Source organism: Artemia sp. Qi Xiang Cuo, chromosome 12, assembly GCF_049724085.1.
Source record: "Artemia sp. Qi Xiang Cuo chromosome 12, ASM4972408v1, whole genome shotgun sequence".
Classification (NCBI taxonomy): domain Eukaryota; kingdom Metazoa; phylum Arthropoda; class Branchiopoda; order Anostraca; family Artemiidae; genus Artemia; species Artemia sp. Qi Xiang Cuo.
In genome coordinates, this window is record NC_142805.1 from 65,023,754 (window position 1) to 65,167,932 (window position 144,179).

A 144,179-nucleotide genomic window follows, 5' to 3' on the forward strand; every position below is an offset into this window, starting at 1 on the left:
TGTACATTTGCCCCTTATCAAGGACCATCTTCATTTTCTGGGGGTTCAAGAATTTTTCACTAATAGGATAAAACATTTGCAGCTTTCATTCCATCTTTCATAACATGGAACATCATATAGAAATCAGAAATCATTTATTTAAAGACAGCCTTCATAGTCGTTGCTGAACCATGAACGTGCTAATGAAATGGATCCAACTTGATGGATCCAAAAGGACAGCAGGATTATAAGTTAAGTCAATAGGGGAAAACATTTCTTGTTGCTCGAGGGCGACCAGGCGGGGGGGGGGTCAGATAAACTCTGGAAATACGAAAAAATAAATGAAAAATCAAATATTATGAAATGAAAAATATGAAGTTAAATAGAAAATAATTTGTGTCCTTTGCCCCCAACTCCATAGAAAAAAATATTGAGTGTTGTTTCGATTACTGCAAATTATTATACAAGAGATGGGGTGAAACTGCTAGATCCTGAAGAACAAAACATTATCATTTAGATGTATGTAATTACTTGGTTACAGGCCATTCAACTTAACATATACCCGACCATTCACCCAGTGATATTCGGGGGGTCTAGCCAAACATTCATTCTTCGGTTTAGCTATGGTATTAAATAAAATCATGGTTCGGGTATTAAACCGAACTAAGGAAAAGACTATACTTCCCTTCCATTTGCTACCTGAATATTTCATAAATGGGCTTTTGTTGAAGCTACACCCCATCGAGGGGAGATCCACTATTCATTTGCCCTGCCACTCTATATTAGACATGCTTTGGAATAGTTTGACGTAAGCTTGTCAGCTTTCAATTGCATCCTGTATTGAAAGCTCTGATACAATCCTCAAAGCTTTACTTTTTACAATAAAATAAAATAATTTTTTTCATCTGATAATAAGGAGCAGCATTACAAGTTAACAAGAACAGAAGTTGCTCCGTATATGAGGATGACTGCCCCTTCCTCTACCCTTCGTCTACCCTTCCTCTACCCTACCCCTTGATCTTTACGTTGAAGCCTTAAAATTCTTTAAAAATACTTATCATTCAAATTCAACAGCTCTCGTGTTGGATCAGTCTCTCTCAAAGAATTGTGACAAAAAGTCGAACTTTAGCGTAGAGAGCGAGGGTTGAGGAAGGGACAGTCCCCTCAAATGCGGAATAATGTCTGTTCGTTTTAAGTTTTACTGTTGCTTCTCTATATCAGTTGAAAAAAAAACTTACTTTCATTTATTTAATGTCTGGCCGTTTTTTTAAATCACGCTAGGACATCCCCTACCCTGTGGGCAAAATTTCATATGAAAACTCCCCCGAGAAACTTTCCTCCCCAATTAAATTTTTTTCTTAGAAAATCCCCCCCCCCCCCCCGACAAACATAGAAAAAAAATTTTATATGTAAACAGCTGTCAAATTGCATAACTTAGAGACCTTTCCCGAGGGGCTATAGGATGTCATGTTATAACCAGAGGCATAGCTATTGGACCTTTCAACTATGCTAATCAAATGGCTATCTTAAACAATGGATAGTTATTCTCCGATCTTTAAGGTCACTTAAAACTTTAAAAGACACTAGAACTTTTGATTTTTGTTCGAATGAACCCTCTTCCGATCTTCTACGTCCATTCGTTCAAAACGATCATCCAAAAACACACACAAAAAAAAATTAAATAAATAAACGCATCCGTCGCATCCAATCTTTCTTCTGGCAAAAACACACATTTCCATATTTTTGTAGATAGGAGCTTGAAACGTCTACAGTAGGGTCCTCGTATATGCTGAATATGATGGCGTGATTTTCATCAAGACCGCTTAAATTTTTGGGAATGTTTCTCCGTTTTTTTTGTTTTTTTTTTTGTTTTTTTTTAATCAGGTAAATTTTTCTATGCTCTTGGCTTTTGATGGGTAACATTAAACTTAAATAAGTTTTTTATTTGGAATCAGGGTAAATAGTCGATTTTTATTATCTATCCATTATCATCAAATTTCCGTTTTTAGAAGTTACGTTACTCTTGGGCCAATTCGCTCCTTACTTACAGTTCAATTCCACCATCTATTTTAAAATGAAAACAATAGAGTATAAGACGTTTACTAAAAAAATAAACTGGAAATGTGGGTGATTTCGAGCTCCAAAATTTTACAATGATAAATTTTACAAAGTTGTTATTTTAGGTGTAAGGACGGTGCTAATAATATTCCTGAGATGAAACTGTGATAGTAATTATTGAGAGAGTATTGAATGGAAAATCAAACAGAGCGTTTCCTTGCTTTTGTTATAAGATTTTTGTGTTACAAGAGATTACTATCCAACTATTTTCTGTACTATTCTTGTCCACAAGAAATTTGTGGACTAAATCCAGGCCGTTAAGTACAATAAGTATGGAAAAAACAAAGAACAGATAAAATAGGAAAGATAAAAGCAAATGAGAATTATTTCCAGATATTTTGGAAAAGACCTTCGACGAGCAGTCCTGAAAGATTATATACACTTAAAAGAAGGCAAAATTATATAGGCTATGCTATAAAAGAAAGGTATGGGGGGTTCTCAGTGTCCTCCCCTCTCCCCTCGAAATCCTGAATTTTCTTAATTTTCTGGACACTTCCTGTTTTAAATTATCAAATAAATTTGTTTTATTATTGGCTTCCCCTGGAGAAAATTTTACTATCCTCCCCCACCCCGAAAAAATTCTTACTTATGTGACTGTAACCCTAACAGAAGCAAAAAAAAAGACTAAAAAACGGAACACAAATGATAGACCATTCAAAAAATCGGATTGGGTCTGATCCGATAATTATACATTATGTGGATTGATTTGCCTTGTGTTAAAGTAGACTAATGAATCCTTTTTATGCGCGTTTTTGTTATCTTAATTTTTTCGTTTATCCACACGGCATAAAAATGTGCTCTTAGAACATATTTGGAGTAAATAAATAGGTAGAAATACAACCAGCTAATGACGACCATCTGAGAGTTTCTAGTTTACTGGGAAAAAAAGGTTCGAAAGGTTGTGCTTTTTTGTGCTCAATGATGTATGCTTATCGTTACGTACATGCTACATAGAACACAAAAACATCACAAATGTTTCATAAACCACTGGTTAATATTCATACCAGTTGATGAGAACTAGCCTTCAAATTTCCTCATCTTTTAGGTTCTGTCTCTCAGCTTACGGATTTTTTTTTTTTTATTTCCAAATGTATTAATGCTCGATTCTCACCGGTTTTAAAATTTGCAGTCTATGCACGAGCATCAAAATCCAAGGTATGCGAAAAACTTTAAAACAAATTTCGCATGTCGACGAATGGTCTGCATTGCGCAGATACTGATCTCCTGATTCACTGCCTTAAGTGCAATGCGTGGTTGGGGGCAAATCCTTCGACGCTTCCGTGTTTTATCCTAGATTTCTACCCAATCACAGATAGGTCCACTCTAGTTGAACTTACAGAGTCACAATATTGCCCCCGCCCCAAGCCAAAGAATCAGCGATACCAGGACTCGAACCCGTGACCTCAGGATTTCAAGTCCAGAGCGCCAACCAATGGGCCCGTCTATGCAAAAGAGGAACAGGAATTATGAAACTTAAAATTTAAAAAAGTAAAATCGTCAGACAAAAAAAAAATTGTTCTACATCAAAGGTGATTATCCTATTTACCTTTGTTTTATTATAATAAGTATGCTTAGATAATCACTATTTGTTCAATAGTTTCGTGACATTCAACTTTTAAATGACCCTCTGATTCGGATTTATACAATGGATTGTCTTGAAATCAAATTTTTGATGTCCTTTGGAGGTGAAAAGAAACTCTTTCCTTTTAAAAACAATTTTTTGTCTTTTTTTGTTATTTTTGTTATGATTTTTTTTTTTGTTAGTGTATGACTGAGTAGCCTACTATCTATCTGTTATTACATATTATTAAAAAAAAGAAAACAAGCAGCTATTCTATGGTTTCTATTTTTAAGTTCTGGAAATATTTTAATGTTTAATTTTGTTTCAATAATAGAGAGAGAGTGTGTATTTGGTTAAAGATTTAAGAATTTTATGCGCCTTTAGAAATTTGAGGTTGGTATATAGAGCCACTCGAAAGGGGTATCCTTACGCAGCAGGACCACCAAAAAAACAGACAAACCCATCTTTTGCCTATTTATGGAGTTTTGTGATCAATTCCTTGAAAAAGAAATAAATCTCATTATCGCATTTTAGAAGTATAATGGGGAAAATCAATTAAATTTAAAATCTTTTGAGATAGACTCTTACCCCCTCCCCCAGGTCCCGGAGTATGTCATTTGCTGAAATTATGAACAACCCAATTTCTAATATCAAAACTGTTGCCAGGTACTGGGCCACAATTATGATTATCAACAATGCTTCCCTAACGATGTCGCAATTCTCTGGATTCTCCATCTGACCACATTTTATTCATTGAATTCCGGATAGGAACAATGGTTTCCAGGCACTCTCCCCCTGCTATTGCTGGATTACTCGTATTTAAGTACGTTTGTTACGCTTCCCACGGGGCTCGGAACGGAAGCATAAAAGAATGCATGTTACCAGTAGTTTTTTTTTTTTTTTTTAATGCTGCATAGTACCTATGATAAATTCTAAAAGAAAAGAATAATGTGCCTTCACGTTAAAGGCAGCTAGGGTGTAGCCTGAGAGGATTATGAAACTTCAACCCTATCCTTATGCATTACTGAAAAAGTAGGGAAACGCCAGAAAGGAGGTCTGATCGCTATAAATGATACTAGTAACTTCATTTAAGCCGCTGACTGTTTACTGATTTAAAATTTTGTGTTTCAAATTATGAAAATGGGAATTCACTAGGAGAAATCTTCCATCATTAGGAATCGAACCTAAAACCCAAATTAATCGTACTGCGCAGGTGTCCGACCCCTGGATTAGGATGACACCTTCAGAGAAAATTGCATTCAGTCAAGAGGTTAAAATGATAAATTTGACGTATGAAGCTAAGAGAGGAAAGGAAATAATAAATGATAAATAAAACTAAAAAGGGTGTGAAAACGAGGATCTTGTCAGCCAGTTGTAAAATAAGAAGACGAAAAGCCAGCAAATATTTCGACAAGGACCTCAGCCAAGTCGTCCTCAGTGCTAAAAAAAAAAAAAAAAAAAAAAAAAAACAAGAATCGAACCTCTTAGAGTTCACTAGAAAAGATCCGAACAAACACTGAATGAAAGACCAAAGCCGAAACCAATGAAAAAAAGGATTTTACCGAAGAGATTGTGCAAGAATCTTTTGCCTAGTAATACTTTTTGCTCTTCTGCCATTTCGGTTTTCATTAGATATGTTAATAGGTTCTCTTAAATTTGATTGGGTGCAAATATCAAAAGACTCTTTTAGTATTAAATTGTTATAAATTGGGCTTAATGAAATGTCTCCGTTGTCCTTTTCTATAGCCAAATTCCTGTTTATATATTTTTTTTTTATCTCAATCACCTCTTTGAAAGATTGCGGTAGGCCATTTACAGTAGATATTAAAGTATTAACGATAAATTTGTCAAATAGATCGTATGTTTCTTTTTATTTAAACTTTGTCACTGAAAATGCAATGAAATTTGATACTATAATCATTTAAGACTGTAACTTTAGGGCCAGACTAAGCTAACTTTAGATCAAAACTTTTTTTTTTTTTTTTTTTTTTTTTTTTTTTTTTAGCGTCCAAGTTTGTGCAGTACATCGATGGCTATTTCACTCTACCAATGCCTTTTGACTGTTGTAAAAAAAAAATATGAACAAAACTAACAAAAAAAAATATTTTTCAAATTACTAGCATGACTTTTATCCTCTCCCCAAATTTTGAAAAGTATATTTTTGGTTAGGTGCAGTTAGAGCGGTGGGTCCTAATACAGCATTCTCTTTGTTGTAAATATTCCTTGCAGTTAAACTGTTTCAAATTATTCCTGCCTAAATTAAAAAAAAAATCTTTTTTTGATTTTAAAGATTTCTCTTTTTCTTCTAGAGTTTGTGGAACAGGGAAGTATCTTCGATCCCACAAATCACCTAAAATCGCAGAGGCATTTAAGTTTTCTCCCTGAATTTCTTACATTGTTTGTATGACTTGCCTTTTCTAATTTGGGTGCCCTCCTCTCCAAAATACTGGGTCTCCAAAATTAGTCCCTGCCAATGCCGTACCCAGGGGGGTTTGACTCCCCCCCCCCCAAATGGCTGTCTGACTCGTAAAAACGTAAAAAAAAATGCATAAACAAATTTGTTATGCTTTTTTTAGGTTTTAGGCCGTACCCAGGGGGATTAGGTGGGTTTAACCCCCCCTCAAAAAAATCCTGGGTACTGCCTTGGCCCCTGCCCATGTGTTTGATGCGGATCCTGTGAGCGAAGACGGTTAAATGAGTTCTTTTTATTTTAAAATTGTATGTTAGTGCCTTTCTTTAATTATAAATGAGTTTTACTGCTTTGAGGCATTTTTTTGTCCCGAACTACTAAATTTGTTCTAAAAGCACTTTAAGGTGGTATAAATAAAACCTTTAGATCATCCTTCAAAATCTTAGCAACATAAAGATGTCAGATACAGCATTTTAGTCCCAAACCATATGCTGCCAAACGGTGACACCTTTGACAGTGAAGTCATGCAACCATAAGTGAACACAGATTGTCTTTAAGGGAGATAAGAACCTGTTCGCAAAAGGAGTTAAATGCCCCAAAAGTCAATCTTTTCCAGAAATAATGAATTTGTCATGAAGGCGCTTTGCAAATTGCCTTCTGCGGATTATAGGGTATGCCACATCAAACATGCATCATACATGCTATGTGTTCTGCCATCTTTTACCTCTGATTCGAATAATTATAATCTTCGCAATACAAAAAATCATATTCAAATTCCTTTTACTCCTTGTGTAAGGTCATATTTTAATTATTTAATGGCGAGTCATATTGGTTACAATAAGTTGCCTGAATCAGCCCGAAGGTGCCACTCATTCAGTTTGTTCAAAAAAATTGTTACGAGTTCTTTGGCTTCTTAGAAGTTATTTTTATCTATTTGTTTTTCTTATATTTTTTTATTATTTTATTCGAGTATATTTATCTACTTAATTAATTTAGTCTATTCAATCTATTTAGTTATGTTTCTGTAGTTTTTACTTTATTTATATTTTCCTTTCTTCTCTTTTATGCTCTTCTCTCTGTGAGGAAGTGATTATTTTAATTTTTTTCTTCTCTGAGTAAGTGACTCGTTTGTCTCCCCCTTCTTGACAGGTCAATGAGCCTTTCGGGGAAAAGTAAAATGTAATATGTATTTCATGACGAATAATTCTTATCTTACATGCTTGAAATATGCACGATAGATTAATATATAAAAACAGACCATCTTTCTTGACAGTACAGAAAAAAATCTTTGATTATTAAACTTATAAAAATAAGAAAGTTTTTAAAATCGGAAAGAAGTCCAAACCTCTGGACTCTGAATCTAACCTGGTTTATATGGTAATAAGAAGGGTCCGCAGTGTATGCCTTGTTTCTGAGTTAACCTTAGCTATGGCAGTGAATTACCATGAGAATTAAATTGCCATCTCGTTTTTCATTTTCCTAGCTCTATCAGCCTTACTAGTGTTTTTTTCGCGGTTTTTTAAAACCGCGGTTTAAAGCATTGCATATATTAAATGCGCAACCTAACCTAACCTAGGTACCTCCCCCCCTAAACTCCAAAAAACAACAGTTTAAATATCGTATACGCAATGAAAACCACGGTATGGAAATTGCCTTACTCTGAAGCCGTCCATTGAATCAACCCGTCCAAAACGGGTTTTTCATGACTTTTTTTTTAGGTGCCCATATAATGGGAAAGTACCAATGTTTGTTATTCAAAAGTTATATTAATCATTTTGATGGACTTTGTCCCAAGGAGCACGACAAAGGCTAAGGGAGAGCGTAGAATCAAATAGGAAAGGAAAAATATCCTAAACTTAGACTGTTCCGATGATTCAAGTGTCGAAATGAAAGTTTTAATAAAAAGAATAATTTATTTGGATGTTTTGATAGCCCAGGGCGGATAAGTAAGTTTGAAAATAAATGTTAAAAAGACTTAGTCGCTTAGACTAGGAATAAGTGAAGGTGAAGATGGTATTTGGTAGTAAGAATATCGATCAAATGCATATTTTCACTCACCCAGGTAGTATTATTAGCAAAGATGGTGAATGCAATGAAGAAGTAAAAGTAGAATGGTAAAGACAAATTTAGTTTTTTCATAGGTGAAAAAAGGTTGGAGGAACAGGATACATTTATGACAGTGGTCAAGTATGATTCTGAGACGTGGGCGCTCCAAAATACGGAGGAGGATTTGGAAGGGTGAATAAAAAGGAGACAAGAAAAAAGTGGAAAGGACATTTCAGAAAGGTAACCTTTCATGTCTTCACATGATTAAAATTAGGATGATAAAATTCATTCATCATGAAATACACATACAATGTTATATTTTACTATCTCCACAAAGATTAATTGGTATGTAAAGAAGGGGGACAGTGGTGGATACAGGGGGCGAGGGGCATGCCCCCCTAACGTAGTCTAAAGTAGTGTAATTTACTTAATTAACTCAAGATTGCGTTAATTAAACTTGCTCTTAACGCAAGTTTATCGGATCAACCTATTTTGCGCCCCCCTTAAAGCATCCTGGATCCACCCCTTAGGGGGAAGACAAACAAGTCACCTACTCAGAGAAAAAAAAATCACTTTCTCACAAAGAGAAGAGCAAAAAGGAGAAGAAAAATTGTAATCAAAATAAAAACTATAGAACACAAAACTAACTAGATTGAATAGACTAAATTAATTAAGTTGACTAAATGGACTCCAATAAAATAAAAATATATAAGATAAATAAATAAATAGACAAAAATAGCTTATAAGAAGCCAAAGAATTTTTACGATTTTTTCAACAAACTGAATCAGTGGCATCTTCGAGCTGATTCGGGCAACTTATTCCATACAATATGACTCGCCATTAAAGAATTAAAATCTGATTCAAAATTCGTATGCAAAAACCTAAAATCCTTGTTGAATTCTTGAAAGCTTGATTAATTATTGTTCTTCCACAGGAACAATCAAGAACGATAAAGGCTTCAACGTTATTGTCCAAAGTTTCTCTTGACAATTTTGTTGAAAGAAAAGAGGCGTGTCAATATAATGACAGAAGCATTACAACAAAGACAATTTACTGAAGAAAACAAATTCTTTAGTGCTGTTATTGACGGATCCCACGAAAATTATGTATAAGCTCACTGTCTCCGAAATTTGGGGCTCTCATAGTTTCAGGTCAGACAAGTTCAAGGAATTGTTCAGTAATCACTCAACACTACTAATTAGTGCTTTCAAATCATTGCTTTAAAGGAAATGAAATTTATTAACAATTCTGTGGCACAGTGGTTCGTGAGTGTCAACTCAATAAGAAAGTTTTTGAGGTACTTGGGCATTAAATGGGCATTTCTAAAAGTCAAGTTTGGTTAATACTAATGAAATAAAGTAAAATAGGATGAACATATAATAGTTTATAAATAAATTTGGGCTATATATTTGCACATTAGGGGTGGGGGGGGGGGGGTAAAGCATTGCATATATTAAATACATAACCTAGGTACCTCCCCCCCTAAACTCCAAAAAATAACAGTTTAAATATCGTATACACAATGAAAACCACGCTATGCATTCCATTACTTTATAGCGGTGTCTTGAATTAACCCATCAAAAACGGGGTTTTCGTGACTGATTTCCTTCTAACAACCCATTTAATGCCCAAGTACCGTTTTGGAAAGCAGCTATTAAATATATTTAATAATAATAGAAATTTGTAAATCTAACCTCTTTATGTCACCCTTCGGTTGATAAAAAAAAGAGCTTGAAAATTATGGCGAAATATCGATCTTTGTTTCTTAAAACTGGCCAGACAGTCGCTAGGAGTCACTGTACCTAAATTATATACAGTATAATCACGACTCAGTAATATTTGATTACTACAAGTAGGGAAGCCATAATGAATATGAACCCTACATAATTTATTCAAGGATTATTGATCCACGAACACCCCCACACACGCACAGTCCTTAGGACAAAGGTTGTAAGTTATGCCCTGGGGGTATATAGTGTTTTTATAGAAAGTGTTGTCGTAAAAACTTCAAAAACAGCTCATTCGATTTGAAATTGAGAGGGTTTTTGCCCTTTCTAATAGTCGCAAGCTAATGGAGGGAGAATCACCTCCCCCCACTCCCATCATTTCCCCAAACATTTCCGATTAACGTTTTGACACGGCTATTTTGTTCAACGTAGTTGAAAGGTAAGGAAATCATGTCTTTGAGGATGACAACTCTTACCCCATAGCCCTCAGGACAAGGGCCGTAAGTTATGCCCTTGGGGCATATAAGGTTTTTATAGAAAGTTTTGTCGTAGAAGCTTGAAAAAGGGTTCATTCGATTGGACATTTAGAGGACTAGTGCCTTTTTTATTAGTCGGAAGTGATCAGAGGGCAAATATCCCTCCCCCTACGCCAATCATTTCCCCAAACAATTCCAATAAAAATTTTAAGATAGCCATTTTGTTCAACGTATTGAAAAGTCTGAAAATTATGTCTTTGTGGATAACAAATACCCTCAGCCCTCACGGCAAGGACTGTAAGCTATACACTGGGGGCATATAAGAGTTTTTAGAGAAAGCACGGTCATATAAACTTCGGAAGGGGGTTCATTAGATTTTTAATCAGACGCTCTAGTGCTCTTTTTAAGAGTCAAAATGATCGGAGGGCAGCTACCCCCCCCATACACACACGCATGTCGTACTATCTCGAAATGCCTTTGATAGAATTTTGAGATAGCCATTCTATTGGAAATAGTCTAAATATCATATAACAAGGCGTTTGGGGTTGAAACAAAGCCCAAAGACTAGGAACAAGGGTTGTAAGTTGTGTCCAGGGAGTATTTAAGGTTTTTATGGAAGGGATGGTTGTTTGACTTTAGGAGAGGCTCAGCCTTTTTCCCTGAAAAAGTATATGCTTTCTAAAAGCCAAAACATAATTTGTACTTTATTGAAAAAAATTCTTTAAAATTTTTCACTTTTATAACTTTAAGAAATCAAAAATTAATTAAGATTTTAAGGAATAAATATCAGCATATGTATATTAAACTGACAATGTAAATTTCCTCAGTAAATTCATTTGAATTTTTTTAGAAAAGTTCAAATTGTATTCTAACCTTTAGAAAGCATAGGGGTTTAAAACCCTACTCATATTAATTTCTGCTCGTTTTGAGTTTGACTGTTATTTATTTTAATTTCTGTTTGTTTTGGGTTTCATTTATACATTGATACTGGTTTGTGGTAGTTGTATGTTTCGTAGATTCTTTGATTCTTTTTTGTTCATTTTTGGTTTAATAGAGTTCTTTACTTTTTTTTGAAAAACTTATTTTGTGGAAAGGTTTTTTTTAATTAATTATTTAAAATGCTAAAAGTTTGATCGTCTATTAACTAACCGAACTCGTATATAACTAGTATACACATTTTCAATGATTTTGGTTGATACACATTGTGCCAAATTCTAGAAAACCCACAATTGTCTCCTTTTCGAAACACTGTAACAGGTACATAGGTAAACATATACACAGTAAATTCGAATTCTCAATCTACACAACCATTGGAGATGCAGTAGCTCCATACATACCAATCAAATCAGCACGAAAAGTTGCATAAGACGCCATCTTTAACTCAAAATGGAGTGATGGGATTTCGGGACATTCAGAAAAGACTATTTTCTTGGGAATCTAGTCAATCTTTGAGCCATAGCTCAGCTTGAAAAACTGATCGATAAGTACTATTTACTTAACTTTTCTTGAAGCGCAATAAGTCTGGCCTTTACACAAAACTGTCGAGGCTTTAAATTTGTATAAATGCAAATAAACTGTTTTAAGATTTTACACCCAAGTATTGAACACCGCTAGCACTGTATGTACATTTATAGCCTACAGTACAATCATTCCCTTTCTCAACCATTATACAGAGCTGGAACAAGATGCAAGTGCTCTGGAGAACGTTTAAAAATAAGCGACATTATATTTTTTCACGGTTAGACAAGTCAGATTTCTCTTGAACGCCAAATCTGGTTTCATCTATGTAACGCTAAATGTTTAAGAATCTAATTTAAAATTAATTTATTCCATTACATATATGAAAATCGGTAATTGGTAGTATAATGTTGTTCTTATATGTTTTTTAGAATTTACAAGTAGGTTTCGAAGTCTCAAGATGGTTTCAAAGGCATTTTGAGAAAGTTTCTGCCAAAATACATGTTGCAGAGTAATATACACTGAATTTTTGATGGACGAGGATATGGGCGGAGCTATTATACGCGCCAAGACTGTAGTAGTAGGGAAGCCATAATGAATATGAACCCTACATAATTTATTCAAGGATTATTGATCCACGAGGGGGGACAGATTTCTGAGAAATTGATTTACATAATAGGTGGTGGAATGTATTGATCCACGAGTCTAATGGAAATAGGATCACGTGTTTCTTTCTAAGCCAATCAGGGAGTCGGAAATATTAGCGGGACAGGATTGCAGAGAATATAAGGAACGGATTTTTGCTATAGTTTTTATTAGTGTGAGAATAGAACTCAAAGGAGTGAGAACAGTTTGACTTTACTCATTGGTATATATTTGTAATAATAATGAGTGGAATGTTTACACTATTAGAAGTTGATAGTGGAGTTGGTAGCAATGACACAAGAGCCCCAAACATTGCGGTGGAAATCAAGAGAGGATCACGGCTTTGTCTGGAATGGGATGAAGTATATGCAAAATATGTGATATCCTTGAGCAAATTTAAAATGGAGGATCAATTATGCTTCGCTGCAAAAGTTGATATAGCGCAGGTGAATAGACTTCAAAGTGCTTTAAGTGCATTAGTGAAGCATATTTAAGACAATAAGCTGTATCGCTAAATGTATATGTCTTGTATTATTGTTGTAATTATACAATAAAATTGTTTCGAAATCGAAAATGTTCCCTTTCTTTTTGTTAGATTGTTAGGCTAACGAATCATAATCAGTCTAGAGTCAGCATTCAGAGTGATAGGATTGAAAAATGAATAAATTTGAAAAAGAGAGAATCAGATCGAATCTGGTGTTTATGGAAAAACATTTAATTTTGGATGATGATTTTCTCGAGTTATCCCTTCAACGAAAGATATTTTCACGGGGAACACTTGACAATGTAATGAAAACAGATTCTCCCCCATTGGACTATTGTATGAAACTTTGTCGATGTGACTCAAATGCTTATACTCAATTTATTGATATATTAATTGGAACAAAGCAGTATAATATCGTGGATATATTTTTGAAAACATTACCATAGATTCAATGTAGATGGTTCCCCCCATTCAAAAGAGGTGACGTCACAGAGTTACTCCTCTCCCATTCCTCCCTCTGAATTTATCAAACGAGGATAATCAGTTTCGTTTTAGCTGTGAGAGAGTTGACAGCGGAAACCAACAAATGTTCTATACATGCCCACTGTGCATGTACACTCTTGGCAGTTGGACATCCTGTGAAAATTGTACAATTATTGATGACTATAATGAAAAGTGCAAATTATGTAATCCTTGTAAATTACATAGAGGCTATGCAGTACAAATTAAAGGATGTAATTCATGTCTTGAAGAGATTTGTGACTCTCACCATAGAGGACATCTGTGCTCCAAATGTCACTATGACAAATGTGATCAGTGGGAGAATACTTACCCCGGTATGATTGGAAAGAATCGCAAACGTGATTTTAGTTTCTTTCTACGAGATTGATATCGTCGTGGATTTAAATTATTCTGGGAAGAAGAATCTGGTCTACGATTCAACTGTTGGGATAACAAGACAATTTGGTTTCTACGTCATCGTTGTGACGACACTACTTATTATGACTATAAACCAAGTGATTTTTATTTGGCAGTTACCGAATGTGATTCACCATTTGAAAACACTTTATGTGATATTGCTTCAAATAGACAGATTGAAACTCGTGAACTTCATAATATGAATGCAAATAGTATCACTGACTATACAAAGAGATATGAAAAGAGTGAAGTTACATTATACTGTATAAAATGTGACCCTGACTTTGCAGCCAATCAAGATCAATGTGCAGTGAATCCAAATGATTTACCAGCATTAGTGGTTCACGACAGTTGCCTATACACCGAAGAAGAAGAAATCTAAAGGGAAGATTTAAAGACATTGATGTATATACATTTTTCTTTTATTAATAAACAAATTCACATACATTTTTAAAGCACTTTACTCGTAGGGCACCGAAATCAATATTATACAGGACTGAGAGGATATTTTCCACCATAAAGTCATTCAGACGTGGATTGTCTACATAAATATTGAGAAACTGCTTGTAAGTATAGCCGCCACATCGGAACACAAAATATAGTAATGCATGGAAGCCACAGCTTTTAGTCGTCAGATCCTGCACTCTTTTCCAATTTTGAATAATAGTTTTCCCACTGTTCTCAATATAGTTGCTGATGTAGGGTGTGTAGAATGTATAGGGTAGGCCAAGAGGATCCAAAAATTAAATCGTCTTCATTGATTGAAAGATGCACAACCAATGACCCGTGTGCACAGTCGACGGACTGCTACTAACAATAATTAGGGTATTGTTAGCACTTTGAATGTTTCCAAGAAAGTCAGAGGGAAGACAATAGGATTTGTATTTGGACATATAGGGGTCCATATTAAATACATTGATTATTTGACTGGTGTTTATGGTGCCAAGTCTAGTAGAAAACTGCCTTCGGGAGTGATTTCCCAATAGGTTTCATGTTGATTTAGCGAGATTAGTGCAATACTCTCAGCTAACGGGTCGGTATATGTACACTCTAAATGCACACTCCCCGTACGTACTATACTCATATTCTGCGTGCCAAACAAATCGAATAAAATGATATCGAGTGTTATAGCGAACATTTTTTCGGTTTTACAATTTCCAAATAGTTGGGAATCCTGATCTAGAGTTTGCATGGTCAGCTCACACACTGTTATATAGGATTTATCAAAGGATAGATTGTAGAATGGGATTCCATTTACTTTGCAGACAAGAGATGAAAGCCCAAACATTTCAAATTTATGTGGGCATCCAGTCCACGATCCTATTGCACTAGCGCTTTTTACAAATTCCATGGCCAGTTTTGACGGATGGGTTTGTAAGGGGAAGTTTGAAGAGGGGGATAAAGGGAAAGGGACTAGAGGGAAAAGAGGGGGGAAGGGGAAAGTCAGAGACCACAATCACTTGTGGCGGGAAATATCCTCCGGGGATAGGAATTTTAGAGGGGTAGCACATCAATCATGCAATGTGAATGTAAGCCAGCAGTTTTTTATTCCGGTTTTCATTCACAGCGCAAATTATGATTTAAAATTTATTTTAACAGCATTAGCACGTATGCACAGGGAGGGAGGGGGAGTAGATAGTCCATGGGTAAATAAATCATTTACCTATAACATCATCCCCAAATCATCAGAGAAGCTAGTGCTTCTCTAATTGAAATGGCAGGTAGTGAATAGCGGGTATACGTGTCTGAATAAAATCAGGTTTTTAGATTCTTTTAGTTTTTTCCCCAAGGCATTGAGTCAATTGATTCAAGTGCAGAAAAATGAAAATTTTGATAGTTTTCCTTTGCTTAAACAGTACTTTCCAGACAGTGAAATGTATCAACTATTGACCTGTAAAGGTGTATATGCATACAACTATTACTGTTCTGGCGCTCGCTTAAGCGAGGTGAAGCTACCTTCAATTGAAGCTTTCTGTAATTCACCTGAATTTTCCAAGAAGGTGTGGGCTAAGGTGAATTGTAAAAATGGGTGGGATTATTGTAGACTGTACTTGGACAATGACGTTTTAACTCTGTTAGATATTGTCTGCAAGAACACAGATCAAATCTATTCAGAGTTTGGACTCGATATAGGATATTATTTTTCCACACCACATTTGGCGATGGACTTGATTTTAAAAATTAGTTGGGAGAAAATAGGCTTAATAACTGATGTAGATCAACACCTTTTTGTAGAAAGATCAATGAGGGGTGGGTATCTTTTTCATGGGGATCGCGTTTTGACAACAGATCCAAGCGGACAAAACAGCACCGGTGCAAAGTCAAATGCAGTTTTCTTGGACATGAACTCATTGTACCCCTCGGCAACGTCTCAATACTCTTTGCCGTGTGGGAACTATAAATGGCCTGAGAATACTTGTGAGTTCCTCGACATTAACACTGTCGAGGACAATGGGCCATAGGGATGGTTCTTTGAAATTAATGGTCACATTCCATTGGCGCTTCATGATTCAGTCAGAGATTTTGTTTTCCCCTGTATCAATCGACATTGACCAAGAACTCACTGAGTCCATACAATAGATCATTGGTTGAGGATATTGGGATGCACTGGACCCCCTCCAAGCAGAAACTGATTGCAGATCTTGACCCTAAAGAGAATATCGTTGTTCATCATGTGCTTTTGCACTGGATGGTGAAAAATGGTTTCAAGATCACCAAAATCCACAGGGTCCTGCAATGCAATCAAAAAACCTACTTAAAACCGTTGATCGACACCTTTGTTGATAAAAGCTCTCGGGCAAACACTAAAGTAGAGAAGGAAATGTACAAGCTCATTCTAAATTTAGCGTTTGGAAAAATGTGTGAAAGTGTACGGAACAGATCTCGTTGCGACGTCGTGACTGACCCTCAAGAGTGTGCACGAAGTATTGCAGACCCCATTTTTACATCATTCACGAGCATAGAGGTGAGCATGGTTCTTCTACACAGGAAAAAGAGAAATGTGGTACTGAACAAGAATATAGCAGGAGGTAGTTCAGTACTTGAAATTTCCAAGAAGCACATATTGTCGTTTTTTTTACAATGTGTGCAAGGTACAATAGCCAAGAGAGGGGGAGGTTCAAGTCTAATATGGGGTTACACATTATCTGCTGTTAAAAGTAAAAACAGGGGATTTATTGGGAGATTTAGAAAATGGGGAACACATCAGCTCGCGGATGGATTTCACTAACTGGAATCCATCCCTCTACCTCGAGTTGGTGAAACGTCAGACCCCCAACCAACTACTCATGTTACAATCAGAGACGGGAAGTGATTTGATATCCAAGGGGGTGTTCCCGGTTCCTAAAGTTTATTGCGTTGAAACTCATAACAGGGATGTAAAGCAGGCGTGTAAAGGCGTGCCTACATATTTTGTAAAGCGCTATTTCAACATGAGCGTCTACAAACATTATTTAGAAAGTAGACTAGTGCTGAGAGCATAAGTATTTATAATTTACACTCTACAGTACAAAATTTATGCTGTTAGAAAGGAAAAGAATGCAATTCCGTGCATGGCTGTCATATTGTTTGTACTCAAGAATGGTGTAAGTGTACTCCCCCATGGCAACCACCGTATTTCACACCCGGTTGAATGTATAGACTATCGCAATCAACTTGGTCGGGATAAATTAACCTAAACCTAACCTGATAAATTAACCTAACCCAACCTTTCATGAATTAACTTAACCCAACCCAACCTAACCTTTCATGAATTAAATGCTCAAACCTAACCTAACCTGCAGCAGTGACGGCGACTATTGTATACATTATTTTCACAGCGATCCTGGAGGGGTGGGGGAGGGCCCCGCCCTTGGCCCGCCTTCGGCGCGCGGTTCCCGGGGGGTTGGGGGGTCCCGCCCGTGGCCGGCCTTCGCTCCGCGGCTCTCCGGAGGGTGGGAGGGATTAAATTCATAGTGTTCAACTGTGCTATTCATGTTCATGTTCATATTCGTGTTCGTGTTTTTTTTCAAGTGTTGTACAAATAGTGCTATTCTACAAAAATGTGTGTGTGTCTACAAATAGTGTTGTTCTTGCTGGACAAAAAGTGTTATTGTTGTACATTTAGTGTTGTTGTTGTTCTGTTGAACAGAAGTATTTTTGATAATAAATAGTGTTGTTCTTGAACATAAAAAAAATGTTGTTGTTAATAAATGTTGTTCTTCTTCTTCTTGAACAGAAAAGTGTTTTATGTTAATAAATGTTATTGTACAAATAGTGTTGTTCTTGTTGAACAAGTGTTTTTATGTTAATAAATGTTGTTCTTGTTGAACAAATAGAGTTTTTATGTCGAATAAATGAATGAAATATTGTTTTTCTTGTTAACGTACTAGATAGATCTATGGGAAAATTATTACTACTTATTCAATGGACAAGTATGGTTTACAGTTAGTTGTAGTCCGACTGTTGTCAACAGCACAGCAGTATGTATCAATTTAAAACCCCATTCAGATCGTTTCTGTGCGGTTCATCAATGTCTGGGAAAACAACACTTTTAGCTAAAATAATTCAAAGTTGTAATAAAATGTTTTTGGAAAAACCAATGAAAATTTATTATTGCTATAGTATTTGGCAGGAGTCCTAACGATCAAATAAAAGCTATTTCCACATCTATACCAATACAATTCATACGGGGACTTGATGTTTTCAATAGTGTTGAACCAAACTCGTCACTGATTATTGATGATTTGGCTGAATCCATTGAACAGTTGTCACAGGAAATGCTACAGATGTTTACCGTTCACTCTCATCATGAAAACATTTCCATAACCCTAGTTCTACATCATCAGAGTAAATGTATGAGAACCTTTGCTTTGAATTGCACCATCTATATTATCTATCGAGTTGTTCGTGATTCTAGCTCGCTAATAACTCTCAATAAGCAAATATACCCTGGCGCTCACAAATTTCTGCTGTCAGCGTACAGTCAGGCGACAAATAAGCCCTACGGCTACATTTTGCTAGATCTTAATCAGAGCACACCCAAGGATCTAGGTGTAGTCACCGATATTTTCGACAAAGAAATTACAGTATATCTTCCGGGGAAAAGTAGAAAAGGCTATTAGTTGCCATTATGGCACTGAAGAAACTACACAAACAACGGCATTTATTTTCCGTTTTAGGCACTTCAAAACCTCCACTCAGGAAGGCCGTACTCAAACATGATGTTGACAATGATTTCATTAATCTAATATCTGAACTTTTTTTAAATTTAACTGAGTGCAATGTACACTTGTCAGAAGGTGTTAGACAACAGACAAAGCAACATCGTTCCACTGTACGTGCCTTGACTTGCAAAAACAAGGGAAAAATTTTTAAAAGAAAATGTCTCCTTCAAGCGGGTGGTAGCTTTTTTACACTTTACTGCCAATAATTGCAGGACTTGTAAACAGTTTTCTCTAGAGAATGGCTAAACCCTATAAATTGACGCCATTTGAACTTGTCCTCTCGCCCAAGGAGCATTTTGAAGATACTCTAAGCAAATTCATTAATGATGAGAATATTGCCGATGACAAAAAGCTACTTTTACTTCAAGATGCATTGCGACGCGTGGACAAACATAGACCTCATCGTGAGCTATCCACCGCCGTCACCGTCTCAGATCCCTCTTAACGGGACATATTTGCTAAAGATTCAGCAGCAGTACAATCAAAAGAGAAGGAATTGAATTCCGAAGTGTCATCCATTGAAAATCTGTGGCCAGTGACCTATCGAGACCAAAGTAAAAGAGTATTATCATATCTCATGTTGGAAACTGGTGATCAAGTTCAACGACAGTGCAGGGAAACGAATTATAATACAGGGAAAAAGTTATATTCTAGTTGATTTAATTTGCGATATGGTGAAGAATCGTAAAGGACTTTTATCATTTGACAATAATCTATACACCTTTCTAAATACATCAAACTTCCCCAAAAGTCTTATTGGCAATAAGAAAATTCTAAAGAAACTAAGAGACTATAGTCCTCCAACAACACCACCACCATTTAAAAAAGAAGAAGATTTTAATTCAATCTTGGAAAATACAAGCAGTAGCAGCAGCAGCAATGATTTTATAACACCTGTGGCTAGTCAAAAGCGAAGACGGATTGGTTCACCCTCCAGTAGGCAAAAGGGGAGTGGACATTACACTACGTGATTGCGTTCAAAATGGTTGAAGTTCTGAAGCATGTCTATGAAAATATTGGTGAAGCGAAAAGTCTAAGTTTTCCCAAAATGCTTTCTAAAGTTGCCTCTGACTTAGATGGCAGCATACTAAGAAATGCAAAAGAGTATCTAGAAAATGAACCGAGTTATACACTGCATCGGAGTCGCAGGCTTCGTGGCAAACAATATCGACAAACTAAGGCCTTTTTCCCTTTGCATATAATACAAACTGATCTTTTAACTCTATACACGATTCAACGGCGTCACAGTGCATCCTCAAAATATATTCTAGCGAAAATCATTGTCCTTAGTCGGCATGCATATGTAATTTTATTCCGATGTAAGACAAGTTTTTAAGATTCTCATACTTTATACAGTATTCTTGAAAAGGATCGCTATAGAAAGATTCAATCGGATCGCGGTAGTGAATTTTTTAATCCTCATGTGCAAAAGGTTCTTTTGAAATATAATACAACGCTCTATCATAGTCACAGCCCGATAAAGCCTGCATTGGCTGAACGATTGATAAGAACGATTCGTCTATTAATTTCAAGATATTGTACACTGAAAAATACTGCTGCTTTTATTCATGATTTAGATAAAATCATGCAGATATACAGCCAACGACCTCATAAAACATTGTCCAACTCTATCCCTCGGGATGTTCATTGCAGTGAAAATACATTTGATGCTTTTCTTAAACAATATTCCAATGAATCAAATGTCAAGAAGAAGAAGAAGAAATTCAATGTTGGCGATACTGTTCGAATTAATAGAACCAACAATATTTTTGAAAAGGGGAATTATTTATGGAGCACCGAACTTTTTAAAGTGTCTAAAATCCTAGACACTATACCCACGACATATCGACTGCGAGACACCAAATATGATGAGATTCTCGGTGGTTTTTATAAATATGAACTGCAATAAGTTAGAAACACTAGTGAAATTTATCAAATTGAAAAGATATTAAAGAGTCGTACTCGTAGGGGCAAGAGACAGTTGCTTGTTCGCTGGCTAAGATACAACTCAGATTTTGATTCTTGGGTCAGTGTTGAAGATATTAACAATGCCCAATGATTTTTATGTGACTTTCATGTCCAATGTTTCTGATCCTCTCTACAATGACTTGAATAGAACAAGTGATTTTTGGACGAAACTCTCCCCCACCATAAATTCGATGATGGAAAGTATGAAGTGGCTCTTGTTGACTGTATTCTCAAAAATACATATGACTTTGCCGAGTATGAATGGGTTGAAGCACTTAAATCTAGTGAATATCCTCATGTCACATTGAAATATAAAGAATATGGTAATATGACGGATTTGTGTGCAAAAATCAATAAAAAAATCTCATATCGTAGGAATGGTTCATTCCATTTTAATTATTCAATGGAAGACGATAGAATTTACATTACCTCACCTGTCGAAACTGAAATGATTCATCTCAATGATAATATGAAAGATGTTCTTGGCTTTAAACAGAATATGATCAGTGGTAGAAATGCTGCAACTGTTAACGGGATAGATCATGTTATTTTTGCTGATTATCGACCCGGTTTCGCCTCAGACACTTGTATATTTCTCTACGCTTCATTTGAGGAAACATCTCAGGTTGGTAATAGCAATGTTCCCCTCCTACGAGTTCTTGAACGAAAAACCAATCAAGAACATATTCATCACTACAATCTAAAGAATCTTCAGTATATCCCTGTAAACACTTCCTATTTGCAACTCTTTCAGTTAACACTAAGAACTGAATTAGGTGACCCCCTAGCAATATCAAAAGGTTTTGCTGTGATTACATGCCATTTGCGTCCCATCGTTCAGCAACAACAAGATGTCTAATAGAAAAGTGGTATTCATTTGTCCTGATATTGACTGCTATGTTAATACTCTTGGCCCAAGACAACAGGGCTCATGGAATAGACTATTGCAAAGGTCGCCCATCAATGTCTGGCTATGTTCTTGGTAGTTGGTTTGCTAAGCTGTTTCACTCTGCATAACCTCTGGCTAGAAAATATATTGTACCGGCTGCGACAGATTTTGCATCCTATATACTATACGACTGGGGCTCGGGCAAGGATTTAAAAAAAAGTGCTTCGGAAAAGCTTAAGTCCAGTGCGCAAACCCTTGACGAAAGATTAAAACAAAATGGAAAAGGTTTAAAAAGGTCGAGAAACTATGCATCACTCATCAGTCTCTACTCAGGTCAGAAACGAAAGACATCACCCCTGTCAAAGAAAAGAAGGAAAAAGCCGACACACACTGTAAACAGTAGAAGAAGAAGCCCCAGGAAGATAATGATTCTCAACATTCAATCACCTCCTCATTGAATCTATTCAATGCAAAAAATGTTGATGTGAGTGTAAAACATGGATACTATGAACAATTTTATCCACAACAACCCCTCTCCGATAATATCCACTTTCAAATTTATTCCAATGAACACTACTTTATGGACATGTCTTCGACATTTATAGATTTACAAATGAAATTCCGGAAATCCAATAATACATTGCCAATTCTTGCCGATGGAATATCCTATGAAAATTGTATATTACATCACTTATTTCGTCAAATCAGTGTCTACATCAATGGCACGCTGGTGAGCACAAGCAACAATCTCTCAAATTATACGAGCTATATGCAATTCATGCTGATGACACCCAAGTCATACAAGGAATTGAGAGGCACCTCCAATGGATATGAATATATTACTAATACTGATACTACGGATGCACTTAAAAAGGCTACAACTAGTGAATTAAATCTAGTTGGAAAAATAAATCATGAAATATTTAATATACCCCAATGGCTACCACCCAATATTAAATTGACGCTTGCACCATCCAATTTCATATTGAGATAAGAACTTGCTGCCAATCCTGATGTAACTCTCTCCCTCACCTCGGCAATACTACATGTACGCAAACAACAAGTTATGAGTTCTGTTGCTTTGGCAGTGAAAAACTAACAGCCAGTGGAAATAATATTAAACTGCTTGTTCCTCATACAATCAACGTCACATTGCCACGGGGTCACGCACTTTCACCGACTCATCCTTTATCAATGGCGTAATTCCGTCAAAACTGGCCTTGGCATTTGTAAAAAGCGTTAGTGTAATAGGATCGTGGACTGGATGCCCACATAAATTTGAAATGTTTGGGCTTTCATCTCTTGTCTGCAAAGGAAATGGCATCCCACTCTACAATCTATCTTTTGATATATCTTATATAACACTGTATGAGTTGACCATGCAAACCCTAGATCATGATTCCCAACTATTTGAAAATGGTATAACCGAAGAAATGTTTGCTAAAACACATGGTATCATTGTATTGGATTTGTCTGGTACCCAGGATATGAGTATAGTACGTACGGGGAGTGTGCGTTTAGAGTGTTTATTTACCGACCCGTTAGCTGAGAGTATTGCACTAATCTCGCTAAATCAATATGAAATCTATTGGGAAGTCACTCCCGAAGGCAGTGTTCTACTAGACTTGGCACCATGAACACCTGTCAACTAATCAATGTATTTAATATGGACCCCTACATTTCCAAATACACATCCTATTGTCTGCCCTTGGACTTTCTTGGAAAAATTCAAAGTGTTAACAATACCCTAATTATTGATAATAGCAGTCCGTCGACTGTGCACACGGGTCATTGGTTGTGCATCTTTCAAACAATGAAGACGATTGAATTTTTTGATCCTCTTGGCCTACCCTATACATTCTACACACCACACATCAGCAACTATATTGAGAACAGTGGGAAAACTATTATTCAAAATCGGAAGAGAGTGCAGGATCTGACGACTAAAAGATGTGGCTTCCATGCACTACTATATTTTGTGTTCCGATGTGGCGGCTATACTTACAAACAGTTTCTCAACATTTATGTAGACAATCCACGTCTGAATGACTTAATGGTGGAAAATATCCTCTCAGACCTGTATAATATTGATTTCGGTGCCCTACGAGTAAAGTGCTTAATAAATATATGTGAATTTGTTTATTAATAAAAGAAAAAAGTATATATACATCCATGTCTTTTAATCTTCCCTTTAGATTTCTTTTTCTTCAGTGTATAGGCAACTGTCGTGAACCATTAGTCCTGGTAAATCATTTGGATTCACTGCATATTGATCTTGATTGACTGCAAAGTCAGGGTCACATTTTCTACAGTATAAAGTAACTTCAATTTTGTCATATCTCTTTGTATAGTCATACAGCTGTACAATTAGCGATACATCTTATTGTCTTCAATATGCTTCACTAATGCACTTAAAGCACTTTGAAGTCTATTCACATGCGCTATATCAACTTTTGCAGCGAAGCATAATTGATCCTCCATTTTAAATTTGCTCAAGGATATCACATATCTTGCATATACTTCATCCTATTCCAGACAAAGCCGCGATCCTCTCCTGATTTCCACTGCAATGTTTGGTGGTCTTGTATCATTGCTACCAACTCCACTATCAATTTCTTATAGTGTAAACATTCCACTCATTATTATTACAAATATATCCTAATGAGTAAAGTCAAACTGTCCTCACTCCTTGGAATTCTATTCACACACTAATAAAAACTATAGCAAAAATCCGTTCCTTATATTCTCTGCAATCCTGTCCCGCTAATATTTCCGACTCCCTGATTGGCTTAGAAAGAAACACGTGATCCTATTCCCGTTAGACTCGATCAATACAGTCCCCCACCGATTATGCAAATCAATTTCTCAGAAATCTGTCCCCCCTCGTGGATCAATAATCCTTGAATAAATTATGTAGGGTTCATATTCATTATGGCTTCCCTACTACTACAGTCTTGGCGCGTATAATAGCTCCGCCCATATCCTCGTCCATCAACAATTCAGTGTATATTACCCTGGAACATGTATTTTGGCAGAAAATTTCTCAAAATGCCTTTGAAACCAACTTGAGACTTCGAAACCTACTTTTAAATTCTAAAAAACATTTAAGAATAATATTATACTACCAATTACCGATTTTTATATATGTATTGGAATAAATTCATTTTAAATTAGATTCTTTAACATTTAGCGTTACATAGATGAAACCAGATTTGGCGTTCAAGAGAAATCTGACTTGTCTAACCGTGAAAAAATATAATGTCGCTTATTTTTCAACGTTCTCCAGAGCACTTGCATCTTGTTCAGGCTCTGTATAATGGTTGAGAAAGGGAATGATTGTACTGTAGGCTATAAATGTACATACAGTGCTAGCGGTGTTCAATCCTTGGGTGTAAAATCCTAAAACAGTTTATTTGCATTTATACAAATTTAAAGCCTCCACAGTTTTGTGTAAAGGCCAGACTTATTGCGCTTCAAGAAAAGTTAAGTAAATAGTACTTATCGATCAGTTTTTCAAGCTGAGCTATGGCTCAAAGATTGACTAGATTCCCAAGAAAATAGTCTTTTCTGAATGTCCCGAAATCCCATCACTCCATTTTGAGTTAAAGATGGCGTCTTATGCAACTTTTCGTGCTGATTTGATTGGTATGTATGGAGCTACTGCATCTCCAATGGTTGTGTAGATTGAGAATTCGAATTTACTGTGTATATGTTTACCTATGTACCTGTTACAGTGTTTCGAAAAGGAGACGCTTGTGGGTTTTCTAGAATTTGGTACAATGTGTATCAACCAAAATCATTGAAAATGTATATACTAGTTATATACGAGTTCGGTTAGTTAATAGACGATCAAACTTTTAGCTTTTTAAATAATTAATTAAAAAAACTCTTTCCACAAAATAAGTTTTTCAAAAAAAAGTAAAGAACTCTATTAAACCAAAAATGAACAAAAAAGAATCAAAGAATCTACGAAACATACAACTACCACAAACCAGTATCAATGTATAAATGAAACCCAAAACAAACAGAAATTAAAATAAATAACAGTCAAACTCAAAACGAGCAGAAATTAATATGAGTAGGGTTTTAAACCCCTATGCTTTCTAAAGGTTAGAATACAATTTGAACTTTTCTAAAAAAAATCAAATGAATTCACTGAGAAAATTTGCATTGTCAGTTTAATATCCATATGCTGATATTTATTCCTTAAAATCTTAATTAATTTTTGATTTCTTAAAGTTATAAAAGTGAAAAGATTTAAAAGAATTTTTTTCAGTAAAGTACAAATTATGTTCTGGCTTTTAGAAAGCATATACTTTTTCAGGGAAAAAGGCTGAGCCTCTCCTAAAGTCAAACAACCATCCCTTCCATAAAAACCTTAAATACTCCCTGGACACAACTTACAACCCTTGTTCCTAGTCTTTGGGCTTTGTTTCAACCCCAAACGCCTTGTTATATGATATTTAGACTATTTTCAATAGAATGGCTATCTCAAAATTCTATCAAAGGCATTTCGAGATAGTACGACATGCGTGTGTGTATGGGGGGGGGGTAGCTGCCCTCCGATCATTTTTACTCTTAAAAAGAGCACTAGAGCGTCTGATTAAAAATCTAATGAATCCACTTCCGAAGTCTATATGACCGTGCTTTCTCTAAAAACTCTTATATGCCCCCAGTGTATAGCTTACAGTCCTTGCCGTGAGGGCTGAGGGGATTTGTTATCCACAAAGACATAATTTTTAGACTTTTCAAATACGTTGAATAAAATGGCTATCTCAAAATTTTTATTGGAAGGGTTAGGGGAAATGATTGGCGTAGGGGGGGAGGACATTTGCCGTCTGATCACTTCCGACAAATAAAAAAGGCAGTAGTCCTCTAAATGTCCAATCGAATGAACCTTTTTTGAAGCTTCTACTACAAAACTTTATATAAAAACCTTATATGTCCCAAGGGCGTAACTTAGAACCCTTGTCCTGGGGGCTGTGGGGGAAGGGTTGTCATCCTCAAAGACATGATTTCCAGACCTTTCAACTATGTTGAACAAAATGGCCATATCAAAACGTTGATCGTAAATGTTTGGGGAAATGATGGGTGTGGGGTGGGATGATTCTCCCTCCATTAACTTGTGACCATTAGAAAGGGCAAAAACCCTCTCAATTTCAAATCGAATGAGCTGTTTTTGAAGTTTTTACGACCACAGTTTATATAAAAACACTATATACCCCCAGGGCATAACTTACAACCTTAGCCCTAAGGACTGTGTGTGTGTGGGAGTGTCATACTCAAAGACATAATTTCAAACCCTTTAAAAACATTGAATAAAATAGCTATATCAAAATGTTGATCAGAAATGTTTTTAGGAAATGATAGGCTTGGGGGGGGACATTCACCCTCCGATCACTTTTGACTATTAATATAGGCACTAGTCCTCTTAATTCCCAATTGACTGGGCCCCTTTTGAAGTTTCTATGACAACACTTTCTATAAAAAACCATAAATGCCCCCAGGCCATAACTTACAACCCTTATCCTGAGGGCTGTGGGGTTTTCATCCTCAAAAACCTAATTTCAAGAACTTTCAACTACGTTGAACAAAATGGCTATCTCAAAATTTTGATTGGATATTTTTGGGGAAATGATGGGTGTGAGAGGGGGTTAGTTGCCCCCAAAACATTTTTGACTATTAAAAAGGGCACTAGCTCTTTCAGTTTACAATTGAATCAACCCTTTTTGGAGTTTCTACGACAACGCTATCTATAAAAACCTTATATGCCCCCAGAGCATAAATTATAACCCTCGTCCTGAGGGGTATGGGGTGTTTGTTATCATCAAGGACATAATTTCCAGAACTTTCAACTACGTCAAACAAAATGGCTGTCTCAAAATTTTGATTGGATGTGTCTGGGGAAATGATGGGCGTGAGAGGGGGGTCAGTAGCTCTCCAATCACTTTCGACTATTAAAAAAGGGCACTAGCCCTTTCAATTTCCAACCAAGAAAGCCCTTTTTGTAATTTCTACGACAACACTTTCTTTAAAAACCTTATATGCCCTCAGGGCATAACTTACAACCCTTGCCCTGGGGGCTCTGTGGGGGTTATCATCCTCAAAGACCTAATTTCCAGAACTTTCAACAGCGTTGAATAAAATTGATATCTCAAAATTTTGATTGGATATGTTTGGGAAATGCTGGGTGTGAGAGGGGGGGATTAGTTGCCCTCCAATCACTTTCAACTATTAAAAAGGGCACTAGCCCTTTAAATTTCCAATCAAATTAGCCCTTTCTGAAGTTTCTACGACAACACTTTCTATAAAAAGCTTATATGCTTTCAGGGCATAACCTACAACCATTCCCCTGAGGCTGGGGGGGGGGGGGCGTTGTCATCCTCATCCAAGACCTAATTTCCGGAACTTTCAACTACGTTGAACAAAAATTTTATCTCAAAATTTTGATTGGATGCGTTTGGGGAAATGGTGGGCGTGAAAGGGGGGCTAGTTACCTTCATTCACTTTCGATAATTAAAAAGGGCATTAGCCCTTTGAATTTCCAATCGAATGAGTCCTTTTTGAAATTTCTACGACAGTGCTTTCTATAGAAAAGAAACTTATATGCCCCCAGGGCATAACTTACAACCCTTGCCCTGAGGGCTTTGGAGGGAGTATCCTCAAAGACATAATTTCCAAATCTTCCAAATAGGTTGAACAAAATAGCTATCTCAAGACTTTGATTGGATGTGTTTGGGGAAATGGTGGGCGTGGAAGGGGTGTTAGTTGCCTTCCAATCACTTTCGGCTATCAAAAAGGGCACAAGCCCTTCCAATTTTCAATCGATTGAGCCGTTTTCGAAGTTTCTACGACAACTCCTTCGATAGGAAGTGGCCTGGTTTAAAAGAAAGAAAGAAACAAACCAAAAATAATACACTGCCAACACCGTTTTTTACATAAGCAGTGCAATAGCGCTGCCTATGCGATTGCTCTTTTATTTTATGAGCGTCTGAAAATAAGAGCTCATTTGGAGGTGACAGTGGCAGTGTTTTGGCTAGTTACCACTGCTGCTGAAAGATTTCAAATCAAACAGTTCGTGGTAACGAACTGTAAGTAAGGAGCGACCCGGCTTAATAGTAACCGAAACTTTAAAAAACGGAGTTTTAATATCAATAGATACAAAAAAAGAATCATCTTGTTATTTCCTGGCCATAAAGCCTTACGGGGGAGTTTATATTGAAGTGTATTTTGTTGAGTTTATTGATTGAATAAATTGATTGATTGATTGATTGATTGATTGACTATTCTGATTCCAAATATATAAGATTCATCAAGTTTAGTGTTACCCATCAAAAGTTTACGAACCTGAGAAAATTTGGCAGGTTTTTGAAATAGTGGGAAAGTACTCTCTAAAATTAAACGAATCTTAATGAAAATCACAGCATCAGATTCAGCGTACCAAAATGTGGAATTTTGGTATTTTTGCCAGAAGACAAGTCACGGATGCGATTTTATTTGTTTTTGTTGGGTTTTTTTTTCGAGGGGTGACCCTATCAAAATAATGGTCCTAGAAAATCAGGAGAGGGCGCATTTGAACGAAAATTAAAAGTTCTAGTGCCATTTTTAAGTAACCAAATAGATTGGAGGACTACTGGCACCCTACCACACCCATTTTACCCCAAGATTTTCTCATTAAAATTTTGAGATTGCCATTTTATTCAATATATTTTAAAGATCGTACAATTATGTCTTTAGGTGTAAAATGACTCCTCCCACCTAGTCCGTGGGGAGAGGCCTGTAAGTTATAAAATTTTCCCATTGTTTACGTATAGCATTTGTTATTGGAAAGTATACAGACATTTTTTGGTGGAGGGGGGGTGTGTGTGGTTGGGGTGGATTTCTATAGGGAGAATCTTCCTTGGGGAGGGAAATTTCTGGGGGAGGGGTGGTGAATATTCCAGGGTAAATATCACACTGGGGTTTTTTGACACAATTACTATACGAAATTCTTTTTGATTATCTTACATTCTCTTTGCCGAGTTTTTAAATGTGTAGATGTTCCGGGGGAATTATCCAGGGTTTTTTTGGCGTGTTTTGATTTCCGGTAAATAATATCTCCGCAAGGAGATATTTCTGAAGTGATTGATAAACCGATTCGGATTAAAGTCTTATTCAAATGAGAGAATGCTAAGGGAATTTTTCAGGCTGAATCGTCCGCAAGCAATTTTACAGGGAGGGGATTCTCAGCGAGGATGGAACTGTCTGGATGTAATTTGACGGAGGGGGGGCTGAACTTTACGTCGGATGAAATTTCCACGGAGGATTTTTCCGTGAGGGGAGGTATATTTCAAAGAGGGCAAGTCAAATTTAACGGCATTATTTGAAAAACGAACAGAAATTATTCCATATATGACGGGTTACCCATCCTCAATACCTTGCTCTTTACGCTAAAGTTTGACTGTTTGTCCCAATTTTTTAGGAGCGTCTATTGAAAAAAGGGGGACGTGTTCATCCCAGTTTAAAATACATCTGATTTTATTATTAAAAAAGTAATGTTTTTAAGTTAAATAAGTTTTTAAAAAATATGTTTTTTTTAACTAAAAGTAAGAAGCAACATTAAAACTTAAAACGAACAGAAATTATCCCGTATATAAAAAGGGCTATCCCCTCCTCAGCGCCTCGCTCTTTACACTAAAGTTTTTGTTGTTTTAAAAAGTGGAGTCGTGACAAAGAGTCAAACTTTAGTGTAAAGAGCAAGACGTTGAGGAAGGGATAGCTGCTTTCATATACGGAATAATTTCTGTTCGTTTTAAGTTTTAATATCGCTCCTATACTTTCAGTAAAAAAAACTTGTTTTTTTATTTGATTTATGAAATAAAACAAAATTTATTGCACATACAAATTTTCTATTCCTTCAACTCCCCAGACATCGGGGAGACCGATGCATGTTTCTATCCCGGAGGTTTTCATCTCAAAACCGAACCTTTATTAATAGTGATGATAATGGTCAAATGAAAAGATATTGCAGATTATACCAAACTTTCAATCTTTATCCAACTATATATATATATATATATATATATATATATATATATATATATATATATATATATATATATATATATATATATATATATATATATATATATATATATATATATATACATATAGATCGATAGATATATAGATTGTGTATTTCAAAAAGTCCAAGAGCCATATACACACACAAAATATGAAAATAGAAAAATTACAACAGAGCAAATTAAAAACACACATTAACATTAATACTTGGCGAAAAATACCTTCTGGTAAAATACAAAAAAAAAAATAACTTTAATTCCATATAATTACTAATAATTAATTGTAAAAACATTTCCTTCTTTTTAATCCCTTCTCTATGTACGCACCAATACGAAATATTGTGGTTGGATTACTACTTTGTAATATATTTGGAAGCAGCAAAACAATCCCATGTAAGTAATTTTCCCTTAAATCAGAGAGCACCGGGCACTTTCGGAGAAAATGGTCCAAATCTTCGTCCTCATCCCTACAAAGAGGACACACATACCGACCATCAGGATGTACTATCCCTCTGTCGAACACCATTTGCCTACTCTGGATTGGAAGGCAATTCGCCCTAAGCTGAATCCATCGACATAAAATCATAGCCGGTAAATTGAATTTAAAATAAATTTCCTCTCCAAAACTAGGTTTAACCTGAGTATAATGATTCAATGTAGCAGAATTTAAAACCAGCCCTTGCCAATACTGACTTTCTTGACCCTCTAAGATAAATCGTACCTGGCTTACTAAATTTGTCGGTAGATCAGGGGAACCAAGACCGTCACTCCATAAGTAAGCCATTCCCACACTTTCTAGTAATGACCTAATTTGGGATGGCCACAACCTTTTCGAATCATAGCTCAACATCTGATAATAAGCAGCACTTACTAGTCTGTCTTCATTGCACCTAATGATCTTCAACCAAAATCTAAGCATCAAAATAGACCTACGTAGTTTTAACGAAAACAGGCCCATATCCCCTTTCAGAACCTGTGAATGAGTTGTCTGATGTAATCCAAATAGTCTTTTATAATACTGGAGCTGGAGGGACTCCAACTTCTGTGCCGCTTCTCCGCCCCAAATCTTCGCTCCATACTCTAATACTGGTAAAATTTTTGTAATAAATATTCTTTTGTGCATTTTTAGGTTTTTAATTCCCATTATCGTCGGATTTCTAAAAATTACAGACATGGCCACTTTACCTCTATTAATTAGTTCATCAACATGACTCTTTAAACTTCCATTTTCCGATAAAACAAATCCTAAATATTTTATTCTTTTACTTACTTTAAGTTCCTCATTATTAAATTTAAATTTATAATTATTTTCGCCACTTGTTTTCCTTTTTTTAAAAATAACAACTTCACTCTGTTCAACATTCAGCCTTTGTTTTTTCATCTGCAAATAATCATCTATAAGACTCAAAAGCGTCTGCAGATCTTGGGGTGTGCTAGCCACCAAGGCAATATCATCTGCAAATAATAGTAGTGATAGTTTATGGGTCCCTAGACTAACATTCGGAGCCCATCTATTCTCTAGATAATCAACAACATCATTTATAAAAATGTTAAACAATTTAGGAGAAAGAGTGCTGCCTTGTTTTACACCCAGCTTAATATTAAAAAACCTAGAAAACCTGTTACCAACTATATATAAGTAGTATGTTACCTTATACTTTGCCGCCTTTATGTTCCATCCTGTTTTATTTGCGGCCTTTACGTTCCTTCCGGTTTTTCTGGTAGTCCTATTCTACAGGCCATTGCACCTTTGCCAAGAGGACCGTGCATGACTTGATTGATGACTAGGATTTGGATAAAAGAAATGGTTTTCTTTACAATTCATATTAGTAAGAGAATTTAATTCAAAGAGAATAGTTTTTATTTGCAAGGATATTAGTGGAGAAAAAAAATGAGTGGTGCATTTACATTATTGGAGATTAATGATGGAACCGACAGCAGCAGAAGCAACGATATACGAGTACCCAATGTGGCTGTGGAAATAACTGCTGGCTGTAGACTATGTCTTGAATGGAACACTATGTATGCTAGATACGTGATATCATTAAGCAAATTTAAGCAGGAGGAGCAGCTGTGTTTTGCTGGAAAAGTAAATATTCCCCATATAAATAAACTTCGGTCAACATTAGATGTCCTATCGAAATATATTGATGAGAACAAAATGCATCACTGAATATTATTATTGTAATTATGATCAATAAAACTGTTTCTAAATCAATGGTATTTTTTTTCTTTTTCTATAGTAGACAAGCGTATATCATATAGAGTAGAAAAAAGAAATTCTTGTCAGCCTGAAATGGATAGTACGAGAGTTGTTCCTAAAAAAAAAAATGGATATATTAGAGAAAGATCGAATCATGAGGAATATGTTTCTTATGGACGAACATTTGATTATAGACGTTGATTTTCAAGAGTCTTCTATTCAAAGGAATATATTTTATCCAGGACTGCTTGTCGATATATTTAAAACTGATTCTCCATCATTAGACTATTGTATGAAGCTTCTACATCGTGAACCAAATGCATTTACATAGTTTATTGATATATTGCTTACGACAAGAAAAAATGATATTGTGGGTATGCTTTTTAAACATTAGTTTAGAAATTTTGGACTTTTTTTTTTCATAAGAAAGATGGTGCTCAAGGATGATTTACTCCTCTCTCTCTCTCTATCTCAGACAATTTTTTGATATTGCTAACTCAGTTTAATTGTGGCAGTGAGAGTGTCAACACATGACAAAATGTTCCATAAATGTCCGTTATGTATGTACACACAGGGCAGCTGGTCATCATGTGAGAATTGCACAATGATTGAGGAGTATGATGAAAAGTGTAGATTCAGCAACCCGTGTAAATTGCATAGAGGATATGCGCTACAAATTAAAGCTTGTAATTCCTATCTTGAAGAGGTGTGTGTCTCTCATCCTAGAGGCCGCCAATTCTCCAATTGTCATTATGATAAATGTAAGAAGCGGGAGAGAGCATATCCCGGTATGATTAGACATAATACTCTCAGGATTTTAGTTTACAAGTAAGAGATTGCTATCATCGTGGTTATAAACTGTTCTGGGTGCACGACCGGGGTCAACGATTCAAATGTTGGAAAAACAAAATAATATGGGTTCTAAGTCATCGTTGTGAAGACACTGGGTGTTATGATTATCATCCCACTGATTTTTATTTTGCTGTGACGGACTGTGATTCGACACTTGAGGACACTGTTTGTGAAATTGCTTCAAATAGGCAAATTGAAACATGTGAATTCTATAGAATGAATGCGACTAGTATCATTGACTATACAAAGATATATGACGAGAGTGAAGTCACATTCTACTGTAGAAAATGTGAACCTGACATTGCACTACATCAGGATCAATACACGGTGAATTCAGATAATCTACCTGCACTAGTTGTTGCCGACAAAGACGTAGTAGTATTTGATTAAATCTAAATAGTAGAAAAGTCGTTTTATCATTTATGTATTTTTTTCTATTAATCAAAAATTTAACATACATCTTTAGAACGTTTTATTATTGGGGCACTAAAATAAATATTAAATCAAGTTTTAAGTATATTCTCCACAAGAAATTCATACAATTGCTGTAGTTCAACATAGATATTGAGAAACTGGGTGTAGTTGTACAAACTACATCTAAACATGAGAATGCGTAGGGTATGAAATTCATACGTCTTAGTCGATAAATCTTGTACTCTTCGTTTGTTTTGAATAATGCTTTTTCCACTGATTTCAATAAAGTTGCTGATGTATGGAGCATAGAATTTATGCGATAGGTCAAGAGGATACAAAAATTCAATTTTCTTCACAGTTTGAAAGATGCATAGCAAAAGGCCGATCTTCAAACTCGACTGACTGATATTAACTATGATTAGCATATTGTTAAAACTTTTGATTTTTTCAATTAAGTCTGAGGGTATTCAATAGGACTTTTATTGGGACATGTCTGGATCCATAAGAAATACATTGGTTATTTGATTTGTGTTCATGGTGCAATGTATAGAAGAACACTGCCGTAGGGCGTGATTTCCCAAAAGGTTCCCAATTGACTCAGTGATATTAGCGTGATACTCTTAGTCAGAGCATCGGCAAATGTACACTCTAAACGTACATTCCCAGTTCGTACTATGGTCATATCTTGCGTGCCTGAAAAGTCCAAAACAATAGCCCCATGATTTTTTGAAAACATTGAATCGGTTATTCCATTTTCAAATAGTTGAGAGTCATGACCTAGGGATTGCATGGTCAACTCGTACAGAGTTCTATGGGATTTTTTGTCAAATGATAGAGTGTATAGTGGACTACCATTCACTTTGCACACAAGACTAGATAGACCGAAAAAATCAAAATCATGGGGGAGATTCAGTCCAGGATTCAGCGGCGTTGCCACTCTTCACAAAAGCCAATGCCAATTTTGATGGGATTTCTCAATTGATAAATGATGAATAAGTATAGCTACGAGAACCAGTGGCAATGTGACTTTGATTAATGAGTGTATGGGGGACAAAAATTTTAATTTTGCTGCCAGTGGTTCTAATATATTCTATTACCAGAGCAACAGAGCTCATAAATTGTTGTTTTCCAATATGGAGAATTGCCAATGCAGTAATAAAATTTGCATTGTGTGCTGTAGAAAGTATATTTCTCAAAATGAAATTCGATGGGGCCATCTGCAACCGTAGGTCGCTCTTAACTTTGGGAGGTAGCCATAGGAGTATATTGAATCCCTAATTATTTAATTGTAAAACCCGTAGATACTAATGTGTGATTGCTAGCAGCCAACTCGCCATCAGAACAACACCCTGCGTAAGATTAACCGAACAACGAGAGCCCTCTCATCTCCTAGTACGCCTTTGGCGTCATCATCATAAATTGTATGTAGCTTGCATAGTTGGATAAATTATTGCTAGTGCTCACCAATGTTAAATTAATAAATACATTAATTTGCTTGAATAGGTTGTGTAGAATACAGTATTCATAGGAGAGACCCTCGCCGGCATTTGGAGTTGTAGTATCTGTCTTTTTCTAAACCACAACATTTAAATCAATAAATGTTGACGACAAATCAATGAAATAGTCTTCATTGGAAAATTTTTTAAAGTGTCAATTGTTTGAGAGAGTTTGTATAGGGTAGAATTCTTCATAGTAGCCATACTTGAAACTGACATCAAAATTGTCAGCGTTGGATTGTTTCAATGAGGAACAGATTGATGGATATGAGTCGGTGGGGGGGAGATATGACATCCTAAGAGAAGACATCTTTCTTTGACCTGACAGTCTTTTTCTTTTTCTTCTTCTGCTTATTGATCCTTGTTGTTTTATGTCTCAAAGTCCTTGGTGATGTTCTTTGCTTCCTGACTGGGTGGAGACTGATGAGTGAATGACGCAAACGCATCCTTTTTAATCTCTCCCCATTTTTTCGAGATTTTAATTGTTCACCAACGGCTCTTGCTGAAGATCTAATATTGTTCTTAACACTCTCCTTGAAATTATTGGCCGACCCCCAGTCCTGTAGTGTGGAGGCAGCACAATTTGATGCAGCGGGTACAAGATATTTTCTGGCAAGGGGTAGTACAGAACGAAATAGCCTAGCAAACCAGCTACCCAGACCAGAGCCAGACAGTGTAGTACGCCCCTGTTAGTAGTCCTATCCAGGGTCTATTCCATGTGGACTCAAAGCACCAAAAGACAAGTCACTATCATAGTAAAAACATGGAGTGCTTCTAGCTTTTATTTCTTAGGTTAGTTTACACTCGTTGTCGTTTACACATGGTCAAAAATTAGAATTAATACAAACCAATCCTTTTTAAATTTCTATTTGATAAACAAATTAACTTATTAGCGTTAAATGACACAGTTACAGAGAGGAAGTGTTTAAGGGACTTTAATGAATCTGCTTTATATTGTATTGGTGAACATTTTCTAGAGTGGTTTTTCGTTAAAGAATCTCGAAGAAGCGGAACATTTGAATTATCATCCAGAGATGTTTCCACAAAAGAAGTGAATAGAAATATAAAATAGTTAGTGGAGAATCTAGATGCATAGTCTGAAGATAAAACATGGTCACTACCATTGCAATTTTCAGTCTTAGGAATATGGTTTACTAAACCAAGAAATTCTATTTAATTTTTATGGAGGGCAAGTCTTTCATCCTCAAAGGGGTTGGTAACATAAATTCTCCTTTTGTCCGACTACTAATTGAAAGTAAAACCTCCTTTTTTTTCGACTTGCAATTTTTGTGTTGATAACTCTAAACAGTACATGCATGTTATTGTATTCTCTGTAGGGGATGTTAGCACCAGGGTCCTGAGTAGAGTCAAAAGTTGCCATTGCACCTTCATCACCGAATTCAAACGGTCGTAATTTTTATTTCATATTTACAACCCTTTCTCAGGATTTCATAGTTATTTTTTATAATACAGGCGACAAGAGCAAATTCATATGCACCGTAAAATTTGCCGGTGGGGGAGTTTTGTCAAAAAATTACTTGTTGTGTTCAAGTCAGGGTAGAGAGGATTGGAAACATTGGGCATGAAGGTTACATATACATCACTAGGAATTGTCAATATCTTCAATACCAGTCCAAGAATCAAAAGCTGAGTTGTATTCTAGCCACCGAACAAGTAACTGTTTATTACCCCCGCTACTAAATGTCCTTGATACCTTTTCAATTTTATAGATTCCACTATAATTTTTAACTTTTTGCATTTCACAGTCATACAAGCCGCCAAGAATCTCTACATCTGTGATATCTAGCAGGCAATAAGTTATGGGTTTAGTTTTTAGGATTTTTGAGACTTTAAAAAGTTACATGGACCACAGGTAAGTCTTCTTTTCAAAAACATGAGTTGTTTTATTAATTCGAACTTTATCACCAACATTTAACTTCTTTTTCTTTAACTTTAACTTCGATTCTTTGGAATATTGTTTAAGAAAGAAGTCAATTGTATTATTATCTCAATGATAAATGTCTATGGTTTTAGAGTTGGACTATGATCGATGAGGTCGTTGATTATAAATCAACATGATATTATCCAGATCATGAATAAAATCCGGCTTATTTTTTAATTTACAATATCTAGAAATTAAAAGTTTATTAATTCTTATCAATAGTTTAGCCAATGAGACCTTTATATTACTGTGACTATGATAAAGCAGCGTACTATATTCCTCTAGTACTTTTACAACATGAAGATTAACAAATTCACTACCGCGATCCGTTTGAATTTTTTTTATATGAATTCTTTTCTAGAATAATTTCAATGGCCTGAGAAACATCAACACCTCTCTTTGATCACACTGGACTTGCACATGCATAGCGACTAAAAACATTGATTGGTAGTAGAACGTACTTTTAATGTGTATTGTGATGTCTTTGAAGCTCATCGAGAGACATGAGATATGCTTTCATTATATCCAGTGGGTCAAAGTCTTTATTTTTCCGATATTTATTGGCACAAAGTTTGTGATTTATGTGCAGAGTGTAGCTGGGCTCATTTTGTGGATAGTCCTGTGAACTGATATTGAGAACACCTGTTACTTTGAAAAGAGTTTTGGGGGACCTTACTAAATGCATTTCCAATATTTTCTTAAGCACCTTTCAGAATTTCAGCCATTTTGAACATAAACACGCTGTGTGATGACCACTACCCTTATGTATACTGGCTTGTAGTGCTGGTGGTGGACGTTGACTTGATATGTCTTCGCTTTTGTCTAGACATCAGTGGTGTGCTAGTAGTTTCCAAAACTGATTTAAAATCTTCTTCTTCAAGTTCATTTTTTAATGTTGATGATGATGATGATCAACTTTAATTTAATTTTTTTAGATTTTTGCTGTTTCAAATAATAATTTAGGGGAAGTTTAATGTATTTATAAAGTTGTATATATGAATGTTAAATGATAATACTCCTTCATGATTTTTAAACTTATCATACATTAAATTAGGTTGAAGATAGCTCTTGCCTTGAATTATAATCATTTCCCCGTTGCTTTCAACCTGAATATGACCACTTTCAAAAAGAAAGATTAGGAGTCGTGTTATTTTTGCAACCAATTTTATGTGCCTTATATTTAAAAATTTAAATAAAAACTAATACAATTACTCCTTCTTTTATTTTGTTCCAGCAGCAGGAGACTCTTGAGGAGATGATTCTATTGTTGGATCAGCAGCAGCAGTAGGCTTCGATCGATAGTGCCTGTCCCCTCGGCGAACTGCATCTTGACTTAAAATCAGTTTTTATCATCCTCAATAATGTCATTGTCGATAAATTTAATCAGATTGTCCTCAAAGTTTTTAAAGGCTGTGATACCGAGTCCTATTGGAGTCATTTTATGTGGTTTTGCCATCTAGAGAAAACTATTTACAATTCACGCAATTATTGGCAGTAAAAGTGTGAAAAAGCTACCGCCCACCTGACGAAGTCGTTTCCTTTTAAAATTCTTTACTTTATTTTTAGATGACCCTTTAACTAAACATGACCGAAGGTGCTTTGCCAGTTTCTTAAAAAAGTTTGGCAGCTGAAATTTAACCTAGGTCAAATTTACAAAAATTTTATATAAGATATTACTTAAATCGGTGTCAAGACCTGGTTTGAGCATTGCTTTTCTAAGCGGAGGTTTTGAACTGTTTAGAGCTGAAATAACATTTCTATTTTTATTTAGTTTCTGCAGTATCATGATAGAGACTAATAGCTGTGTTTAGTGTTCAAGGGAAAAAATTCCCTAGTATCATTGTCAAAAATATCTGTGACTACACGTAGATCTTCAGGTGTATTATGATTAAGATCCTGCAGGATATAATAGTGGAGTTTATTAGTTACCTGATTGTATGTTGAGAGCAGACATTTCTGGGCAACTGGATAGATTTTTTTATTGAGAGTTACTAGCGAGCGAGAATCACGAACAACTCTGTAGATGAAATAATAGGTACAGTTCAAAACAAGGGTTCGCATACATTTGCTCTGATGAAAGATCTTGTTCAGAACCAGAGCAACGAATATCTGTTCATGATGAGAGCGAACAGTGAACATTTGCAGCGTTTGCTGGGACCATTGTTAAATGGATTCAGTCAAATCGTCAAAGATCAGCCAAGAGTCTGACTAGATAATGTGGAAAACCTCAAATCTTTGTGTGAACTGTATCTGTTTCGATCCCCGGGTGCTGGCAGCAATTGCTTTTGTTTTAGTGTATTACACCTGCGAAATGCTATAGCACTAGTATATTTTTTTTCGGGTTTTCCAAAAACATTTCATCAAAATTTTTAATTATTTTAGTTAAAAGGTTTGTTTTGACCGACATTGAGGGTCCACACAGAAACGACCTGAACGGTGTTTTAAATTGATACAACTTCGTTTCAGCATCACACCTGGAAAACTAGCTTCAGATTCCAATTGTCTAATGACTAAATAATTTTTTTCCCTACTACTACTACTACTACTCTGTTCTTCAAGAAGAAGAAGAAGACAAAGACAAAGACAAAGAATCATATTTTTCCTTTTATTATATGCACATAAAAAAGTAACAATACACTTTTTTAAATTTATTTATAAAAAAAAATACAACAACATTGACATAGGTACACACGAGAAAAAAAACACTTTTTTTTGTTTATTTATAGAGAAAAAAAACATTAAATTGGAAATAGAATTTGAAAAAATATACATTTTTAAATTTATTTTTAATAAAAAAATACAACATTTACATAGGTGCACAGAGAGAAAAAACATTTTTTTTGTTTGTTTATAGAGAAAAAAAACATTAAATTAGAGAGAGATGGCACTTGAAAAAAAAAATCTGCTCTAAGTCCAAAAAAAAAGATAACTTTGGTGACAGATCGCCCCCCGCGCGGGTGGCCGCCCCCCCCCGGGCCGCGAGGCCCCCCCCCCCAAAGGCCGCGAGGCCCCCCCCCCAAAGGTTTTTTTAGGAAGTAATTTACAGGACTTTATTTAAACCGAGACTTTCCCTGTGGCCATTACACTCGATCCGGTCTTAAGTTAAATAGTGACCCAGGGGGCGGGTAATCACACCATCTTGACAAACATAAACCTTGTCAGAAATGGTACTCATGGCTATTTGTTCTACATTTAAAGTATAGTTCCTGTAGTTCAATGAACGAGTTGCCAACAATTTGGCTCGTGGAATTGCATTTTGAACAATACAATTATTATAAATGTCCAGGTTGAAATTCTTGTCCATATAGCATGTTAGTTTGCAATATTTCTTGATTTCCTCGTCGTATATCTGTTTAAAGTACCTCTTTGGACCGAAAAATATACCACGGCAAATCAAGTTACGACTAATTTTAGATTAAATAATTAAAAGCTGATTTGGTACCCGATGTTTTACTAGCTCAGGTTAAAGACCAAAACTCCAATAGGTGTACTCCATTAGTGAGCTGATAATATCACCATGCACCAAATCATTAATTAGATGCGCAGTTTTTACTTTGAGCAGTAGAGAATCCGTGTCCCTATAGCAGAACTCTCATTGCCCTTTGGCCAGCCACCGCACCATAGCCACATTGTATTAGAATTTCAACCAGAACTATTTTTAGATCTCCAAGACAACACTGCCTGCAGCACTATATTTATTTAGGACCATGTATCTTTTTTTCCTGTTCAAAAGTACCATGTTCGCGGCAATGATTGTAAAGGAAATGTCAGGGGGGTCCACAATAGTTCGAGCAAAGTGTTCTGGATTGGTCACAACATCACACCGATTTATATTACGAATACTCTTATACATTTAACCGAAAGCCAAATTCAAAATGAGTTTATAAATCCATTTTTCGGCTTTCGTCTCTGCTTCAGAACGTTTGCCGACAAAATTGTCAACAAACGTTTTTAAATATGGTTTTTAACTAAAATCGAGTGCTTTTTTAACCTTTTTTACATTTAAGCCATTTTTGAACATACATTTTAACGATACTTTATGTACAAATATGTTTTTTTTTTCGGAAGAAGATCAGAAATAAGTTTTCGTTTTGAAGGGACACAATGACATCCGTCCACCTCGTCGTAATTAATCTTTCGAGTACTAAAAGAGTCCTTTGTCAAATGTATATTGATAAACGTTAAAAAAAAATCCTTTACTGAATCGTTAAGCTTAGATAGTCTCTCTCAGTAAATTTAAAAAAACCATCCCCCTGGTTCAGTCACCTAAACACTTTTATTGTTTGAGAACTAGGGAACTTGAGATTCACGGAGCCAGTTATAATTGCCGCAAGATCGTGCATAATAGGTCTTGACCAAGGGGTCGAGAGAATTCATATTGAGGAAAACTGCGTTTAATTTTATCCCCTTCTTCTCTCCTGTTGGATCGGTTTCCAAGATACGGTCTCCGTGAAAAACAAAACCCCCCCTCATTTACCTCTCGATGAACAGGCGCTGATCAATGTCAGTGATTAGCCCAATTTTTTCCCCACTAATTTTCAGGATGAGGTCCATCACTAGATGAGGCGAAGAAAAATAATACCCCGAATCAAGCTTAAAGTCTTCATAGATTTTGTCCGTATTTTGATACATAATGTCTAACAAATTCAACACACCACTCTACAAATATAGCTTGCAATACTTAAACCTTTTGTTAAGCCCTCCCTCTGCACGAACTTTTCTTACGAAACTATATTCAGCTAGGGTACACCCACGGTCATGAAGATTGTCGTAAAACGATTAAATACAGGAAACAGTCTCCTCAGCGAAGCTCGACATGGAACCATAAAGATCATAAGGATAAATGACTTTCACCATTTACACAACGTATAAATTATTTGGAAATTGTTGATTGAGAAGGGGGAAAGCATTGCTACCGTCATCGTTTTTCTGCACTTGAATTAATTCGCTCAGTGATTTAGGGAAAAAACTGTAGGAATCTAAAAAGCGAATTTTATTCGTGTACTCAACGCCGTCTTCAACAAATTTCCACATAAATTCCAAAACAAGCTAATTTTCTACTGATTTAGTCATGATTTTGTACGTAAAGCTGTCCATCACCCATGCATCCTCATCCACTGGTCCATTTTTTTGTAGATGTACCACTACTGGTGTAATATACTTAAGATCATAGTTAGATCTATGCATAAAAACAGGTAGAAAAATTTGTTGTTTAATTTTTAAATTACTCAAATTATGAACCCACCCCTCACAGTTACTTTTTCCCGTTGAAGTGAGGTCAATAAGAGGATTTTGGTCATGCACTGTGTCTTTTTGGGCAAGTGTATCCCTAAATACCCGACGAATTGTCCTCTTTTCCAGAACTAACTGCTCTTTATCCGACACTGGCATCAGATAATTAGTATGACGTAGTCGTGAAATTTCCCTGTTTGCTGTTTCTATTAAAGAAATCAATAGTTTTTCCATACTTCCCTCCTCGTCCATAGTAAAAAAAACTCTTCCAATTTCATCCTCCTGTTAGCGTTATGACGGGTATGTGCGTAGGAAAACGCAACTAGTTTTCGTTCCTTGACTATCTTTGGCTTTGTTGGGTTGGATACCTAAACTAGTCTTGATTTGAAGTCTTAATACACTTTTTCAGATTGCAGGAGGGACTTTTGAAAAATTTTAAATTGCTAAATGTCTTTGCCTTCTGGCGGCATTTCTATTCTCTGATTTTTATGAAGTTAGCAATACTCCAAGTGGTCTGAAAACATTTACTAGAATCTAAATTGGGAAATGCAATTGGGGCAATAAAAACGTTCTCCTTTCTTCACGCCTTGACATAAGAGTCGACTTATTTCCGTAATGAGGAAAAAATGACCGCAAGAATTTATATCTTTAGTGGGTTCATAAATAACCGATACCAAATTCTTAACATTTTAAACCATCTGGGTCCTTACTGAATACAAAACTCCTTTTTTATTCGTTTTTTCCCCCCGATCTACAAATTAAGTGTCATACTGGAGAACAAGTCCCCCAGCCCCAAGATATTCAAGTGCTTTTTCGAGTGTGAATATTTCTTTAAAAGACATATGATATCTTCCCTCCAAACAGTAGAAAATAACTTTATAAAAATGTTCCACACCGTTGTGAGAAAGTTTGTCAAGATTTTTCATTGATTATTAATTGTATAATGTCTTATGGGCGGCTGTTAAAAACGCGATACTTAAGGCGTTGCAGTCCAGTGTCAAAATCTGAAACCATGAACCCATCCTGTAGTCAACAAATCTGTGTGGTATTTTAGTTTTAGATTACCCTCTCCCCTTAATATAAAGTTTTTTTAAATCTTCTGAGATTCAGATACATGCATTCATTGTATAAAATGTTTTAAACAATCCCTCTCTATCTAGTTTTATCAAATTTTTATTTTTGTTTTTTTACCATTTTTATAATGTTGTATTAAAATTATTTTAGACCTGGTTAGAATTTGTGGTTACCTTTAGAAAATATAAAATAAAACATGTCCCCAGATGTCCCCTCTTGTAAATAAACTTTTTGGTTCACCGATGCTTTAATTCCCCCTCGACCTCCCCAATTCTGGATCTGAACCTCAACAAGTGCTCGAATTCTGTCGATATAACTATGGAGAACTTTCACGGGGTCAGTTAAAATAATGCTCAGAGTTTTCCTCGGGAAGGCTAAAATCTACCCTGTATGTTTGCAAATGGTCTAAAGCGGATTCTAACAGATAAAAATCGGGTAAGTCCAGGGACTTAACACTGTTTTCGTGTCCTATCCCTGTGTGTTCAGGACTCAATTCGCTAATTATAAGGTTATGATTAAAAATGCCCCTGGAAAAATGAGCTGCTGCTGTATTACTATTATTACTACTGCTACTAAGCTGAATTTTCGAGGAGGGTGGCAGGAACTTGTCAATAACACCATTCCCAGCCTGTTCGATCACATTGGGGGGTTGTGGCATGAGGTCCCCTAGCACATATTCCATGGTGGTTTGGGATAATTGATCGAGCCAGTCTGTATTGTCCTGTGATGGAATTTTGTTACAAGGCCCTGGTTAAAATTTACTTGTAATCTCATTTTAATATTGACGCATAAGAATCTCCGCCCACTTTGGGGTTTCGAGCATGTAAATATCACAAGTGAATTCCTCCAAGCTAATGATTTTCTTTAAAACATCGATAAGGAACTTTCTATGCCCATCCGTAGTATTTAGAACCAGTGTTGGTTCATCCTTGAACTCTACTGGTGGTGACAGAATTGGTTTTGTAAATATACTTGCAGCATCATTCACTGGTGTCACTGGTGGTTATATATTTTTAATCTGTAGAAAAAAAAGTTTTATTTTTTATGTAAAATAGTCATCATTTTATAGTTAACACACTTTTTCAATTTATAATAGTCCTTGCCTCATCATCATCACCTGAACAATTGAAAGAAGAAAAAAAAAGTTAGATTGCATTATGTCTCTCATAATGTCAACTAAACACGTTAAGAAAATTATTTTTTTTTTTTAGTCGGGAAAATGTAGTCTTATTCTTAGAAGGGTAAGTTAGAACAATAGAATGATAGAAAAAATTAATGGTTTTATTACAAAAATTTTTATAAAATAAAAATGCGAACTATGATTCCAAGTCAAGTGCTTGAGCTTCTTCATTCTAATTCTCAATGAAATTTGACCATCGTTCAACTGACGTGGTATGCTGTACGAACACTTACTCCTCAGCTTCAGTTAATCGACACGAATCCCATATGTCGGCGGTTGGTGGTGCTGTTACTTTGTCAATAATCCGTGTGGTCCTCTGTCTTTTACCAACAGCTTTGTTTGGAGTTGACCTGGGGCTAAATAAATGTTTTCAAGAGGGAAAAACTTTTTTTTTCTCCATGCATATCAACCATTAAAGTGCAGTTAAAATGTTGGATGGTCCTTGTTAGACCCCCCCTCCCCCCAAACCCTTCCCGGGGAGGACACCTGGGACCCAGGAGCTTCCTTTGAGGTCGGAGGATTAATACCCTTTCGAGTTGGGAGTATCGGACTTCAAAACGCTGTTCAAATAAAACTGGCTCAAATTCTTTTCTCAAATGCATCTTTCAAAACGAAAATAATTGCTTGAAAATGAGCTCTTGCAAAATAATGTTTTATTCGCATGTGAAAGACATAGTCGGAGATTATTAAAAAGACCCCCTTCTTATCGCAAATACTAATCCTGTTTCAAGAAGCCCACTAAGCGGATTAAAATTCAGACTATAGCGATGGGAATAATTTGATAGCATTGCATATGCGTGACTGTTTAGTACAAAATATACGATAGTTTGAGAAACAGTGAATAGATAGTTTTTGTTTTTAGAAGGAATATTGGAATTATTGCATTAGAATACGTCTTGGTTAGAAGTTACAAGGTAATTTTTTTTTTTTATAGAAATGCGTGATAGTGTTATAAGCTTTCCTTTATATATCACTAATTTGGTTAATGAAAGAAAATGAAATAGTTTTTAGAAACAAATTTTAAGTTTTACTCATCAAAAGCTATGCGCCTGAGAAAATTTTACCTTATTTTTGAAAATAGGGATAAAAAAAATTATGTATATACTTACAAATTCCGACTGGGCTTCTACATCTGAACTCCTTGGCAATACATGAATGGGGTCAAGCTCAGGATCTTCAGTAGGCTGAGCTGAGGCATTATTTGAAGAAGTCCAACCCCTTCTCATCTTCCTTCCAACTGACATGGAGTTAACACTGGGGTCAGAGGACCCTGTCATTAAGAGACTCGTAGCCCTCGACTGGTCCAGGTCATGTGTAATTCTACCAGCGAATTTGATAATTGATGGTCTTGTGGCTAGCATTAATGTAGGTTCGCCATATTTTGCTTCCTTTTCAGAAGGGGGGTTATAGCACGTATCTTCTTCCTTTAAAAAAAGACAAAAATTTAGCATGAAAAAAAAAATGCATTTTGGGTTTGGAAAATAATTCAGTTATGTTAGACATCTAAATTAGTGTAAAACATTTTTTGTTTAATTAAATAAATATTTATATTTTCCGTTATTATCAAAATAAAATACCCATTGTTACAAATTTAGATTTTTTAGAATTATTTTCAGCTCTTAAACTAAGGTAAGAAGCATAGATTCTAAATTGTTTTGCTTCTTCTTCTAAAGACTAAAAGCATCATTAGGCGAACCTTACTCCCTATCTATGTACCCCATCCTTCCTGTCTGAGTATCTTGTAAAAGAAAACTTAAACCAACCATTTTGTGAATTAAAAACAAAAAATGCCAATTAGAATTTTTATCCATGCACTTATCGAAGACGAAAGACTAAAAGCATAAGTAGGCTACTATGATCTAAAAATATCACTGAAATACATTTTCCAGCAGTACATGGTAGCGAACTATAAGTAAGGAACAAACCGAAACTCTAAAAGGGAAGCTTTTGTAACAATTAATACATTAAAAGAATTAAAACTTTATTCTAACTCCAAATTACCGATCGCGGGATAAGCACTTTTTCAAAAACATCCCTAAAAAGTTTAATATATATTTATAAAAATCACACCTTAACTGCAGGCGAACCTGTAATTATTTTAAAAAACACCCCTAAAAAAAATAGCCACTGATCTTGATAAAAAGGAAGCTTTTGTAACAATTAAAAAATTAAAATAATCAACATTTTTTTCTAACCCCAAATTACCAATCGAAAGCTAAGCACTTTTTTCAAAAAACATCTCTAAAAAGGCCCACTGATCTTGATAAAAATCGCACCGTAAATTTCAGCCTATAAGAGAATTATTTAGAGGTTTTAGCTCCTGAACAATAGGTTTCTAAGTGCATACGTACCCTTAGTTACAGTGTCTGTCTTAAGTAGTCAAAACTTTCTAAAAAGAGGTAACCACACAGTGTAAGGAAAGAATTTCTTTCTTAACTTAATGACAAGACAATTTCTTTCCAATATAATAATGAGAAAATTTTACTAATCAGAAATTCCTTAGAATTATCCATTTTCTAAGTAAATGCTTACAAAAAATGTTTGTACTGTTAAGTTGAATAAACTATTCAGAACTGTTGAAGAATCTAATTTGAAACCTGAATATATACAAAAAAATAATTGCATAACAGCGACACAAGACATGCTGGTTTTGGTTTATCACTAAAAAAGACATTGAACTTTGAAATTACGTAAATCTCCTGACAAAGAAAGAGTGTAATGACCAGTAGAAGTAGAATTACCTACCAGAAAAACCGGAAGGAACATAAAGGCCACAAATAAAACAGGATGGAACATAAAGGCGGCAAAGTATAAGGTAACATACTACTTATATATATATATATATAACATATATATATAACATATATATATTTATATATATATATATATATATATATATATATATATATATATATATATATATATATATATATATATATAATTTTATTACAAAATTACATATGGTTTCACATGGGAAAAAATAATAATTGCTTCGGAGAATATGATTTTTTTTCTCATTCGACCACTAGAAAGCGGATCACTGAGTCTTACAACTTTCTGAAATTCTATGCAAGACTTTTATCCAAATATATTATCTTCTTCTTCGATTTCCTCTCGTCCTGTAAAACCATACTTATCCATTCCTGCATACTCTTTGATTCCAGAAATAAAATATTGATAAATACACAATTTCCAATTCGAATAAAAAGTAAAGTATTTTCTGTAAAAGTTCGAATTTCGGTATAATACTGACTGGGGTGCTACCATTTCGACTAACCGTCACAAGCAGTAAACGTCATAACATCTAAAAGGAAAATCCGTCAGAATTCGCACATCAGGGGGGTAGGGGGTAAATCATAGCATATATTAAATACGTAACCTAACATAGGTATCTTTTCCCCCCTAAACCCTAAAAAACTAAAGTTTTAAAATTTTAGATGTTATGACGGTTAGTGGCTCTGATGGATTTCTTTGTCGATGTTATGACGGATTTGTCGATGTCCTGACGTTATTTCTCCTGAAGGTTGGATGTTATGACGCCTTCACTTATTGTCCAGTAATAATACGGAAAAAAAAATACCCGAACCAGGAACAAATTGATAAAGTAATGCTTTCTTCGCCATCCTGACCAGAAAACAGCGCTGAACAACATATTCAAAATCTCAATCTCTAACCCGTTGCAAAATTTGTTTTTTTCTCTATTTTTGTTACATTTATTTTTATTTTTCATGAAAAAATGAAGTGTCACGAAATGAGTGGTTGATGCATCTATCTGTATCAGAATTGAGAGCTGAAACCGTTTCTGACGTTAGTTTTTCTTATAAACGTCAAACAAAATGCAAAAATCCATTTTTAGTAAAAAAAAAGCAAAATTTCACTATTTTTGGCAAAAAAACTAAGTGATAACCATGATATTTTTTTTTTGTGTGTTTTTTTTGTCCGTTAATGCGGATCACGATATGTGCACGATTGACGGAAAGGCCACTTTCCACGGTATGGCAATTCTAGCATCTGTCATCCCCCCTCTGAAAAACAAAGTGGCACTAATCCCAAGAGGGAGTGTATCTCTAGACGCCGTGACGCTCAAAGGTCGAGTCCGTATTTACCCTTTTCGGATAAGTGAAGCGGTGCTTTCTCAGATTCGGTACGAGAAAATATCACAGACCATTGTGAATGATCCATTAGCATTCCTTGACCAGCTGTGGTTGTCATCTTGGTTTTTCAAGAGCCCAAGACCTAACTGGGATGGTTTTATGCAATCAGTTTTCTCGCACTCACTGGACTAAGATGCACAAACCCCTTGCGACAAGGCGAGTATTATTTTTTTGCCCATGATTGATCTGCTTTCTAGCAATGAGTCATGCCTATACTCAACCCTGTGCTTCATTGCTTATCAGGGTACGAAATACAGATTTACGCCAGTCGTCACATTCGATCAGCCACTTTGGTGGAAGGCAATGAAGATTGTCAAGTCCGACGTGTCAAATGAGCCGGGCAACGTTATCATCAAACTCGGAGTCTTTCACTTGATGATGAGCTTCGTCAGATGCATAGGGCACCTGATGCAAGACAGTGGGCTCAAAGAAATCTCGGAAATAGTATACGAACCGGCCACCACATATACGTTACCACATATACTCTCTCGGAAAGTGATTTCTAGAGCTATTAGAGCTCACATTCTCGTGAGCTCGGCTCTCTATGGATACTTTCGGCCTTGAGAAACTCTTCAACGACACCCTTGAGGGAAAAATGTCTCCCAGAGACCTTGACGAAGCACCAGAGCTGGGACTACTGGAAAGTATTACCACACAGAAGATTGAAGACATACTTGATCATCGAACAGCAAAGCTCTGGCTGCAGTACCTTGACATGGTTGAAAAGCTTCTCAAGTTTATACGTTTCGAGAGACTGAGCCTATTGGACCTGCATTTACAGGTTGCAGCAGAAATGCTTCCCTACCTAGCCGCATCTGGGCACAACATTTACGCGAAATCTGTCTGGTTGTACATCCAAGAGATGACTAAACTTCTCAGTCGTCACCAAAAAATGTTTCAGATGTTCAGTGAGCAAGGACACGCGATTACAAGGTCAGACCGGCGCTAGGCTGGCCTCTCAGCAGACTTAGTTATTGAACAAGAGTATAAGCGAAGCCTAAAGACATCGGAAAAACTCACTGGTGGTGGTGGCATGACTGAAAAACAGAGAGCGATTTCGGTCCTACCGAGGCCGGCGTCTCTTGAGATTAACCTGTTGATGCAAAACCTGACGAATATCGGCTACTCTACAAGGGAGCAGCATCGTGACTTGAGTCTGAACAGACAAAACCGTGACTTTAAAGATACCGCGAAGTTGGTAGATTTCTTCGAAGTGTCATCCCCATTCAAAGGCAATGTACAACTGAGAAACTTTCCAAATGGAGTAATTTCATCTCCAGGCGTGAATGTTGACGAAGCCGAATCAGCTGGGAAGAAAATCTTAGACAAGATGTCAAAAAAGACTTTGAAGGAACATGTCTTTAATAAGAAAGATCAAGTGACTCTGATGACCACAAAAAAGTCGGGCTCTTCTGAGGTGGCGCACATCGACCCGGCGCTACTTTTTCAGAGGTTCATTATCGTTGCCAAGAGGTGTAGTCTCAAGGAAGTTTTTTCAAGTCTGAGCTCTGTACCATTCCTCCTGCTCTTTTCTAAAGAAACGGATTCATGCGAAAGGCCAACAAGCCCGAGCTAGCAAAATAAGTCTATCAGTCCTGTGGGTTTGATGCTCAGTCCCCAAGACAGGTGGGAATTACTAGCTTCGTTTTAGATAGGGGTGCCCTTCTCCATCGGATCCCGTGGAAGGTCGCTTCCACATACAAGGCTATCATGTCTTTGTACATTCATTACGTCGAAAAAAAGTATCCCCGTGCAGGTTTCGTCTTCGACGGATACAACGGCGGTCCGTCAATCAAAGATGCAACCTATTTGCGTCGAGCTGGATCTGTTAGCCGCGAAAATGTTATTTACCGAAGACATGAATCTTTGCTTGAAGAAAGAGGGGTTTCTTTCATGCAAGGAGAACAAATCGCGTTTTTGAATATTCTTGGAAACGCTCTGGTAGCCAGTGGTTGCCATGTATACCACTCTGAACGAGATGCTGATCTAGACATATTGAACAAGGCTACGGAAACTGCATTCCATAGCGACACCATTGTGGTTGCTGATGACACGGATGTTCTCGTCCTCCTAATCTGTCATGTAGACATGAGTTCAAATCGAGTTTACTTCTCGCCGGAAGCGAAATTCGGAAGTGAATGCTCAGCTTGGGATGTTTGTCAGATAAAAGACAAGCTAGGATCAGAAGTTTGCCAGCTGATGCCGTTCTGTCACGCCATACTGGGTTGCGACACAACATTGCACCTTTATGGCTTCGCAAAAGGAAAAGCTCTTCATCTATTGTTATCCAGCTCTAGTTTCAGAGACGCCGGTACCCTGTTTACCAAAAAATCTGCATCTCATGATGAGATAGCTGCGGCTGGTTCTACAATTGCCAGGATCTGCCAAGTTTTGACACTGCCAGAAACCCAGTTTTCCATAGGAAATTCAATACTGCCACCTCATTCGTACACCCACAAGAGCTGCCTCCGACTATGATGGCAGCGAAGTATCATTCGTTCCGAATCTATAGCCAGGTTCAGATTTGGCTAGGGAACACGGTTGACCCCTTAAGCTGGGGATAGAATCTTCAGGGCAACGAAGTTTTAGAGCCAAAAATGACGGATCTCCCCGCTGCTCCTCCTCATCTTCTAAAGACAGTGAAGTGTTCTTGCCGAGCTGATCGTTGCGACAGTGAGAAATGCTCCTGCAAGAAAAATGGCCTGGAATGGACCATAGCTTGTCGAGTATGTAGAGGAGTTTCGTGCAACAACGTGAAGTTTCAAGAAGATGAGTTTTCTGACGTTTAGCTTCAAGCCTGTCATTTAATTTCCCCTGTGATTTTTGTTCCTTTGATCAATCAGATGTGCAATTTTCTTACGTTTTATTACAAATAAATTTTACCACGTCGTTTTTTTTAGTGATGAAGGTGAATGGATCTTGATCTCAAATACTTGCGAAGAGCATGGTCTTTGGGGAAGGGTGGAGAGGATGGGTATAAGAAGATCTTGAAGTATCTCAGAAAACCTAGTTTGTCAACTCAAAACTGATCTAGACACTTCTATCGAACGCTTTTTTTTTACCTAAAACGTTAAATTTTGTTCATTTTTGTACAAAAACAGAGTATTTCTGATTTTTTTTTTACATTTAGGAGAAACTAACATCAGATATCGTTTCAGCTTTTAAATCTGATACAGAAAGACATATCAAACACCAGTTTCGTGATATTTTTTTTTCCAAAGAAATAAAAAATTAATAAACAAAAACGGCAAAAAAAACAGATTTCGCAACGAGTTAGAGATGGCGATTTTGGATATGTTGTTCGGCGATTTTTTCTGATCTGGATAGTGAAGAAAGCATTACTTTATCAATTTGTTCCTGGTCAAACCTTATTATTCCTGTACTACTGTCCTGCTTTCCTAAGGTTTTAATGAACACCGGGAGAGGACAATTTTAGCATTGCTCCATAGCTGAGATTCAGTTTTATCCATCTACCGAATTAAATTTTTGAAATTTAATACATGGGGATGTTTGAATTAAAAGTACGATGGATCTCGGTTGAAATTCGTTGAAAAAAGGACAATTTTGCTATTTTTACTCAATTTCCGATTCTTTCTCTGAGAAAAAGTCTAAAAAATAAAATAATTATGTCTCTGTGAACGGACAGATCTGGAACTGATGAATGCAATTATATAATACTTGTCATTTTGGTGCAGATTACAGCTGCAAGTTTATCACAAAATTACTTGTTTCAGAGAAGACATATACCTGAAATATCAAAGTAATTCGTCAACTCTCAATTCCAGTTCTGGTTCATTATAGGAAAAGGCTCTTATGTCTTTCAGGTTGTTACTAACGTGAATTCCATTGCATGATTCATTTTATTAGGCTTACAAGGGATTTCAAATATTTCAGAGAACAGAACCAGAAAATAATTGCTTGAACGAAATCTAACAATCCGTTTGTAATGCCAAGAGGTGAGTAGCCCATTATTCATATACAGAGTTTTTAAGTTTTTGCCAGCCTTTTCAAGATACAAACATTCTAACGAGAAGAAACTTTGCATATAGATTAAGCCTCCAAGTGAAGCAATATAAAAGCACGCATAAACACAGTCTTTTAATGGTAAAAAAAGATAATAAGTTGTTAAAGTATGTGGATGTTTAGGAACCGGAATAAATCTCACGTCTTTTGGAGGCAGCACTGCTGGGTTTCCGTCATTTTTTTCCTTTATTAAATGGAAGGTTCCCCTTCCATTACGCTGAGAAGAAGGCACTCAGTGGCGTCAATTGACTAAAATATGTTTATCAAAATCTAGAAGGGGGTAATTTTTTAAATTGAAATACCAAAAACAAACTTTTTTTTTAGTGAAAATACCTTGAAGGAAAGCTGGAAAGTATATTAGAATGGTTGGAAGGAATCTCAATTAGACAAAAAAAAAGAAAAAGTAAAAATACTGACCGCGTTTCATTTGCGGAAGACGCAGGCTTTACTTTTCCTCTTTATTTCAAAATGGCAGTACATAATTATATTTATTTATCCCACAATTACCGGTACGATGTCTTTGAATCGATTACGAGCACGAACTCGTAAAAGACATCATGACAAATTAAATATCTATTCCCAATACGGTTGCGTGTCTGTCATTTCATATCTTTTCTAGTGTGACAAAAAGTAAGTGATATGCCTGTAAATTAAAATTGATTCAAGTTTTCCTTAAAAGAAATAATACCCTGTATTCTTCTTTTCACTCTCTGCAGATAGCAATGAAAACTCATTCTAAGGAGCAAAATACGCCCCATTTCTAATTTATGTATCCCCCCCCCCTCTTCATCTACTAGACAAAAACAAACGAGCCCAATAGCTAAACCAAGTTTAGATGCGAGACTATTGCACCTCTTTCCCTAACGCTAAAACCTTAAATATGAACGATTAAAATCCATTTTAAGTTGCAGATACACCATCCTCCAATCCTTCCATTTTGGTCTCATTAATTCAAATGATTGGCTATGGCCAATTAAACTTAAGACCCATTTCAGGTGCAAACCGCAAAGCACACTCCTTTTTAGGGTGTCTTTAGTTGTGCACCATTGTTGCTCACTACTTAGCCTCCTTCTGTCATATGCTAATATCTTAGGTTGTGTTAAGGTAGCCTTAAAAGACTAGTCAAGGGAGGAGAAGCTGTGGTTGACCTAGCATTACCAAGAGCAATCATGGTGGCAATAGTCCCAGTAGGAATAGTTATGGTAGGGTGGTTGTGTTAGGAGTTGTTTTTGTAGGAATAGTTTCCTGGGAGGGATTTGCTGACGAGAGCGTTAGGATTAGCTCCTATGTTAGTTGTTGCTTCACTCATTACCCCAATTTATCCGGTCATCCAATGTTAGGCACAGATACAAGGAAACATAATTTTAGTGCGGGGATCGTATTTAAAAAGAGGTGGTTATAAAAATTCAAAACCACACAAATTAAATGAAAATGAGAAGTAATTAAGAAAAAAATTAATTACCTTAGGACTTCTGTTGTTGGGCTTAGAGTTGCTCTGTGTATCAAAAAAATAATATCTAGCCTACCTGTATATTTTTCATATTTTACTTATATTGTGCCTTTTTTTGTCACCTTTTGTTGGTAGTCCCCTCACCCCATAAATCATTAATTTAATGTAGGGTTTGAATAGGGCAATACATAAGCTTACATAAAAAAGTTATCCCATGTTTCGAGTTTTAGTCAAAACCCTCTAGGAAGAGGGTTTTTGTCTGCTCAGATTCCGATCTGAAACGGTAGAAATCATTAAGGAGCGTTGTTTTGCAAAATATAAGGGCAAAAATACTTTTCGCTGGTATCCCCCCTCCCGTTCTCAAAATGGGCTAGACCCCTTCCAAACTAAAGTCCTGACCATTCCCTGCAAACTCAGCGCTTTACTATCATTGATGAATTCTCTCATTTTTGTTAAACAGATGGGACCCTTCTTAAATCTAGCTGTAACCCGAGAATATCTATGATTTTTTTTGTTTTATTTTTGAAAATTCGAAGTTTTTAAGGCAGCATCATGTTTTAGTAAGTGCTACCACGTTGAACCGACAGCTACACTTTCAAAGGAAAGCTACATCTTTTTAAGCTATTTAGTGCTATATACTTTTGGCTTATATTTGGTGATATTTCAGCCAGGTTGATTTTTTTTAAATTTGGTGCCCGTAAGTTAGTAGCGTTTGGCGCCCGTAGTATTACTGTCGAGGATTGTCCTTTTCTGCCAACCGTCTAAGGCTAAACAGAAAGCAGGTCGTTCGCGGTTGGGGTGTAGTGGCGTCGTTTCTGGTGGGGCAGTTGCCCCCTCCAATAATTTGGCGAAAAGTTATTATATAGCCCATGCTCCTTAAGTATCCGGATGGAGACCCCTCTTGCCCCCCCAATAAGAATACTGGAGCTACGCCTTGTTGGGGTGGGAGGATGTCATAAAAAAGATTTAAAGGAAATGGGAACTTCCTGGGAGGGTGTAAAGAGGGGGGCTTTGAATAGATTGGGATGGAGAAGGAGCGTGCGTAGTTGGACTGACCTAAGGGGGATTGGTGCTGCGGTGAGTTGTTAGTTGTAGTATTAGTTTTATGGATGTGTAAAGTTCCACTTAATCATTTCAAGCAATCAGATTTTATTTTCACTGTACTTGGTACCGCTTGGTACTTCAAAGGTTTTCGTAATATCTTCCTAGGGAACCTCTTGTATATTCAACCCACTTCACAAAAGGGATTTCTCTATCTCCCATGTACATGTGATTTAAGGTGTGATTGTGATTTAGTATGGGACAGCTTGTTTTTTGCTTTAATTAGATGGATTTTGCATCCTCTACTTCTTGCCATTGGGTATCCCTTGGTGTTTGAAATGAAGAAATTGTAAAATGACGATGTGAGCCATTCGTCCTGCAAAAATTCAGCCTAAAGATTCCAATCTTCGTTCTTCATCCCAATCGACATGTTTTTATATTGTTTCATGACTGGCAATAAATTTGGGGTCATTTAATTGGATGTGAATCACTTCTGCTAACAATCAACGTCCTTTGAATATGGGGGTCACTACCCGAGACAGCAGCTGGAAGACATTCTGTTGACACAATTATCACGTGGCTTTCTTTTCAGTCCTGTATCCGAGGCAGCGTTGCCAACTGGACATATTTTATGTCAAAAGGACACGTTCCCAGTGCCGGGACACAATGACATAAAAGGGCGAAAAAGTGACATAATTTATAAATTTGAGACATAAAAGGGTAAAAAAGGGACATATTTTGTAAACCTGTGAGATAAAACGAAACATTTCCCAGTTGAATATATATTTTGGTAAAAAAGAAATGTCACTTTTCACCGAAGTAGTGCTTTTTCTCGGTTTTTTTTTTTTTTTTTGGGCATCCAGGTTTTGCCAGGGATGTCATAAATAAAGAATTTTCTCCGGCATAAGGGATTTACAAAGTAGGGATTTATATGAATTTCGTGCTTTCACACTAAGTCATTTTATTTATTTTGTATGCTTTTTCGGTTTCATGATATTTGATATTAACTGTCTGTTTGAATGAGATTTACAAAGCGTCTTTTGAATAATAATACAACTGGTAAAAAAAACCTTATATTTTAGAAGTCTATTAAAATTTAAGAGCTGAATTTGTAATAATAAAATGAGTTTGAGAATAGAGAGCTCCATTTTGAAAGCACGTGCTTTTTGAGAAAAAAAGAAAGTAACAAAATTTTGTTCGCGTTTCGAATATTTGAATTTTATTTTTGTTTCTAATTTGAGATTTTGCTTCTTTTTTTTTCTAATCGACAGATCAAGCGTTTTCAATCAAAGGTATTGTTCCAGATATTTCCTTGTCATTTTCGTACATTTTTGTCAAGAATATTGGAATCTGCCTAAAAGTCCTTCACAGTTGCATTTAGTCTCCCCTCCCCCTTATATAGAGCCATAACTGTTTTACATGAGTCCTCTTTCGCTATCTTTTCGCCACTTCAAAGTCCAGTACTGAATTCCAGGATATAATAAGTATAAAGATAATCACTTGTAATTGAACTTTTGAATATAATCAGTTTGGATATAGTTAAACAGATGATGATAGCTCATTATACTAATTTCTATCATATTCTATCTAACTTTTGGAAAAAATACTCTAAAAGCCCTTGGCAGTGTTTCAAAGAATTTGAGAATGAAAACTTCAAGTTGAAGTTCAAGTTCGTGTGCTAACAATACGCGTGCAACAACAAAAACATAGAAATAGACATGCTCCTACCAGTAACCTCCATGGCCCGCGAAGCATATTGGAATTGGGGTTCCAGAAACTCTCAAATTTGTAGTTTTTAGGGTCAAATTTGCGTGAGTGATTCTTTCAATCAATATGGAGAGTGGATCTTGCTTCTAGTATCTCATCAGCTGGAGTAATATATTTGAAATATGCAAGGCTGTAAAATAGAATTTTACTCCCCAATTATTATAAAGTATTTTTTAAAGTGAAGTAAAAAAATTAAATTTACATTATGCTATCAGGCGGCTCTTATGTAATTCTGTTTATTTTGATAAAATCCTATTTAGTTACTATTTTTATAAATTTTGGATTAGGCCCTAGCCCAGTGGTTCCGTCACTATTTGATACGGGGGAATTTTAGCGGTCGTTGTTCATGCTAAGACAGTTTAGGGGAAATCACTACTCAGCCTCGGTAAATTGAGAAGACTTGTGAGCCCACTTGAGTCAGGGGTCAAGCTTTAGGTCAGCTGCAAGCTCATATCTTAAACCACGAGATATTGTGAAGTAAAAGTTCCGCTCCAAGGCAACACACAGGAATTTATTGTTACATATGTAGAGGAAGCAGAGATTTCTAAAAATTAAAATCCTGACGAATTTTAAGAAAAATTTTTCTTACGGTATATTTTAGAAACTAATTTTAATATAAAAAAAAAAAAATAATAACAAGATACATTAGGAGCGCTATAGAACCAAAACTGAGTCAGGCTACTTCACGAATATGAACTTGAATGAATCTCATCGGTGAGCCTCACAAAATGAGACGAATATGGCATAAAACGATTGTTCTGGTCAGGAAATATTTGTAGCCTGAGAGCTACATTTGTCAGGTCAAAAAATACAACGCTTATTTTAGCTTCGGGTGAATTGCTTACAGATTCAGCGTTGCAAAAAATTTTGCTGATTTAAATGAAATTGAAAATCCCATTTCTTGTCACCACCCAAAAACAGATCACTGATCGAAGCCAAAAAAAGTAGGCGGCTAGTTTACTACAGTTAGTTACCAACTGGTTCATAACCAGCTGGCAAGCATATGAGAAACGGGAACACTTTGAAAGGTGGATATGTTGGTTCTATGTGAAATGACCTCAAAGATGACCAGAACCCTCTTACTCTTACTTGCAAATCTTCCAGATTTAAGGAATAACAGATTGAACCCTGTAAATCTGGCGATTTTAGGTGCATCTTCTTAGGCAAATCTTTACATAACTAAATAGATATTTGCACTTGCTCATAAGACTTTAAATAAAAGCAATTGACTATGGTGCTATCAAAATGTTTGCTTGGAGTGTTATAGACAGAAAAATTTATTCATTTGTATATTTATGCCCTGTAATCTTTGATTAACTTAATTGACATCCCCCTCTTTACAATTAAGATTTTTTATGTTTTTCTTTTAATCCAGCTATTTCTATTTATCTTTGTAAAGAAAACAATCAAGGAGTCGGCAGCTACCCTTCACTAGCCAGAAAATTTCATTGATCCAATTTTACTTTACTTCTTAATAACGCTAATCTTTTTATTTTCTGCTGTGTTATTCCATGCTTGTGGAAAATTCAATAAAAGGAAAATAAGATAGCCTTTTTTCTTTTATCATCATAATTACATTCTAATAAAATTTACTGGCGAGCCTGACTGTAATATAATAGCCTATTTTTCTCCTTTCTATCTGTGAACTGTAAGATGGAAGCGAACGACATCAAATTAAAAGAATGGAGCACTTTGGCCAGCAACTTTTTCAAGACTTACTTGAATTAAGGCTTTTGCTGGTGGCCCAGCGTAGATAGAGATGAGACTCTTTGCCTCCATTCCGAACGGTCCTGCGCAAGCGTGACTGCTTCTTGGAGATCAGTACCAATCATGGAGAAGTACAGGGTAAGGCTGTCCCTCCATCTGAACTGGGGTCTTCCACGGGGGCGCTTCCAGCCATGTTGAGGGGGATCAGAATTGAAAAGTATGCTGGCGGGTGCTTCTTCTGGCATGTGAATTAAGGGGCCAAACCACTGTAGAGTTGATATGGCGAGCTGACGAGAGTTGGGGGTCTGATCCGTTAGTGTCAGCAATCGGGTGTTTGAGACGAAGTCGTACCACTTGATCCCTTCGATTCGTCTTAGGAAGTTTGTTTAGGCCACATCTATGGCATCACGAGCAGAAGCAGCCGCAGGCCAAGTTTCAGAACCGTCGAGAAGGACTTACGTTACGGTCGCGTTGTAGATCCGCATTTTTGTTTTTCGGCTAATGTTGGGCTTTGACCACAAGGAACGGCATAATCGAGCCATATTAGACTCAGCTTTCACGATGCGCGACTGGACTTCCATTTCAATTGAGCCGTTATCCGATACGACAGATCCAAGGTAAGCAAAAGACTTGACAACTTCGATAGTTTCCCCTAATACGTTGAATGATGGTGAGTTGACGGAATTTCCTGCCGGGTCGATGATCATTATTTTTGTTTTCTGCCAGCCAATACGTTGTTCCACTATCATGGCATTTCCGGACAACTTATTGAGAGTTGTCTCAAGTTCCACTTTAGAAGCGCTAATGAGGATAATATTATTTGTAAAGTTAGAATCAGTTATGACTCTATCGGTATGCTTCAGTTTGAACTGGAGCCACTTCGTAGTTCGATCCATGACATAAATCAATCACCGTGTTGAAAATTTCAGGAGCAACACAGCCTTGCCTTACACTAGTATCTATCTTGAATAGTGGGCTTTGGCAACCATTAACCTGGACGGAGCTTTTTGTACTACTGTAGAGCGCCTTGAACAGGCGGCAATATTTATCAGGGAGTCCCGTTCGTTTTAGGATCAGCCAAAGGGAATCGCGGTAGATCGAGTCGAAAGCTGCTTTAAACTCAACAAATGCAATATATGCTGTACGCTGGAACTCGCGGGCTTTCTCGATGACCTGTCGAATAGTGTACATCTGCTCGGTCGTGGATCTGTTTGGCATAAAACTGCTTGCTGAATCCGGCGGCACTTACGAATGAACAGGATACTCTTATCAAGCAACGTCATGGTGAATAGTTTGCCAGGCCCTGACAGGAGGGTGATTCCTCTGTAATTCGAGCAATCGCTACGGCTACCTTTTCGCTTCCATAGAGGAAGGATTATCCCTTCCTTCCATTCTTCAGGTGTCAATTCGGTTGATCAGACGAGGGAGAACAGCATATAGAGCCAAAGTAGCATTGCCAGTCCTTTTTCAAGGGAGGGGAAGAATTACAATTTTGTTTGATGATATAAATAAGAAGTGCCCAAAATTCAGGGAAATCCAGGATTTCGGGCGGCCCCCTCCTGTGCACGTCCCTGCTTTGTTTGTTTGTTTAAGAAATTAAGAATATATTTTTAACCTCCAAGTATTTTGGTGATCTATTTGACAAGAACGATTTTTATTAAATGAGCTATTATAGCAAATTTATCTCTTTCATACTTTTTTCACTTGGTTCATTTTGTTTCGAATCATGGAACTCTTCACTCATTAATTACCTCAAGGGCTTTTTAGAGAACCCGTTGGGTTCTTCTCTCCCTGTTGATAATAGTGGGATTAGATTAAAAAATGACCTTTTCGAGGATCTTAAAAAAATAGTTGGATTTATACAATCTTGATTGGACAACTAAACTTTTTAACGCCCTAAATAGTTGAGTCAATTTCAAAAATTCTTTTCAATGCCGGGCTTCTATTGCATGCCTGAGGAATGGTTGTTCAAAGGTGTCAAACCTAACAACGCGAAAAAGATTGGATCTTTATAAGTTATGTCAAACGGTCAAAAGAGAAGTCTGCATTTTTGTTCTTAGGTCCTTTATTTCAAGGGTTAGTTTTCGGATGCCTATAACTGCTGAATTTAGCCCTCTCCTCACCTCTGAAATTTTAAGGAGCTTGAACATCATCGACAAGGTTCTCATTTTGATACTTTAAGCTTGGTGGAAACTAGAAAAGCGTAAATACTTTATTTGGAAGACAATGTTGCCATAGGGACGGGACCACTTCCAAAATTAAAGGAGTTATCTGACAAGTGTCAGTAGATCAAAACTCCTGGACTGGGTCCCAAGGACCTTTGGGAACCTTCAACCCCCACCCCCCCCCCCCCCGAGGGGGGGGAGTTGGGGGTCACGTGGAAGGATTTTTCCATGGAGGATTGTCTTATGGGGGAAGGGAAATTGTTATGAAGGGGGCACCGTATTTCCCAGCATTATTTAAAAGAAAAGTTGATCAGAAATTAAATTTAAAAAAACAATTTTTTCCACTGGAAGCAAGGAGCAACATCAAAACTTTAAACGAACAGAAATTACTAGGTATATGATTGGGTTCGCCCCTAGTCAGTACCTCCCTCTTTACGCTAGATTTTTTTTGTACTTCATCAGAGCTATTTATTCTTAATTAAAGGCCTTTGTCATTAATGGGTCATTTTTATAGAATTGGAACGAAATTTGAACTTTAGCGTAAAGAGTGAGGTATTGATTAGGGGACGAACCTCCTAATACGTAATAAAAATAAACGAATGTAGAAGTTCTTTACGTAAGTTAATTCGTAAGTTACGTCAGATCAAAATTTCAAGAAAGCCATTTAGCCACAAAAAAAGTAAAATTAATATGCAAATTTCTTTTAATATTTATGTACGGTGAGCCAAAATCAAAGCTGTATTAATTCAAAAACAAGTTTTTTTTTAACTGAAAGTAAGAAGTGACATTAAAACTTAAAACTAACAGAAATTATTCCGTATATGAAAGGGGCTGTCCGTTCCTCAACGCCTCGCACATTACGCTAAATTTTGACTCTGTCTCACAACATTATTTTTTAAAACAATAAAAGCTATAGTGTAAAGAGCGAGGCGTTGAGGAAGGGGACATCTCCTTTCATATACGGAATAATTTCTGTTTGTTTTAAGTTTTAATGTCGCTCCTTAATTTCAGTTATTTTTTTTATTTTTATTTAATCATGAACAAGGACTAACAATAAATGGTGAACCCAAACCCAACAAATACGACCCTGTCATCACTATCGGAGACCTCAATAAGTTAGGCCTACTGCCTAAATTTGTTTGAATAAGGAAGAACAGTGGCCATAATCAATACCATTGATATCGTTGTTCAATGACACTTTTAGACAGGAATGTAATTTGCTATAGGGCAGGGGGGAGCAGCCCCTCAGACCTTAGTTTGATCCCGCAGCTAAAATTTAGCGTCTACAGAAATCATGTCAAAACTGAGATAGGCCTACATGATTCAAACAGCCACAGAAAGAAATCAGTTTTCTTTAGTATACATTCGTTTTATGGTACTATATGGCTTATTTTTCTTTTTTTTTTTTTTACTGTCATTTTCACTTGACTTGGGAAAACTGGCAAAAAACTAATTACTTCAATTTGACAAAGCATTCTTCCTTAAAAGTTTAAACACTAAGATTATGTTGATTCTAAAAAAAAATTACACTTTCAAAGTAAAATTACACCTTCTTAAACTTTTTCATGCCATATGTTTTCAGCTTATTATTTTGCTGATTTTTCACCCTAGTTTCTTTTTCTTAAATGCGGCCCGCTGTAGCCAAAAACGGCATAACTCTACAGGGATCATTTTCACTAAAATTGGTATTTATTAAGAATCCGGTAGTCACGCGATAAGCGAAGTTTCGTTAATGCTAATGAAATAAAACAAATAGGATGAATAAAAATAGGATGAAAATATAATAGTTCAGAAACAAGTTTGGGCTATATATTTGCACATTAGGGGAGGGGGTGAGAGTAAAGCATAGCATATATTAAATACGTAACCAAACCTATGTACCTTCTTTTGCCCCTTCAACCCCAGAAAACCTGTTTTTTATGTAACATCTCGGTCTTTCTCGATGCAGTCTTTCTCGCTTGATTACTGGATTCTTAATAAGTAGCCTAGAATTAAATTCCCAATTTTACCTAATTACTTAACATATGTATGGTTCTATGGTACTTATTTAGAATCCGGTAAACACGCGAGAAGTGAAGTTTCGTTAACGAAAATGAAATAAAACAAAATAGGATGAAAATATAATAGTTCAGAAACAGATTTCGGCTATATATTTGCACATTAGGGGAGGGGGTGAGAGTAAAGCATAGCATATATTAAATACGTAACCCGACCTAACCTAGGTACCTCTTTTTGTCCCATCAACCCGAAAAAACTAAAGTTTAAATCTTTGTCACGGAGTGGGCATTACCTCACTAGTCAGCGAAAACCTGTTTTTCATATAGCATCTTTGAGAATTCGATGCGGTTTTTGTCGCGTGTTTACTGGATTATAAATAAGTACCAGTTGTATATATTTCCAACTCAAACTATCAGATTCTATTTTCACTGTCTTTAGTGCTTTAAGTTCACGGGGCGTCCAGCTGTCAATTTGTTCTATCTGTTATAATGATACTGGTATTTCAAAAATGACAGAGTTGTTACAAAAACTGTTTGAATAGAAGATATTCCTTGAAAAACAGGAATAACTTAGCCTATGAAACAACTTAAACTTTAAAAGTTTCTCACCTTCAAGCTTAAGAATTTTTACAATATGAACTGTAATATACAATCAATGGACTGTATATGAAACAACAGATGCCCTGCTGGCTTCGGTTTGTAAAATAATGGGGTGGTCATTCCCCATGAAAGATCCTAATTATGTCTCAAGAGAATTATCCTATTTGAAAAAATCATTTATATCTTGAAAACTGTCAAATTTTTACAGACTTTAGTGTCCTTACCCTGTACTTAAGCGTCTAAATTTGGAATAATTTCACTTCCAGGATCCCGGGTAGCAAGGAGCAATTTGGCAATTATCTAAACAATTTAGTTGTTACAGTATATTTAGGGTAGGTACCTTACATAAAAACAAATAATGCTAACGTAATTTCATGAATTGTGTAGGCATATCTAATTATAAGTTTTTAGTCCTCTCATTTCAACCAACTGCGTAGAAGCTTCAAATTTTGTATAAAAAATAGTGCAATGACAAAAGCAATTCTGTAATAAAGAAATCGGAGCATTTATTTTCAGTAAGAGAAGAATATAAAAATTGAACACCCTTTAAGGGTGTTACAATAAACATGCACTTGATAGAGAGCATACGCTTTCGTGATTGTCCAGTCCAGCACTAAGAAAAAGCAGAAAAAGGTGGCTCACTGAGCATAGCAGGTACCTGTCACATTTAGGCTTTATAGAGGGATCATCAACCACCTTTCTAGCTAAGCTAAGTCAACCACAGTACCAAAGTTTTTCAATTAGGGTAGCTGGATACTGACCAAAAAAGAAAAAAAAATACTAATACAAGACGCACACAAGCTATTAAAAAACCTAAATTGGATTTGCATTTTGATTTAGCCTTTTTAAAAACCATCTGTCAGATTGGCTTGGCAACTTTTTTACGCTTTAAAATTACTATTTTAGTTTTTTTCATCTCTTCAAACGATGCTGACTTTAGTACGTAAAAACTACATCTAAAAATACGCTTTCAGGAAAATTACGTAAATTTTTTTTTAGTTATAGGAATAATTCGAGATAAAAAAAAAAGGAGAAGACACTTATATTTTACATGGGCAGTTTGTGTTCACAACTTTCAGCAAATCAATAATCTGAAAATAATTTTGTGACATTATAAAACATGTACCTCAACCTGAAGCGAATACTCTCAACCTTTAGGAATGAAAAGACCCGCCACAGCGCATAGGGAAAGGGCTGTAAGTTTTGCAACTTGTCAATTGCTTACAGATAGCGTTTGTTATTGGGAAACATATGAACATTTTTTTGAGAATTTTAGTCCTTCTTTTACAAGTCAAAAGTGACTGGAAACTAACCAGTCCATCTTCTAAACTGCTTTTGAAATCTGGTCCTTTTCTTACCCCTTTGGACATATGATCTGTATTTTGAGGTACCTATTTTGTACTTTCTCTTCGGCTGCTCAATCTTGCGTGTGGGGGAATCTTCCATTAGGGGTAATTTCCGGGGGACATTTTCCGCTTAAGATATTTTACAGAGGGGTATTTTCTGTAGGGTATTTTGGGCACGAGAGGTGTTTCCCAGATAAAAGGTAAGCGCCGGCTACCTCATATTCAGATAATGACCGAAAAAAGAAAGTTTGGTTTTCAGTAATGCAATAAATAACGTCCAGTTGCAGAAGTTACGCTGCTATAGCTGTCAAGAGGTCGTTGACAAAATGAAGACACTTTGAAAATAATCACTTGACATGATGCAACATACAACGTGTACCTGAAGTGAGTATTTCTCCTTTATAAATCGGGTCAGTTTTTTTTATAATATTTTATTTTTTTTATAATCAGTCAGATATTTTGCGCTGCTCACAAGAGAGTATATGCTTTTTCAAAGTCCGCCACTTGAGTGCCATTTCCTGCTTCTGCTTGATCAACTGCAAAAACAACCCACGTCCTTCGGCTGTGCGGAAGGCTGCATGAGGCGTTAGGCTTTTGCAAATTCTGAAGAAAGATTTCCAAACTGTGAATGGAGGGGGGTTCATACCCTGAGCAACAAAGGGGTATAACTAAGACAACACCATTGGCCTGGCAACCCTCTGCTCATCCAGATACAAAACTGAAAAGAAGAAAGTTTGGTTTTCAGAAAAACAATAAATAACGTTAACTTGCAAACATTAGGTTGGTAAAGCTGTCAGGAGGTGGTTGACAAGATGAATAAGATTTCACAGTTAACAAAAACCCATCAATTTTCAAGCACAATCCATAAACTTTTAAATTTAAGTCATTCTTCCGTGAAAATTGCCAACAGCCATTAATTCCAGGACAATGGTAACCTTTGCTACTGACCCGAGAATGATAAACTGCCTATAAATTACAGAAAATTATAATGATAAAACCAGTAAAATTTAGCGGGCAAAGACCTTGATGTTCTTTTTCTTTCTGAAAAATAATTTTGAAATCACGCTCCTGATTATAAAAAGTAAAAAAACAATTAGCGTTTCAACTGGATTTAATTGTTTGCAGTCTAAATTTAACAAGCTTTTTCCACTGTGTTAACAACTCGAGTAATAGTACCAACATTACAAGTACCACCAAATTGAAAATAAATTAGTTCAAAACCATCTTGGATTTTCCCGAAATTTTGTTAAATGGCTCCTTAAGACGTTCGTAAAAATATGTTTATTTTAAGTTTTTCAAGTAACGTATATATAAATAGTGCTGTAAGCCAGGCGGCTTCACCGCCGGGCCCCGGCACGCGGTAGGCTTCTATATTATGGATTCTTATTGTCGCTTGTCTTCTAAACGCAGACAATTTGAACCTTTTCTTGATGTCATGACGTCCAAATGGACATTAAATTAGAAGTAGTGCCTTTGTAAAATTACGTTTTTTTATTGTACCTCTTAGTTTTGCCTCAGCTTGTCTTTTGTCGGTACGAAAGACATATCGCCGAACCGTTCTTTCTTTTATTTTTTCAGGTGGTGGAGCAAAAACTTCTCTTTCTTCCATATATGTAACTGCTTCTTTTCTATATATATGTAACTATGCGAATGTACCTTTCTTCCTCTTCGTACTTTTATTCGGTTTTGCACCCCAGTCTCTGGTGTAGCCTCTGTTCTTCCATGCTTCTGGTGTATACGACTTTTGCGGGAATCCTTTTGTTGAAAAGACCGAGCTTCATAGTATTCCAGAGAACGTGAGCATAACCCCTCCCCCCCCCCCGAGATCCTAAATGTTTGTAAATTTCGGGGCAATTTTTTTATTATCAGATAAAACTTTTTATTTAGTATTTCCTCTCACAATAAAAATTTTTATTGCCTATCTTCCCTGGAATTTTTTTCTGAGAATTTGCCTTGTTAAAGTAGTATTTACAAAATGCCAACATGGGCGCCCATATGGGGGGGGGCTCCCGCCCCCCCCCTGGCTGAATGATACTGCCCTATTTTTATATTTTTGTTCTTAGATTTCTACTATATAGCATTAAAAATGCCAATTAGATGCGGTTTGCCCCCCCCCCGGGAATTCAGCGTATGGGTGCCCATGACTGCCAAGTTTCGTCAAGATGAGCAATATTGAAGTGTTTTCTTTCTCTTATAGAATTTAACAAATATTAAGTTAGAATAAAACCGGAAACTGTGATATTTGCAAACACTTATTTGCTATTAACGCTTCCAGGAAGTAGATTTTTTTCTAAGTTAAAAGCTCACTATTTCAGTATTTGTAAATGAATTTTAAGTGTATTAAGTTTTTTATTATCATTCAGATTCTGCGCAGTAAATAGGACTGAACAAGCACGAAAATTGAATGAAAGTGTCACATAAACTAGATTTCTGTTAACACTTTAAACATGAATAGGGGTTTAGCCATTTCTCGATGAAATTGTAGACAATTGACTTTGTACCTGGTTTAATTATGATTATTAATATTACTAAATACTACTTAATATTTTAATCAAAATCGTAATTATGGCATAATTACTAGTGGATTGATAGTTATGATTCTGATAACTAAAAAGTGCTTGGCATATACAAATTGACCATGTCCGTACAATATTTTTATTAAATTTGTTGACAAGGGGGTTAGAAAAAAGACTAGCTCAAAATGAGTTTTAGGCTAATTAAATAAAATAAATAAATAAAAAAGTGTCAAAACTTTCAAGAATTATTTGGATGTTGATAAATTAAAAGCTTTAGGGGAGGGAGATGGAGGATGAGTATTTTCTGCTATGCCTTGAGTCTATCTTGAGTCTGTCTTACAGTGCCTTGAGTCTGCAATGAATTTCGTAGTAACAAGCAACTCAAATAAATAACTGGTACTTATTCACAACGTAGTGAAGAAGTTTTATTCACATCGCTGGTTCAACAGACCAGTTCTTTTTCCCCCAAAGATAATAAGAGAAATTTTGAGATGGCTAGGACACGTTCTGTGGATGAAGGATGACAGATAGCCAAAGATTGTCCTTTTCAGCCAATCGTCTAGGCTAAACGGAAAGCGGGATGTCCTCGGTTGGGGTGGGATGAAGTTGTATGGAAATATTTAAGGGAAATGACAATGAATATCGGCTGCAAAAACGCTACAGGATAACTCGCAGCATGTTTGTCAGCTGACAATTACTGTAGGCTAAGAGTTTCTTGTTGAGATACATCATAGGATTAACAAAAAAAGGATGATTTTTGTTCTAAATTCGGTATGAAGTCTTTAACGTGGCAGAAAAAAAACGAGTTAATAAGTGGGAAGAAGAGAGGTAAGAAAAAGCAATTTTTCGAAATATTAAAACGTAGCTTAAACCAAGATGCTATAGCCCAAACTTCTATCAGACTTTGTTGCATTGTGTTGCGTTTTCTACAACCTTAACCACCATAAATGTGGTCCTCTTTCTAGCTGTGTAAAATAAGCTGTCATAGGAACTCAATTTAGGAATTCTCCTCCAAAATCTTCAAAGTTTGTTCTTTCTAACTTGTTTCAATAGTGCAGATACTCTTTTTTGCATACTTATGATGACTAATTGAGTTAAAGACATAGTCTAAACGTCATTTCGGCTTTAAAATACCCCAAAGAAGGTTTGCTTTACGTAAGTCTTGTTGTCAAATAAATGAGTAGCATGTTCACATATTCCCTTTAAAACAGTTCGTGGTAACGAACTGTAAGTAAGGAGTGACGCAGCTCAATAGTAACCGAAACACTAAAAAAACAGAAGTTTGATATCAATAGATCAAACAGTTCGTGATAACAAACTATAAGTAAGGAGCGACCCGGCTCAATAGTAACCGAAACAGTAAAAAATGGAATTTTTCTACCAATAGATACATCAAAAGTATTGGACTTTTACGCTGATTTTAAATATATAAGTTTTATCACGTTTAGTCTTGCCTATAAAAAAGGGGAAAAACATCCCCTAAAATTTATAGAATCTTAATGAAAATCACACCATTATATTCAGCTTATCAGAGAATCCTACTGTAGAGGTATCAATCTCCTATCTATAATTAAATAAAAAAAACAAGTTTTTTAAACTGAAAGTAAGGAGCGACATTAAAACTTAAAACGAACAGAAATTATTCCGTATATGAAAGGGGCTGTCCCCTCATCAACGCCTCGCTCTTTACGCTAAAGTTTTTTTATTGTTTAACAAAAATAAGAGTTGTGAGAAAGTCAAACTTCAGCGTAAAGAGCGAGGCGTTGAGGAGGGGATAGCCCCTTTCATGTATGGAATAATTTCTGTTCGTTTTAAGTTTTATTGTCGCTCCTTACTTTCAGTTTAAAAAACTTGTTTTTTTTATTTAAGTTCTGATCGTTTTTAAGTTAATGCAGCTTTTATTTTGCCTCACCGTCATTGAATAAGTAAACAAAATTTGCATAAAAATTTTACTTTTCTTTTGGTAAATGGCTGTCACTAAATTTGGTTCTGACGTAATTTACAAATTAACTTACGTAACGAACTTCTATATTCATATATTTTTCTTCTGGCAAAAAAACAAAGTTGCAGATTTTTGCAGATATGAGCTTGAAACCTATGCGACAGGGTTTTCTGATACGCTGAATCTGACGGTGTGATTTTCATTAAAATTAATTCACTTGTAGGGGATGTTTCCCCCCTCTTTAAAAAATCAGGTAAATTTTCTCAGGCTTGTAGCATTTGATGAGTAATACTAAACTTAATAAAATTTATATGTTTAGAATCAGCATTATAATCCCATTCTTTTGATACATTTATTGAAATCAAAATTCCGTTTTTAAAAGTTTCGATTACTATTGAGCCGTATCGCTTGTTTTTTTTATTGTTTTTTTTTTATTACGTGGGGAGGCAAATTTTCTCAGGCGCGTAACTTTTGATGGGTAAGATTAAACTTGATAAAACTTATATATTTGAAATCACAATTAAAATTTGATTCTTTTGATGTATCTATTGGTATCAAAATTCCGTTTTTTAGACTTTCGGTTACCATTGAGCCGGGTCGCTCCTTACTTACAGTTCGTTACCACGAACTGTTTGAAATTATGGAATTTTGTACTTTTTGCCAGGAGAAAGATCACGGATGCATGTTTATTTTTCTTTTTTCCCCAGGGGTGATCGTATCGACTCAGCGGGCCTAGAGCATTGGGAAAGGGCTTGTTCTAACGAAAATTTAAACTTCTAGTGCCCTTTTTAAGTGACCAAAATTCGGATGGCAGCTAGGCCCCTTCCCACGCCATTTTTTTCCCCAAATCGTCTGATCGAAATTCTGAGAGTGCTATTTTGTTCAGTATAGTTAAAAGGCCTAGTAACTATGTCTCTGGAGATAAAATGACCCCCCCCTCCACATCCCCTGGGAAAAGGTCTTTAAGTTATACGATTTCGCCATTGTTTACATATAGTATTTATTATTGGGAAGTATGCACACATTTCTCGGGGGTGGGGAGGGGAGGACGAATTTTTTTGCTGGAGGGGCTTTGCACTAGGAGAATTTTCCATGGAGAGGGAATTTTCCAGGGGTTGAACTTTTCAGGGGAAATTGTATTTTGGGGGAATTTGCAAGAATTCCTGTAAGAAATGTCTTGCTTTCTCTTTACTGACTCAACTTTACGCGTGGAGGTGTTAAGGGTTTTTGTCTGGGGTACATTATCACCAGGACTGAATTTTTTAGAGAAAATTTCCGTGGGGAGGGGATTTTTTCTTGGAGTTGTAGCCAGATTTCCTGGCGCTATTTAAAAAACGATCAGAAATTAAATAAAAGCATAAGTTTTTTCAACTGAAAGTAAGGAGCAATATAAAAACGTAAAACAAACAGAAATTATTACCCATACAAAGGGAGTTGTCCCCTCCTCAATACCTCGTTCTTTACGGTAAATTATAAATTTAGTCCCAATTCTTTAAAAACGACTCCTGAAACACAAGGGTTGTTTAATTAGAACAGTAAGTAACTTTTTTTAAAGTGCCCGAAAAATTTTAGCGTGAAGAGTGAGGTGATGAGGAGAAGATAACCGCCCTCGTATACGTAATAATTTCTGTTTGTTTTAAGTTTTAATATTGCTTCTTACTCATAGTTGATTTTTTTTAAATTTACTATATCTTAAGAATTGGCTTATTATGCCGATTCCAAATACATAAAATTCATTAAATTTAGTGGTACCCATCAAAACCTACGAGCCTGAGAAAATTTGCCCCATTTTCCAACAACCCCTAAAAGTCGAGAGATCTTAATGAAAATCACACCGTCGGATACAGCGTATCCAAGAACGCTGTTGTAGAAGTTTCAAGGTCCAATCTGCAAAAATGTGGAATTTATATTTTTTTTTCAGAATAAAGATCACGGATGCGGGTATATTTGTTTTTTGTTGTTGTTGTTTGTTTTCCTGAGGGGTGATCGCATCAAACCAATAGTCCTAGAATATTGAGACAGGGCTCACTCGAATGAAAAGTTCTTGTGCCATTTTTTAAGTAACCAAAAATATTGGTGGGTAACTAGCCCTGATTTTCCTCAAAGTCCTCCGATCAAGATTTGAAATAGCCATTTTGTTCAGCATAGTTGAAAAGTCCAGTAACTATGTCCTTGGGTATAACATTACTCCCTACGGCCCCTGGGGAAAGGCCTGTAAGTCATGAAATTTTCCCATAGTTTACGATAGTATTTGTAATTCGGAAGTATACTGCCTTTTTTTTTGGGGGGGGGGGCTGAATTTTCTGCTTGGGGATTTTCTACGGGGAGAATTATCCGTGGGAAGTGAAGTTTCTGGGGGATTTAGTTTTCAGGGTGGAATTTTACACTGGGTGAATTTGCCAGAATTCCAATATGAAATTCTTTTTCTTTGTGTTGCTTTCTCTTTGCAAACTCAATTATACGCGTGGAGATGCTCAGAAGAATTGTCCAGGGGGAAGGGGAATTTTTATTAGTTGGAATTGTATTGAGTACCTTTCCATAGGGGGATTCTCCACGGAGAAATTCTCTATGGAGGAGTTCTCCAAGGAATCAAACAGTTCGTGGTAACGAACTGTAAGTAAGGAGCGACCCGGCTCAATGGTAACCGAAACTCTAGAAAACGGGATTTTGATACCAATAGATACATCAAAAGAATCAGATTTTAATTCTGATTTCAAATATATAAGTTTCATCAAGTTTAATATTAACCATCAAAAGTTAGGTGCCTGAGAAAATTTGGCTGATTTTCGAAAAAAGGGGGAAAGACCACCTAAAAGTTATATAACATTAAAGAAAATCACACAATCATATTCAGAGTATCAGAGAACCCTACTGTAGAGGTTTCAAGCTCCTATCTAAAAAATGTGGAATTTTCCATTTTTTGCCAGAAGAAAGATCACGGATGCGTGTTTATTTGTTTGTCTGTTTGTTTGTTTGTTTTTTTTCCCAGGGGTGATCGTATCGACCCAGTGGTCCTAGAATATCGTGGGAGGGCTCATTGGAACGGAAATTAAAAGTTCTAGTGCCCTTTTTAAGTGACCAAAAAAATGGAGGGCAACCAGGCCCCCTCCCACACTCATTTTTTCCCCAAAGTCACCCGATCAAAATTTTGAGATAGCCATTTTGTTCAGCATGGTCGAAAATATGATAAATATGTCTTTTAGGATGACTTTATCCCCCAAAGTCCCCGGGGGGAGGGCTGAAAGTTATGAACATTACCCGATGTTAACATATAGTATTGGTTATTGGGAAGTATACAGACTTTTTCCGAGGAGATTTTTTCTGGTAGGTGGGGGACGGAGAGGGGCGGGGTCGATAGGGACGGCTCGGGCAAGGTCGGACATTTTCAGGGGGGCCGGCACCGTGCTCTGCCGGCCCTGCCGGATGTCCCAGCATTATTATAGAAAAAGATCAGGAATTCAATAAAAAAAACAAGTTTTTCAACTGATCAACTGAGTGTGATTAAGAGGTCATTTTTAAAGAACTGGAAAAAAAATTCGAACTATAGTTTAAAGAGCAGGGTATTGACTAGGGGGCGAACCCCATAATATACGTGTTAAAAATTTATGAATATATAAGTTCTTTACGTAAGTTAATTCTAAGTTAAGTATATTTATTAATAATAAAAAATTTCTTAAATAAAATTAAACAATTTTCGAGAAAGCCATTTAACCAAATATAATATTCAAATTTTGTTTTATTTATTAATTTACGTTGATAAAAAATAAAAAACTGAATTAATTCAAAAACTTTAAAAAATTAAATAAAAAAAACAAGTATTTTATACTTAAAATAAAGAGTAACATTAAGACTTGAAAAGAAAAGAAATTATTCCGTATATGAAGGGGGCTGTCCCCTCCTCAACGCCTCGCTCTTTACGCTAAAGTTTTTTTTATTGTTTAAAAAAATAGAGCTGTGAGAAAGTCAAACTTTAGCGTAAAGAGTGTGGCGTTGAGGAGGGGACAGCTCCTTTCATATATGGCAAAATTTCTGTTCGTTTTAAGTTTTAACGTCGTTCCTTGCTTTTATTTAAAAAACCTTGTTTTTTTTATTTAATAAATTCTCCAGAGTGAATATTCTGCGGGAGCAACTTTCTATTTGGGTGCAGAAGGGGGGGGGGCTGGGAAATTTACCACAGAGGAGGGGATTTCCGCCATGATTTTAAAAACAAAGAGAAATTAAAGCCTTTTTCAAATGAAAGTGTGCAAATTAAAATATTTCACCCGGAATAGTCTGTAGCAAAATTTCCTGTTGGAATTTTCAGCGAAAATGGAATTGTCTGGAGAGAATTTTCTGGCGGCGGGGGGGGGGAATATTTTACGTGAGAAGAACTTTCCATGGAGGGATTTTCCGTGGAGGGAAGGAATTTTCATTGGAAGGGGAGCCGGACTTTCTGGTATTATTTAAAAACAATCAGATATTTAAAAAAAGACAAGTTTTTTCAACTGAAAGTAAGGAGCAACATCAAAACTTGAAACAAACAGAAATGATTACGTATATGAGGGCGTTGCCTCCTCCTCAATACCTCGTTGTTCACGCTAAGTTTGACTTTTGTCCCATTTCTTTAAGAACATCTCCTGAAACACGGGGGCTGGTTAAATAAAATTAAAAGCCTTTTTAAAAGTTCAAAAAAAAATTTAGTACAAAGAGCGAAGTATTGAGGAGGGGGAAACCCCCTGATATGCATAATATTTTCTGTTTGTTTTAAGTTTTTATCTTGCTCCTTACTTTCATTTACAAAAAACTTGCTTTTTTGTGTGTTTAAAACGTGTAAGAATACCGTTTTGCGCTGTTCAGAAAACAGTAACAAACCCATGTCCTCCCAAAAATATAATAAAATTGAATTGCACTGTCTATATTTGTTTTTTTTATCTAGAGTTTATATCAAGGGCAGACACCAATGATAATAATATTAATTTACTTTGCCCGTTACAAAAATATAGAAAGAGGATTATACATACGTAAAACAAGGATTTTTTCCGTTATGTCTATACCATTATTTACTCGTGGACGAGTAAATTTACTCTTTACTTTACGGACATTAAGTTGAAAAGATGACGTATGACGTAGGACAAAATAAATGGGAAATATATAATTTGGGCTATTTATTTGCAAATTAGATGAAGCAGAATCGTTAAAAAATGGGGAAAAACTAAAAAAGCGTGTTAAAATAGGTCAATTAACATACGGGGTATGGGCCAGTTCTAAACGTAGGTTGTCTCAGTTAAAACTTTATGGGGATAGTTGAAATTTCACAGGCAAAACTTGAAGTAAAAGGATTTGAAACCAAAAGAAATATTCTTTTAAGGCCTAACATTTTCCAAACCTTTTTTGGAGCCATTCAAGAGGTCCACTCTCCCGCCTAAAATGGGGATATATAGTAAAAAATCAAGTGGTGTTATATGCACCGTTGTCGTTTCATTTAATAAATAATTATAGTGTTGAAAGCAGTTTTCATTTGATCAATCTTTCTGGAACAAGAAAAAGACCCCGATATTTCTAAAGTCAATAAACCGGACTTTTTCTATAAACAAATGAACTCAAATTTATCATCAAAGAGCTATTAGCGGCAAGCCTTTGATGTCATGCCTAACCTGAATAGAAAGCATTATAAAAAACAAGGTTCGCAAAGGCGCAAAAAGAATTCTAACAGTCCTAATGGAGCATTAGTGGGATTATTGTTGCGAAATAAAATATAGAAAATTAGTTTATAAAAAATAATGCTATTAATATTCTCTTCAAATAAGATAACTGCATTTATCAATGAAAATTTTATTAATGCAACTCATTTTTTATATTGTCCTCGGCTTGAGTTTTAAATTGAAGGTTTTTTTTTGCACGAAAAGCTTTGGACCATGAAAATACCCGTTGAAAGTTCTTGATAGCTTGTATTAATCAAATTTTCATTATTTTTGTTGCTGATTTTTAATTGGGGTTGTCATAGATGCAAACGGAGTGTCAAAGAAAGCCCTCCTCCCATACAATTTTGGTCCCGGGCACCAGTATAACTTATCCTGGCCAAAATATCCTTTTTAATGTTGTTTTACATAAAGCTATAGAATCACTAAGAGATCGTTTTGAACGATTGAAAAACCATAACAAATTATTTGGGTTTCTGAGAAAATTTCAAAATAGGGAAAAGGAAATACTTCAAAAAATTTCAAATTACTACAAGCCAGAAAAAAAGACAAAAATCATGCACGGGAGACAAATCGTCCTTTACTAAGTTAATGTTTCTGCTTGATTCTCATGAGTAAATAATTAGGTTCCGGAAAACCTCTGGAAAAAATTTCTGAAAAAAAACTGATAGCTTTTTTCTGAATAAGCTTCTAAAATAAAAAGTAAAAAACTGCACTTGAAAATAATAGTGCGCAGTTTTAAGTTGTAACCACGTCAGTGGGAGGGGGAGCAACCCCCTAGACCTGGAGCTGCTGCTTGTGTGTCTCGTTGACAAAATCTTACCAAGGACAATTGTCCAGACGTAAGTTTTTGCTGTCATTTTGGCGCTGGCTTATGTGTATTTTTGTTTTACAACTTTCTCATGGAAGATTTTGACCATGCGGTTAATGAAACCTAATGTTTAGATTTCAAAATTTATATTATAAAGTTTATTTGACTATAAATAAAATTTAAATCTTAGTCAAAGTTTTAATTAAAGAAAGACAAAATTGATATTTTGATGTGCAGATATTGATTCCTTGGGGATGGGTGGGTTTAGATAAATATACAAGGTAGTTTAGAAGGGGATATGTAGAAATTTATCTATCATCTCCCTTCAATAATGAGAGTATTTTTGGACTAATACTCCCCTCTTATACAGAAAAAAACCATATGTGTAACATAAACGATTATATTCAGACATGGTCGAGTCCAGAATTTTTTGAGTGGGGGTGAGGGGGGGGGGTAGAAACGTCTTTTTTGGGGGGGGGAATGAAAAACTTTAAAAAACGCATCAAAACTTTTTCATATTCATTTTTGTTACGTTTTTACGAGACGCTTACCAGCATAAATGATGGAGAGATGGGGCATCATAGACGCCACCAGGAAAATTTCCTGGGTGTTTGGGGGGGGGGGTGGTTTACTACCAGGAGCTTTGCTCTTACTAATATTTGAATGGAAGTATTACCCATCTTCCTGTTTATTATATTTCTTAGTGTCATCTTGTTTCACGCGAGCCGTTTAACTCCTGGTCACCCTGCCCGCATCCATGGAAGGCATGAAAGCCATAGCCATTGCTCTTGGCATGGTCATCGAAGCATAGCCTTCGACCATGGCCATTTTTTGCCATGGGAGGCAAAAAATTATTTTTAAGAACTTGCCTTGAAAACCAAGGAAATGATGAACTAATAATCCATTTTTGATATTTTACATCCTCTCCCTCCGAATATATATTTGGTTGATTGAACTTAACCAGGGATTATTGTCTTTCCTTAAACATACTAAACCTGATTTTACAAGAGAAGGTTGAAGGAGGGACCAGTGGGGTCATTTTATGGGAATATGGGGGATGTGGGATAAAATGTGGGCTTGAAAGTCTATTTTTTCTAAAATCTATTAGGAGGTGTATTTTTTTCAACTTTTCAACGAAAATACAAAAAAAACAACGCATTTTTCAATGAAAATACCAATGAGAAGTTATTTTCTAACATCTAAAGCAGGCAAGTCAAATCTTCCGTTCGTTTCGACTTGATAACGCCAAATGTGGGAAGATTCTGCCTTGGCATTAGAGAATGCAACACGTTAACATGATACAGATAAGCTTTAACATATTTCAAAGGAATCTACTGGTAAGAAAGGGGCTGTCCCAGAAGCAATCAAAGACAGATCAGAAAAAATCATTGGTTGTCAGAAAGAGCCCCTTTGTGATCGCACTCAACCCATCATCTCTTCTTGATGCTTTCCCCCTACCATCCCAAATGAACCTTGCGATGTCAAGCAGTATGCTCCAACCATATCCGAATGCAGATGCTCCACAGTTCAATAGTGGCCTCAAATTGATTTTTCTTGATCAGTTTGACCCATATGGGCTAAAAATCAACGAAAACAAAACAAAAATGACTAGGTTTAACTCTCTGAAAAATCATCTCTCCTGTCTTGAACCATGGTACCCAGGTATCTCAACCACAGTTATACTCAGTGTCACTTTTATTTCAAGCTGTTCCTTTAGCCCACATGTTGCAAACCTAGTAAAGAAAGAAAATTACGCCTTAAGATCGCTGGTTTACTTTCGGATTGCTAGTTTTTTCTACAGCGCAACTCAAACTGGCATATCCGTGTTATGTGCGGTCACTTAAGCACGCATGTCTGGTCTGGGGCTCTCAAGTGCGCAATATAGAATATATTAATTTGATATGAAAACTGTGCAGAAACGAGCTGCATAAGTCATATTCAGTGCAAATTATGTGTCTTATGAATCTTCTCTCAAGTCGCCAAAAATGCCCTCTCTCGGTGAGCACAGACACGAACTTACCCTCAAGTTTGGACACTCACTACTCGCGAGTCAGAAGCACTGCTCTTTGCTGCCACCTCCTTGTACAAAGCGTCTTTCCACTGAGGCACCATTGAGGTGCCGTACCAATCGTTTTACGAACTCTTGTTATTCATTTTTTTTTGTCAGTTCAGTTAACCGTTCGTAATTTGTTCACCTTGTAATTTATTGATGTTTAAAAATAGCATAATTTAGTTGCAGCCTAGATCAAAATGAAGCTTGAATCTTGGATCTTCAAAATCCACAAAGCGATCAATGCCCTGAAAAATTACAAAGGCCAGGATCAAGACGGCCTGCCTGTGGAAGTATAAAAACAATGATCTAAGGCCACTCATGAACAGCTTCCTGACATTCTCAAAAAAGCCTGGAGGGCCAATTCTTTTCCAAGAGATTTGAATACATCTGCCATAATTCTCCTTTTCTATGAGAAGGAGATACAACTAAATGTCATTATGGAGGACAAATTCTTTTCCCAAAAGATTGGAAGACATCAGTCGTGCTCCCTTGCTATAAGAAAGAAGATAAAACTGAATGCAAAAATTACCGCGGAAATAAGTGTTACAGATATTGCAGTCAAAAGAATTGGAATCATACTCTGGAACTGTTTCAAATGGGCAAGCGAGGAAAGAACTCAAGGAAATCAAGCCGCTTTTGGCAAAGAAGAGCCTGTACTGATAATATATATATATATATATATATACTCTTTGCCTCACTTACCAGGAGCTTGAAAGATACAGCCTCGCCCTGATGTACCTGGACTTCATTACTACTTTCGACCCTTATACTCGTCAGAAACTTTGGAACGTCCTAGAGAATGATGGAAAGCTGCTGAAGTTTGTTGAGCTGCTCAAGCCATACTATGCCATGTCAGTGAACTGAGTTTGATTCTGAACGAAGAAACAGAAGAATCACAAGTTAAGTTCAGAGTAAAACAAGGGTGCGTCCTATCTCCGACTCTCCTGCATCGATTGAGTGGTTTTCTTCCTATCCAGGAGTCCAGATCGGCCACAATATTTCGCTGACTGACCTCAATTAAGCGGACTATGTTACCCCACTCTTATACCCCAAAGATACGTAAAGCATATGATGACGTAGTGTCCCGAGCAGAATTTGTCGACCTGAAATTTCAAATCAACCCTGTTAATTCTTGGAACAGACGCCAAGGAGGACAAGGAGAGAAGTAGTGGAACCTGGCCAAGTCAGATCTTGAACCTATCAAGGGTTCATGCAATTTGGTCACAGAAGGTCAACTCAGTGGCTTGCAATTACAGAGTATCGACAGAATATTGCTCAACGTAGATCAAGGAGGTCTCCAAGATCATCGATGCCGGGCAAGGTGGAAACATCTGATTCCCACCACAAGTACAAGTAAACTAAGTAATTAAATCATATTGTTGATAAAGTCATACTCAGTCACATTAATGATATTCATTCCTGGAAATTTCAGAAATTTTCGATGTATTAATGTTATAAAAGAGAAAATGTTTTTTATGAATTTCATTTTCGGCAAAGGGAAAATGACGCTCTAGCTCTTAAAAGGGAGGTTAAGAATACTGCTCTTGATGGTAAATTCTCTTTTGACTTAATCATTTATTTTAATTTTGAGCGTTTAGGATCTCATTTATTCAATGATAGTAATCTCTGTTCGTTTTAATTTACCCTTATTTGTGCTCGCCTTTTGGTTTGAATATAACTGTTTGATCTTCTTGAAAAATGTTTTTAAGAATATTTTAAATATTCTGTTAGTTTTTAATTTGCACAGTTTTCTGTGGTTAGTAATAAGAATATTCGTACAGCTTTTTTTCAGCTTTAAGCAATATTTGTACAGACTTAAGAATTTTTTCAGCTTTAAGCAGAAAATATTTGTGTAAATTAGTTATGACTTTGCCCCAGGGGTTGCAGGGGGTCATATCTTTCTCGAAGGCATATTTATTGAACCGTTCGACCATCTTAAACAAAATGGTAATTTCAAAATTTTGACGAGATTTCATAGAGGGAGAGGCTGAAAAAGGTGTGGGAAGGGGACTTCATGCCCTCCAATCTGTTTTGACCATTAAAAAGGGCACTACAACTTTCAGTTTTCAATTTCAATGGACCATTTCTGTTCCCGAGATGCTAAAGATATTTTATTTTGATATCCTGGAGGCTCACTGTGTCTTTTGATTTAGCTCTACTCTTTACCCCAAGTCATAATTCAGTGTCCTCTTGCACCCCCTCTCTTAACATTTCTTGAAAGTTTCACGATTTTGCCATAATGATTTTATTGCAGATACGCCATTTTGACAGCCTGGACGGATTTGACAACCTAGAAGTACATAATGTCCTTTAATTTATCTCGCGACTTAACTCTGCATAAATTTTAAGTCTTAAAGGTACTTATTGAAAACGTTAATTCTGTCTTGATTTTTCACAATAACGTTTAGATTCTTCCTCCTCGGAACATTCAAGCTGAAAGTTTCAACTCGTTCCCTTAAGCTATTCCTAAGATTCCAAATTTATGGGAATCTTAGCCTATAGTGAACAATCCGTAAGGACGCGTTTGAAATTCAACCAATCAGAACAAAAAGTTTTTTCGTCCACTCCAGGCTCCTTCTCTCCGCTAAAAAAACGCATGATTTTCTTGACCCAGAGAATGATCAGTTTCTTGCGAATCGGAAACCCAGGATCAAACATTCCGGCCTTTTCTATTATACAACCTATGTATAAACAGTGGGCAACTTCAATAATATATGGCCCTTGTCCATGGGGCTGTGCAGGGGCGGATTCAGGATAAATTTTTTTTTTGGGGGGGGGGGGGCAGAAAATAGGTTGATCTGATAAACTTGCGTTAGGAGCAAGTTTAATTAACGCAAACATTAGTTAATTAAGTAAATTACACTACTTTAGACTACGTTAGGGGGGTGCCCCCTCGCCCCCTCTGGATCCGCCATTGAGGCTGTGGGTCTTAGGTCATCTCTGGAGGCTAATTTGTTGAACCTTTGACCATTTTGAACAAATAGATTTCTTAAAGTACTGAATGGATGCTTTTTGGGATGCGGTTGCGGGGGATAGATCAGGGTGGAAAAAGGGCAAGGGAGGGAATGGTTGACCTGCAATCACTTTCGACTCTTGAAATGACACTATAACTTTAAATTTCCAATCGAATCAGCGCTACTTTGTTGCCAGTGATTATGCAATGAAATTTAACATGTATGAAATCCCTAAATCTGCTATCAAATTCTGTTCGCTTTAAGCTTTAATGTCAATCTTTACTTTCATTTGGGAAAACATCGTTTTCCTATTTAATACCATAATAAAGTCATATACAAAAATACTAAGAAGATAATCATTGACAAGAATTATTGAAAAGAACTTTTTAAGTGTAATTCACACCACACATTTCTATACAAATAAGCTCATGTTTTAATGACATTTTTTCATGTGTAAATAAAGACAGCTGAAAATACATAAGAGCAGGTGTAATAAAATGTTATTAGCTTTATTTTTACCAAGGTACAATAAAAAACGAGGCTTCATTGGTTCTGCGGGTAATCAGTCATAATGTCACTTTTTTCTGGTAACTTGATATAAATGAATTCAAGGGATCACATTCTGGTCACGTCTTGATGTTAGAGATTCTCTACGGATCTATAATAAAAACATAACTTCTTTTGACAGAATTAGTTCCAGTCATGCTTCTGTTGGTTAGATTTTATTTTTGTTATTTTTATTTGTTCATCAGTACAATAAAAAGATGAAAACTTGCTCATTTAAATACTCATTTTGAGGCATCTGTCGCCTCCCCCACGGAAAGATCTACTGAAATACACGAATAATGGTGCGCAACTATGTAACACTATCTAAATGAAGTATTTCAAGCATCAGCAATGCTGATGCTGATTCAGCATATTCAAATGAAAGTAAAAAAAACTTGTATAATAATCCTTTCTTTTTAAAAACTTCTTATGGATTTGGAGGACATAATGTACCATCTCGTGGCTGTACATGCTCAGAAAATGGGAGGTTGCACAGATAAAAATGTTTTTGATTGCATTAAGCCTACTCGTTGTCTCAGCATCAGCATATCCCCCACGGAAAGGTCTACTGGACTACACGAATAGGGGTGTACAACTATGTAACACTACCTAAATGAAGTATTTCAAGCATCAGCAATGCTGATGCTGATTCAGTACATTCAAATGAAAGTAAAAAAAACTTGTATAATAATCCTTTCTTTTTAAAAACTTTTTATGGATTTGGAGGACATAATGTACCATCTCGTGGCTGTACATGCTCAGAAAATGGGAGGTTGCACAGATAAAAATGTTTTTGATTGCATTAAGCCTACTCGTTGTCTCAGCATCAGCATATCCCCCACGGAAAGGTCTACTGGACTACACGAATAGGGGTGTACAACTATGTAACACTACCTAAATGAAGTATTTCAAGCATCAGCAATGCTGATGCTGATTCAGTATATTCAAATGAAAGTAAAAAAAACTTGTATAATAATCCTTTCTTTTTAAAAACTTTTTATGGATTTGGAGGACATAATGTACCATCTCGTGGCTGTACATGCTCAGAAAATGGGAGGTTGCACAGATAAAAATGTTTTTGATTGCATTAAGCCTACTCGTTGTCTCAGCATCAGCATATCCCCCACGGAAAGGTCTACTGGACTACACGAATAGGGGTGTACAACTATGTAACACTACCTAAATGAAGTATTTCAAGCATCAGCAATGCTGGTGCTGATTCAGCACATTCAAATGAAAGTCAAAAAAACTTGTATAATAATCCTTCCTTTTTAAAAACTTTTTATGGATTTCGAGGACATAATGTGCCATCCCGTGGCTGTACATGCTCAGATAACGGGAGGTTGCACAGATAAAAAGGTTTTTGATTGCATTAAGCCTACTTGTTGTCTCAGCATCAGCGTATCCCCCACGGAAAGATCTACTGAACTTCACGAATAATGGTGTATAACTATGTAACATTACCTAAATGAAGTATTTCAAGCACCAGCATATTCAAATGAATTTCAAAAATATTTGTATAATAATCCTTTCTTTTTATAAACTTTTTATGGAATTTAGAGGACATAATGTGCCATCTCGTGGCTGTACATGCTCAGAAAATGGGAGGTTGCACAGATAAACAGGTTTTTGATAGCATTAAGCTGACTTGTTGTCTCAGCATCAGCATATCCCCCACGGAAAGATCTACTGAACTACACGAATAATGGTGTATAACTATGTAACACTTCCTGAATGAAGTATTTCAAGCATCAGCAATGCTGATGCTGATTCAGCATATTCAAATGAAAGTAAAAAATTTTATGCAATCCTCCTTCCTTCTTATAAACTTTTCATAGATTTTGAGGAGATAATGTGCCATTCCGTGTAAAACCTCCCATTGCAACCTCCCAAACAAATATGGGAGGTTGCACATATAAAATGGTTTTAGATAGCATTAAGCAAGTCAGTTGTCTCAAAACGTTTGTTATATCGCATATTGGCAATCCTATGGCCGATATTCATGTTTAGTAGTACAAAATAGCAGTAAAAAGCCCTTTTATGTGGTCTAACCTATTTTGTTACTAAAAAAAAGCACCAGAACTCAAAATTGTTGTTTCAGTGATCGCTCTGTTTGACTCACCCATCCAAAAACAAAAAGCTAAAAGGAAAAAAATAAACTATGTCCGTTCTTCTCAAGATTACACTTTAAGAAAAATGTCTTTTGAAATGAGCATAAACAGTGATGTAAAAACTAAAAACAACAAGTTTTGCATAAAGCTATTTTGAAGATGAAAATCGTCACAAAAAGGTATACCCCCTAATATTCTTGTTGGGAAAGCTCTAAAATGCCAAACAATTTTTCAGGTTTTTAGAAGAAGCTGTCGGACGAATATTGGTTCTGAGGGACTCCCTCAGCCCCTTTCCTCGTTGGTAAGGGAATTAACCTAATCATAATTTTGCGCTGAAAATATTTCCATAGTAAGAGGGAGGCTATCATTTCCTCAGCATTTATATTGTACGCCTAATCTACACAACCCCTGGCACTTTCCTTGAAAACTCACCAAATTCTTGGGCAGAGGCATACATTTACAGAAATTTAGGGGGAGGAGTAGAATACATTTTCAAAATCTAGAAGGAGGGGTAATTTTTTTCAGTTTCTTTTCAAAAAGTATAAGCCAAAAGTGATACTAAGTGGGGGTATTTTCTAAAATACAGAGGGGGGGCAGATAAATTTAGAAGGGCAAATGCCCTATTCCCCCCAATGGACGCCCTTGCTCTTTGGGTACCCCCCCCCTTCTATATTTTTTTTTTATTTTCTTTACAATAACAATTCCTGACAAGAAACATTCCATTTCATAACTATCCTATATTTCTATTTAGGGTAAGAATTTAAATTTATTGCAATAAACGGCCTCATTATTTTTCTTATTGGGGAGTTTGATAATTTTGGAATTTTACTGTCAAGAATGCTATGTTAGTATTTACGGTTAAAACTAGAAGGACATTGAACCTTAGATTTGCCCGTGCCTTCAGAGGCACCCAGGACATTAGCAAGGAGCTGTCAATCTTTCCGCAGTTTTGCTGCTGCTTGTTTATCCTTCCACTGAGGGTGAATCGAGGAGTTCTGATCTCGCAGGTCTGTCGATACGTTTAGTGCATGGTGTTTCTGGGTCTGCTTCTGCGGTGTTTACCCGATGGCTATCAATGGAGCACTACATTTGGTAGCCAAATATTGTCCATACATCGTACGTGGCTAAGGCATCTCCATCGGCGATCTCTTATATTAAGTGTCACAAGAGGCTGACTTGTCTTGTCGCGGATCGATTAACTGGTTATCCTCTGCTGCCAGTTGATGTTGACAATTATTCTGATGTATGTGTTCTCGAAAGCAATAATTCTCGTTTCCTATTCCTGGTTCAAGTGCCAGGTTTTGGCTGCATAAATGATGGTATGACGTTGCTATTAAATAGTCGCAATTTCAGTGGTAGAGAGAAGCTTTGGAACCGCCTAACTTTTCTTAGTCTATTGAAGGCACCATTGGCTTGACTAGTTCTTGTGAGCGCTTCTTTTGCGGCAGATCCTGTGTTTTCAATTATGCTTCCTGGGTATTGGAAACAGACAACTTGTTTTAGCTGTTGGCTTCCACAAGTGATACCAAGGGATGAGTCTGTGTTGGCAATGCATCTTGTTTTTCAGTGCGAGATTTTAGGCCAACCTGGCAGCCTCTCTTCCTCACTTGGTCTAGAAGTTCCTGAAACCGTTGATTGTACAATTCTAGCGCAGCAACGTTGTTAAAGCAATACATATCGCTCAGGCGTACTCCAGGATTCTCCTGAATGCTGTCACCCATGTTACTACAAACAAAGGTGTTCAGGAAGTTGGAATGTCAGAAAGGTCGCTTTTATCGTTTCCGCGGAGATTCGGTTTTTGCTGGGTGATTTCCCATTTTCAGCTTTTTTGCTGCTGCTGAAATTTCGGCGTATTTGTATTAAAGTTTCAGGAGAATAAATTGCTGCTTGCATCTCTGGGGGTCATCTGGTGGAGGCCTGTTCAACAGCTATTCAAAATGGTTAGCCAAGACCTCTTTCACCGCAGACTACTCCATTATCATGATTTTCGAGGGGTATTTTTCGGTCGTATTTAATAGAGGATTTATTTCCAATTATCTGAAAGGTGATTTTATACACAGCTCTTGAGTCAAATCTCTTCGCTTCTTTTTTCGTATGCGCTGCTTTCCGCTAAAAAAATTTCTCTGGTCATTTCTGACACTCTTCTTTAATGCGTTATATGTGGCTCTGTATTCTTCGTTTCTTAAGATCTCGCAGTCGAGGACTTGTCTTCGGATATTTTTGCTTTTTTCCTTGTCTCTATGTTGCCCCATGCTTAGTCAGATAGCCACAGGTCATTTGGGCTCTTGCTATAGCCAATGCTTGCTTTTGCGCCATCACAAAAGCAGAGCTTTAAATTTTCCCAGGTTTGTTTGTTATCAATCCAAGTCTTCCAATCCATTTTGCATCTCCAAGTTAAAGGCTTTCTTGAATTCTCTCATCTGCAGTTTCTCCAAGTCAAAGACAGGGTTTAAGGGAGTCTTTTTGACGTTTTAATTTCTTTTTAATATGAGGCAGACTTTAGCTGCCATCCGATTGTATTCGGAGTAAACGTCATCTTTTCTATAGTTCCTTATATCAAGCAGGCTTGTTCTTCACTTTTTGATAGAGACACCTATAAGTCTGATTTCGGGTATGACCGTCTGGAGATGTACATTATTATTTGTGTACATCCCGGTGGGAAAATACGGTCCCTCCTATTACAAAGTCTTTGAGGAGTGCAAAGTTAACCAGTAGCTCTCGTTTTTGTTTCGCTGGCCCAGGCCCTGATAACCGAGAACTTGTGGGGAATACGCTGAATTGCTTTATACTTTCGCGTTGAAGTCTCCTAGAAAACATGCTCTATCCTGCCCTGGTATGTCTTTTGCTACGGAATTGAAGGCTCCGTAGAACTTGTTTTTTGATTCGTCGGAGGCATCATTGGTAGGTGTGTAGCGTGCTACTACTGACAGTTTCGCATATGCACCCATGAAGCGGGCTTTCGGGATTCTAGGTAATATTGGCATCCACTGCAGTAAAGCTTGATAGATTTGACTTCTCATTAAAAGGGCAACTCCAAATTCATGTCTCTGCCGAGATCCACTATGGATTATAGTCTCATTTCCCTCCAGTTTCTTTGATCCAGAATCCAGGCATCGAACCTCTGACACACCCAGAGGGTCGAGGTGGTAATCTTGCAGATCTCTCAGTACTCGCTCAGTTTCGGAAGCTTGAATGTAATTTTATAAATTTATCATAAATTTACGTCCTTGGGCTGGCAGTAATCTTCATCAAGAGGGGATTTGATCCAAGGGTCAATCTTAGTGTTTCAGTTGCAGTAGTATGTTCCCTCTAGGAAAGACCCTCGAATTCCAGGGTGCGGATCGCAAGCCCACAGCTCAATCCCCCTCATTTAAAGGGCTTTGGACCGTCATATTCCCCCAGCCTCTGTGACGCAAGGTTTCTTACATGATTGCGTTAACCTAGAAGGAAGTTGTGTTACGATATAAATAACGTGCGATATAAATAACGTACATTCACCGCTCTTTTATTCGAGAGAAATGTACAGAACATGGCTAGTTATTTGTGGCCCAATACCTAAACTGCAGTCCAAGCCTGAAAATCTTCGGAATATAGGACAATATAAATCGATTTATGTATTTATCTTATTTTTTCATCTGAGACATCAATGGAGGTTGTTTCTGAGGGGATCGCCACTCTCCACCACCTATTGTACATCTCGGAGCATCACTTTTTCCGCCATGCCTGGCACACTTTGCAACACGCATGGTACACCAACTTAACCTAAATTAACCCAATTTAAACTAAACCTAGTGTAACATAGGTTCATATAACCTAAGTTAAATCAAAGATCTAATTTCAATGCTAATTGAATTAGCTTTCTTTGCATCGGATCATGCTTTAATACTAACAACATATATTGATTTAAGTATTAATTTTGTTGGGCCTCACCAATTGTATCTGATTTTGAATGTGGAGAATCAAAGCTGAATACTGAATGAAAAGCTGAATACTTTCAAAAGTTTATTTTTTGTGAACCGGTAGCCCACATTAACAAGTCGTGATGCATTGCGAAATCTCGTATAAGCTTTTGTTGAGCTTTTTCGATATAGGTTTCCGATCTGTCTATTGTATAAGACTTTCTAGGGTGGTCATACTTTTCAATCAAAATAAATTTAATAATATGAAATTATAAAGGAATCACAGTGCAAAGAAAAATCTTTGCAAAGAAAGATTTTCACAGTGCAAAGAAACGTAGCCTAAAGACCCTTCCCTAATGGGCATGTGCCAGGCTTGAATTTATACAATATTGAAATATTTAACACGGAGGAATTTCATGACACCATTGTTTTGATCATGGCCATTAAAATTCAAAGTAAGAATTTGTTTTTACTTCTAGTCTGGATTTGCTACGCTAGAGGCAATTAATTTTGTATGCTACTAAACGTAAAAACAGTAATAATTAGCTTCTGACCTATTAAGCCCAAATAAAATAGGAAGCTATGTGTCAACGTCAAACAAAATTTCGTGGCTCTGTCAAAAGGGCTACAATTAAAGGGCAATAAAGAAAGGGATATTCATCAAGTAAAGGATATGCCGCTAATTCCTTTAAAAATGGAATGTTTTTTTTTCTGAAAATGAGTTAGTTTTTCTGAAAAAAATGAATTCGTTTTTGAGACTTGATGAGATAAATGTTGATTATTTTTAAATACATAATATTTGTATTTTAAATTTATATAGAAATATCTGAAATTTATAATTTCGAAAATATTTAGAATTGACAGAACTTGATGAAACTAATTCGAGCATGGATTTAATCTCTTGCTTTTCATTTATATCTTCTTGTTTAGTTACTAAGTAGGTAGAGATAAAGTATACGGCACTAGACCCTTAAAGTCTAAGCCGGCGGTGCTGATCTTCGTTTGAAGGCCCTTCAGTCGGGAAGTGCAATAAGTGACTAGTTATCAAGTGTTTGTATAATAATAACGCGGGTCCAATCAGGCCCGTAATTAGGAGGGAGGATAACGAACAAATTTTATCACTCAAATAAGAAGTGTTCAGAAATTCAGGATAATTTAGGACTATGGGAAAGGCAGCGCTCTGAGTCCCTCCCCCCACCCCTGCACACGTTCCTGAGTCTAATAAATATCAAAGTTGCATAGGCTATAAACAGGCATTTTACTTTGCTACTAGAAACGTTATGGTGGAGTTCTTATTCTTCAAAACAACACAGATTAGGAATATTTTGAAGTTAAGAGGTGTGGGGACTGAATATCATTATCATTATGTTAATTATTTTGGTGCACTTTGTTGTAAAGAAAATACCAAAGACTATGGAAAATCATAGCAGGATAGTATCCATCATTTTGTTCGGGGGGGGGGGTGAAAATTATTTTGGTTCGGAGGCTTTACCAACAGAATGAAAATGAAGGGTGATTTACTTTCGATGGACTTTGTCTAATGGTTTCAAATAAATTTTTTTTTTACCTGTATTTTTCAGACCAATTTACGAGTTGGAAAAATATTTTCCTTTTTAGGAGAAACATTTTTTTTTTACCTGCATTTAAATGATCGATTTATGGATCGTTAAAAATGGGGGGAGGGGGCAAATTGTATAAGCCTCACATTCTTGAAGCATTTTAATAACATAGTATGAAATAAAAAGATAAAATTCTCATAGACTCAGGTTGCACAGAGGCCTAACAGGAGTCCCAGATTAATATGTTATCAAAATAAAGGTATTTTGAGATTATGAGAGTTTGAGGATGAAAGAATAGGCATGAAAATTTATGTTGAGAAAATTAACATAGACTGGGAATAAATGAAGAGAAAGAGGGAGATTTTATGCATTACAATAGTTAACCAGATGGATAGTTTCACTTTTTCTATAGCATTAATGGTAAGGATGGTGGATGCAATAAAAATATAAAAAGCAGAATTGCCAAGGTGATATTTTTTTAAATTAAATAAATTTTGCAATTTTTTTTTAAGATTAGAATGCTAGAATCCATTGTAATTCAAGTGGTCAATTCGCACTCTTCTGCATGAGCACTACGAAAGGCTGAATAAGGTATATCCTCGGTATTATCCAAAGTTAAGCTCTAGAACAATTTTATGTCAAACAATAATCTGTGAAGAAATATGATTTTACCCAATTATTTGGGCATATAGAAAAAATGGCTACCACGATTAGTTTACATTCACAGATGAAAGATTCTGGACAACTAAAATTCATGCAACCGTAGCTGGGACCGAGTGTCCTGGCAGAACATCATGTTTAATTACAGGACAGCAGAACGTCCTTGAATGGAATGGGGAAAATTGTAATAAAAGACATGAAGGAAGAAGGAACATCATTTGAGGGACCCAAGAATAAACCATGCAACCGTAGCTGGGACCGAGTGTCCTGGCAGAACGTCATGTTTAATTACAGGAGAGAAGAACGTCCTCGAATGGAATGGGGAAAATCGTAATAAAAGATATAAAGGAAGAAGGAACGTCATTAGAGGGAACCAAGAATAAATCATGCAACCGTAGCTGGGACCGAGTGTCCTGGCAGAACGTCATGTTTAATTACTGGACAGCAGAACGTCCTCGAATGGAATGGGGAAAATCGTAATAAAAGATATGAAGGAAGAAGGAACGTCATTAGAGGAAACCAAGAATAAATCTCAAAATAGACTGGGATGGAGGACAGGCCTAAACTGGCTAAGGTGTCTTGGTGGTGTGATGATGTGTGACTGGGATTAGAAGTAGATGTATTAAAGAATCACATTTACAAATAGTAACCGAAACTCTAAGAAAATAATTCTTAACAAATTTTAAGTTTCAAAATAATTTAATTTTCATGCTGAATTGAAATTTACGCCGTACAAGAAAGGTACTTAGCATGAGAAAGTTTGCATAACTATAAAAAACGAGCAAAAAAAATCCATTAAAAAAATGTGATTTTAATGGAAATTACACCATAAAATTAAATTATCTGAGAGCCTTAGAGTTGTAGGTTCAAACATCTTTCCTGCAGAAACACAATTTTTTTAGATTTTCCCGAGAAGAATGATAACGGATGCAAATTGTGCTTTTCTTTCTTCCAGGGGTAATCACATTGATCCAGAACTCATGAATTATCACGAAAGGGTTTGTTCGAACAGAAATTTTTAATGCCCTTCGAAAGCAACAAAAGAAGGAAAATCACATAAAGATGCCGTTCTTAGCCATTTGATGCCGCAGGATATCTTTTTTTGTACACCGAATCTGTAAATTTTTTGTTACCATTGTATCTAGTTTCATCCGTAATTGAAGCGGAGGAGGGTACTTGGCTCTTGAGGTTAGAATATCCAATGTTGCAATTACAAAATAATGGTATAAAAATTTTTAACACGTCAGATAATACTACTATTATGGTACTAGCCTTTTTTTCTTCTTTTTTTTTTTTTTTTTTTTTTTTTTACTAATGCCTCATTATAAAGATGCTATCGAGAAAACTCCCCCGGAATAGCCAATCGGCTTAAGAACTATTGTCAAGCTGTTTATATAACCTTCCAGTTCTAGAGACAATATTCCAATGCAGAATGAAAACAGACTAAGAAACTTTGAGACGAAATTACAAAAAAAATGAAGTCCCGCATTTTGTTTTTTAGTATTTAGATATGTAAAAGAAATTATCTTCATTTTTTATAAAGGGCGTTTCAAAAAGAACGCCGGATTTGAACATAATATAAATCGGATTTGTGATTATGCACTTCAAACATTAACGTGGAAAACAAAAACACAGTATCCAAACATAACCTTAATAATCATAACAAAACATACAGAAACAATGTTGCCAATAACAATAAGCAAAATAAGGGGCTTTTCAAGTCCGGTATTTTCCTAGACACCCTTTGGTTTTCATATTTCGGTTTAAAAAGCCTTTCTGCACTTTGAATTAAAAAACTGGCGCACATTTTATTTCAGTACAAAAAAAATAGTCTTCTTTTTGGTTTTTCATTCTATACCAAACAAGATGAATTCAAATGAGGCCCCGGCTCAATCATTTTAGATTTGCTTCAAAATATTCATGAAATAAATATGCATGTTTTGCGAAACTGCAAAGCTACTGTCCTGATTATACAGTGATAGAAGACTTGAGACAATTTCCATAGAAGTCACTCTTATTGTACAGGGTACGAGGTATAATACAAGTATTGTACAAGGGCAGTTATTTAACGTCTGGTATAGTATTAATTGGTGACCGAAACTCAACGCACAGTTTGTGGGATTAGCTATGTAAATCTTGCATAGCTATCCATGCGTTGATGTTTGTAATGCCCGTTTATCTTGAAGCTACCCTTCTTTCGGCTCTGAGATAGGAAATATAATAAAGGGACCAAAAGGTATTCATTATCCTCCCTAGCCTTTCACGGCTCTTGAAGTGAATGATTGACTTGTAGAGCTGGAATTTTCCTCATAAACCCTATTCGAACACCAAGGCGGCTTTGTAAATAAACGTGTTTGAACTTATTTAGCCTGTGATTCCCCGGAGATTTTCTTGTCAAAGTTCTAGTAGTGGGATAACAATATATTCATAGATGGTTCTAGTCCTTTAATAGCCTATCAGAAAACCCAAAGACAATCATAGCTTTTAAGACTTTAATTTTAAAGTTAGAGTTTAAAGTTAGAACAATATCCCCCCTCCCTGTTATTAAGGTCCATATCCGTCCTCAACATCACGCTCTTTACACTAATATTTGGATTTTATCTCAATCAAACAGTTCGTAGTAGCGAACTGTAAGTAAGGAGCGACGCGGCTCAATAGCAACCGAAACCGTAGAAAACGGAATTTTGATACCAATAGATACAGCAAAAGAATCGTATTTTTATGCTGATTTCAAATATATAACTTTCATTAAGTTTAGTTTTACCCGTCATACGTTACGAGCCTGAGAAATTTTGCCTTATTTTCAAAAAAAGGGGGAAAAACTCTAAAAGTCATAGAATCTTAATGAAAACCATCAGATTCAGCGTATCAGATAACCCTACTGTAGAGGTTTTGAACTCTTATCTGCAAAAATGTTACGTGGGAGGATCTTTCCGTGGAGGAAGTTTTGATGGGGGAAGGCACATTCCTGATTTCCTAGCATTAATAAAAAAACGATCAGAAGTTAAATAAAAAAACAAGTTTTTTCAACTGAAATCAAGGAGCGACATTAAGACTTAAAACGAGCAGAAATTTTTACGCATATTAGGGGGTTTGCCCCCTAGTCAATACCTCACTCTTTATACTAAAGTTTTTTCTAGTACTTTTAAAAGAGCTATTTATTCTAATTAAACGACATTTATGATTCAGGGGTCATTCTTAAAGAACTGGAACAAAATTTAAACTTTAGCGTAAAGAGCGAGGTATTGACGAGGGGCGAGCACCCTGATATACGTAATAATTTCTGTTCGTTTGTAGTTTTAATGTTGCTCCTTACTTTCAGTTGAAAAACTTGTTTTGTTTTTTATATTTAATTACCTTGTGAATCAATACTGTTTTTGAAGAATCCTTGTCTACAGTAGTGATTATATATAAATCAAGCAGGTAAAACCGGCATTGATAAGATCAACAGCATACAAAGGTGCCCATATTAGACATCTGCCCCAGCCCCTCCCAAGATCAAAATATGCAAAATTTGCAAATCTCTGGAAAATTCAGAAAGAACTAAGGTCTTACCGACAAAAATGATCCTTTTATCGAACTAAAATTTTGCCCTAAAATTTTTGCTGGATATCCCTCTTCCCCCTAGTCAAATTTCTGTTGGTAACCATGGGGGTATTTAACGAAGCAGTTGATGTCCAACAAATTTTGCTATAAAAATAATGCCTATTTAAATTGTTCCAAATAGAAATCATTTCAGAGAGCTTCGTGGAATAGTATAGGTAATCCTGGATTCATATAATTTGATAGATTTGCGAAAAAAGACAAATTATTTTTATGGAATAGGATAAATCAAAATTTGTATGTGAATCTGGCTCAAGCTACCAGTATCATTTAAAACTTGTGTTTTTACACCTAGTTGTCTATCTACTACAGTTGTCATTACACCAAGTTGTCTTTTTTTCTAGAAGAAGCCTCAGCCCAGAAACGATTCCTCTGCAATTGCGCCTTATTGTGATCAACCCTATTAAACGCAAACTATTTACATCAATCACATTCATCTCAACCTTTTTGCATCTCAGCACCCACGGAATTCAACCTCCGTTGGATCAACCCGTGCAACTTTAACCTCCTTCAACTCAGCCTTCATTCAGCTCAACCTCCATGCAATTCGGTCCTTGTTTAACTCAACCCTCATTTAAATCAATTCCTTTCAACTTAACTCCCATGCAACACAGCCCCCCCCCCATTCAATTCAACCTAACCGAACGTGTAACCAGTTGCATGCACAAAATGGGCTTGAGTTGAATGTGGTCGAATTGAATGGGAGTTGAGTTGCATGGTGGTTGAGTTAAACAAGGGATGTGTTGCATGGGACTGATTCCAATAAGGGGTAAGTTGAATGGGAGTTGAGTTGCACGGGGTGAGTTATATCAGGTCGAGTTCAACGGGGTTTGATTTGCACGGGGGTTGAATTGAATGGGGTTGAATTAAACAGTTGTTGAATGAAATTGGGACTGAGTTGAATGGGGTTGAGTTGAATTGAACGAGGATGGACTTAAAGTGGTTGAGTTGAACATTAACGTAATTATTGGACGCATCCCTTTATAATATCAACCTAAGTTGTAAATATCAGCAAAATAGCCCCTTTCGTTATACCACCTGTAATAACGCAAAAGGACCTGTTGGTTAACGTTACTTAATTTGAATGGTTTCCCATTCCTTTCCCTCTCCCAAAATGACCCACTAAATCAAAGCAAGTATCACATCTCAAATCATGATTTCCCCAGTTAGCCGTGGTTCGCGTTCAAATTGAAAACTAGGGAGCTGTTTAATGATACGAGACAAGAATCAATAGTCCCCAGAGCATCAGTCTGCATATGCTTTCACCCTTCGATTAGGGGAATTATTATGAAAGGATCTAAATCAATAAGCAGTTTGAAATATTTGCGATAAAAAAAAGTTTTTTTTGGGTATTTGTCACTAGGTCTTGTGATTTCAAGCACGCAATTTCAGTTTTTCTTATAGGCTAGGGCGGTATGAGCCAACAATTTGGATGGTATAGACTAAAAGAATAATTTTTAAGAGGTGCTCCTCAAATTCTTGACATATATGTGAGTCTTTGGAACTTTGGGAATCAAACTTTTGAATAGTTCAGTGAAGTTGTGAATGCTACGGCAGTAGGCCCTCAGACTCTATAAAGTGTGTGGCCTTGGCAGTATTTATAGTATTTTTACCGCTCCCACTTTCTCAGCTCCAATCATCTAAAACCCCGCACTAGTCCAATTCACAAAATATCCCTAACACAACTCACCCCATCCTCAAAGAACTGGCAAATATGAATCAGCTCATGAAATTCGGCCTCTAAGTAACTCAAGCTCAATAGAACCCAACTCCATAAAAAACAACCCCATATATTCAACACAACATCCAGAGTTCAGGGGCAAGTGTTGTGTGTTATTCCCTGGGCAGGGGCGTCGTTTGGGAACAGCACGTAATGTGGAGAAAAAATTATTATGTAGCCCATTCTCCTTGAATATCCGAAAGTAGACCCCTCTTGCCCCCCCCCCCCCCAATGAAAATGTTGTAGATTCGCCCCGGTCCCTGGGGGCATTTATTCAAGGTTTTTATGCAACGGTTTCTAGAATAGTTCAAAAATCGGATAACCCCCACCCCCACCCCCACTCAAAAAAATTATTAGCGATATTTTAATCCAAAGCTTAAGGGAGCTGACCCCCTGGCCATCCCTGCTTGGCCCATCTTCTTTGACACCATAAAGAGGCCTGAATGGGGAAACGTAAGAAGAAACGATCCGCTACAACTTTCTTTAATCTTTGGGTAGTTTTACAGAAGATAAAGAAGGAAAATAAAAAATAATTACACTTAAATGTTATTTTTAAGAAGCCATGGTAATTAGTGGCTGACTTGTGTAAGACAAAAGAGGATCCAAATTTGGTAGTTTAACTGTTCCTATTCCATTTAAAAAGTTTTACTCTAAGCATTTTAATAAACATATGTGTTACTTCTAACTTTGTATTTTTGTAAGAGATGGCTTATAAGCTGATTTTTAACTAATTTCTTGTCATCAGATAAGTGCAAAGTTTTGCACCAAAGCAAGTCAGGTGTTAATACACCATTATGAGCGAAACTGGACGATAAAGGCGAAAAAAGCTTCAATGTGGTTCGACACAGCCTGAGATTATAAGCATGAGATACACTTTTTCTAATTTTATTAAATTAGTTATAATGTTTATATTTAAAATTTATACTATTTAAATAGTTTGGACAACTAGATTAGTTACCAATCGCAAAAAATTACAGGGCAAACTATCAAAAAAAAATATATATATATATAAAAGTGAGAGGGTATGTAAATTGGCCCAATGTGAAAAGGGTGCCAATAATTGACCTAATAGACAAATCTATTAAAAAAGAAAGAATTAAAAATAGGAAAAAAAAGGAATAAGGGGGCTAGAAAAATCTTGAAGGAGGGGTTCTCCCTGGCCCCTCCCCTGGATCCTCCACCAGTCTGAGCTATGGAGGTTCTTAGCTGAATGCTGCTAGTATCGGTGAAGTTGTATTGTGTTGCGGTTGAACTCCCCAGGGTTGAAATTTGTGGGGTTGTTTTGTGCAAGGAAAAGTTTGTGTTTTGGGGAGTTGTATTGTATAGTCAAGGGTATTAAAGTGAAACTTCCAGAGTATGTTGAAGGGATGTTGAATTACGTCAAAAAGCAATAAGGGCGTTTAGGCTGCAAAATGGGGGTATCTGTCCAGGATCTTACATGTCCACCTTTCCCAATAATAAAACCATATACAAACAAAATGCAACTTGCATAAATTACAGCCTTTGCCACAGGGGTATCAGGAAGTCATTTCATCCTTGGAGGCATAATTATTGGACCTCTTGTCAATTTGGAACAAAATGATGATATCACATTTTTTTTCGTAAGTATTAGGATATTGAGGTATGGGGAGGCAACTAAAATAGCGGGGGATGGAGATTTTTGTCCTCCAATTTGTTTTGAATTTTGGAAAGGGCGGTAGAACTTGCAATTTCCAATCGAATGACTCCCCTTCGAAGCTTCTATGACCAATCCTTCCATACGAAATGGCCTGGTAAAAAATATTCATGATAAAACATTGACACCATATGAGATCTTCACTTAGGCAGTGCTATTACCCTAGCTATGACAATCAAGATCGTTTCATAGTGAAGTGTTATTTCCTGCCATTCTGTGCCACAAAATGATAATTTTTGCTTTAAAGAGGGTCAAAACGTCCACTTGTGGTGCATGATTTTAATTTCCGTAGACTTAAAAAAATTGGCGTTTTACTGAAAACGCAAAACCGACCCCAAAAATGGGATGTTCTCTTGGGAGCAGAAAATTGTATTAGTACCCTGCAGAAAATAAAGGACTAATTTATTAATTTCTCAATAGTCTTTCAACAATCATGATATAGGTAACTTTCGGTATACAATTATAATTTTCTAAAATAACCACGTAAGTTCAGTTTTCAGTAAAACGCTAATTTTTAGAATTCTACAGACACTGAAATATATCACAAATCAGTTTATTTAACTTATTTTGTGGATATATATTGCAAAATCCATAATAACTTTTGTTCGTTTTAAGTTTCAAATTCGCCCTTTACTTGCAACAACTATTACTACTACTACTTTTAGTACTACTAATAACAACTCTCTTAAGCATCAAGCCACCTGACACCAATCCAGTTACGCACGCTCTTCCTCCATCCCAATTTATTCAAAGGCTCCGTCTTTCATTCTCCCAAGATGTTCCAATTTCCCTAAAATCTTTCCTTACGACGTCCTCCTACCCTATTCAAGGACGACCTGCTTTCCGTTTCGCCCTAGAGGGTGGGCCGACAAGGACGATCTTTGGTAATTGAAAACAAACTTTTGTCATCTTTCGTTCGCAAAACGTGTCCTAATCCTCTCAACCAGTCATCTCTGGGGGAAAAATTTTCTTGGTCTAAATGAAAAAAAATTTGGTTTACGATACTACTTGGTAGCAGAGAAAGGTTACTGTCAAAGACCTTCTCTGGAGATACCATTTCCGATGTTTTTTTCTGAGATAAGATGTGCGGGAGGGTGCATTATATTATGGATGTCAGTCCCTGGTCAAGATAGGATAATGCATTTCTTTCAGTCACTACCGATCGGACCTACCACTTCTAAAGCTTCACCTACTGGCGGAAACCCCATTAGATGACATTTAACAAAATAGTTAACCCTTTTGAGGGAAGTGTCAAGCAGGTTCTTTAATTTTTGAGACGGCAGAATAATGGGTGGTGGGATTGCAGGGTACTAACTGAATACTTACTGAATACTAACTGAAGACTTAGTACTAGTACTAACTGAATGACTAAACTAAAACTATATTCTGTGCCTGGAACCAGGGATATACGCAGAACTTTTTAGGGGAGGGGGCAATAATAGAGAGAAATTTCTTATTTAATTTGGATAAGAAATTCTGAATAACTTGGAAAAAAGGAAGGGGGTGCCTATGGGCCCTTGGATATGGCTCAGTCTAGAACAATGCTACAGTTAAATATAACTCTGGAAGTTTGAGCAAATTAATATTGCGACATTGAAATCTGAATCTGAACTAACGTCCTATAGCTTCTAATCTGGGGTCGAATAAAATCTAATCGGTGAATTCGAGGTTCAAACCTGGATCCAGAATATCCTTCAGTTTATCTATACTCTATGTAGGAGCGTCGTTGGGGGGGGGGGGCAGTTGCCCCCCTCCCCAGTAATGTGGAGAAAAGTTATTATATAGCTCATGCCCCTTGACTGTCTGGATATGGACCCCTCTTGCCCCCCTTCCGCAATAAAATGCTGTAGATTCGCCCCTGACTCTATGCAACATAAGAACAGTAGTATGGCTGCGTCTTCTTTGCAACACATAATAAAGTTTTCCTTTCGCTGGACCAACAGCGACAGTTCCCAAGTGGAAACCAGAGAAAGGGAAGGACGTAGGGGTGGAGGGACAGTGCCTTGAACACTCGAGATAGACAGTGTGAAACTTCTTACCTAATATATGTTAATATTTTAGACTTGCCTTCAAAACATTATTTTATAAATCCCCTCCTATTTGAGTTAAAGCCGAAATGGTCAAACAATGGATTAATAAACTTACTATGTATTTTGGAATTAATAGTAATATGCAGTTAATTAATTAATGGTTAATTATATGTAAATTCAATTAATTTAGTTAATTATTTCATAGAATTTGAAATTAAATTTCATTAAATAGAGGATAAATCAGTTTTACCAAATTTAACAAAAACTCAGTCACATTTACTGTATTTCATTTAGTTATCTGCTTCGTTTTTCAGTAGTGATGAGCGGGATCCAAAGGAAATCTATGGTCAAGAGACATGCATAGCAATTCAGACTCTTCCCCAGCCAGATGTCTATGGTTAATTTATTGACAAAAACTAACATCTTATTACATAGACCTTCGAACGTCAAAAAACTCCGGAAGCCGTAAAGTCCATTTAAAAGCTGAAATTTGCTCGAAAACGAAATAACCCTTTAGTTGTACATTTCCGGTAAGAAATGCTTAGGCTTTAATAGTGTTTAATTAAACATTCATTATAAACCGCAGTTCTGTGCACTGCTAGCCTTAAGAGGATCCTTTGATCTGCCGACTTTGCGAAAAACGGATCCCCTGTTGGGATAATGATATCTTAAACGTCTTCTTTTAAACAATAAATTCTTGTTATATATCCGCAATTTATTCAGTTTCTATGTCACTGATTTTTAAATGCTACCGAAAAACAACAGAAAACTTTTAGCGAGTCAAGTTTTTTCGCCAGATGAGGCAGGGGTTGCACGCAAAGTCAACTGGGGTACACTGAAGATATGGGGTATGAGGACAGGACTGCTCTGGGGCATAAAGATGGGAGCATGCTCAGAGTCATCCCTGTGGCCTGAGGTCTGACTTAGTTTGGTCATTTCATTCGCGGTAATTTAATGCTTAGAGTCAGGAGATTGACAAATTGAAGTTCAGTCGCAGAGCAAACACTATCCCTCGACACAAGTTGTGGTTTCTGATCTACAAAAGTTATTGCCTTAATAGACGTTTACTTCTTGGCGAATACTTTTTCCACCATTAGTGGAGAGAAAAGGAAGGAGAATTATTCCTTCTTTGGAACTTAAAAATGTGACCTCTCGACACCCCATTCCACAGGTATATGTGGAATAAGGGATATTGAAAAGTTTTGTACTTTGTATGAATGTTTTCGTTCTTCAGATAGTACCAAGTACCTTATTCCCTTTGGGTGTACTTCGGTCTATAGGAACTTAATATGAAATGTGGGTGAACTAAGAAATCTTGCAAGAAGTCAGTTTACTTGAAATGAGTAAAACAAATCGCGTTATCGAAGAATAAAAAAAAAAACTGAAGCACATTTGTTGTGTCTTTGGTTCGACTAACTTGAAGAAAAACTATAAAACTAACTATAGCTATATAGTTAAGTGAGCAATACAATAGTAGTAAGCAACTATAAGAAAAGAGAAGTGAGCACTAGTGAGCGTAGTCAAAACTAAACAACTACTGGATCGATCTGCCGCTAAGACCATTTCTCATTTGAAACTATTCCGGTTGATCCTGGCCACCAAAATATCCCCTTTCAAGAATTGATTTTCAGCCTTTTTTCTGCTCTTTGTCGACCAAATAGATATAAGAGGATATTCTTTGGTTGTTAGAAACGATCAAAATATCAACCGGGTATAATCAGACATATTTCATGTTGACTGATATGAAACTGTCTATTAAATATATTTATTTTAAACTATTAAAATTCATTCCTTGGTTTATCGGCTTTTCTAAATTACCTTGGCAAGCATAGGCTTACTTGTCTGGTGACTATGATTCTAAAGTTTGAGGGTTTAAGTGAGATTTTAATATTTAGGACCCCCCCCCCTCCCCCCCAAAAAAGGTTGTATGTGTTTGTATCTCTTTGTAATCCTAAAACTAATTTATTTAAGCCATCTATATGCATAAAATGTTATAAGAGGAATATGCAGCAAAAAGGAAAATAAAAAGGAATCATCTAACCTAAAACCACATCCAACACAGATACTTAAAACGGATATTAAGTCAAAAATACCTCAAATCAATTATAGAGTATTTAGCAGAAACCACACTGTTCCTGGTAACGAACTGTAGGTAATGAGCGACTCGCCCCAATAGTAACTGAAACTCTAAAAACTTCGTTTTAAGTTTAATGTTTCTCCTTACTTTCAGTAGAAAATGTTTTTTTTTAAATACTAATCTAATACTGGATAGGGTCGGGCACTAAACCCAGCTACTAAGGCACCCATTCTCTCACAAATTTTCAATTCTCCTTTGTTCTTACCTATTTTGGATCAAGTCATGAAAAAATATTTTCTGAATAAAAAAAATAATAAAAACAATAAAAAGTATCATGAAACAATTTTGTTTCGTTCAGAAACGTGTGTTTTTGTGTGTGTTTTTATCGCTTTGTTGTAATAGTAAAACTAATTTACTTAAGCCTATATCTATCTATAAGCACAAAATACAATAAAAGGAATATGATCATAACTTTGTTTTTGTTCAGAAACGCTAAAAAAAACTTTCAACTTGGAATCAGGAAGGCAACATAAGGAGCATAAAACGCGTTTTAAGTTGGACAGAGTATTTTCTTCAGTGGCGCCTGTTCACGAGAAAAAAAATGTGGAATTTTGCATTTTTTGCCAGAAGAAGGATCATGGATGCGTATTTGTTTGGTTTTTTTTCCAGGGGTGATCGTATCGACCTAGTTGTACTAGAATATTGTGGGAGGGCTCATTGGAACGGAAATTAAAAGTTCTTGTGCCCTTTTTAAGTGACCAAATAATGGAGGGCAACTAGGCCCCCTGTCACGCTCATTTTTTTTCCCAAAGTCACCCGATCAAAATTTTGAGATAGCCATTTTGTTCAGCATGGTCGAAAATATGATAACTATGTCTTTTAGGATGACTTAATCCCCCGAAGTCCACGGGGGAAGGGATGAAAGTTATGAACTTTACCCAATGTTAACATATAGTATTGGTTATTGGGAAGTATACAAACGGTTACAGGGGGGATTTTTTTCTGGTACTGGAGGGAGGGAGGTGTTCGGGAGTTATGTGGGAGGATCCTTCCATGAAGGAAGTTTTCATGGGGGAAGGGACATTGCTCTGAAGGGGGCACCGGATTTCCCAGCATTATTTAAAAAAGATCAGAAATTAAATATAAAAAAAACAAGTTTTACAACTGAAAGTAAGGAGCAACATCAAATTTTAAAACGAACAGAAAATATTAAGTATATGATTGGGTTCATCCCCTAGCCAATACCTCGCTCTTTAAGCCAAAGATTTTTTTAGTACTTTCATTAGAGCTATTTATTCTAATTAACGGCCTTTGTGATTAAGGGGTTATTTTTAAAGAATTGGAACACAATTCAAATTTTAGCTTAAAGAGTAAGGTATTGACTAGGGGGCGAACCCCCTAATATACGAAATAATAATATATGAATACAGAAGTTCGTTACGTAAGTTAATTCGTAAGTTACGTATATTTATTACCAATAAAAACGTTCGTAAATAAAATTAAACAAGTTTCGAGAAAGCCATTTAACCAAATAAAAGTAAAATTAATATACAAATTTTGTTTTAATTATTCATGTACGGTGAGCCAAAATCAAAACCTGCATTAATTCAAAAAACGTTCAAGAATTAAATAAAAAACATGTTTTTTTAACTGAAAGTAAGGAACGACGTTAAAACTTAAAACGAACAGAAATTATTCCGTATATGAAAGAGGTTATCCCCTCCTCAACGCCTCGCTCTTTACGCTAAAGTTTGACATTTACGCTATTTTTCTTAAACAATAAAAAACATTAGCGCAAAGAGCGAGGCACTGAGGAGGGGACAGCCTCTTTCATATACGGAATAATTTCTGTTCGTTTTAAGTTCTAATGTCGCTCCTTACTTTCAGTTAAAAAAATGTTTTTTTTTGTTTAATTTCTGAAGGTTTTTTAATTAATGTAACTTTGATTTTGGCTCACCGTGCATGAATAATTACAGGAGGAGCATAAAACGCATTATAAATTGGACCGAGTATTTTCTTCAGTGGCGCCTGTTCACGAGAATATACATTAGAAAATATTTCCTAAATTAAAAAAAAGAAAAGAAAAAACAACGAAGAAAAGCATAGAACAACTTTGTTTCCGTTCAGAAACGCTGAAAAAAACTTCCAATTTGGAAACAGGAAGACAACAGGAAAAGCATAAAACGCGTTATAAATTGGACCGAGTGTTTTCTCTAGTAGCGTCTGTTCACGAGAACTTAGGGAGGGAGCAAGAATTTTTTTTTCTAAAAAAAAGGACATAAAAGGTATTTTCAAAATCCGGGCGGGGTAATTAGTCCCTGCTTCCTCCCACTAATTTCTTTATCAAATTAATCCATCCCTCAGGAAAGAAATCCGTAGGACTCTCTGGGATTATCCTTTAAGGTTTTGATAATCGTAGAGTGTTATGGGTCATCAAGACAAAAGTGTGAAGGATTAAGGGTCTTGAGGAAGGAATTTTTTGGAGTGGATGATGGGGATGAGCCTTGGGTGGAAAAATTGCTGGAAAATGGGTGTTTTATTAGTATTGAGAATCTGGTTCGGTCAAGGCCGTACCCAGAGGGGGTGGGGTAGGGGGTTTGAACCCCTCCTGATTTTTTTTGACTCGTAAAAACATAACAAAAATGGATATAAACAAATTTTTTATGCGATTTTGAGATTTTTTCGTGTAATCCCCCCCCCCCCGAAAAAAAATCTTTAAGTGAAATCCCTCCGAAAAAAAAACCTGGGTACGGCCTTGGGTGCGGTTTATTCCTGTAGATATAACAGTGTTTCGTGATGACTTTTTTCTTGTTTGTTTGTATTAGTGTTTTTGAATAGTTTTCCGTGCTTTAATCGTTTTGATAAAAAATTTATATTGAATATTTTAATTGCATTTGTATTTTGTTAATTGTATTTGTATGTTTTTTTTATGTTTTTTTTGTGGCCATTGCCCTGCGGGGTTTTTCGTTTCAAATATATTATATAATAATTCAACACAACATCACAAGATCTTACCGCACGTGTTTATTGTCATAAACAAATTAGTAGTTTTTGTAAACAAATCGTTTCTAAATATTTCCAAAATGATTTCTTCAATTTGTAAATAATTAAAGGGAATTGCTGTCATCTTTTTGCTCCCTCGTTGATTCAGAAAATGTTCATCCAGATTGAGTAACAGCTGTTTAACTGCTGACTTGAAACTTGGAGAAATTTAATCTCATCTTTGTAGCCCTCCCCCCTCTTTAGACAGGTTCACATACAGGAAACTAAAACTTCCATTGAAATTGAAAATTGTGAGACAGCATTGCAGACGGAATGGAACTTGAATTCATGGAGAAGTAATCGGGGAGATATTCTTGCTACAAAACAAGAAAACTTTCTTTTCTTAAAAGATTAAAAGGAAACTAGGAGAATTTCAAAGAATAAATTATGAAAGAACTTCAAAGCAGCCTCTTCGGCTTGTCTGATTTTAGATTTCGTTTTTCAATCCTTAAAGTAATAAAATTATCAATAAATCATTCTTTGTATATATACTTTACCAAATGCTATAGCAAAAAAAAAGTCCTTTGGTAGATCACTTCGTGTATATGCCCCTCCCCATCTATAGATTAAATATTGATGAGTCTTGTTTGTTTGTTGTTTTTGTTTTTCTTGTTGTTTTTTTTTTTGCTCAAAGTAAATAAATTATATATAGTAACTTCACAGCATTTTTTTTTATTTTTTAAAGAAGTTACGTTTGAAGGGGAGGGGTCCCTCGGGGAGATCCCCTCACTTCTAAAATATCTCTAATTTTGTGCGGCTCACCCTGAATTCCCAGCACTTTTTCCATTATTTGCTTTTTTTGCCAATTCTTTAGTTTGGGTCCGTAGAAGTATGGCCCCTCATCCATAAACTAATTTTCTGTATACGTTGGGTCGCTTAGCATTACTGTTTTACATCTACTAACTGTAGTGATGAAGCTTTGCAAATAACACAACTTGTAGGGGGATAATGGATTGTCTACTCTTACTGTAGGTAGAACACATCTATTCTTATCTGCAATTAAGTAAATATTAACGATTTTCTTTTCAAGTCAAAGTACTTCAAACAAACAGATGGGCTTGGATATGAGGGGTATCTTACCCATTAGCACCGCTCTTGAGGATGGACTTTAACTTGTGTTTTGCTCGGTGGTATAATTTCGTCAAAATCCTGAAGGGGGGGGGGGGCAAATTTGACGCCAATTTTCCCAAATCAAGTGAAAATGACGGTGAAAAATCAAAAATATGTCATCTAGCACCATAAAGGCAAAGGTATACTAAAGAAAACTGATCTGTTTCTATGAATGCTTGAATTATGCGGGCCTATCTTAGTTCTAACAAGATTTTTGAAGAAACTAAATTTCAGCTAAGGAGTGCATGGGGCCTGGAGGGGGCAGTCTTCACATACACTTATGAACATAACTCGACAGTGTGTGGAAATTTTTTATTTGAACGTTGAAGTTTCTGTATAAGGCTTTTAGACAAACTTTTCCTATCTCACAATTTTTGTCCAAGTGCATTTTGGCAACATTATATCCGAAGTAAATATTCTAGAACGCGAATCAGCCAAAAAAGACACTTTGTTCAAGAACAGTCTCTTTCGTTTTATTTGTATTGTAAACTAGAAGTCAAAATTTCCATTCGAATGAACCATATCCCAGGTTCCTGCAACCAGGGCCTCAATAAAACCATCTTTAGCGAAGAAAAACACAAAAAGATCTCCTTTGTCCTGGGTGCAATTTTCCTTTCTCCTTTTGCCCTGCCCTCGCTGCAGTTTTAATTTTGTGCAGATTCATAATTACATTCATAGTTCCATAATTATATTGATTAGTAATTATATTCATAAGAATGTGTTACCACTCTCTAGGACTATAATGAAAGAAATGTTGAGGTGGCTAGGGCACGTTGTTCGAATGAAGGATGACAGATTGCCGAAGATCGTTCTTTTCGGCCAACCGTCTAGGGCTAAATGGAAAGAAGGTCGCCCTCGTCTTTGGTGGGAGGACGTCATAAAGAAAGATTTAAAGGAAATGGGAACTTCGTGGGAGGGTGTAAAAAGGGAGGCTTTGAATAGATTGGGATGGAGGAGAAGCGTGCGCAGCTGTTTTCGCCTCAGGTGGCTTGGTGCTGCGGTGAGTTGTTAGTAGTAGTAGTAGTAATCTGTGAAAGAACAAAAAGATCACCAGAATTATAGCCTACCAGCCTACAAATTTGTCAAAGAAAAACCTAAGAAAACAGGCTATCAAAATTCAATTGAACCTTGATAAACGTATTCATTAGAGGATAATCTACAAACCACAAAATTAAAAAAAAAACTTTAAAAAGAGGTAAATTAGTTCTTTGAAAGCCCTACTGTCCTTAATTGAAAGAGGAAGGTAAATTATGTTAGTTAGGTAAGTTAGGTAAGTTATGAAATACTGTCAAAACTTAAAACTGAGAAATTATTTATAAGTGGTTAGCACGCAAGACTTGAAATCCTTTTTCCGCGAGGACGGTCCTTCGAGTTGTGATGACACTTTTTATTGGGTTTAAAATGGGGTTCATTACCTGACTCTGTAAGCTCAGCCAGAGTCGATCTAGCCAGCTCTAAATGAGTACCTGGAGAAATCTGGGGAAGGTAAGATGGAAGGGTATGCAAAATCTCAGCATGGCTGACCCCCCACTCCCTCATTCCACTTCCTGGCTGAGGGAGCATAAAATGGAGATCAGCATAGCCGGTAGGGACTGTGAAGTCCAATGCCGTATTCTTTACCTTCTACTTGTAATTTTCAGTTAGAATACTGTATATTCTTTAAAGGATACTGTTCAAATCTCAAAATACAAGTATAAAATTAAGGCGGCAAATTAGTTCCGCGAAACCTTACTATTGGTTAATAGTAAAAAAAAAGTTAAGGCATAAACTATTGAAAAACAAAAATATAAAAGGACTTAATTGCCACTTTGAAAATGTGAATCGTAAAAACATAGCTAAACCACGTTGAAAAGACTCTGTTATTAGCGGAGAGTTTTCGAACTCAATAAAAATAAGGAAATCCTTTGATCAATATTATTGAAATGAAAGTGAAGCTGTGAATTTAAAACCATTGATAGAGCATTTGGAACTTAATAAAAAAGTTGAGATTTAAACTTTTACACAATTCAAATACATCTATCTTCCCTTTAAGGCTGCAAAAAAGATTAAAAATAGGAAACTCTTAAAATAATAGAGTGACATATGCATGAAAAACTTGTCGGACGAAAGTCAGAGGTTAATAAATCTAAAAAATTACAAATCTAAATTATTTAGAATTATATGAATACTGCAACGTCATTTTTCACGAGATGACGAATTGGGTTCTTACAAAGCCCATTTTCAGGTTCTCTAAGCCTTTTTATTATTTTTTTTTTATAGAATTCCGATCATTAAAACATCATATATCATTTTATGCTATATAATTTTTATGTATAATGCTCTTTTCTTCTCGCAAAGTAGCAAGGTATTAGTTTGAAACTTACAAAAGATATTCAAACTATTAAGCCGTTAATTAGTTGAATTTGGCGAGCTAGAACTAGGCAGATGTCCATTGGTGACTATTTAAAATCTGCTAGTTCTACGAACTCTCTCTGTATCAAAGTGTAGAAGTAATCCCGATGCAAGGGAGCTAATATAACGATGAAATTTTGAAAGGAGTTATAAAAGCCACACAAATATGTTATAGATTCACCAGTAATTTGGTCTTTGTAAAACAAATGTCATAAATGGGAAAAATTACATTTTAACACGTTCCATGGGAGTTTCATCCCCTTTATGCGAAGTATCTTTGCTTTTATCTTTCCCGATATCGATAGGGCTCCATTGTCTCTTTTATATTCTCATTTATTTTCCCTTCTGGCCTATTGTAACTAGTTTTTGACAGGTTTCTTTCAATTTTTTCTTCTGTGAGATGCAAATTTTTATTTCACGTTTTGAGTTCTATACATTTTTCGGTACTTGTATATGATATAGTCCCTACCGCTCAAGTTATTCATTCATTGACGCATTACAGAACCGATTTTTTCGTTGGTTTATTTCAGCTTAGCGTGAGACAAGAAAAGAGAAGTGACAGAATTGGATGGTAAATATATAATTTGGGCTATACATTCGCACATTGGGGGAGGGGGGGGTAAGGTTTCTGGGCAGTGGGAAGTTAAAAAACAATTCTTACTACATAATATACAGAATAGTTGTACCTAAAAATCTAGGCATGCAGATCCACTATATTTTACCATCCTAATGTGCAAATATATAGCCTAAATTTGTTTCTAAAGTGTTATATTTTTATCATACTTAGGTATATTTCATTAGGATAGAGCGTCAGAGAAACATATTAGAAAAATATTAGGTAGGGGCTATATAGCGACGAAGGGGCTATATCATACAAGTACCCATTTTTCTTTTACCCAAGACTTGTATTCGTTGTATATTATTTTTTTACTCGATTCTTAAACTCTCACTGATTTTTACTCTTTTTATACTTATGATCCATCGTTTGATTTCAATATTGTATGGCCAGTAGCTCGAACTTTGCTTTTGTAGCTTGTGGCTGGGATCGGATCCAGGGGGGCGTGGGCCCCGCCCAGATTTTTTCTGGCACCCTCATTTGGTTTTATTCTCTTTTTTACCCTTTTTTAAATTAATTTGTCAATTTGGTCAATTATTGGTGCCCTCGTCACATTGGACTCCCCCCAAAATTTTGCTCTAGGCCCTCCTTTGCTTTTGACAGTCACATACACAGTTTATAGACAGTAAGCTTATCGCAGATCATTTCTGGTCATCGTGAACAAAAAGCTCCTCCCACTTCTTTCTGCCTTAGCTTGTTTAGCCTGTTTCTGAATATACCAGTAAGCTTATCGCAGATCATTTCTGGTCATCGTGAACAAAATGCTCCTCCCACTTCTTTCTGCCTTAGCTTGTTCAGCCTGTTTCTTTCCACTCGCACCCCTGTCCGGGTTTTTATAATGGGAGAGATAGAGAATGATCATACTGCTATATTCTGTCTACTGTGGTCACATATCAATAAAGCATTATCATTTGTACCTCAAATTCCAATTATTTACAACTTGTTTTCTTTAGGAGCGTTATAGTTCGTATTCCAATGAGCTATGTAGCAGATTTGTTTCTTTTTAAGATCCATTACTTCTCGATAAGAGATTCCCGTGACTTCCAGAGGAATCTCCAACGCAATCACTCAAGAGCTCGACTTCCTATTCAAGCCACGTATTGCCCTTTATTTCCATCAAAAGTCCTAGTATATTCCCTTGAAAAACGCACATAGAGTTCAATGTGCTTGACCCTCTTTGCCAGTGAGTTTTTCAATAAATGATACTACTCCGTCTTCTTTTATTTTTACTTTGTTTGTTTTCATTTTCCTCCAAACTGTGTCCCCCATTGGCTTTTATGTGCATTGATCGCCCTCATTTTTTTGTATTTGACTCGAACCATTTCCTTAAAATCGTTTCTTTTCTCATTGACTTCAGATAGGTAATTGTACAGGATTGTTTGAGATCATTTTGCGGAATATATATATATATATATATATATATATATATATATATATATATATTGAAATTTTGACTGGACAACTTTGAAAAATCACCAAATAGTGGAATAAAGTGATATTACAAGAAATTATAAAAGGAATCGTAAATATTTCAAGATTACAAAAGGACCTTATTTCTTCCATAAGTTGGCTTCACAAGCAGTTTTTCTTAGAAAAAAAAAACGTTTTATAAACAGTTTAGCACCCTTATCCCTCTGTTCGTTTCATTGTTTGTCGTTTGAATCACATAATTAAAAATGTAGTGAAACTAAAAAAAGGAGAAAAATTCAAGCCTGATTGTGGCAAAAAGGGACATAAATTATAATTTAACAAAGTAAACAAAGATAATTTGCTAAAAGCAAGTTATCTTGCAGAATTTTGGTCAAGCTATGGATTTACGTTGAGTAAACGATTTACGGCAGGAACGTCTCTAAGAATATTTTTTGGGGAGGGCGGGCGGGCAATTATACAAAAGCATATTTATTTGAAAATTTGAATTAGAAGTGTACGACATTTAAGAAAAATTTAAGAGCCGATGGAGGGAGGTGGTGGTGGTGGTAAAAGCCTGGCCTTGAGACCCCCCCCCTAGAGTATGTCCCTGATATGCAGAGAAATAAAGTATAAAAAAGTGGAATATAATCCGAGTAATTTAGATACTTCAAAGCTTTAAAAAAAACAATATAAACAAAAAAACAAAAACAAGTAACTACGAAATAGTTTAATTACTGCAATGTATGTTACATCGTTATTTCCTTAAAAGACCATGTTTTAAAGTATGTCACACAAGCATAATTGAACAATTATGGTGAAATTCATATTTTTTCCAACCACGCGTTTTCATGACCGTAATCTTAACAATGCGCACATCGTTGCAGTGGCAAAAAGGTCAAAACAGGATTTCGACGAAAAGGAATTTTTGACCGCATATTATATCAACCCATACCGCCTACTTATATGGAAACTGTGGTAACGCTATTTAAAATTGTCCACTCATTTAGCGGTAAGAAGGTCATGAGAGAGATCACCACTAATAAGATCTGAAGGTGCTAGTTTATCTTTAGAAATAAGGGACCTCCCCGAGTTTCAAAAAGGCCCATATGTGCATTGCATTAGTGAATTTCCTGTGTTAGATCATCTTACTAAAGACTTTGAATATGCTAGGGGGCGAGCTTTAAACCTGCAGATTTTTGTAACACCTGCTTGTCGGATGTTCGAGATTTGCATCGTAAAGTTCATGAGGGCTATCCTCATAATTCGAGACAATTTTCAGTTGGAATTTGAGAAAGGGCGAGTTCTTTGACCTAAGATATTAATATACGTCCTCAATTTATACTCTTGTTTATTATTGCATATTGCCTAAGGCAAACAACAACATAGACTACGAACAGTTCTGGTCAAAAGACGTGGAGGAAACATTTCCTCAGGCACTCTTTATTTAATTAAATTTAAGCTCTCCTTGGGAAAAGGATTAAAACAGGGATATTTTAATTACTTTTTAACAAAAAGTTACAGGTGTTCATCATAGAAACTGTTGAGTACGTATCGAATTCATCTTTTTTATTATTGTTGAATCTATTATTTTCTAATAAACATTTTTAATATTAAATAATCATCCTTGAAACTATGGGGGATATTTTGACAAATAACAAATAAAGAATGCCATCAGAAAACTTCCAACAGAAACAAAATCCTGACAATTTCATAAGTCTCGTCGGAGCCCCCCCCCCCACCTTGTATGATTCTGGAGTTCATTGTGGGAACTAAATCACACAGCTGAGGTACATTTTTGTAGTTAAAAGAAGTAGAAATTTTGATCTCCAGACTGAAATTTTAAAATGTTTATTAATTAGGCATATTATGGTTTATCCCCAATACATTAACTTAACTGTCTACTAGGCATATTAATGGGCACTTCCCCTTCCACATGCAAAAGATTCGACGCTCGACTTATAAAACTTCCACTTCTGTGAAGCGTCACTGCAAACTTTTGTAACTTAATTGATCCCTCTCAAACCCAAATGTAGCGATACTATTTAACCCAAGCACATAAACAAAACAATTAATTTTGTATTCTATTGTGGCTATGCAGATAATTGTGTGATAGAAAGGCAATTAATCGAGTTTTTTTCAAATTAGATCCTTGTCTGGTTACGCCAATAATTTAAATGAGGGGGGGGGGAATCGTTTTTCAAAATCTAGGGGGATGGCTAATTTATATTTTTTTTTATTTTCCCAGTGAAGATGCCAAAAAAGGCATTTATTCGTGAAAAAGTGTAATTTTTAAAATCTAGAGGGGGTAAAAAATATGAAGGCCAATGCCCACTCCCTCACCCAGTATATTCCCCTATTCTTACTACGGTGTGATTGGTTGCCAATAATTGACACTAAATGTCCGTTTTGAAATCTTTGGCGTGATAGAATCTCTTAAAATTCATGTCATTCCCCCCCCCCCCAAATTCTCCCTAGATTTAGATAAACATTCTTTTTGTTGTTTTTACTGGAAATAGCATTTTTAGTATTTTAATTCAAAAAAATTTCCTCTCTAGATTTTGAAAAATACAGTTTAACCCGCCCCTAATTTCCATGAATTGACGCCATTCCCCCTTCTTCTCTTGACAATCTTACTAACCCTATCCCTCCTCTCTCTTTCTTTCTCTCTCTCTCTCTCTCTCTATCCTTCTCCTTGTGTTAGAAAAGCCTTGTCTATGGGTAATTAAACGAAACAACCGCTGGATATTGGGTTTTCCCCAAGGCAAGAAAATATGCAATATTTGACAATATTGATCTTACATCTTTAGCTTTGTTCTGAATTTGAAAACAGTTTTCTGCCAGGGTAATAAGAACTCAAGACAAATAATACTTATAAACCTCTTTTCCTTAAAAGCTCACTTTTAAAACAGTTTCACACCAAACCGATTTGCTAATACGAAAGTTTTAGAATGCAAATTGCTTTACTAGCATATTATTGCAAATCACCACAATTTTCATTGCTATCATCAGGAAATACAGTATTGTCAAATTACGCTTTCAAAGAGATTACCTCCACAATTAAATAAAGTGAAATTAAATATGGGGGAAGCCAAAACTAGAGGATAAAGAGGGGGAATCTAAGGATACCGTCATAGAATTGTCAATACAATTGATATGTTTTCCAATAATCTGCACAATGATGTCTCCAACTTATTTTATAATTACAATTTTGTGTTTCAAGTCATTTTGAGGATTATTGATGAATATGAGACACTGAAGCAGTTGCTGCAGTTTACGGAAATGTTTTGGATTCTTTTCAAGAGAACAGTAGACCAAAGCTCGTCAACTCAGTTTTGCTTTATTTTTCTCCGATATTACCAGAGATTTTTCTTACTTCTTATTGGAAAATAGACTTATCATTATTTACTTACACTTTGTCAGCACTGAAACTTAAATAATACTTATTTTATTTTAAATCAAGCCTTTATGCGCTTTATTCGTTTGAATTTCGTATTTTTGGGATTTTGTGGAAACTCGAGAATTAATGCAAAAAATCACCAGGCAAAACAAAATTACTTGTCAATAAAGAAAAAACTCACTAATAAGAGTGATAAATCACAAGGAGCGGCAACCCTGTAGCCGAGTGAATTCTTGTTTTTATTATTATTACTTTTTTATGTATATTAATTTTTAAAAAAAAATCCACAAAATAAGTTTTTCAAAGAAAAGCAAAAGAACTCCATTAAACAAAAAATTATCAAAAATAAAATCAAATAACCTACGAAGCGTGAAACTACCACAATTCAGCATCGATAAATAAATGAAACCCGAAAAGAACAGAAATTACAATAAATAACCGAGTCAAACTCAAAACGAACAGAAATTAACATAAGTTGGATGCAAAACCCCTATGCCTTCCCAAGGCCAAAACAAAATTTGCACTTTACTGAAAAAATATAAATGTTTTTACTTTTATAACTTTAATAAATCAAATAATATTAACATTTTGATTACTAAGTATCAGTATATGTATATTAAAGTGACAATGCGCATTCATTTGTATTTTTCAGTCAAGGGCAAAATTGTTCTGGCCTTGGGAAGGCATAGGGGTTTTGCGCCCAATTTATGTTAATTTCTGCTCGTTTTGAGTTTGACTCGGTTATTTATTGTAATTTCTGTTCGTTTTGGGTTTCAATTATTTATCGATGCTGATTTGTGGTAGTTTCACGCTTCGTAGAGTATTTAATTTTATTTTTGCTCATTTTTGGTTTAATGGAGTTCTTTACTTTTCTTGAAAAACTTATTTTGTGGAAAAAGTTTTTTTTAATTAATTTCTGTTCGTTTTATATTGACATAGTCTTTCATGGGAAAAAGAAAATAATACTTCAAATCTTTTCGTTTTTTAAGACTTTAAAGTTTGGCCTGCTATTTGCATGCTGGAGAAAAATTTTCAGCAATATTTAACAGCATACACCCTTTTAAAAATCTGGAGCTGGACACAAATAGTACTGTTTAATTTAATTCATACCTCCTCTAGTTGATCTGAAATGGAAAACTTGATACCATCTGTAAAAAAAATCTGTTTACTTTCTTTGATAGCTTGGATACACTTACGCTATTTTGATTTGGTTAAATTTTAAGAGCAGAAGTAGCCCTGAAAGTTTGAACATAATACCCTCAGTCGTTCTTGGGATACTGCTGAGATTCCTTGTTGGGAATTAACATTATCACAGTGTATTTTGATTTAATCTTAAGACAACATTTAGTTTTTAAACATAATGGGCAAATGAGAGGGTGGGCGTGGGAGGGGGATTAGTTGCCCTCCAATCACTTTCGACTATTAAAAAGGGCATTAGCACTTTCTATTTTCAATCGAATGAGCCCTTTTCGAAGTTCCCACGACAACTCCTTCGATACGAAGCGCGATGGTCTAAAAAACAACAACAACAAAAAATAATACATTATACCCGCATCAATCTTTTTTACTATAAAAATGTCCAGAACTTTTGAATTTCCAGAACTTTCAACTACGTTAAACAAAATGGCTATCTCAAAATTTTGATTGGATGTGTTCGGGGAAATGGTGGGAGTGAGAGGGGCGGTAATCGCTCTCCAATCACTTTCGACTAGTAAAAATGGCCCTAGCTCTTTCAATTTCCAATCAAATGAGCCCTTTTGAAGTTTCTACGACAGAACTTTCAATAAAAAACTTATATGCCCCCAGGGTATAACTTACAACCCTTGCCCTGAGTGCTGGGGGATGGTGTCATTCAAAAAAGACCTAATTTCCAGAACTTTCTACTACATTGAACAAAATGGGTATTTGAAAATTTTGATTGGATGTATTTGGAGGAGTGGTGGGCGTGAGAGGAGAGTTAGTTACCCTCCAATCACTCCAATCCAATCGACTATTACAAAGGGCACTGTCCCTCTCAATTTCGAATTGGATGAACCCCTTTTGAAGTTTTAAGACAACTCTATCTATAAAAAACCTTACATGCCCCCAGGGCAGAACTTACAACCTTTGCGCTTGGGGCTGGGGGGGGGTTTGTCATCCTTAAATACATAATTTACAGAACTTTCAACTACGTTGAACAAAATGGCTATCTCTAAACTTTGATTGAATGTTTCTGGGGAAATGGTGGGCGTAAGATGGGGGTTAGTTACTTTCCACTCATTTTCGACTATTAAAAAGGGCAATTTCAGTTTCCAATCAAATAAACCCTTTTTGAAATTTCTATAGCAACTTTATATATAAGCCCCCAGGGCTTATATGCCCCAAGGGGATAACTCACAACCGTCGCACTGAGGGCTCTGAGGGGGATATCATCCTAAAAGACCTAATTTTAAGAACTTTAAACTACGTTGAACAAAATGGATATCTCAAAATTTTGATTAGATCTGTTTGGGAAAATGGTAGGCGTGAGAGGGGCGTTAATCGCTCTCCAATCACTTTCAACTATTAAAAAAGGCACTAGCCCTTTAAATATCCAGTTGGATGAGACCCTTTTAGATTTCTACGCTTCAAATAAAAACCTTCTATGCCTTCCCGGAATAACTTCAACATCTTTTCCTGAGGGCTGTGGGGGGGGGGTTGTCTTCCTTAAAGACCTAATTTCCAAAACTTTCAACTACGTTGAAAAAATGGCTATCTAAAATATTGATTTATGTGTTTGGAGAAAAGATGGGCTTGAGAGGGGGGTTAGTTGCCCTCAAATCACTTTCGACTATTAGAAAGAGCACTAGCCCTTTGAATTTCCAATCGAATGAGCCCTTTTTCAAGTTTCTGCGACAACGCTGTCAATAAAAACCTAATATGCCCCCAGGGAAAAACTTATAACCCTTGACCTGAAGACTTTGGGGGGAGTGTCCTGCTCAAAGATATACTTTCCTGAACTTTGAACTGCGTGGAACAAAATGGCTATCTCAAAATCTTTATTGGATGTGTTTGAGGAAATGGTGGGCGTGGAAGGGATATTAGCTGCTTTCTAATCACTTTTGACTATTAAACAGGGCACTAACCATTTCAATTTCCAATCAAATGAGCCCTTTTTGAAGTCTCTACGTCGTTTTATATAAAAACCTTATATGCCCCTTGGTCATAATTTACAACCCTTTCCCTGAGGGCTGTGGGGGGGGGGGTTGTCATCCTCAAATACCTAATTTCTATAACTTAAAATTATGTTGAATGAAATTGCTATCTCAAAGTTTTAATTAGATGTGTTTGGGGAAAAAGTGGTCGTGAGAGGCGGGTTAGTTGCCCTCTAATCACTTTGGACTATTAAAAAGGGCACTAGCCCTTTGAATTTCCAATCGAATGACCCTTTTTTGAAGTTTCTACGACAACACCTTCTATAAAAACCTTATATGCCCCCGGGGCATAACTTGAAACCCTTGCCCTAAGGGCTGTAGGGGACTGTCCTTAAAAACATAATTTATATCAGGAAATAAACTACTCTGAATAAAACGGATATCTGAAACTTTTGATTGGATGCGTTTGGCGAAACGCTAGGCGTAGAAGGGCTTTTATTTGCCTTCCAATGGCTTTCGAATATTAAAAACGGCATAAGCCAATCAAGTGTCCAATGGAATGAACGCTTTTCAAAGTTTCTACGACCACTTCTTTAATACAAAACATCCTGCTCTAAATGAGAAATCATTAATAAATAATACATTGTCCCAATATCGTTCTTATATTCCCCCAGGGCATAACTTAAAACCCTTGGCCTGAGGGTTGTGGGGGAGTGTCCTCTTCTTTGCTTAGTCCCCGTTACTTGTCTTGTTCTCGAGTGTCCCCGTTCTTTACTTAGGCAGCGCGATCGCGCTGCTTATGATTTATACAACAACTTTCTATATAAACCTTATATGCCCCCAGGGCATAACTTACAACCCTTGTAGTGAGGACTCTGAGGGGGTTATCATCCTAAAACACGTAATTTCCGGAACGTTCAACTGCGTTGAACAAAATGGATATCCCAAAATGTTGATTGGACGTGTTTGGGAAAATGGTGGGCGTGAGAGGGGCGTTAGTCGCTATCCAATCACTTTGAACTATTAAAAAAGGCACTAGCCCTTTCAATTTCCAATTGAACGAGCCCTTTTGAAGTTTGTACAACACTTTCAATAAAAACTTTATATGTCCCCAGGGCATAACTTACAGCCCTTGCCCTGGAGGCTCTGGGGGGAGGGGTTGTAATCCTTAAAGTCAGTGATTGGATCAGTGATTGGAGGTACCCTCCAATCACTTTTGACTATTAAAAAGAGCACTAGCCCTTTGAATTTTCAATCGAATGAGCCTGTTTTGAAGTTTCTACGAACAACGCCTTCTATAAAAACCTTTTATACCCCAGGGCATAACTTAAAATCCTTGCCCTGAGGGTTGTGGGGGGGTGTCCTGCTCAATAATATATTTTCTATCTGGAAATCAACTACGCTGAACAAAATGGCTATCTCAAAATTTTGATCGGATGTGTTTGGGGGAATGATGGGCGTGGGGGGGGGGGGAGATAAAGTTGCCCTCCAATGACTTTCGACTATTAAAAAGGGCACTAGAACTCTCAATTTCCAATCGAATGAGTCCATTTTGAAGTTTCTATGACGACCCCTTCCATATGAAGTGCCCTGCTCTAAAGCCAAAAAATAATAAGTAGTACATTGTGCCAACATCGTTCTTATAGGCTATGCCTTTAGGGCTTAATTTAAAACCCTTGCCCTAAGGGTTGTGGGGGAGTGTCCTCTTTAAAAACATCTTTTCTATCTGGAAATCAACTACGCTGAACAAAATGCCCCCAGGCCATAACATAATCCAATACGCTGAACAAAACGGCTGTCTCAAAATTTTGATTGGTTGTGTTTGGGGGAATGATGGGTGTGGGGGGGCTAGTTACCCCCTAATCACTTTCGACTATTAAAAATGGCACTAGCCACTCCAATTTCTAATCGAAAGAGCCCTTCTCGAAGTTTCTACGGCAAATCCTTCGATACGAAGTGCCGGGGCATGGAAAAAAAACAACACATTGTGCCCACATCGTTCTTTACTTAGGCAACGCTAGCGTGCTGCCTATGATAAGGAGCAGCCGTGGCAGATCCAGTGAGAGTTTACTAGGTTTGACCCCCCCCCCCCTCCACAAAAAATTACCATACTTGTTAATCGGTATTAATCATGCTAGTAAAAAGCTAATACTCCCCCCCCCCCCGTCTTCTGACCAAACTTCTTTTGTTAAACCTCCCGAACGAAAATCATGGATACGGCTTTGATAATGACAGTTAAAATTTCCCATTAATTCAGTTCACAAGTTTCCCTATCGCAATAAAGTTTTCTGTGTGAACTTGGAATAAATTGGAAAGTTCTTTTCTTCAAATTATCTATTGTACGCTTTCATTTAGAAATTTCAATTTGCCAACTAAAACGAAGACACGCAACCTAAATTGTGTCTATATGGGGAAGTCACCAAAAAAATAAATTTCATCGGCTTCCTTTAGTTTTTTTTTTTAATTGTAAAGTTGATAATACTAATGTCTGTCTATCAAATTACTGAAAGATTAGCGGTCCAGAACGACAAAGTCAGTCTTTTCGGAAGTTAGCCGTCACAGAATTGCTCCTCCACCTTTCCGGCGTCCAAATCAATTACACCTCTTGTGATGTGTTCCTCTCGCTAATTTTCATGGATTTTTATCACAAAACTTCCGTCATGACTAACATTGTACCCTCTTTGAATTATGTTGACTACCCCTTAGCCCTTAAAAGGTTTGTATAAAGCTTATTTTGTTATTTCCGCGATGGTTGACATCAGTTGAATGAAGAAAAAAAAGCTGAATCACATGATAATCGTTGCAAGGGCATATCGTATGCCATTAGCTTTATTCGTGTCTGTAGTGGCGGATCCAGGGGAGGGGCGAAAGGGGCGCGCGTCCCCTAACGTAGTCTAAAGTAGTGTAATTTACTTAATTGACGCAAAATTGCGTTAATTAAACTTGCTCCTAGCGCAAGTTTATCGGATCAACCTATTTTGCGCACCCTCCCCCCAAAAATAGTTCTGGTGAATTTTGTATATTTATGTTCTTTGTATTGTTAGATACCTTCTGGATTTTTTATTTAGTTTTTCACATAATTTAATATTCAAATGCAAAGGGAAAAAGAAAGAAATTGACAGCATTAGAAAAAGAAAAAGAAAAAAAACATTATATTCAGAGATTTTTTGCTATTACGGGATCTTTTGCCAGCGCCTGTTCCGGCCTCTCTTGAACCTCGGCAAACCTAGCCCCCCCCCCTCCTGTCTCCTACAAAATTTACAGGCTAAATTTTAACAAAATATAATTAGTTTCCTAATTATTTCTAAATTTATTATTTAAATTATTTAATTATTTTTATTATTTTAACTAAAGTATTTTAATTATTAATATTTAATTTTTTTTTTAATTTTTTTGTATTCTATTAGGTAATTAATAATGTATTAATTAATGTCATTTATTTGCTGCGCCCTCTGCTTTATTAGTGAATCTTAAAAAATAAAAAAATGATTATAATCGTTAAACTATTTGTTCGAGATTTTGCGCCCCTAAAATTCCCACGCCTGAAGCAAGTGGCCCCTCTGCCCCTCCCCTAAAACCCCAAAACCACCTCCCATACAAACCACCCTTGATATTGTCATATGGTCTCTTCCAACCCCATTTGAAGACGCTGTACTTTTCATTTTTTACCCAAGGGCATAAAAAGGGGGGGGGGGATATACCACCATTCATTTTTGCCGCCCTCCCTCTAGATTTAAAACAATAACTTTTTCAGTATTTTTATTGAACAATGCCTTTTTTGGCATTTTCACTGAAAAAAAAATCGAGCAAAACTGCAAGACTCCCCCCTAGATTTTGAAAAATATATTTTGCTCGTCCCCCCCTCCCACCCTACATTTTCGTGAATCAAAGCCACTTATTTTGCACAAAATGTATTGTTAATTAGGACAATATTTTACAGTTTATCATCGTTCGTCTGTAAAATATAGTCTAAAAGTTATCCCTTTTTTAATTACTAAACTAATCAAAACAGATTTTTTTTTCAAATGAAACAAAGGAGTAACGTCAAAACATTTTGTATTTTTGTCAGAAGAAAGATCAGGGATGCGTGTTTAATTGTTTTTTGTTTTGCTTTTTTTCAAGGACGATCTTATCAAACCAATGGTCTATAAGACCATGAGAGGCTTATTCGAACGGAAATCAAAAGTTCTAGTTCCCTTTTAAGAGACCAAAAAACTGGAGGGCTACTAGCCCATCTCCCACGCCCCTTTTTCCACAAAGACATCCGATCAAAATTTCGAAATAGCTTATTTCATTCAGCATAGTTCAAAGGTCCAGTTACTGTGCCTATGGTGAAGACAAGACCCCCAATAGCCCCTGAAGGCGTGGAAGTTACGCAATTTGTCCATTTTTCACGTATAGTGTATGTTATCGGGAACTATAAGGAAATTTTTTGGGCGAATTTTCCGCAGGGAGGGGAGGAGCCACGGGAGGTATTTTCTTTGTGGAGGAAAGTTTCTGGGAGAAAGAATCCAGTGAAAATTATATGTGGAGGAGAGGAGGGAAGGGGATCTTCTAGCATGGTTTGAAAAACGGTTAGAAATTAAATGGAAAAAAAAGTTTTTAGAACTGAAAGCAAGCAGCAACATTGACACTTAAAACGAACAGGGATGACTCCTTACATACATTAGGGGGGGATCGCTTCGTCAGTCCTCGCTCTTTACGCTAAATCTTGAATTTTTTGCACAATTCTTTAAGAAAGACGTTGAGGAAGTGGTAGTCCCCCCGTCATATGCGGAATAATCTCTGTTCTTTTTAAGTTTCAATGCTGCTTCTTACTTTCAGTTGTAAAACTTTTTTTTTTTTTACTTAATTGCCATAAAAGTTGATTGCTTTGATTTACATATTATCTTCAAAACTTCCTATTTTTAGTGTCGGTTTCTATTAGCCGAGATCGGCCTTTACTACTGAATATTTATACCACGAAGTCTTTGATCTTTCGGTGATAATTTTTTTTTTGGAATGAAATAATGGGTTCTTTTTAAATTCTTCGGGATTTTGTGAGAACAAATTTCAGTAATTAAACAAAGCTTTTCAAGCCGTCTACGGGACAAATTTCACACCTCCTGAATTCTCTGTGCGGAGGAAAGTTTCCTGGGGAAGACTTCCAGTGAAGATTTTACCCAGGCGAGGGGAGGGAAGGGAATTTCCTGGCATGGCTTGAAGAGCGGTCAGAAATTAAATAAACAAATAAAAAAAAAAAGTTTGTACAAACTGAAATTAAGGAGAAACATTGCAAGGAATTGGCGGATCTGAGAAATGAATGTTTTTCGTTAGTGTTGGCAGATAGAAGGTGGGTGGAAGGGACTGTAGGATCACGAGTTAAAATGACACTAAGGAATTTGGCTAAGTATGTTGATGAAGGGGTGATACATCGTGAAAAAATGTATCTCTTCATAAATATTTTCGTGAAGATTCATATATAAGTACGTTTTTTCTTTTTAATTTGTATGTGTTTTTTTTTTCTTTTTAATTTATTTGGGTTTTTTGTTGGTTTTGTTGTGTTTGTGTTCTTTTTTTTCCTATGACCCGATGGCTTTTCTTGGAAATACATGCATATACATTGGAACTTAAAACGAAGAAATGTGATTCCGTATATTAGGGGGCCACCGGTTCGTCAATCCTCGTTCTTTATGCTAAGTTTTGACTATGCACGGTTCTATAAGAAAGACTGCTCAAGCATGAGGGCCGTTGAGTTTGAATTTGAAGTACTTTGAAAAAACATCTTCTGAGACTTTTGCGTAAAGAGCAAGGCTCGAGGAAGTGATACTCCCCCCCCTCAAGTACGAAATAATTTCTGTTCGTTTTAAGTTTCAATGATGCTCCTTACTTTCAACAGAAAAAAACTCTTTTTTTTTGCTTAATTAGGCGACCATAAAAAATTATTGCTTTTTTGCATATTGTCTTCAAAACTCCCTTTTTTCTAGTTTCCGTTATTATTAGCCTAGCTCCCTCCTTGCTTAAAGTTTTACCGCGAATTGTTTGATCCGTTGCTGATAGTTTTTTTTTGAAATTATTAATAATTTTTTAATTCTTTGGGAGTTTCTGGGAAGAAGTTTCAGTAATAAAAACAAGGCTTGTCAAGTCATATACGGAAAAAATAACGCAGTTCCTGAATTTGCCGTGGGGAGGAAAGTTTCCTGAGGAAAACTTACAGTGAACATTTTACCCGGGGGAGGGGAAGGAAGGGTATTCACTGGCATGATCTGAAAAACCATCATAAATTAAATGAAAAAATGACAAGTTTGTACAAACTGAAAATAAGGAGAAACATTGAAACTTAAAACGAACAGAAATGATTCCGTATATGAGGGGGCCACCGATTCGTTAGCCCTCCGTCTGTACGCTAAATTTTGATTTTCTGTCACGATTCTTTAAGAAAGATTGCTCAAACACGAGGGCCGTTGAACTTGAATTAAAAGTATTTTGAAAACACTTTTAAATTTTTGGGGTTATTGTAGGAACAAGTTTCGGTAACAAAAACAATTCCAAATAGAAGGTTTTGACTATCGAAACAAATTACGCAAACAAACAGACCTTATGATTTCTACGCAATAGCTAAATGTGTGTGTAGAAATAACCAAATCCAGTAACTTTTCATGTATCACAGGCTAGATTCCATCGAGCAAAAGTTCAGAGACAACCAATTAGTTTAAATTTATCAAAAGTATATTTGTGTGGTTTGCCAGTCTCTGAGGACATGTCGTGGACCGTCGTCCGTCGTGGACCACTAGTTCCTAAAAATATGTGTTTTCCGTAAACATTGCTGGTAAGTAAGACCGTTTATCGAATAAAACTGTGGTATGCGACAAAAGTTTAGCACCTTCACTCAAGCTTTTCTATCACTTGGATCTGATTCTTAAGTAATGGAACTCAGGCCAAATGGGATCTGATAATTATTTATGAACACTTCTCGATTATTATGGCCGATGTAAAAATGTGGTAAAAAGTATGATTATTCTGAGCAATTTTCTTCCTACAATTATGCTAATACGTCTGTAATTACTACCCTCACTTTATCACCTTTCTTACAGAGAGGCTTAATCAAAGTTTTTTTTTTTTTTTTTTTTTTTTTTATAAAACTTACTATTATAATGCAACTCTCACTATACATTTGCTTCGCTTAGGTCAATAAAATATCGTTTTAAAGTTGAAGCTTAATCCGTTTAAGCTTAGTTTAAGCCTAGACCGTTTATCGAATAAAACTACCAATTATAGAGATCAACTATTAGGGTGGAGGTCAACATATTTCTTATAAGGATGGGGGTATCTTATGCCTTAAAAAGCGCATCTATAGGTTCAAATTTTAAACTTTGGTTTAGATTTGTAGATTAATAAGGAAGGCGACATAACCTATAACCTCCTAATATTTAGACGAAATTGCCGAGGAGCTGGAAGATGAAGCTAGACGGCATAACAGTAAAATATTGTACTGACATGTTAACAAATTGAAAGGGAGTAGTCAATCCGGACTTGGCCCAGTTAAAGATACGAATGGGGCCGCAATTAGCGATAAGGAAAAAACTAAAGAGAGATGGGCAGAACATTTTGAGAATTTTGTGTAACCGAGATGGAGTTACAAGAAAAGATATAGAGGAAAATGAAAAAGTTTGTGATACCTTGGATGTGAAGGAAGATTTGTTTTATGAGGAGGAATTAGCAACAGCACTAAAAGGATTAAAAATAATAAGGCTCCAGGTGCTGATAGGGTGGTAAATGAGTTTCTTAAATATGGTGGCTCTTAGGTTAGAAATAAGTTACTGAAGAATATGAATATGATTTTTGAAAAAGGGGAAGTAACTAACGATTTTAGGAAAACCTTAATTAAGCCACTTTATAAGAAATGGGATAGAAGTGAGTGTGGTAATTATTGAGGCATTAGTCTGGTGTCTGTAGGGAGTAAATTACTTAGTAATATGATACTTTTTAGACTGAGAGATGCCGTAGACAAAGTTTTAAGAGAAGAACATTGCGGTTTTAGAAAAGGTAGAGGATGTGTCGACCAAATTTTCACTCTTAGGCTAATAATTGAGAAGTTCCTGAGTTTTCAAACACCTTTGGTCCTCAGTTTTATAGATTATGAGCAAGCGTTCGATTCTGTTGATAGAAGAGTTTTAGTAAAGGTTTTATCCTTGTATGATGTACCAGACAAATACATTAAAGTGATTAGTGCTATGTACTAGAATAACACTGCTGCGGTTAAGGTAGGAAATGAGGTTAGCAGCTGGTTTTGTATTAAATCAGGAGCTAAGCAGGGTTGTGTTCTATTCCCCTTTATATGGATTATGTTGATGGGCTTTGTTTTAAGGAGCACAGGAAAGTAACTGCGAGATTATATAACCGTATAACGAGGAAAAAGTCCCCTAATCCGAGATGATATCGATGGCGCGAGCACTCCTGAATACAATGTGAGTAAAAGAAATGAAGCATTAGTGGCGCGGCACGTAAGGAGTCTCGATATTGTATGAAAATAAAGTTTAAAAAGACTAAATTACATAGGCTAGGAACTGGTGGAGATGAAAAGGTGAAATTGGGTAATGAAAAGATTGATCAGGTGAACAGCTTCACTTACCTTGGTAGTATTATTAGTAAAGATGGTGGGAGCAGTGAAGATGTTAAAAGTAGAATAGCCAAGGCTCAGGGTGTTTTTTTCACAGTTAAAAAAAGTCTGTAAGAATAGGAAGATAAGTGTGCAAACCAAGATTAGAATATTAGAAGCTACAGTGATGACAGCGGTCAAATATGGCTCTGAAGCATGGACGCTCCGAAAAGTGGATGTAGATTTGCTAGATGTTTTCCAGAGAAATTGCTTAAGGATTATTCTGGGTGCCCCGCTGACCGACCGTATTTCAAACAATAGGCTATACAAAAAATGTGGTTCAATACCGCTCTCTAGGGCTATAATGAAAGAAAGGTTGAGGAGCGTGCGTAGCTGTGTTGGCCTCAAACGGCTTCGTGCTGTGGTGAATTGTTAGTAGTAGTAGTAGTATATTTGAACTAAGCATGTAATATGGGTGCTGAAGGGGTTATAGCCCCCTCTGGCTATGAAACACTAATTTTTTACCGCAAAAATGCTGAAGTTAAACGAAGAAGTACTGTTATAAAAAATTGAACTTTAGTGTTAAAAGCGGGGTTTTATTCCCTCTTTTTAAAGGAAATTGCATTTTATGTTGAAAAGCGCATACACTTAAAGCAACCCCTTTTCTCTAAGCGTTAGTTAATAGGGGGTTAGGGAAGGGGGTAGCCCACTTACTATTTAGCATTCTTATAACCCATATAACCCGGAGTATTCTTAGAGCATATGATATTAGATTTTTCTTTTTAAATGTTTAACTGTGTAACTGTGTTTTGAGAATGACAATTATTCCAAAAATTGCACATTCCCTGAAAAAAGAGTTGCTTCTAAGTTAATTTGATCTAGCTTCATATGCAGTTAAGGCAAATGTCGGCAAATATCTAAATTGATTTAAAAAATATGGGTTTGGAGCTACTTTAATCCATTGACAAAAACTAGTAAATATGTTCTTCCATCGTAAATCGGATCTAACCACAAAGCACCTTAACCGCAAAGCATCCTACACCCTAATGTCGGTGCAAAAGCCTCGACATTTTTATTCACAATTTCATGGAATAGTGAAACGCTAACACGAGAGCTTTTTCATTATTTAAACTGGCTGTTTTGGTGTCAATTTTTTTCTAATAGTAAAAATTGTGTTACCTTATCACTTTACACAAAATATTTATTTCAAATTTGGTTCTTCATAAAAATATTCGTGTTTCCTGCAGCACAAGGATTGAACATTAGATATGTTAAGTCAGATGTAATCATTTGCATAAAAATACAGCATACAGCTTTACAGCTTATTATTATTAATCATTATTATTTATGATATATTTTTTTTATATACAGCCTTTAATTTTTTTTTTCATTTTTGCTTCCTTTTTTCTAGAGATAATTTCATAAGAATATATGAAGAGACAATGATCGCTAAGTTGTCTACCCTACCAAACTAAAGTATACAACTAAATTTTCCACTAAAGTATAAAAATACTCTCGGCTTTTGACTTCTATTGCTAACTGTTACTGTAACATTCTACTGTTAGAACTTCAGGAAAAAGACATTTTTTGCTGAAGTCAGATGAAGTCAGAGGGAGGGGGGAATTTATCCCCTTCCCCGTTTTTAAATATTAATTGATCTTCTCGGTTTTATCATTCATTCTTTAGTCCCTACTCAAAATTTGCTTTCAAAGAAGTAAAATAAACTTCAAGTAATCGCTTAAAATACCGTTTTTTCTAAGGATTTTTTTAAGTTTTCTCTTGGTTAGCCCAGGAAACCCCGGGCAGCCCCCCCCCCCATAATTATTTTCTGAGTGCGTCACTGTTGGCCTAGACTATGATTTGGTCTTCTTCCTATTTTGAGTTGAGTAGGCTTGCTGTGTTCAAAAGATTCGGTTTATTCCAGGTCTGGGTAATGGAACTATATGAAAAAAGGGGGAGGGGAATTAGTTTGAGATAAAAAAAGAACATTAAATGAGTTGTATGTTTAATCTTTTATCATTCTTATAATATTTTTTAATTAATGAATTTACTTGGAAAAAAATCCTGCGAAACATAGTACATATATTTTTATCCTACTGAGCAGGACAAGCTGGATTTATGCCCGGGCCGATGCCAGTGCAGAGTAGTCACGTATGTTGGTAAAACATACGTAAAATACATACGGTAAACCTTACGAATGGCTGTGCTGTTCCTTGATGTAAAAAGTGAAATGACAAGAAATCAGTTTTAAAAGGCTGAAAAAAAATATTCCTTAAGTATTTGCTGTGATGAGTCATAAATTCAGGATAGGAAGCTGGAAAGTGTTCAACTTGCCAAATTACGGACTTGACACATAATTGGCGTTACGTGTTGTAATTGGCGTTTTGTTGTTGAGTGTAAATGTGATTTCATTCACGAGTGTGAATATAACATGGCCCTGGCATTGATACTACGGAAGCTATTCACCTTTTTTATGCTTCCAATCACCGTGTATTTAGCATCTGTATTTGCCTTTATTTGTTCTGCTTGGCAATACGAGGCCGAAGGATCAATCCAAATCGCAGTAAGGTTGGGCGTCAGGCTCGCTGCTTGTCCTTTTAAAAGGTCCAAGTAGCTGAAACGTCAATTCTACGCCCTATGTTCCAGTGACGGCTCTGAAGAATCTTTATTCTTTTGTATTTTGTTCCCTTCATAAATAAGTAAAAGCCGAGTTAAGTTGAAAATATGCTTCTAATAACAAATTTTTACAAGAAAATCTATATTTCTAAACTAACGAAATTGAGCGAGATAAATTTCTGACATACATAGCATTTGAAACAATGTCTTCAGCTGTGTATAAACACATTTTAAGTGGATTTCAACTTTGGCTCAATTTCACGAATCATTTTAATGAACTGAAAACCACACATGTGGCGAACATCAGGTCTACAAATCATGTTTAGGTGGTTGTATTGCAGGTTTTAATAGCAATCCCTATAGGTTTAAGTGCAGGGTTGCTAGTTATTAGAAAATGATTTTGAGGTTTGAAAAAAAAAGGGATACAATTTTAGTTGTTGAATAGGAAAAAGAAGCGAAGAAAGGATTATTTGAAATTGAATATATACTGCAATTCAATGAATAGAACCATGGGCGTAGGCAGCATTTTTTCTAAGGGGGGGGGGAGGCGGCCGATGCTTCTTGTTCTAAGAATTCGGTTGAATAGTTTAAAGCTGAGCGATATTAAATATCAAAATTAACGTATGTATATATCAAACAGTTCGAGGTAAACAAACGGAATTTTGATACCAATAGATACAGAAAAAGAATCAGATTTTTGTGTTGATTGCAAATATATAAGTTTCTTCAAGTTAAGTCCTACTCATCAAAAGTAAGGCGCCTGAGAAAATTTGCCTGATTTTCGAAAAAAGGGGGAAACGCCCCCTAAAAGTCATACAACCTTAATGAAAATCACACCATAAGATTCAGCGTATCAGAGAACCCTACTGTAGAGGTTTCAAGCTCCCATCTCCAAAAATGTGGAATTTTGTATTTTTTGTTTGCAATAAGAATAGTCACGGCTACCTGCTCATTTCTTTTTTTCCCAGGGGTGATCGGAGCGACCCAGTGGTCCTAGGATATCGCAGGAGGGTTCATTTGAACGCAAATTAAAAGTTCTAGTGCCCTTTTTAAGTGAAAAAAAATGGAGGGTAACTAGGCCCCCTCCCATGCTCTTTGTTTCCCAAAGTCACCCGACCAAAATTTTGAGTTAGCCATTTTGTTCAATATGTTCGAAAAAATAATAACTATGTCTTTGAGGATGAATGAATCCTCCACAGTCCTCGGGGGAAGGACTGCTAGGATTGCCTTACGGGGGAGTTTATATTGAAGTGTATTTTGTTGTGTTTATTAATTGAATAAATTGATTGATTGATTGATTGATTGAACTTTGCCTAATGTTTACATATATTATTGGTTATTGGGAAGTATACAGACGTTTTTAGGGGGATTTTGTATGGTAGGGGGGGGGGTAGAGGGTTACGTGGGAGGATCTTTTCACGAGGTAAGGGACATTGCTATGAAGGGGCGCCAGATTTCCCAGCATTATTTAAAAAACGATCAGAAATTAAATTAAAAAAAAACAAGTTTTTCAACTGAAAGTAAGAAGCAACATCGAAAGTTTAAACGAACAGAACTTATTACGTATATGATTGGTTTCGCCCCCTAGTCAATACCTCGCTCTTTACCCTAAAGTTTTTTTTTAATAATTTCACAAGAGCTATTTATTCTAATTAACGGCCTTTGTGATAAAGGGGTAATTTTTAAAGGATTGGCACAAAATTCGAACTTTAGCGTAAAGACCGAGGTTTTGACTAAGGGGCGAACCCCCTAATATACGTATTAAAAATATATGAATATAGAAGTTCGTTGCGTAAGTTAATTCGTAAGTTACGTATATTTATTACTAATAATAACGTTGGTAAATAAAATTAAACAACTTTCTATAAAGCCATTAACCAAAAAAAAAAGCAAAATTAATACGCAAGTTTAGTTTTAATTATTCATGTACGGTGAGCCAAAATCAAAATCTGCATTAGTTCAAAAACGTTCAGAAATTAAATAAATAAAAAAAAATTTAGCTGAAAGTAAGGAGCGACATTAAAACTTAAAATGAACAGAAATTATCCTGTATATGAAAGAGGCTGTCCCCTCCTCAACACCTCGCTCTTTACTTTAAAGTTTGACTCTTTCTTACAACTCTATTTTTTAAACCAATAAAAAAACTTTAGCGTACAGAGCGAGGCATTGAGGACGGGACAGCCCCTTTCATATACAGAATAATTTCTGTTCGTTTTAAGTTTTAATGTCGCTCCTTACTTTCAGTTAAAAAAAAACTTGTTTTTTTTATTTAATCGGACCAAAAATCAATATTGAATATGGAAACGTAAATATCGATATCAGAAACGATATTTGGGAATTTTTATTTATTTCTAGCTTTTTAACCATCTACCACTGAACATCCAGCAGAAAAATTCCAACATACGAAAAGTTCTCGTTAATATATAGTGTAAATTTGAAGCTCTGAATGGGAGCAGCTGCCCCCTGTCCCCCTTCCTTACGCCCACGAAGAGAACTCTTAAATGATAATTCAGACATGCAAAATAATAAAATATTTACAGAATAACCAAAGGAAAGACGGTTCGCGATAAATAAATGCAAGTTCAAAACAAACAAAAGTGGTCCGTGTCCTTGTACCGTGTCCTTGTAATTCTTTTTGTTGTCCGAAGCCGTCTAAATTAGTATTCTAACCTTTGAAAAATAATTCTGTTTTCTCAGAAGTTTAAATTTAACTTCGGTTTTATCAGTAGTCTAATTTGAAATTTTATTATTTTTTTTAATTTTAAATTTAATAAATATTGGTTTTTCACTATTAAAACCTAATTGCGTTAAAGCATAAAGTTAGACATAAATATATTTGCAGGAATTTCAGTAAATTTTCGTATGCACTTTCAAATTTTTATGACATTTAGATGGCATTTCAAAAAGTTTGATAAATCAGCCGAAACGTATTAAAAAGAAAATTCATATATGAATAACATCCAGGTGACGGCAACCCTGCACAAGTAGCATACATCAAGTCTACAGACCATGTTTAGATGCGGTATTGCAGGTATTAATGGCGATTTCCTTGGATTTCAATAGTTCGGAAATGGTATGTCTGCCTGTCACAATCTGGCAGAATTATGGCCTTTCATTTAAAAAGGCAATATATCTTTCAAATAGTTCCCTAAAGCCTTCATTTGTTCTAGAAATAAGAAACATTTTATTCCAATAAAAGATTTGCTAAATTGACAGATGGATCGTTATACTGGTTAAAGTTCAGGTATAAAATAATTCGTTATTCAAATGTACTGCAGGTTTTAATGCTAGCTAAAATTCTTCTACGAAATTAATCCAATTCAGTTTCTATGTTTTCTACACCCCCCCCATAAATTGGTCTTGTTAAAAAAAATAGAAAGGAATAGTGGAGTCATGTTTAAGAAGAATAAATACTAGGAATACATTTTTTTTTTTATTGGTCTGTTATTTCCAACAGAAAATAAAACAGTCATGTTTTTTAAAATGCAGAATCATTTGTCTCTCCAGAAATCGAATTTCCTGGTCTGTCTAGATTTGTCGCTCCTTATTAATAGACCGAATCATTAGTTTATCTAGTTTTTAGATGGCAGTTATTTTCCTCCCTAGAAGAAAAGAATATGACGATTGGCTTGCGAAAAATACGTAAGGAAAAATGAACCAACGGAATTATAGCAGGACGTTTAACACAAAATTGTAGGACCATAGAAGCCAGTAGGGGGACCAAGGGATGCTAGAAGCAGTTTCAAAATGTTTATGAATCGGAAAATGAGAATATTCCTTGGAAAAGCTCATGATAGAATTTGTCCTCCCCCCCCTGAGGAATTTACTGGCGGCACTCATTTGTGGGACAGTAATCTCTCCTTTTCTCTTTGTGTCAACTCTAACCTATTTATTTTAATTCTAGCGTATGAAACGTAAACAAATTCAAAAACGAATATTTCTTTTCAAATGAAAGCAAAGAGCGACATCAAAATTAAAATAAACAGAAATCATTCCATAAATGAAATGGGCTGCTCCCTCTTCAACTTGCAACTCTGTATTCTAAGGTTTTACAAGGTTTTGCTGAAAATATTTATGGGTGTAATCAAGGCCATACTCAGGATTTTTGTTTGGGTGGTTTCACAAAGAAAAACTTAACAAAGAGCAACAAAAATGTCTTTATATGTATTTTTCAAGGCCGTATCCAGGGGGGGGGGTACCCGGTTTGAACCCCCTTCCCCCGAAATTTGTGACCGAGTCGAAAATAAGTCGAAAATTAGTAAAACCTAGGTAAAAATCGGTAAAATTAGTCGAAAACTGAGTAAAAAATTAGTACCCCCCCCCCGAAAAAAAATCCTGGATCCGCCCTTGGTATTTTTGTTTCTTTTTTACGAGTCAGACAATTTTTGGTGCTTTTTAATTATTCAGAGCACACCCAAGGGTGAAGTTAGGTTAATCCTAATGAAATATACCAAAATATGATGAAAATATAATACTTAGTTAAAAAAATTATGAAAACTACAGTAGAAAATTATGAAAAGCAGGCCGCCCACCGCATTATATTAAATACCTAACCTAACACAATCCCTTACCCCCTCTATATATTAAATACTTAATTAAGATATACCTACATCGTAGTTTTTCTCACTCAAACTAAGCAAATCCTAACCGATTGCAGAGAGGCAAACCGGTTCTATTAGATCTTGCAGAGCAAAATTCTTGAGTGTGTTCTGGATAATTAACAAGTACCTCATTTTTGTTGGAGAGAGAGAGAGTTAAGACTAGTACCCCCATTCCTCAGATATGGCCCTGAGCGCAAGTTTTTTTTGTTTATTTGAAGCGTTTGTTTCTTTTCTTTTGCGCTCCGCTTTTTTTTTGTTGCGGGTTATAATTAGATTATTATTACATCAATGAATCGTACCATTTTTGAAACAGTTTATTTTTCATATTATTTTTTTATTCCATTCCAATTGTCCTTGAATTTGTTTTAAAGTATTGGACACAAAAGTCAAACTTTCGCTAAAAAAAAAGTACGAATCTTAATCTTAGTTACTAAATGCTAATCATCAAGACATTCCGATTGCTAAGTCAATTACCGTTCATGCTGACAAACTGAACTTTGATTATCTAGACAACTTAGAATAAAAATTAAGGTAAGATTCCAGTCGTTTTTCCTCATTGGAAAATTCTAATTGCCACAAGTTTGGACCGGATTCAAATCCAGATGTTTTTCTTTTTGTCCCCTCGCTCTTTGATTGCAGAGAGGGGTGCAATATGTAAAAGCTAATCTGACGTTGTTCAGAAAAGAGTCAATTGTAAGCTGAACGATTAAAAAGGAGGGTGAAAAAACCCTTAACCAGATGAGTGCTGGGATTCAATCTAGATATGGGATAATAGTAAAAAGGTAAATAGAAAAAGAGAGGAAACAAAGCTCATTCAAACGCAAATGGAGTTCACCCTTCTTTGTCAGTAATAAAAAAGGAACGGATAGAAATATTGCGAAAAAATAATGTCAATGGACTGATGACTCAATTCCTAGTTTCATCAATTAATTTGAGATGCATCAATTCAAAGAATTTTATGTGATTTTTTGTCAAAAAGAAACAAGGCCGTATCCAGGGGATGGGGTAGGGGGTTTGAACCCCTCCCCCCGAAATGTTTGTGTGACTCGTAAAAACGTAACAAAAATGGAGATGAACAAATTTTGTATGCGTTTTATGAGGTTCTCTTTTGTAACCCCCCCCCCCACACACACAAAAAAAATCGAGTAAAAGCCCCTCCGAAAAAAAATCCTGGGTACGGCCTAGAAGAGAAAGTTACACATCCACCGCATTTAGATGGACACTCTGGATCAATTGGCCTAGTGGTTTTTTTCCTAAATCTACTATTTCCCCTTACCTAGCTTGATGAAATAAAAATAAATTAATATTTTGAAGAGAAATAAAGGATCTATTGTAATAAGATATTCGAAAAAAATCTTACTTAACCAATTGATTATTATTAACTATCAAAAATCTAAAACTAAAATTCGAGTTTATTTATTGCTTAAATCTCTTGATGTTCAAATATGTTTAGGGGTTTCTTTACAAAATCTGCTGTTTCTCCTTACCTTGCTGGATAAAATACAAATAAATTAATATCTTGAAGGAGAAATAAAGGATCTGTTCCATCTTAATAAAATATTAAAAATATCTTATTTAACCAATTGATTATTATTAAATGTCAAAAATCTAAAACTAATATCCAAGTTTTATTTGTTACTCTACTGTAATGTTGATGTTTTCAGGCATACCACTACTACTAACAAATCATTGGTGTACCAAGTCGTCTAAAATTTAAGCATCTGCGCGCAATCCCCTTTTTACACCTTCCCAAGAAGTTCCAATTTCCTTTAAATTCTTTCTTACGATCTTTTCCATTCCAGTAGGGGATGACTTGCTTTCCCTTTGTCCCTCAATGGTTGACCAAAAAGGATGATCTTGGGCAATCTGTTATCCTTTGTTCATAAAATGCATCCTAGCCACTTCAACCTCTTCTCATTTATTAAATAAAAAAAAAAAAAATTTTTTTCAACAGAAAGTAAGGAGCAACATCAAAACTTTAAACGAGCACAAATTATTACGTATATGATTGGGTTCGCCCTCTAGTCATTACCTCGCTCTCTACTCTAATTTTTTTTTTTACTTTCATCAGAGCTATTTATTCCAATTAACGGCTTTGTGATTAAGGGGTCATTCTTAAAGAATTGGAACACAATTTGAACTATAGCGTAAAGAGCGAGGTATTGACTAGGGGCGAAACCCCCTAATATACGTAATAAAACGTACGAATATAGAAGTTCCTTACGTAAGTTAATTCGTAAGTTACGTCAGATAAAAATTTCGAGAAAGCCATTTAGCCAAAAAAAGGCAAAATTAATATGCAAATTTCGTTTTAATTATTCATGTACAGTGAGGAAAGATCAAAGCTGCGTTAATTCAAAAACGGTCAGAAATTAAATTAAAAAAACAAGTTTTTTTTGAGGCGTTGAGGAGGGGACAGCCCCTTTCATATACGGAATAATTTCTGTTCGTTTTAAATTTTAATGTCGCTCCTTACTTTCAGTTAAAAAAACTTGTTTTTTTAATTTAATACAAAATTCCACATTTTTGCATATTGGAGCTTGAAACTTCTATAGTAAAATTCTCTGATACACTGAAACTGATGGTGTGATTTTCATTAAAGTTCTATGACTATAAGGGGTTGTTTCCCAATTTTTTCGAAAATAAGGCAGATTTTCTCAGGTGCGTAACTTTTGATGGGTAAGATTCAACTTGATGAAACGTATATATTTGAAATCAGCATAAAAATTTGATTCTTTTGATGTATCTATTGGTATAAATTTCTGATGTCTAGAGTATCGGTTACTATTGAGCCGGGTCGCTCCTTACTTACAGTTCGTTACCACGAACTGTTTGATAGCCCTAGAAAGTGGGATAGGATTACATTTATTGTATAGCTTACTGTTTGATATACAGTCAGTCAGACGGCTACCTAAAACAATCAGTAGACAATTCCTCTGGAAAACATTTATCAAATCGTCCTCCGTCTTCTGAAGCGCCCACGTATCAGAACCTTGCTTTACTGCTTACTATCTTCGTTACCTGACTTATCTTCCCATTCTTCAAAACTTTTATCAACTGTAAAAAAAAAGAAGCCAATTTGTATTTCTTTTAAGCCTGCTTTTTTACCCTAAAAGGTAAGCCTAATAGGTCTTACCCAGTATGGTCAATTCAGGGAAATCACGGGGGGTGTGTGTGTATTTTTTTAAGATCTAGGTGGGCAATTTGTTGTTTTTGCTATATTTTCAATGAAAGTAAAAGGAAAAGCCATCTTTCAATGAAAATATCGAAAAAGTATTTTTCACAATCTCAGGGGAGGGGAGGCAAAAATATCAGGGTGAGTAGTCCTCTCCTCTCCCCCAATTGAAGCTACTTGTCTTGCCTAATAGGCTTCAATTCTTCCTTTTTATCAAGATATCTCTGAAATTCAATGAAGTTTTTTTTCAACATAAGTGGAAGATACACCCTTTTTGGCAAAAGGATATTATGTTTATGCTAAATAAATCACATTTAAATATATTACTATTTTGACTTCTCTGTCATGCACCAAACTTAAAAAAAAAAACTGTTTCCTCGGAATAAAATGACTTATAACATGAGTGATCAGGCAATTACCAAAAATAATCTTGCTTTAACGTTAATATAGTTCGTTTTTTCATCCAAATAAGAGCTTGGTTGAACAGAATCAAATTTGAAGAACATGCATGTACTGGATGAAAGACGGGTACAGACCCTAGTTTTTATGGTTTAAATTACCTACATAATAGGCTTTCTCTTTTTACTCTATAATTTAGGTTCATTTTTTACCATGCAGTGTTAAAGTTTAATTATTATTTTTCTACTTTGTTTTTGACTTTTGAATCAAAAGAGTTTGACGTTAGTGAGATAAAAGCTTCTGATACGGGTTTTTGATTCTGTTCAATAACATTTTTTTCTTCCACAACCAGTTTTCTCTTATCAAATTTCTGTATCTATACTTAACATTGCTAAATAAAACTGCAAGTGAGAAATAGTGAATAAATCCCCTTCTGAAACTACGGGAGCTATTGAAGTAGTGTCTATGTTGGTGCTTTACAGGTAGGTACACTCTCCTCCATCCAAGGAGCAAATGCCTAGATATCTAAGCCGCAGATACTCTACCAATAGTGTTGCTCATCAGGACTATCTATAGTTGCGAACTATCCCACCAGAAATACTTAAGTTTTCTTCGATATTATCTGATAATGCGATGTGACCTTCCATCAAAGGTTTCCCAAAAAAGACTTTCCCTTAGCCCTTTTAATAAAAGGCATAATAAATATTTAAAATTAAAAAATGCTAGGATTACCGGTATAGCGTTGAATGATGGCGCCGTCAAACATAGTATTCAAAAATTGCTTTATCTGTTCATGCTAGGACCAAGGCCTTATTCAGGGGAGGGGTTCGGGAGTTTTTACCTCACAAAACAGAAATTTTTGTCCAACTCGTAAAAACATAATAAAAATGGATAAAACACGTTTTTTATGTGTTTTTAAAGTTTTTTTTACGTCCCTCCCAAAAAATACCCCCCCTCCTCCGAAAAAATCCTGGATGTAGCCCTGATTAGGACGATTTCAATCAAAGAAACAACAACCAGCATGTAATGATTAGGATTTTAATAGTGATTATGGCACGTCTCTTTTTAAGGGGAGTGAGTCTAGTTCCCCCTAGGTCCCCAAAAATTTGCTAATATATCGAACGGAATTACGTCTAATTTTTCCTATTTTTGGGGTGAAAGCTCTGAATAAATCAACTGTACCTCTTTTTGGGGATTTGATTTTTTCACAATTCTAATGATGTTCTCAGTGACCAAAAACTGACGTTTATTTAATTTGACTAAACAATTTTCATCATTACTGCATGAATCATTTTCATCATTGGTATTGTTATTCTTGTTTTTATTTTACAATCGTTACCAATGCTAATATGGATATTTGCTATAAAAAGAAACCTGCATTTTGTTACAAGAACTTTTGTATGAGATATTAGATTAAGTTATTATTATTGTTAAACTTTTTATTGCTGTCATTATTAGCGGTAATATTGCTATTACCATTAATGAACAAAATTAAATACAACTTTTCGAATACTTTTCATTGACCTCAAAAATTTTAAATTACGGTTCTTTAAACGAATCGAAACCTTTAGTGATAACCTTACTGAAATATTTATGATAATTATCCGTTAGCTTTATTTCTTATAAGGCTGATTATTCAACCCTTATTGTTTAAATACTTTTAACAATATTAATAAAATTAACTTAATTTTGAAGATGAAAAGACCCTAAAATTTGTTATTTTTTATACGATAGCTCTTTTTTATAGCAAGATCTTATTTCATGTTGCAATTATCTCTATTTTTACGAAAAGGCCAAATTATTCTTCTTCTTTTCAAAAAAAAAAGATTGATGATACCTTACTGAGAGATCAGCCTTTGTCCCTAGTTATGATCGTAAGCAATAGGAACTAATTCCTTTTGGCTTTCAAAACTGAAAAAAAAACACTAAAATTTTCGATTTCAAATTGAATGAGCCCCAAGTTTTGAGGAAAGCTTCTTTCATATGAAGAGGCCAGGAAATTTTTTAGCCCTTTTGTGCCCCTTCATTGACCCCGTCAGGTGGGAACCAACCTGTTTTTAAATTTGCATTGGTGTCCCCTTAGCCCGGAGGACTTAGGTATATGAGTGTCTCTCTCTCTCTCTCTGTATATATATATATATATATATATATATATATATATATATATATATATATATATATATATATATATAGAAGAGCCAATAGCAGTTTGTAGGGCGTTGGTACCCCAATGAGATGCTCATGGGTATCTTAGTTTTAGCCAGAATTAATAGAGAAATAAAATTGTAGGAAGGGATCAGAGGAGGGGGGTTAATTCAATAGTAATTTTTTCATATATGACCATATATTTCTCAATATATTACCCGATCTGAAAAAAAGTTTGAGCCTCAATTTTTATTTTTTGGGGTATGTCTCTTGACCCCACCATAAAAAAATTTTCAACTCGTAAAAAAGTCACGAAAACATATGTAAATTTTCTTTTCAAATATTAAAGCTTTTTTTGTAGACCCCCATCTCCTCCCCCGAACAAAACTCATGGATACGAGACGCCATGGAGAGAGGTCTGATTTTGGTCATTCCTTTTTTTCCTATTTTTCAATTCTATTTCCTATCTTTTTCTACTTTTAAATTAAATTTCAGAAATTATATGAATCTTGCGCTATGGATACTAATTTTTAATCATTGATATAAGCTAGTACCACAAATGAAGAGCACTAATTTATCAATATACTGCAGAAGAAGAGATTCTTAATTATAATGCACATTTTCATTATACAAGCTCTTGCAAACTACCAATTAAATTAATAAATACATCGTAACTTCTAATCGGATGTCTTGAAGGTATTAGTTATAGCAAACAACTACTAATTATGGAAGGTATAGTTTCTTTCAGCTCAGAGTTAGCTATCTAACAAGGCTAAAGACAGACAGTTGAAAATATTTAGCCGAATGTTTACAATCACACCTTTTCATACTCCCCCTCCAGCCCCTTTAGTACATACGGAAACTAAAAAACGTTCTGCCTAGTGAAAAAAAATGAAAAAAATTACTATATCCAGGAATAGTCACTCTGTCAATTATGTTTTTCTTTTAAAAAAAAGGCTACTAATTAATAATGAAATGCTATAGTTTTGGTAAACCTGTTGCAGCACAGTGGGCTGATGTTCTTCTTGGCAATACGGGCCCAGGGTTCGATTCCCGCCGCAGCAAGGCTGGGCGACAAGCCTGCTACTCGTACCTGTAAAAGGACCCTGCAACTGAAACGTTGATTCGATGCATATATCAATCGCCTACTGTGATAAGGGGGCATCTATGGATTCTATAAGGAAAGCAAAGCTCTGCGAATAATTTAAATTCAGAAAGTTAAATTCAAACTCTTTTATTGTGGTTATAGATCGACGCCGTTTTAGATAATGATTTTGTTACCGTTGCCATTTTGTCGCCGTTTTAGATAATGATTTTGTCGCCGTTGCCATTTTGTCGCCGTTTTAGATAATGATTCTAACCGTCATTTTCTCAAAATTTGTTTGTATTGGTCAAAAAGTGGTTTCACTTATCCTAGAACCCACGTTGTATCCAGGGTTGTTTAAGGAGCTTTAATAGCAACTAAAACGTCGATTTGACGCCCTATGCGCCAGCAGTGGCTCTGGAAGGTCTTTATCCTTTTTCATAGTTTTGGTTTTTATTGTCAAGGGTTGCTTTTTACTTACAGATTGTTACTAGGGATTTTTGGATTCCCCACATTTCATTTTGGGAAACTAAAAAAAAAAACAATCAATAGTTATGAGACCCTTCTTTAGCTCAGAGTTAGCTATTCAGCAGGCTACAAGCCACCAATGCCATATCACTGTTTAGTGGGACAAAAAAGGCTGAAATTGGCATTTTGTAAATTAAAAAGGTTACCAGAACCTAAAATGTTCACTAAACGTAATGGCTGCAGCTGAAAAAGGGTATTAGCAATTCAACAAGACTACAGACAAGAGATTGGAAAGTTTGCTGAGCAAGTTTTGTGGCTGAAAGAGCAGAAAATTTGCCAAGAATTGAATTAGGGTATGCTGCTTAAGCATTGAATGGAACTTAACAAGGGTTTCGTGCACCCATGCCCAAACCCAGGGATAGTTATTATAGTTATTTCATTCGCTGTATACTATTTTACAACTTTCACTGGACCACGATCAACTTTGACTAATGTAACGTCGTCATGATCATCAAAAACTTAATCTTTTATCAATCAAGTTCGTCAAAATTGACCTATTAAATTTATGAACTTCTTATATCTATGTACCTGACATTAACTATATTGGTGTTCTTTTTTTTCAAAGATTATGGTTTTCATTCTACTTTCAGCTGTTGGAAAAATCAGTAAAAGCCGAATTTTTTAATTATTTGGTTTTATTTTGTAAATCCCAAAGTTCTACTTTAAGCCGCTTATTGGTTTATGAGGCAAAACTGCATCAAGTAAAAACATGTTTCAACCTGATTTAGATTTGTACAGCTAAATGAATCACTATAGACTTGTTCAATTTTAATCTGGTTTTACAGCTTGTTGATAAGAGCAATTACCTTTGATTTAAAGAATTTATTTGTGTCTTCTACATATTAAAGTAGGTTGTTAATGCAAAAGGTTAATATCCTTAATATTAATTATAATAACTAGCAAGAGAGTTCATAGAGGAGGGGCTTTTGTAGTTGTCGCTCCCTGAAAAAAAAATAACTCACACTTAAAAATGCAATATTGTTTCTTTCGAAAGTAAATTTTTTTTGCTTTTTATAGTAAATGAAAGTGAAAAAACCAAGTTAACAAGTACAAAACTGCAAAAAAAAAAGTTTATTTTGCTGCATCCCCCCCCCTTAAGCCTTCCAAAAGCCTAAATCGTCATTTAGGGTTATACTAAGAAAAACAAATACTGGTACGGTTAAGGTTAGACATGAGGTTAGTAGCTGGTCGTATTAAATAACGAGTTAAGCAGGATTGTGTTCTTCTAACCCCATTTATATGAATCATTTTGAAGATTGAGCCGATTGATTTTCCTATTTCTGCACAAAAGGAATAAACGTCATTTTTAATATTGAAAGCTGGTTGATTAGAACAAATGTGTTTTATATCAAGAAATATTTTTCCACGAAATTTTGACGGTGTTTTAAGTTGAATTCTTTTAACATCTTGTTTTCATCAAGATGCGAGTGACACTATTGCCTTCCTGCATGTATTACGGGGTGGCAGTGCTCCGGGGTTAGGTGGCAGTGCTCCGTTTTTCTTCTTTTGAAATGGTCTAGATATACTGTTTTACTGTTGTTTTCAGTAAAGCTCAAATAACACCCTAGCTTTATCAGGAATCTTGGGGGGGGGGGAGGTGAGGGGTGCCAACACCACAATTTGTGGGACGTCTTGTTAGTTTTTTGTTTGGCTTCATTGTTCAGAGTAATCTATGTTCGTTTTAGGTTATATTTTTTCATTTATGGTATACTCTATCCATTTTAAGTTCTGTATTTTTAAAAAGCTAATTTATGCTCGTTTTTAAAATAAGACTTTACGTTTTATGAAAAACTGTATGCTATAAAAATTAAGCTCTGTTTGTTTTTTATTAGCATAGTTCGTTTTATGGGCTTACATTGTAATACTAGCCTTGGATACGTAGTCTGGGAAATGGTGAGTTTTGTTTTAGGACACTCAAATTGAAATTGTGGCATCATTCCCTCCTTTTTGTAATGCGTGACCTCATCTGCCCGAAATACTTTAATGGGTGATATCAGTTTCTGTGAAAATCCATAACCTTTTTTGACATATTTACTTATCATATTTTGATGCTGAACTTCCAAATTTCCATATTTGCCTCGTAATGGACAATCCAACAATCGTCGAATACAAACTGTGGTCGAAACCGGGAGTTTTAAAGTGTCAGATACGACATTTTGTCTTTCAAAAGAGCTCATTAAACAGTTTTTGGTAATTACCTTAGAAGTGTGAAAATGTAAGACACAACTTTTAGGCGTTGAAGTGACAATATTTTTATTCAATAGTTTATTTGAATAATTTGAAGCCCTTACCATGGTAGGATGCTTGCAAGTATATGGCTATATTGTCATTTGACCTCTGAAATCCTTTGAGTGCCACCCCATAGAATATCCCTGAGCAAAGACAAGTTAAAAAAGGTGCAACATGACTATTTTCGTGAAGCTGGAAGAGACGTGGAAGAGCTTAAGGCCACAGGCCCTGGTATTGGGACTTGTAATTCCGGAAATTAAAATATTTGTACGATCCTGATTTCAACATAATATATACATATTTCTGCTAAAATTTGTTTCCGAAGCTTAAATTTAATAATAGGCTATTTGGAGAATTTGGAGTCCTTATTTTGGGGCTTGCAAGTATTATGTCCCGTCTGGAGGTATATTTTGTATTTTTCCACCGCTCTGATCAAAATGGCAATTTAAAAGTTGTCACCTGCCATATTGGCTTTAGCGGTATTTTGAGTCAAAGCTAGTTCATCCAATTCTGGGGCCAATCGCAATGAACATCACTATTTGGCTACCTATGGTAATTTTCTTCCAAAACTGCTAAGTACCAATTACCAGCTATGACGAAAATTAAATACCAATTGTAATATGCCCAGCTATGTCGTGCTTTAATCGTAGACTTCCTTTGACTTAGTGCAATTTTTTGATCCCCCAAAGCCATTCCCTAAATGATCCCAGAACTATCTTGTGTCAAAAGAGGTATAACACGTCTATATTCATCAAGGTGGGCGGAGAGGAGCTAAGTACCCAGACGACGAATTTTTTTAGACTTCAGCTTCTGGATGGTACTGGTTTCAACAAGATATAAGAAGTCCCCAGTTGTACTAAAATGTACGTACAAAACCTCTGTTTAAAATGCGCTATTTGCAGAACTTCGGTCTTCATTCCTGTTACTGCAACCATCTTTTCATCCATGGAGGCACCTTTTTGGGTCATTGGCTGTCCAATCTTGGAATTTTGATTTGACGTTGTGTGGGAATGCAGGAATGTTAAAAAGGTGTCAAAAGAGCGTTTTGCTGCCCTCCTATCGGTTTCTGTTCTTAAAATTCACACTAGAATTTCAATTTTCGATCGAATTAGTTCTCGCCCAGCCTGCTGTGATTATCATTTCTGCAAGATGATGTCAGGAAAAAAAGAGAGAGAATGCATTGTTCATGATTATGTCGACACCACAAGGTTGATTATGACAAGTCCTTTTTGAACCTTTACTTGCCACCCTAGAAATATTCCCCGGGTCATTCCCGCTGAATGTAAGTCATGTTGGTGCCACGAGTTACTTTAGTATTCTGGCCCATTTCATTGGAACCTTTCATTTATATAATCAAGGGAGGGCAAGCGCCCCTTCCATGAACTCTTTAAGTGCTTAAAGATTTCTCAAAATTTCGTATCTTCTCCATACAATCAACGAAGTTTTGAATTTTTTCAATGATATTACCCCCCCCCCCCCCACAGAGACATTACACTCTTGGAAACATTCCTGTTCATCGGTAGGCAGCCACAAGGCGACATTTCATCCATAAACTTAAGGATCCTGGATGTCTCTGCTAATAGTTATAATTATCAGCCAGTTTTGAGTTACATACTCATATGCGGTAATGCATTAGTAAATTCAGGTACGTTTCAATATCATCCACTTTTGATTACTTTTTGTTTTGGCAATTTCAAAACTAGCTCTGTAATCTTATAGTACAATAAAAACCAGACAGGCAGCGAATGTTATCGAAAAAACAGTTTGGGACTCGAGAGCCAAACCCTATATTCTGTGTTTATTGCTTGAGTGCTTGCATACACAAATTTGACTGTTACTATCACAAAACCCGATGGGTCTGCTTTTATCAAACCCCAAATTATTGCCCAACCGGTTTTTAGGCGTAAATGAACGTTCTAGTCTTTCTGATGCCTTTTCTGCGTTGTTGCTGAATTTTAGTTCCACTAAGAAAACAAATGCATAGAAACTTTCAATGCTAAGAATGCTAAGAAACTTTAAATAATTATGCTAAACTGAAATTCAATAACGCTTTGAAATTTAATATCAATTTTTTCAAATAATCTTGCAACACCCTCCTAACAGACCTTCTCCAAACCTGCAACACCCTCCTAATAATCTGCAACACCCTCCTAACAGACCTTCTCCAAACAGACCTCCCCCTTGTTACCAACAGCCCTCCCCCTTTAAAAAAAAACAGAGCCCAATTTTCTTATTTTTATATTTTTTTGCTCTGTTAAACACATCCCGATGACATCCCACTATTTAAATGTTTAAATTTTTATATATCCTATTACAGGGTGT